We start from the raw sequence: 124,425 nt of genomic DNA, 5'->3' as shown, positions 1-124,425 counted from the left end.
CTTTATTGAAGCCGGGTGGCAAACATGGTCAATCAGCCATCGTACAGTAAACATAACAGACTTTGTGAATCACCAAGGCAACACAGGACAATAACACTATAGTAAAACAAAACAAAGCGCATGGAAGAAGAAAACAATTACCTGTGAACCCAACCAAGACTACCAACAGTGTTGCTGTGAATTCATTGTTACAAGCTATTTAAGCAGATCTCGTAACAATGTGTGGGTAGTTATGCGTGGGTAGCTATGCGTGGGTCACTTTGTAGGTTTACTTGACCTATTTACATAAAAATAGATTTGCTGGATGTTTGGCATTCACTGTGTTGCACACGCTGGCTGGAGCGTGCGGCTTTCGTGATTAGAGTGTCTGGCTTTTTTAACTTTAAAAGACCAGGTTAAAACCTAGTATATGGGCTGGACCTAACACACGTGATCCGGCCGACCAACTTGACTTCATCACTCCACCCAGTCACTCACTCACTCAGTCACAGACATTCGCGTTTGCTGTTGCTGTCCGGCCAAAAACATCCGATGGCCGAGGGCCAAGTTTTAAGAAGAATTGTCTCCCACACAGAGCACTGAAATGCAACCTCCTGCCTGTCTTCTTGCCACCCAAGGAGTCATCGGCTGTCCCTGGGCATTCTGTACTGGGAGGTGTGTCTGAGCAGAGTGTCTGCAGTGAGGAATTGGGTCCACTTCCGAGAAACAGGCGCGTGGAGGGGGTCATAATGACATATTCTCAACCCCGAGCTGCCAGTGTCCTACTTGGCAACAGCCTGCTCAGTGCTGAGTTATGTAATGTAACATTAGCCTGTGTTAGCGAACGCTCCCATTTATGAGAAACCAGACTGCTTCCCTGCCAGGACAGCGAATCAGACTGCAGCGATTCCGCTCTGGCAATGATTGGCGGCTTTCCCGGGAGCACGCGCTGTGCTGAATGCAACTGCTGCATGGAACAGCTTGTGTGTGTGTGTTTCATTACATTACATTACATTACATTACAGGCATTTAGCAGACGCTCTTATCCAGAGCGACTTACACAACGTTTCAATTTTTAAATGTTTTTTTTTAGTCCATCGTGTCACGCAGTGTTTTGTTATTCAGCCGAGGAAATAAGCTATTTAATGCAGGCAGTGCAGTAACAGCTATAGTTTTACAGAAAAGGATAACATTTTTTTTAAAGACCATATTATGCAGTCATGTCCATACACCCAGTAAAGTATTGCTATTCCACAAACAACATTGTGTGTTTTTCAGTCAATTTGGACTAAAGCACTTTTGTAACACTTTAAATGTGGGTGCACAAACTTGAGGACAGATTATATTGCTGTAAGATTACATCCAGGCCCTGAGCTTTTGGCATAGAGATTTGCAGTCATTCATTTTTTAACGAGACAATACAAGATTTACACATAAATATGACACATAAGGTTTTTTTTTACATTACATTTACATTACAGGCATTTGGCAGACGCTCTTATCCAGAGCGACGTACAACAAAGTGTATAACCATAACCAGGAACAAGTGTGTCGAAAACCCTAGAGAGAAGTGCAGGGAACAACCGTATAGTTCAACTTGGACCCTGAAGGTTAAACTGATTAACATTAACACAAACGAGAACAGCAACAACGCAGTCTATGCAAAAATACAAGCAGTAGTTAAGACAGGTGCATTATCTAAGTCACCTACAAAACAGCTACCTAGTTACAACCCTAAGCTTACAGTCATTTAAGAGATTACAGGGAGGTAGGGAGGGATGGGGAGAGATGTAGCCTGAAGAGGTGAGTCTTCAGTCGTCGCTTGAAATGGGTCAGTGTCTCAGCTGTTCTGACCTCCACAGGGAGGTCATTACACCATCGTGGGGCCAGGACTGACAGGAGACGTGTTCTGGAACCGCAGGTGCGAAGAGTGGGAGGTGCCAGGCGTCTTGAGGTAGCAGAATGGAGGGATCTGGCTGGCATGTAGGGTTTGAATATCTTGTGGGGCTGATCCCTTGACTGCCTGGTATGCTAGGACCAATGTTTTAAATTTGATACGAGCTATAACAGGCAGCCAGTGGAGGGTAGTGAGCAGGGGAGTGACGTGGGAGTGTCTGGGGAGGTTGAAGACCAGACAAGCTGCAGCATTCTGAATGAGTTGCAGGGGTCTGATGGCAGATGCCGGTAGTCCAGCCAGAAGAGAGTTGTAGTAGTCCAGGCGGGATAGAACCATTGCTTGGACCAGGAGCTGGGTTGAGTAGGTGGTGAGAAAGGGGCGGATTCTCCGGATGTTATACAGGAAAAATCTGCATGCCCGGCTTACTGCTGCGATCTTCTTGGAGAGGGACAACCTGTTGTCCATCACCACTCCGAGATTCTTGGCACAGGGTGATGATGTCACTAAGGTGTCCCCTAGGGAAATGGAAAAATCGAGGAGGGGAGAGGTTAGAGCAGGAATAAAGATTAGCTCCGTCTTTCCCGGGTTGAGCTTCAGGTGGTGATTGTCCATCCAGCTCTGGATGTCTCTCAGGCAAGCGGAGATGCAGGCAGGGACCTCTGTGTCCGATGGGGAGAAGGAGAGAAAGGGTTGCGTGTCGTCGGCATAGGAGTGATAGGACAAGCCATGGGCAGAGATTACAGGGCCAAGGGATCTGGTGTATAAGGAGAAGAGAAGGGGGCAGAGGACTGAGCCCTGGGGAACTCCGGTGGCGAGGGGACGGGGTGGTGATACCTTACCCGCCCAGGCAACCTGGAAGGAACGGTCAGAGAGTGCCGCAGATCCCCGTTGGTGCCAGGGAGGACAGGAGGATGGAGTGCTCCACAGTTTCGAATGCAGCAGAGAGGTCTAGAAGAATCAGGGAGGCTGCTCGTGCGGCATGGAGTGACTCACTGACCGAGAGGAGTGCAATAGATAATGGTGTAACTAAAGCGTTGCCCATTTTTAAATACAAAATTCCTTCCAGTGTTTCCCGTCACATTCTAAGCATTTTTCACAGTACAGTTGAGGGGTAGAGGGAGGGGGGCAGGGTGGGGTGGGTGGAGGTGGTGGGGGGGGTGGAGTTGTATCTGTACACAAAGTGTTTTTGCTATCATTCCACGAGGAGAGGTTTCTGGCAAGCTTTGACGGTGGAGTGCGTAGTGAATAATTTACACACAGTAAGCTGTGCTACTACTTCCCCTGCATTTGTTTGCTCGATTAGGGCAGCTAAACAATGAGGCAGGACAGGTTTAAAATGACATTACAATCGCGTGGCATCAGACTTATTTCCAGGAAAGGCTAACATGTTGAGAGTAAATTTGCAAAACCAGAAATACCTGTCTTGCCAATGTAAAAAAAATAAAATGAAAAAAAGAAAAAATCAGACAGTTCCCTTTCCTTGCCAGATGCTTTGCCTGTATTTTGTCTCTTCATCACATTGTAGAGACGACAGAGATTTCATAACAGTCTCATTCACTGCAGATAGGCCATGAAAAAAAATGTTTTTAAAAATGCTATTAATGCTATTTTCAGCTCCAGCTTACGGTACAAAACATTTTCTGTGAAACAGCATTAACAGAACTAAACACTGACCAGCAGCTCTTGTTTTTACTTGAAACCAAATTTATTTACATGTCAAATAGTTTTTGCTTTTTTCAATTCTCTGAATATTTCAGAATACGCATGTGTGTTTTGTTCCTAAGTTTTACTCTTTGGCTGCCTGTCTGCTAGTAAGAACAGAAGAAGATGGCAGATTTAAAAATCCCATTCCATTACATTATCGTTAGTTTGGTTACTCAAACTTAATGATTTCACCAGGTTCTCCTTTATCATCTGCGAGGCGATACTGTCTAAAATGCGTTTCTCAAAGTTAAGCAAATGTTCCAATGATCATACATCAAACTGACTATTTTTTGGGTTGCCATGGTTACAGCATCACATCATGTTTTTTTTAAATTTATTTTAATTGATTTTTTTTTTTAACGTTTAACGTTTAAATGATTGCTTTTCACTGTTGTATTTTCACCCTTGTACTTTAGAAGGATTGAACCTCAAAGTAATTGTCAGCATCGATAAAATTTTTGGGGGGAGTAAAACGGGTGAACTGAAGGTCAGAAAGGCAGACGCACCCTCCTACAAGAGCGTTCTGAGTTCGTTTATATTCCCAGGTACTAAATATCTTCCTAAGACCCACCGATTCATTTTTGACCCCTGCAGGGGACATGAGTTTCTGGTGTTAATCTCAGGAAGGATATTCTTCTATGCCCTAAACTACACTACACGGGATATTTCAATAAAAAATAAACTAAATAATGTCTTTGAAAATATTTTCACCTCAAAATGTTTTATACAGCACTTGTATTATGTCAATGAAATATTTCAGCTTTTTTTCTGTTGGGTCTCAAAAGGATACAGGACATTAACTTAAAGCAGTGGATGTTCTTCTGTTTGCCAAACAACCAAAGTCTCTCTTTCAGAAAGAAGTGACTTCTCTCACAGAGCAAATCTTTATGCTCAGGCATATTAGATGCATTACATTATTACATTACAGGCATTTAGCAGACGCTCTTATCCAGAGCGACTTACACAACTTTTACATAGCATTTTACATTGTATCCATTTATACAGCTGGATATATACTGAAGCAATTTCGGTTAAGTACCTCGTTTACAAGCCCAGTTCCTTACCCACTGTGCTACACTCCGAGATGCCTTCTTAGAACAGCTGGTTAACCTCTGTCGGACACTGGACAAATGGACAGAGTTACTAATAGTAACACATACTAGTTCCGTGTGAGTGACAATTTGATGACTCACCTTGAAATTATGATTGTGAGTATTATTAGTTAATTTCATTAGTAGTGATTCCGGTTGAGGCGTTAGCAGATTTATGGGTGAGAGGTGTGGTGACGGGTAGCTGGCTATGTGAGTCGTGCCAAGTGAACAGAGCAGAGAACTCTTGAGTTAATGCAATGACGTGCATGTGTACATGTGCTTACGTGTGCGCGTGTGTGTGTGTGTGTGTGCGTGCGTGTGCATGTGTGTGCACGCGTGTGTGTGTGCGCATGTGTACGTGTGTGTGTGTGCACTTGTGCGTATGTGTGTGTGTGCATGTGTGTGTGTGTGTGTGTGTGCACTTGTGCGTATGTGTGTCCGTGCATGTGTGTGTGTGTGTGTGTGTGTGTGTGTGTGTGTGTGTGTGTGTGCGTGTTCTTACGTGTGCATATGTGTGTGTGTGTGTGCGCATGTGTACGTGTGTATATGTGTGTGCGTGTACGTGTGTGTGTGTGTGTGTGTATGTGTGCGTGCGTGTGTGTGTGTACTTGTGTGTGTGTGTGTGTGTGTATGTGTGCATACGCAAGTTGCCGACTGCATCCTAACTGCAGGTGCAAGCACGGGTGCCTTTGCTCTAAGCATTTGACTTCACACTAATTCACACCCATAATATCAGTTGCAAAATGATGTTCTGGAAACTTGAGCGTGAGTGCATGTGTGACATATTTGCATTAGATTCTGGGGCTTTTATGAGGCCAGACCACCACGGTCACCACTTTCATTAGTCACATGATCAGCAACATTACAAAAATGCAACAACAAATTTTTTAACCCATTTTAACAAATACAATTTAATTAGCAAATGTATAGTCGTGAAAAGGCATTAACATGTTTTTATAGTCATGTTAAACCAGGTAGATGACTTCATGATCCATGATGGCTCCTCCACTTTTCAGCACAGTAGTGTAACCACTAAAATATACGTAGGTCACATGCTTCATTAAACAGCCATAGAACCATCATTTTGCATTATCCATTATTTTCTATTGATGACACCCCCAGTACTGAGATTTAATTTCCCGGGTTGGTTGTACCCCTGATAATAGAGGGTAAATTGTCTCTGTGTCTTACCTGTTTGTGTTATGTATGCACCTACTGTGGAAAATAATTTCTTCCTTGAGGACAAATAAATAAACTATCTATCTGAATGCAAGCAAAACGGCTGTTTTTATATTATTTTTTTATATTGTTTTTTTTAATAGCCTACACTGGCCTAATGCTACCCAGACGCTATGAACCCAGAGGTCATTATTATGAGTAGCCCTGTCTGTATATGGCGCCATGAAACAAGTATTTGCCCCTCTATTATTGCACATTTGTCACCCTGAATGGTTTCAAAACATTAGACAAAATGTAATATTAGACAAAAGGGAAACAGAGTTAACACAAAACACTTTTTAAACTTATTTCGTTATTTAAAGACAAAAACTATCAAACTCCCATATCACCCACGTGAAAAAGTAATTGCCCCCTCAGTTACTTAATCGGCCGACTGAACACAGCCAGGCTTGATTGCAGCCAGCCCTGTTGAATCTAAACCTCACTCATATTGAACATTACCATTTTTTCATGACAAGAAATGAACGGGAAAAACATTTGTATATATATATATACACATTTTTTTAATATTTTGTATCAAAACCAATTTACATATTTACACATTCACCAATGTACATATATAACAACATAGCAGGAGTACAGACCTTCCACCACTCAGAGGACATGGGTAGTCTATGCGCTTAAAGCGGGACATGCTTTCAGCAAATGAAAACATTTTACTAAAATAAACCAGGAGAAGTTCATAACGGATTGCTTTTTTTTTTCTCAGTAAAGAATATCAAGCTATTAAATCATCTGCTCGTTCACCCACACTTAATTTTGACTTTCAAAAATGGTACTGCATATATGCTGTATGATTCCTTTGCCTAAATGTTTTGGGTAGTAAAGTGTCTTCATGCAAAAAAAACAATACAAACAAATGCATGTCACCATCTTCAAACAACTCTCTCTCTCACACACGCACACACACACACACACACACACAATGCAGTTTCTTGGAGCTGTACAAGCTCGAGTGTGACATAGACATGGTAGAACAAAACGAGTAGCTACAGAATCCTTTTCACTTGGTTCCTTCCCGTGTGCAAGGTGCACAGCGCTCAAAGACAGGAGGGCGCAAAAGTTCAGACGTCCACTCGCGTGGGGAGTGTCCAGCGACCCCAGTCAGCGAACATGAGTAAGATCACGCACGTATGTACAAGTGTCCTGTCTCAAGGTGACTCAGAGGGGGCAGGAGATTGGCGACAGGTGGCTGGAGATAATGCCTGCGACCCACGGATCCTGGTAGTTCAATAGGACCAGATGTTCTTTGTGGTGAGCTCCGTGAAATATCTATGATCAGCCACATAGTCTGAAAAGAGAAAATTCAATTTTTAAAAAAATCATAATTCTTAGGTGAAAAAGTAGGTGAATGGCTGACAGAACTGACAGTAATCTTTTTTTTTTTAAAGAAACATTTCTGGCATGTTGCAGTACTCGCAACACGAGTCCATTAGCGCTGTGGCTAGTGCAGAACAGTGTCAATGCAACAATGCAAGTTCAGTACTTTCTACAGCACACATGCAAAAGCTAAAAACGTTTTCTTTTTTTTTTTGCACAGTTCATCATTTATGATGACATAAATCCAATAATCTAATTCTTAACAAATGTATAACACTCACGCATGCATTTCATATACATATATATCAAAGCTAAAAAGAATTTTTATTTTTTACTTTTTATATGTGTGTATGTGTATGTAACGTGTGTGTGTATGTAACGTGTGTGTATGTGTGTGTGTGTGTATGTAACGTGTGTGTATGTGTGTGTGTGTGTATGTAACGTGTGTGTGTGTATGTGTGTGTAATGTGTGTGTGTGTGTGTGTGTATGTAACGTGTGTGTGTGTGTGTGTGTGTGTGTGTATGTAACGTGTGTGTATGTGTGTGTGTGTATGTAACGTGTGTGTGTGTATGTGTGTGTGTGTGTGTGTGTATATGTAACGTGTGTGTGTGTGTGTGTGTGTATGTAACGTGTGTGTGTGTGTGTGTGTATGTAACGTGTGTGTGTGTGTGTGTGTGTAACGTGTGTGTGTGTGTGTTTGTTTTCCAACATTCTTTAGCATCTTTCACATTGCGGCAGACCGCATCCTTGTCTCTCAAATCACTCAAATTACCTAAGTCGTTCCATATGTCCGTCATGCCTGTGTTGGTCTGAGGCAATAGTGAATGCTCCTGCTCGATCTCCTGTGTCAACTAAAAAAAAAAAGCAATAATAAAGAGAAATTAGCATTTTCAGAGAGATATGACACTTAAGACCTTTGAGCTCTCTGGCAGGACGTCAGAGAGTGAGCATGTGTCAAACAGAGGACAAACATGTTATAAAAATATAAATATTAAAAAAAACACAGAGCCAGAACTCACCGCTATGAGAGCTGCTTCATTGTCTAGGTAGTCGAAATCTGTAAAAATTAAAGGAAAAAAAAAATACGTAAGTACTCCAGATTCTCAGGCACACATTCTATCTCTGACACTGACACTACTACAACACACAGGTCAACGCATTCAACGTAAAGTATATGCACATAGATCTGTGTGTTTTCAAATACTGCTTTTGAAAAAACTACTACTACTGCTTCTGCTGTCTTTTCACAGAAATGCTCACTGTAATCCTACATTGTATGGAAAGGCAGTGAGGATGATTAAGCCATTGATATCTATGGTGCATGCTCTGGGAGTAAGGCAAGTAATATGTTATCTTTTAGCACCAAATTAATGACATCTATGGTACCTATTGAGTGGATGGGCGAAACTTGGAACAGTGGAATCTTGAATCTTGAATTCGACACAGAATTGTTCCAGTCTGCCGTGGTCTCTTCCTCATTTCCATATGACGATGGTGAAAGATCTACATTTTAAAAAAAGATTTTAAAAAACATTAACATTTTTTAAAAACATTTTTGCTGTCATTTAAGGCCCCGAACAAAAGTAAGGCTCACATGCTTCCAGACACTGAGGCCACTGAGCTATTCTGTTCAATGCAGACCCAATTTCTTTCATAACCCTTTGAAAGTGACAGATCATTTTCAGTGAAAATGCCATTTTTTTCCATTTATTTTCATCATCTTTTTCATAAAGCATCCAGACAAGTTTCAGCTGAATCCAGTCCAATGCCTTCCTTTTGAAGGGTAAACGAGCACCCATTCTTTCAACAGTGTAGCCTCAAATGAGCACATTTACATTTAGCAGACCCACAGCAGCTTACAAGGTATACGTTCTTTTACAGCACCCATTTACATAGCTGGTTATTAATGATCCCATTTAAGTACCTGGTTTATGGCCCAGTTTGGGAACGTGTGGCCATTGAAGGAGAAGTTTCCCACACTTCTTTCTCACGATACGAATATGTGGTAAATCAAAGAGGAAGTGGACCCACTTACCAGATCCCGACTGGTTTTGAGTGCTGTCCACGGTGTCCTCTTGCATCGAACTGTCATCCAGCCTCGTGCTGGGGACATCGTTGTCTTGATGGTCGACCTTATCCTTCACCACTTTGGCACGCTACGGGATAACCGGGGGGAGGGGGGGGAAATTATTCGCTGCCCAGCAATGCCCATAAAGGAAGAACAGCAATGTGTGCATTCAGCGATATGTAATTCCCTCTGATTGGGTGATTTGGAATGAATATTTTCTAGGCTAACCAGAAGCATAAACATCAGGAGTAAACGAGCCAAAGCACTTGGTGTGGTGCATACATGCAGCCATGATTACAGTGGAGAGTCTGTCTCTAACTGCGAAGGGATATGCATTTGTGTGTGCATGTGGAGCAACATTAAACTGAACAATAAACAAGTACTAAAATCAGCACTTACCCTGTTCTTTTTTTTGCCATCCTTTGTACTCGACTTCGTCTCTGTAAAGGAAAAAAGAGGAGGTGAGGCCATTTTAATTTTAAAAAGTTCACGTAAATAACTTTGTCAATTTATTTAGACCGCGAATGCTTATCGTCATTGTTTACCTTTTTTGTTCAAGACCCCCTGTAGCATCCTGTACACACGGACGGCCGCGCAGCCTTTGTTTATACTTTTGTCTTTCACTTCCTTGATGTCAGGGAGGGAGTTCAATGCACAGCGAAAATTGGCCTTCCAAGTTTTGGGGTCTGGGCTGCCCACTCCCTCCTTGTACTTCCCTAGATGAAAAAAACACATATATATTTTAATAATCTTCAACATGTGTTTACATTTGTAAAAATGCATAAATTAAACTTGCACCTAAGATGCCCAGGAAGTGAGCCTGTCATCTGTGCTTGTAATAATCTTCAGCATTGCAATCACATTCGTAAAAAAATGCATAAAACTAAACTGCCGTCCAAGACGAACAGGAACCGAGCCTCTTATCCATGTCTTCCCCCTCACCTGTGTGGATGGCCCACTGCTTAAAAAGACAGGCATCTTTGTCCATCTCCCACCCATGGCGAGCGGCGTGCTTCCAGGGAATGCAAAACACCTTTTTTTCCTGATAATTAAAAAAAAACAAAACACCACATATTAAATTATCTGTCTCTGTTGTCGCTCAGACTTCTGAAATGGGACAGTACGCTGAAGTACACATTTGCCTAGCATTCAATGAACATACATGGCTGTGGACAGCAACACCGGGATTTGCAGGAGAGTAATGATCTGTGATGTGAGGCCTACCTTGTCAACCCATTTTAATCCGGAAATTTGCCTTGATTCAATCCTGTCCACCAACCACTGTTTCATCCTCATCCTGGTCACAGGCATGGTTTCTGCGGTAACTGAGTGGAGAGAGATAACATTGCAAAGCGTTTTGTTATATTTACAGGTTTTTTTTTTTTTTTTTTTTTTTTTTTTTAAGAATGCGCCTATCATTTCACAACATTCAACGATCTTTCCTGATAAATTAAAATGATGTCAAGTTAAGATAACACGCAAGGTGGTGAAGTACAACAGAACACTCGGGTAATTTTCTCCAAATGTAAACAAAAACGTTTACAGCCGATTTAAGTCATTTGTGTGTGCATATCCCGGAGAAACCCTACTATACTTTGACTACAAATTACTGCAAGCCAATAAGACACTATACAGACTATGCGTTTTTGCAGCGCACCACGCTCTGAACTAGCAGAAAATTTAAAGTTTCAGATCCCCTGGTTAATATACAACAAAAACAACGACAGCAACAGCAACAACAATAACAATAACAATAATAATAATAATAATAATAATAATAACAATAATGTTTTCCTCAATGTACAGACCCTTCGTATGTGCATACCCTGTTTTCGGTGTGTGCAGGCACACCAGGACGTAGACACTTAAGTCCAAAGTATTTAACTGCAGTTGCGCTTATCACGATGCAGGCAACATTTCCTGCTTTTGTAGTCTGCATCATCCGAAATCAAACTTTAAAAACTGCCTCATATTTTAAATCTAAACGTTTACGTGTGACTATGTTAATGTGCTAAATTATATAGAAAAAAAACCATGCACATAAATAAAAGAACAATGCACATATTATTCAACAAGTTGTAGCTATCCGTTTAGGAATACAGCAACAAGAAAAAACTTCATTCGTATTTGTGCGTTAAAAAACAAGTAATTGCACGACATGCACCACATATTAAAAGTTCTCTGGGTCTATTTTTAACTGTTATAAATGAATATGGTGTTTCCGAAATAAAGCTGACGTTTCTGGACTTCGGAGAATGAACCGAGACAGAATTTTGAAAAAAACTTACAGATGCAATGTGTCTGGCAGATGAAAATTCCGAAAAGCGCGTGCAGTTCTTCCACTTGTTTGCTTGGATGATTGTAACCAGTGCGATCACACTTGACAGAGTGCTCAGTCCCTGAAGCAGCCACGGTTAAAACCAGCGTCGCGGGATTTCCCCATTTATGTCATTTGTGGGCGGAGGTACTGTTGTCAGCATCGTGAGCATGCGCAGGAGCGAAGTACCGCACAGCCGCGCTTACTGTAGGCAGTATGATTTCCGAGAAATCGGTCCGTTTTTCTGTACGGCGTGAGAAAGGGAACTGCAGGTCAAAAACGGCTCTGGTTAAAATGTATACCGTTTGATTACTCCAAGTGACCACAGCCCTATTTACCCCTTATATTTTTGCATAACGTTTTTGAATAAACTTAAATATATTTGAAATGCACATGATTCTTTTTTTTTTGTTTGTTGGTGTTTTTTTGTGCAAAGATCTAGAATATATTATTTATAATAATGTGAGATACACACTGACACTATATGATCCGGTTTGAGCAATAAAGCATATCATTATTTTCCCTGATATAACTTAAACGGCGATCCAAAAAAAACAAAAAAAACAATGCATTTAAATAGCACGAATATTTATTGACGCATACACTGATTCCTACAAACCAGTTCAGCCATTTTTGTAAATCGCATTGGAAGAGTAAACGAGCCTTTTTCCGGGAAACGCTGCAGTACTAGTTTACTGCAGATGAGGGGGCTGGTGAGTCGACAATACAACTTCAAGAGGCGCCAACATTGTGGACGCACAAATTAATCCTCGTTGAACATTTATTTATGCGTGTACTGGTGTCGCGCGGCATTCCCATTTCTATGACTTCTTTTTCACTGTAATGCTTCCTGAAATACTATGTCTGGCTACTGTCGAGGCATTAGTGCACTGTTGGTGCTGGTGTCATCTCAACGAACGAATTAACAACAGTGCCCCCCACCGGCATCTGGCAGCAAGTCTGGTGTTTTCCTGTGGAATTTACGCGCCAGTAAAGCACTGGGCTTTCCAACCACGTGTCCTTGTGGAATAATTGGCGGAAGGACCCACACGTCCTGAAACAAGCGTTTTTAATCTACAATGAAATTATAAAATGGAAATACATTTTATACAAAGACATACATATGCTAACAGAAGCACATGAGCATATCAACCATTAAACAAATTGTATTCGTTCAAGAGCAGGGATTTGCGGTTGCTGAAAAACATACTATAAAACCATGCTGCGAGAACATAATAATTTGTGACAGTCGGATTTTGGGTCCGATAGGTTTGTATCTGCAATGAAGTTCCTGTTCATCGAAATAAGAAATGGAAATTAAGGAGCTGCTTTAAGTGTCAAAGTGGGAATATTAAGTAAATTCCTGACGTTTTATTTGCAGCAATTTTGGAGCGCACTATTAATTGCGTCATTACGTTCAATAATCGTAGATTGAGCGATCATCAGACTGAGGTAAATGAGGGACAGCAAGTAGGATACATTATAATCTCGCATATCCAACTTTCATACATCCTGCATACTAGATGCGTTTTCTTTACTGTAGAATCATAATTAAAACGACCGCGCAATGTCCACACGTTTTAAAAATATGAGCTTCCTTTCAAGCAGGGCCAGCCCAAGCCTTTTTGGGGCCCTAAGCAGAATTTGATTTGGGAGTAGGTATCACCGTCAACCAGGATGGGGGTGGGCGGCACTTTTGTGGACCAGGGATAATAGTTATCATTGAGGAGGGAAGATTGCAAGATTGCACATGGCTGGGGGCTGGGGGTGTTTGTTTAATTGCAAAAAAAAGATAAAAGAAACCCAGGAGCCTTGCTAAATATTGCTGTCCTCTCTCTGGCCCTAGCCAATGACAGAGCCCCTGTAGGTTCTCACATTTTCCTCGCCCGTAGGCGTTCTGCATAGATGTGCTGTGATGATAACACTGGGGTTCACATGGGTCCAACAAGGATCGCAGGAGGCCATTGGGGACGATTGGGACTGAACAGAGGGGCACTTTAATCAATTAGAGATTGACACTGTGACACTCTGGGTCTGAGCGCAAAACATCGAGTGAGTTCCCGCATAAGCTGTCATAAAGACACAGATAAGATAAGGCAGTGGCCTATATTTGGTTTTTTTTCCGATGGACTGACACTGGGAAGGCAGTTGCATTGAGATCACAACGCCCATGACCGATACCCACTGATCTTCGTGAAAAGTCTTCTCGTTTTTTCAGTCTGAACACGCCCCTGAAGGAAAGTTCAGTGGTCTGATCACACTGAATCCGTCTTGAGTATTTTCCATTTAAGTGGCTGCTGCAAAGGCAGAGGTTGGCATTCTTGTTATGTGGATAATATACACATCAAAGGCTGTCATAGCAAGTTTTCTGCAAACTTCTGTTTGGTCCTTCTTGCAGTAAGTCTTCTGTGTACTGGATTATGAGAATGGAAAGCCTCACTGATTCTGCACCATCTACACACACCAACGCATACATCTGCTTACTTGACATTTAAATCCAATACGTGCAGCTACGCTGATTAGCTATGTGACTCATTGTTTGCAGTCCATTGCAGTACGTGCACTTGCACATGCACATGCACATTGGTCCGTTTTCCCAGCTTCAAGCCGTGTCTTCAGTTGTTGAGGAGACATTCAAAATGGATGATGGACGTTAAATATTTCACAGAATGCAAATTTTTAAGATTTAATAAAAAAAATTTTTAAAGTCCTGTTGTGCAGTGCTTGGTTGACCCACCTGGGGATGTGGACCTTTTTTCTCCCCATTGGAACACCCGATCTGAATTACTAACTGAACTCTTTCTTTCCACCCAGACAACCTCCACAGGACTACCTGCCTGTGGGAGTTTTATGGCGAGAGAATGAGATGTCACTGCTCCACGGAAGGGAATGGTGGACTGGACACGATCCTGGAAGGAACCTGCCAATTTGGACTCCCTTGTTTCGTGTGTGTTTGGTGATGTTGGTGTGGTGAGGAACGAACGGGATGTGGGAAGGGCTGGAGGAGAGATGGGGGAGTGTGGGGAATGAATGACTGCGTGAATGAGTGCTTGTTTTGTCTCATCTTGTCTAGTATGTAAAGTTGGAAAATTGAAAATGAAAATAAAATTCAATAAAAAAAAAAGGAACGCCCGATCTGTAGGCCCATCCCGTAACGCCGACATCCTCTATCAGTTTGGGAAAGTGCACGCCAACACGCGGGACCCCTGTAAAGAGCAGGGAGGTGGCATCCTGCTGCAGTCACCATGGAGACGTGCCCCTCCTGCTGACCGAGCACAGGTATGCCGCAGGTGCCCCATCCAACAGAGGAACCCTCCCCCCTCTTTTGCACAATGAGACAGGTACAGGCACCTTTCCCTGCTCTGGTCCAGAGGTCCGAAAGTAAAAGTCCTGCCATGCGTGGAATCAGCAGACTAATTTCACTAATCGGTGCTACTTCCTGGCTGAAGAATTGTGCCAATTAGTAGGTTGCAGAAAAACACTGGGGAGGACTTTTTGTTTTGGAAACATGGATTCTTCACCTCTGCTTTTTTCCGCCACTAGGCAGGTCTGGATTTGATGCCAGACCGAGGGGCACTTTCCACACACTAGGACTCATTGTCTCGGCAAGATGTCCCTTCCAGCAGTCCCACATCACGGAGTTAAATAATTTTTTTACGACCGATTGCAAAATGGAAACAGTCCCTCGCTGTTACCTCATCAACCACAGTCACTTTAAATGCCGCATGGCTTGCCTCAAAGGGTGTAATTCTACTGCTGTTTCGAAATTTTTGGCTGTATCATCATGGCCATTTCCCCTCTGTCAGCTGACGGGGAAGGACGTGTGGCACGGGAGAATAGATTTGCGGCGCTGCTTCCGCCTAATGTGCGGTAATGCGCAGAGAATTGCATTACATTATTTTGCATTACATTATATTACATTACATTACATTGCATTGTATTGCATTATATTACATTACTTAGCATTACATTGCATTGCATTACATTACATTACATTGCATTACATTACATTACATTGCATTACATTACATTACCTTGCATTACATTACATTACATTGCATTGCATTATATTGCATTGCATTGCATTGCATTACATTCCATTACATTACATTGCATTGCACTGCATTACATTACGTTACAGGCATTTAGCAGATACTACAAGCATTGTTTCTTCTGAATATTTTTTTCATTGAGTTCAACAGGAAAATTATTCAGGAGAAACAATGCTTGTAGTATCTACTGCATATCTGGCATCAGCACAGTGGTTTGAGGCTCATTTGATACCTTGGACCGTTGATGACTTAAAGCCATTTAGCCAACAAATGTGTTCCATACTGTATCAGCATTATTTACAGCTGAATCTAGTCCCACCCCCCAATTCCCATAGAGATCCATTCAAATGCAAAGAGTTTTTGTATCGCTTGTAGGACAATCTGAAAATAAGATATCCAGACTCTGATGATGCTGATAGGTCACAGATATCAGGAAATCATGGCATGCAAATGATATGCAATCAAATTCAAAACATGACTCTTTTATTTGACATTATGTTAATATGTCTCTCGTATAAGTGAATTTCCTAGTTTCACAGGAGGTCTCAAGAGTGCAGTTGTTTAATTCTTGATAATTTTCTGACAAATGATTAAGACTAAAAGCTTAATTTTTGCCATTTTGGGCATGGCCCATTTTTTTGCCCAAGAGTGTAGACAATATGAATATGAGAAAATAAAAGATCATGTGACCTCCACCAAACTAATAAAAAATAGAAAACACAACAGGTGAGGAACTGCTTGGGCCTTAACCTTCCACTGTCCTCTGCCTGTGGTTGAACTGACAGATCACAGTATCAAAAAGAACATGCTTACTAAGAAGGAAATCATGACAACTGACCTATTTAGAAAAATGTTCTAACCAACAAAATTTTACATACATACCTACAGCCACAGAGGGCAGTTGATTCAGCCTGGCTCACCATTGTCTGTTGGGCCCAATCCAAACATTTTCCAAACATTCCTTTCAGGTGCGGCCTGCACACGTGGCAAGCTGGTTTGCATTCATTCAGATGAGCTCTAAATTAATGAACTTTCATTAAGCTACAAATTGAATGCTTTAACTTTGTCATACTTTGCTTCTACAAAACAAAATGTGTTTTTTAATCTTTAGTCTCATTGAACAATGTGAGGACGCCAAGCAGTCGATGAGAGTTTCTGACAGCAGGGAGAGGGTGAATGGTGATAACTTTTATTTTAACTTTTATTATGCCAAAGCAAAAAAAAAACAAAAAACAAAAAAAAAAACCTGACTGTTCTCTCCTCATGTGACTGGCTCGTGGTCTTTCCACAGTCTTGCTTATCTATGCTGGCTGGAGGGCTTGAAACAGCTTTACCCCACTCAGGCAACATCATTTTTAATATCAAATTCAATTATCAAAACAAACAATAAATAAAAACCTTTTTCTCACCAGCACATAGGCTACTTGTAGCATAATAATACACTAGTAACATATCCAGCAGACCCTTAATCGCACTACAAATACATCACGATTACATAAAATGCTGAAACTGTTTTCCCCTCCATTAAAAAAACACAACAATATGAACTACATTTCCCATAATGCATGAAGCATCACGTGCAGTGCTGCATGCTCCTCTGCCTCCATGCAGGCTTGAGGCAAGGTTGTCATCTTCTCCGGCTTCTCTCGCATCCAGAGGATGTATCCCAGCATGCATCCAAGCTCTCTGCCACCCGCTTTTCCCATGAACCCTTCAGGAAAATCCAGGGGTCACCTGACCTGGGACCCCATATAAAAGTCCGAAAGAATGTGAACGCTGTCGATGCCTGTGGAACCTCCCTACAAGATAAGAAAAAAAAAAAAAAAAGGTAAGACATTCCTGTGGTGATAAGTCGGTGACATGCCATCTAGGCATTGAGGTGACAAACCGGCTACGACTGGTTGAAAAGTTTAAAATTTCCCAGCCTACATCCGGGTAAAACCTGAGCTATGTCGGGAATAACCTAGTAAATTTATATCAAAACAAGTTAGAGTCCCCCCCCCACGTGAAACAATTTACTGTGATATAATGTATCAGTGAACCAGTGTTGGTTTCAACAGGTCTGCCTGCAATGAAGCCTGGCTGTGTTCAATCAGCTGAATCTAATTATCAATTAAATGTGGTTAATTGGTTGATTTATTTTCATTAAATAAATTAAATAATGTTTAAAAAAGTGTTTTGTGTTTACTCAGGTTCCCTTTGTGTAATATTAGCCTACATTTTGTCTAAAGACCTGAAACCATCCACTGTGACAAATATGCAATAATAGAGAAAATTATGAAGAGGGAAAATACTTTATCACGGCACTATTTACAGCCAATTAACTCGTTTAGCCAGGGTAATCGATTAAAACAAAACATAACCTGCATACACACTCCAGTACCGGAATTTCACACCCTTGACTTAATCCCGAGGAACGGATAGCGAGGTGGTTGGCAGTCCTCTATTCTGTAAGTATCTGCCTCGGTATGCCTACCATCGAAAACAGAACAGAGATCGCACTTATCGTGCAGTATCTTTCTGTTCCAACCGAAACGCTTCCCACAACACAAATTTGTCACACAAAACTACCGTAACGGTAGCCTGTGATCAAGCGATCGCAAATCCAGATCATTCTGCTGAATGTGTCTTACTCAAACTGAGAGCATAAATGAACATCTCAAAGTCATTAATGCAACATTTTTATTATGGGAAAGGTTCTATTTATTGGCAACAGTAAAATACGCGCACGCTCTCTCTCTCTCTCTCCCTAGGTCAGTCTCTCTCTCCTCTCAGTATCTCTCTCTCTCTCTCTCTCTCAGCATAAGGAGTGAGATAACAGCATATCGGGAGTGAAACTAAGCCCCTTTTTACACCTGCCATTAACTCGCGTCTCGTGTGCGCATTGAGATCGGATTTATTTTCCGTGCAAAATGCCGGGTACGTCACTTCCCCATCAGTTTGACGGCTAGTTTTCTAAGGATGGCAACAAGAAAACGCGTTGTTGTATCCTGACAGATAGCAAAGAAGGAGAAGGCTGACATCCACTCACGACTACCCATAAACTAGCGGAGCATTTACCCGCTGAATGCTTTAATATTTTCAATAATTACGAAAGCCGAATAATCCAATGCTTGGCGAAGAGCTGGAAACGTTATAGATTTTTTAATTTATGGAATAAATAGGCTATTAAAATTATCGGGAGCTACCGCACAGGGCTAGTTTTTTTTTAATGCATACGATTACGGACGCTATACTGGTTATCTGCTACTTGACACTTAATCCGTTCCGGGCGTTGAGTTCCATTTCCGCACACGCAATATTTGAATTGGCGGCGCAATTGCCTTTACGCTTGTTTATCATTGAGGCCAAGTAAGTCCCTAACCGTTTGGGAGATCAGATCTCCCGTGCTTTTTTGGGTTGCCTTTACACTTGTATTTTTAGGTGCCCTTGCCCGATATCAGAATGAAATCCGATCACGCCCGGACGCATGTCAATGCCCGGTGTAAACAAGGCCTATAAATGTTGCGTTTTTGTTCATGAAGGGTCGATGAGAGTCCACCGCTTAAAATTCGGACCAGCTGGTCTATGCATTAATAACTCACAAAGACACCATGCCTATTGTTAGTGTAATGTTTATTCTTGGAACGGCCTCCATTACTGCCCCCTGGCTCCGGTGACGTGACGTAACGTAACTGACGTATAACTTTCCCTATCCCTCTCCCCACTTTCACACAGTAAAATGTTCAGCTCTTGCAGCGTGCGCACGGTCCCTATTGGACCACATGTACTCGGCAGGAGTTGAATTAACACAGGACATTTTTACTGTGTGAAGTAAATAAAGTGTTTAAGTTGCAAAAATAAAAACAGATGAACACTAGGTTTACATATTGTTATTCCTTATTTGGGACAAATGTTGACACTCATAACCCCTTTTATAAGGGGTTATGAGTGTCAACATTAGTTTAAATATATAACACTGAGATTTTCCTGGCAGCATAAGTAATTGTCAGGACAATGTGCACATGGCTACTTACTATGTCATATAATGTATTTTCTCAGATAACCTGTTTTCTCAACTGACATTTAGGGACTTTATCTATATATATATTTTTAATTAAAATTGACTTATTAGGGAACCACAGAAGCTAGTTCAAGATAAAGTCTGTTAAAGCAAGAAGAGGGAACGTTTGTTTTGAGTCTAGTAGGGCTTACTTAAAATAAAATTTCACAAAATCGTAATGTAAGTATTATAACAAAAAGGAAGTAAGATTTAGTAGTGACACACACATCACTTATGAATCAGTTATGAACAAAGTTGGAGTGAATGGCCTGTTCCAATCAATACAATTCCTTCTGTTTCAACTTTTTAAGTATGTTTATTGATAGGCCTAATTAGAAGGGCAGGGCAGATTCTTTCAAGGGCAAATTTGGTACCATGCTCATAAAACAAACCAAAAAAAGATTATGCTTAAAAACAGCACATATATACAAATAAGTGTAATGTGCATATTCTGTCATTGTTGAATTTCAGTGGAAATTCAAACATGCTACATGCAAGTATAACACGTTATTATGAATGTTCACATATAGCACATAAATGATTATGTTGCCCTATAAAATATTTATATTTATCAAAATAAAGCAATGTTTGATTGTTTGATATTGCACTCTCAAAACCGATGTGTTAAAAACAACACGCATCATTTGTTAACACATCTACTTAGGGACAACATTTTTTGTGTTACTTTGAACACAGTCTGTGTTAAAAAAAAGTCCCTTTGTAACACACAAATTGTATATTGGTAACACAAAAGTAGTGACTTTGACCCAAAAAAAGTGTTGAAAGTAACTCAAAAATAGTAACGCAAAAAGTGTGCTGGGTAGTAAGTAGCACATTCTTTGTGAGAGTGTAGCTGTACTGGAAGTGCAAGACCAATTTCATTTTTGGCTGGATTGCAACAGCGGGGCCAGCCCTATAAATGCGAATGTCTGTGACTGAGTGACTGCGTGAGTGATGAAGTTACACCACACAAGTCTGTGACTGAGTGACTGACTGATGAAGTTACGCCATTGGTCGGCCGGTTCGGTCCAGCCATACACTAGGTTTTGACCTGGTCTTGTTTTGTGGAATTTAAATTCATCGAAAGAGTTCCATCCCATGGAAGGGAAGACTTTCGAAGGAGAGACTGAATGAGAAAGTGGTCGTATGGGTGTAAATCTCTCTCAGAAGACGAATGTGCTTGACAGTATTTATTACCCCTGCGAGCAAAAGAAAGAAGCTTGGAGCTCCTGGGTGAAGCAGCTTGGGCGTATGCGCTAAATCTGCCCTCAGCCATCTGTCTCCATAGCCTGGTGACATTGAATCACGTCAAAGCCGTGTCTCGGTGAAAAGGCCCCGTGCTCCGCCCCCTGTCTTTAAAAACCCTGACCTCAACGAGCGTTTGGAGCCCCGCCCCCTTCTCCCAAGCGTCTCTGCCTGTCCAATCAGCACACAGGATCGCGACAGGATGTCCGTATCCTTATCCTTGGGTTTTGCAGGTGATGTAGACACAAATGGAAAAGCAGGACAGGTCTGCCTTCTGAAGGGAAATGCAAGTGGGTTTTTAGAAACATGGTCCATAATATAGACTCAGACAAAACTCTTATCCGTTAATCTGCGCGCTGTGCAGGTGTCAGAGGCGCGGCATCCAGTTCCATCAGTTTGTTCTTGACAACGGCAGTGAGACCGTACTGTATTGGCAAGCGCAACCTCGCGCAATAGCTCGTTAGCCCGAGGCACCAACCGCCTTTGGTATGAGTCTGTGAAGAGCCTGTGCTCGTGACCGCGTGTGACAGATAGGGGTTTCATATCTAATGGCCTTCCATAGTTTCAGACTGATGACCCACTTGATAAGGGCGTAACTGTGTCAAAATAAGGCGCAAAGAGGAAGTACAATAAGGATGTCGCGCAGTGGCGTTGCTACCTTAGGTTGCTACATGGATGCCGTTAATCGTGACAATTAGACATTTCAAATCGGGGTGGAATTGAACATACGCAGTCCTGCGTTGGGTGGCAAATTATTATTATTTTTATTAATACAAAAAAAAAAACCCAATAAGTCAAGTGGACAAACAAAAACATTTAAGCGGTGAAAAAAACTTTGGATGTACCACTGTACCGTCTGAATTAGTACAGGGTTGTATTTCAAGTGTTCATGGTTATATTCAAACCACTCACCCTTAAGGAATTAATAAAAGACTATTTGTTTAGTGCCATTTTACCCATATTAAAAACCAATAAGTGATTTCCTGATATAGTCACATTGCTCTGTTCTATGACTGCAGATGGATAGATTTTTACCATAGTTGTCTAGAGTGGAATCTTGAAATTAACTTGCCATGGCTGCAGAAATATCCTTTTAGGTGTTGAAGGTGGACATTTTTCAAGGTTAAGTAGACAGGCTACCCGGCAGCATTCTGACATGCATCACGTGACACGCATCACGTGCCGGACCCCGCTACCTTCCTCTTTTTTTTCAAAGAATTCTGAATTAGCATGACCGGGGCTAGCAATATATATATATAATGTATATAATTCCATACTTACTCTAAAGCGCGCCCTGTCTCCAAATGCTTAATATAAAATAACCCTTCGCAGTAAATGCAACACTATACAGCGCTAATGTTTTGCCCATATTCTCAAACCCCTATAAAGCCCCCCCCCTTTCAAAAAAAAAGAACACATTGAAATGGAATAAATGAAATATTTTAGCCCTGAGGAAATTCCGCAGGGGATTGAAAAGGGTGGAAGCGGGTCTCAATATTGCCATCTATATAATCGGTTTGAAATGCTGTGCGAAATTATTACGTGCTTTAATAGCCCACGATGACAATTTCGTACAAGGTCCCATCCCGAAAACCTGATTTGAACGTGTTAACGCTGTGTCACCTTGTCGTAAGGCGCATTCGCCGCACATGCGAGAGTCCTCCATTATTTTGGTTCCACTGCGCGAAATTTCAGAGGTAACAGAATACACATACGTAAACCCTATGATTAGCTGTGCTGGGCATCGCAGGCTATCCACATTTGGAAAGCGCAAGAGAGACGCGCACATGTTACCGGCTGGACGTTGCCAAACCGAATCGACTAGCCTAGCTCGCTACCGTATTACTCAGTGATTCTCACCTAAGCTCCCAGATTGTCCGAGAGTTGCTGCAGTCGATGCTGCAGTTTTATTCTCTTACTACGCCGGTTTGTGTGCTGCGACAGCAGACTCGATGAGAAAGACATGCTTGCGTTCGTCCTCGTTTCTGGGTCTATCTGGATTATATTAGGTAAGTCGATTATCATTTCTGCGGGTTTGTGTTCATGTTCTTGATAGCCATTTACGGGTATCAGTTGCTACTAACAGACTTGGACATATATTACGGATTTTAAATCATAGACTGCTGAAATGTAACTGTTCGGAAGAGACGCGTTTTTTGGACTTAAATTACCTGTGTCGTAATTAAACTAGCTTAGTGATGCTTTGGAATTTATGTAGACCTAAGAATATTGCTTTCCTCCAAGGTTGTCATTTATTTAATGATTCCATGCAGGAAATAGGCTAGCGGTATTTTGTCATTCAGCTTTAACAAAAATCACTGACGCCCGTCAGTTTTATATTTTACTTTGACACACCACGATTGACCCGCGGCATTATGTTGCATATCTAAGCGAAAAAACTTGCAAAGATATAGGCTAATGACAAATTATTTGTTTGATACCGAATGCGCTATTATGGACACCTTGCACGGTGTTGAGTTGCACATCCCTCCAAATGTGAGTAAATATATACATAATACCCATGTGTTTTAATGAAGCTTTCTTTCTTTCTTGAAAACAGAAGTCGTATGTTTTTATTTAACTGCGTTAGCTTTCCGGGGCTGGGCAAAAACGTCTTAGTGAATTCAAAATTTGCACTGGAGTGATGCTGCAGGCTCGTGAGCCGGGCCCTTGTCACACTGTAGCCCTGCGTAAACCGGGCAGACATTACTGTACACGTCATCTTCATTATTCATGTAGAATTTCCATTTTTATCCAGTACGGCACATATGTAAACCTTATTTAATTTAAACCGTTGCCTCAATGTAATATCTTTCAGTGTTTAAAGGAGCTGTTTGTCTCTCACTGTTAGAATAACGTAGCTACATAATCAACCGTCGGCACACTCCGCAAATACAACGTAAATGGCTTATGTGGTCGAAAAGGGAAGTTATCGAGCGCAGTGTTTCCAGCTATCCATGACCTATTGGTGGTGTGACGTATCGCCTCACGCGCTGGAGTGGCCTTGCCTGATTGGAAGGCGCTGTCCAGGGTAGTGGGGTACTGAAACGCTGAGGCAGGCGTAGGCGATTTGGGGATTCAATTCTGCTTCATTCGCTCATGTACTTTTTCAGATGCTGTGCCACGAGGAAATCTTATCTCTGAACGCTCATTCTTTAAAAGGCACCATTAAACAGGTCTTTGGGAGGTTTGGGTAAACCATTATGTCATACCAGGTAGTTGTGCGGCAGAAGCAATCCCAAGATTTAATTGATGTTCCCCCCTTTCTTTATATGAGCACGTCTTTATTCCATGTCATTGTACACTTACACTAGTCACGGAGCAGCATCTATAATTTATCCTTTCAGTCGTTGTCCCAGGCACAGAGGTAAACCTATTCTTTTTTTCCTTTTAATAATTAAGATGTTTGAACACACCCTCCACCAGTGACAACATCACAAAGATGTATGAAGGGTAGGTCTCCTTTACTCCAGTGTTTTGTTGCTGCTATGTCTTAATTGCATTCCACTTGTCTGCCATTACTCAAGGGGTACCCCCGACGATTCTTGAATTTAAGCATAATAGATTGGAATATGCACCAGGATATGACGTGGTTACTTACCGGATACGGAGAGGAGATGAGCCTGGGCTCGTGAACCGCATCTTAGCAACGGTAGTCATAGAAAACGTCAAGAAGCGATTTCGCTGTTCCCTACACGGTGCCTCGGCATGACTTGAGTGATCACTGAAAAGACTGGTCTTATATAGCAGACATATTGGGACAAATTGTTGGTTCAGGTGAAAGTTTTTACACAGATTAGATTACCCATAACCTGGTGTTTTCCGCTAGCGATTGATCTGGAACAATGGAGTCATTTAAGGCCGGCGCCAATGGGGAACCATGACATCTAGTGCACGGGATATAAATGCTATCACTATGGTCACCTTCAGTAAATATTCGGGCAAATGAAAAAAATAGATAAATAAAAAAATAAAGCCGAACAAGAGGGGAAATCCTGCAGTTTATGCAGGTGCATTAATTTCGTTGACTGCACGGATGAAATGCACAGTCAAATTAGACCAGAGAGAGGCTTTCAATTTTTAAACCGCTCCAGTCACCAACCGATTAATTATGAGGGAAAGCGGTGTGGCACTAGAGTATATTTGAGTATGCAAAAGCTTTTAGGCAGCAGTTGTTAACCCAATTGAGCGCGTTTCTTTATCTGTGAAAACATGGCCGAATTAAGTGAAAATACAGAGCAGACAGGCGACACTTCCCTCCCTGTCAGACCACACGGAGTTGAGAGGGAACTGAAATTTTCTCACGTTATTAAAATCCTTCCGTTAGTAATATGCTTTCTCTGTGGTCTGTTTGTCGTGTGTGTGCGTGTGCGTGTGCGTGAATGTGTGTTACTATGTGTTTGGCGGACAAGTGCTTGTCATCTGCCAGTGCATATAGATAGATAAATGGATAGATAGATAGATAGATAGATAGGCTATATATTTATGTGTGTATGCATTTGTACATGTACGGGCATTTAATTGCGTAAGTGTATTTCTGTTTCTGTATATTCTGAAGTGATCAAATGTCATTTGTATATGTGTGTGGGTGTGTGCATGCGCATGTAGTGTATGAGCATATCTGTGTCTCAGTGTCTGAGTCTGTAAACCGAGCTCACCTCTTCTGGCTGAGATAGCCGGAGGTGTACTTCTCATGTGCTCCAGGAAGGAGTGGGGGAGGGGGGGTCGTCTGGTGAGGGTGGTGTGATACGGAAGCTGCCTGAGACCAAACCAGCAGAGGCAGAGCCGTTTCTCTGTGCGTCATCACAATCTGCCGGCTGCGGTAAGACATCGCGAGTGATGGCGAATCCGAGAGTCGCCAGGTCCTGCGGATGTGACTGCGCGGCCTTTTCACACAGAACCGACCTCTTCGCTGTGTGCGCGAGAGAGACACTGGCGTGCTGTACTGGTTTATCAGTGAACCTATGAACCACTGCTGAGAAATACACTGTGGATTTGGTTCAGCGTATTATATATTTTTGCACAGCAATGCGCCTGCCTAACAGTGTGGTGTTATTTGCCTAACCCTTTAAGGTGTGAGATCACAATTATGCGATAACAACGTTCTTAACCGAACATTCTAATGCTGATGTAAACAATCGGTGCTGATAACTGAAAGCAACGAGTTATAGAATTTTGAAGAAAAACGTTCCCAAAAAAACCCTACTTTTCAAAGGATTACAGAAATTACATTCGAACTCCGTTGATGAGGTGCATTAACTGCAGAATAACACACACGCACAGGATGTGGGGGGTGGGGGGACGGGCAGGAAGTGCAGTATGTAAATTACTGTATTCAAATACTCCTGTGCCTGTTCACAAATGATGTTCCCGCTGTGTAGAGCAGTGAATAAATAAAAGGAAATGAGTAATCTCTGGCCAATGTGACTGAAACAGAAGCGCGTCGACTTTAAATGACCAAGACAGAGAGAGGTTACTTTTGAGCACCAGGTTTCTGTGCTAATCCCATAGAAGCGAAGCCTAATTACAAGTGACACTTTGCAGATGGGGAGGTGGGGGGGGGGGGGGGGGGGGGGGGGGGGGGGGTGGGGGGAGGGGGTTGGGGCGGGCAGGGGCGGGGGGAAGGGTAGGGGGGGGAGGGTTTGGGGGAGGGGGGGAGGGAGGAAGGGAGGGAGGGAGGGCCTTTTCCACTGAGAGCTTAAGCCCCTGTGGTCATAGGCAAGGAGTCCCTTCCATTCACTGTGAGCTAAATGTGCCTTAGCATCCAGGGCCTGCTTACTGTAGCTACCACAGGGAACACAGGTGGAGTTTGACTTGTAAGAATGGGTGGGGTGGGGGGGGGGCATCCGATTGTGACTGTGAACCAGAACGGGGTGGGCGGGGGTGGTGGTGTAATTGAGATTGTGGGTGGGGAGGGGGGTGGATAATTGAGATTGTGGGCCTCCTGGGGCAGGGTTGGCAGGGGTTTGGGCCACTATAAAGAATATGTGACAAATGATTGTAAAATGCACTATACAAATACTTTTTTTTTTTTAATTAAATTTTAAGTATAATGGTGAGTGTGAAGCTGCAGGGAGGGAAACTGGAGCCTTTGCTTACATTACATTTTTTTGGTCAGTGAAAACAGGACACATGCGAGCGAGAGGACTTCAGGTCCTGTGTCTGAGACCCACCCCCCCCCCCCCCGCCCCCCCAGCACAGAATGCGGTTCTGTGCCCTTCACCCTTCCAGCCCCCCAGCAAGGAACCCCCTGACAGTTTGAAGGAGAGAAAACCAAAAAAAATGCCAGACCAGGCCTTACGTGTGAAATATGATCATTCCTTTTCCCTTCAGAGTGCTGGTAACTGCCTCATTGGTTTTGTACTTAGACCCGCTCCACTTTCCCGAGCTTTGTATTTGTGTAGTTCTTTTGATCTTACCGCACACCTGTCACCTTTTATTTGTTTTTTTGTTTTTAAATCATGCCACCCATGAGTGGCCCGTAGATCTGGAGAAAGGCGGAGGGAAGACTCAGGTCCGGAGGCTGCCTTGTGATCAATGGCCGTCGACAAAAAAAGTGCAGAAGAAGCATCTCTGCAAAAAAAAAAAAAAAAAAAAACGTGAGGCTTTTAGAAGGTGCTCCTGTTCAGCGTCGGCGAGAGAGAATCGAGAAGCCCCCTCCAGCTTCACCTGCTGTGAAAATCGATACCCTGCATATGCAAAGCCGGCCTTCTCGGTGTCATTAGGATAAATTATGCATGAACGCAACCAATAGCGTACACAGAGGGTCTTTGTGTGTTTCGGATGGACTGGGTTGTGAACACGGCTCAGGTGAGTTCCTGGTCCGCTTTCCTAACGTTTCCCAGGCGGAACTCTCACTAGTGGAGGTAGCGTCGTGGAGGCAGAAACGCCGGGGGTGGTTCAAGGCCCCGGCTCGATACAGCGTTGGGTACGATCCAGCTTTTAGGTAAACTCAGCACTGGGTACAGTTTAGTGGTAGGAAATGGTGACTATTGGTGGGCTGAATGGCCTGTTCTCCTCGTGTTATGTTATGTTACTATACTCTTACACCTATGTGGAATCCTTATTTGCAATTCTTCGTAAAGAGAACGATTACAGTGTTCCAGTGAATTTTCTACTAATATTTTTACTTTTGTTTTTTTTTTTTTTTTTTACTGCATTTTTACCATACCGTTTTACCATTTGCAATACCATTGCTGAGAATTTCCTTTTTAAAGGCTAGTGCTGCGGTCGCCCAGTGAACATCTCCGTGGCGAAAAGTCGGTAAAACGTTGTCTAGGTGTTCAGCTGAAAACTTGGCCGCGTTTGTTTGAAAAGTGAAAGTTTTCCAGCCGAAGCTGTATCTGGATGAAGTGTGAGCTCTGCTGGGGCTAAGCCAGCTAAGACTGTTTATGTCAAAACATCTCTCAACTTAGATTTCCACCCCTCTAGACATCTTTTAACTTTTTTCATTAAATAAATTGTATAATAATTTTTTTTTTAAATGTGTTTTGCTGTTTACTCGGTTTTCCTTTGCTAAATATTACTTTTTGCCTAAAAATCTGAAAGTGTCCAGTATGACAAATATGCCATAATAGAGGAAAGGGGGAAAACACCTCTTCATGGCGCTTTATTTGCATTCAAAATAAAAAATGAAATGTAAAACTGAAATGCGACGTAGGCTTGGACAGTTCTCTTAGGATATCAAAACAACCCTCCCGCAATTGTGCAGCTGACAACGAGCAGCGTTTTATAGCCAAGCAATGCTGATAAAAACGCTTCCTTTTCCACGCGGTGGAACCGCTGGCTTTTCCCCAGTTCGCTTTTAAACAGGATGTCATTGGGCGAGTGTTGTAAGAAACAGCCGTTGCACATGAAGCCCGCTTCCCTCCCCTCAGGCTTAGCGGCGGGTAATGACAGGAGACTATTTTTACCCCGTGCACGCTGAAGGGCGGCTCCCCCACTCTCAAAGAAATCCCTGGCGTTTCACCAGTCAAAATGGCTCCTGACACAGCAAGTATACGTGCAGGCCTCAACTTCCAGTACAAATATAAGAAAAAATTCGATTTTTATTCGCTCTTAGTTTCTTTTTTTTGTTGTTGTTGTTGCTTTTTTTAGATCACATCTTTTTTTTGTTTTGCTGTAGAACTTCTCAGGTAGAAGTGTGTGTGTGCCGACAGTATATTTTGACGTTACACTGTGTTTTGCGCGCACGTAATCACTGGTATTGATTTTACTGAACAGTAAAAAAAAAAGACAAAAAGACCCCTGGAGTACTTCCATCTGGCGTGCTGGCCTTTCATGGAGATTTCAGTTGGTTAAAAGGAAGTTTTGATTCTCTGCTTGCGTATGTGCAAATTAATATAGGCGTTCTGTCTTCAGCCACACCCTTTTTTTTGCATACTCATAATGGCACGGCAAATCAAAACCAAAGGCTGACAGACAGGTGTTTTGGTTATCATGCAAAACGAGGACGGAAATCTGCTGCGAGCGCAACGTCGGGTGTAACAGATATGTACATTGTTCTCGTAGATGGCGGGACGTTGATTTGGCTGGCGGTCGGTGCGCCATTGCTTGCATTGGTAGACCGGCAGCCTAATGGATGTGCATTCGCTGAGTCAGCTCCCCGTTGCTCTCGCTCAGTCCTTGTGACTCATGTATTTCTGAGCTGAAGAGCCTTCTGACTTAAAACAACAGAGCAGAAATGCTCACGGTGACTGAGGCGCGCTACTTATCGTTAGCCGCGCGTCGTTAGGCCAGAGGATGAGCGGGCTTGGGGGGAGGGGGGGGAGGGGGTGTCAGTCAGGTGACCTCGACGGCTGCTGTGCCGCAAAGGCCGGTTTGGCTGCGCATATTTCGGAAAGCAGCGCACCCACGGCATCTCAAATCGATGCTGGGGGAAAGAAAAAGGGTCTAATCTCAAACCTCTAACTGAAAATCTCTAACTGAAATGCTTTCTGAGTCACGTTCTCTTACCTGCAGCAGAGCTGCAAGAGAGAAGGAGGAGAAATGACTCAGAAATTGTTTTTTTTTATTTTTTTAAATGAGACATTATGTTTTCTGCACTATTGGTCATTCCGTAACTTAATCACTAAAATGTTTTTTTTCTCTCTCCTTTGGTTTCTCATACATATGACTCGATTTAATTTTTAATGATGATGGATTTTTATGCTCAAAAATGACTGCACTCTGGGATTGCGAATGTGGGTGGAATGCCCGACCTGGCCCTTGGTCGATAGCCTGAATTCCGTCCAATAGTTTTATTATTTTTTTCCTACTAGATGGTGTCATTAGGAATTACAGACTGTGGCTTACTTGTTTTGTATTGTCCATTTGTACCGCTCAATATTTACTGCAGCAGATCAGCAGGTTAAATTGGGACAGTTGCACTCCTGGGACCTAAACCAGCAACCCCCGAGTCATGCTTCCTAATCTAACCATTGCCCTGACTACCCAGGATTGTGATTTGCCTATATACTGTAACCCTTTTTAGGCCTAAAGTTTTGAGTAGTGTGTGTTCTAGAACTCCATTTTCTCAGTTACCAGCAGTGACTGTTTCATCAGCATTAGAATGTTCAGTTAAGAACATTCTAATCACATATTTGCAATTTTACACTGGCATCTCACGCTGGCTGTGGGCTCTCCCAGGGGAAACACCTTCACACAGAAGCTTGCACCCAGTGAACATTTTTGTGGTGAAATGCCGTCTAGACATTGTGGTGGAAAACCCGGGCTACATTTGACTGCAGACAGTAAGTTTTCTTGCCAGCTAGGACGTGTCCAGGCTAACGTCTCTCAGTCCAAGATTTCCACCCCTCTAGACGTCTAGATCCCGCCTCTTGCTCACTGGGTATGTGTGCGATGCCGACAGCTGTGTCTCCGGCTCGTCCTGAGGAGTGTGAAAGCTGATTGGTGGGTTTTTGTTGGTGTGTGTGTGTGTGTGTGTGTGTGTGTGTGGGCGTGCGGTTCAGTTAACAGTGCGTGTCTGCGTGTCTCCTCTCCTTCCCTCCCTCTGCCACCCCCCTTCTCCCTCGTTTCCCTCCCTCCACCCCCCCCTTCCTGCCCTCATATCCCTCCCTCCACCCCCCCCCTTCCTGCCCTCGTGTCTCCCCGCCCTCCCTCCCTCCCCGCCCTCCCTCCCTCCCTCCCTCTGCCACCCCCCTTCTCCCTCGTTTCCCTCCCTCCACCCCCCTTCCTGCCCTCATATCCCTCCCTCCACCCCCCCTTCCTGCCCTCGTGTCTCCCCGCCCTCCCTCCCTCCTCCCCTCCCTCCCTCTGCCACCCCCTTCTCCCTCGTTTCCTCCCTCCACCCCCCTTCCTGCCCTCATATCCCTCCCTCCACCCCCCTTCCTGCCCTCGTGTCTCCCCGCCCTCCCTCCCTCCTCCTCCCTCCCTCCCTCTGCCACCCCCCTTCTCCCTCGTTTCCCTCCCTCCACCCCCCCCTTCCTGCCCTCATATTCCTCCCTCCACCCCCCCTTCCTGCCCTCGTGTTTCCCCTCCCTCCCTCCCTCCCTCTGCCACGCCCTCCTTCCCCCTCGTATCCCTCCCTTCCTTCCTCCCCACCTCGTCCACCCATCCGCCCCCCCCCCCCCCCCCCCCCACGCAGAGCTGAGTTCCACGCTGATGGAGAGGATGCAGGCCCAGGAGCTGTTGCGGACCCTGCGGCTGCCCGAGCTGGACGAGTTCAGCCAGTTCTTCCGCTCCCTGCCCACCTCTGCCCTGGTGGGCATCGGCGCCCTGACCGCCATCCTGGCCTACTGGCTGGCCACCCGCCCCCGTGCCATCAAGCCTCCCTGCGACCTCCGGCACCAGTCGCAAGAAATAGAGGTGACACCCCCGCCCCCGCCACACTCCCGCAAATACCCATAATCCCCCTCTTTGCATGCTTTCCTTTCCTGGGAACCAACGGACACCAGATATCTTTATATTTATGCCTTTGTATTTATATCTTTATTTGTCACCCAGTCAGGCCATGTGTTCTTTCTTAGGCTCAATCTGTTGTGAATTTACTTTACTTTATTTGACTTTACTTAACTTTTATTTTACTGTAATTTACTTTACATTAATTTACCGTGAATTTACCATAATTCTCTTTACGTTACTTTACTGTGAATTTACTTTTCTTAACTTTACAGTTTCTGACGTAGCGGCCTAGCCAGGCCGTGTGTTCTGACTTAGGCTCAATCTGGTGCACCTCATCACTTGAGTCTGTTTGAGCCTCATCAAGCCCCCACGGGACGCTGAAGATAACGAAAGGCACACATCGAGAGCTCCTTCAAAAGCTTAACTTGTTTTCGTTTTTTTTTTTTTTTGTTCTTTTGTTTATTAGATTTTTTCACTGAGCAATAACAGAGCTGAGTGCCAATATGGCCTCTTTAAATTAAATAAATTTGAAGCGTTCAAACCGTTTCCCTCAGTATAGCCTTTCATCTTGTAAAATGTATGTACTGTGACTCTCCCGGTGGAAACTTGTAAATGCAATGTTTTGCCGAATATAAAACAGATAAGAATAAGATCATATGCTCTGACACTGAGTTAGATGGTGCCAATTGTTATCGCAATCCATATGGATACATAGTGAATCCATATTTGCATATACTGCTGTCAGTAACAAGCTATTGATAACATTTCTTGAACCAGATACATTGTACCTCATTCTGTAGATGAGATTGTAGATGAGATTAGACAGTGGATACTGCCTCATTGTATTCATCCGATTATTTATCTGCTCAGTGCACGGGTTGCATTTGAATGCTTTGTGTGTATTTTGCATTTGCAGTTTTACATTTACGTGTGCATTCTGGGGGTTCCTGGAGTTTCTTTGGTAGTAGCTGTGGCCGTATCGCTGTGATCTGGGCCATGGGCTTGTGGGGACATGCGCGGGTCAGGGGTGCTGCTCTGTGGGGCTCAGGGCTGACCCGTTCTCCTTTTTGGGGATCTGTGCCGCAGCAGGAGGACGGGGCACGCAGGTCCATGCTGGGGGACAGCTCCAAACTGCTCACGCACTACCACGAGGACGCCAAGACCATGTACGAGGTGTTCCAGAGGGGCCTTCACATAGCCGGTATGCGTCCCCCGCAGGGGATTCTGGGTAGATGTGATCCATCACAACCGATGCATGAAACTGTGTGTGTGTGTGTGTGTCCTCGTACGTGTGTGTGTGTGTGTTTGTGTACGCTTGTGTGTAAGTGTCCGCTTGTGTGCGCATTTGTATGTATGTGTCCAAGTGTGTTTGTGCATGTGTGTGTGTGTGTTTGTGTGTATGTTTCTGTGCCTTTGTGTGTATGTGTCCAAGTGTGTTTGTGCATGTGTGTGTGTGTTTCTGTGCATTTGTGTGTATGTGTCCAAGTGTGTTTGTGCATGTGTGTGTGTGTGTGTGTGTGTTTGTGCATGTGTGTGTGTGTGTGTGTGTGTTTGTGCATGTGTGTGTGTGTGTGTGTGTGTGTGTTTGTGCATGTGTGTGTGTGTGTGTGTGTGTGTTTCTGTGCATTTGTGTGTATGTGTCCAAGTGTGTTTGTGCATGTGTGTGTGTTTGTGCGTGTGTGTGTGTGTGTGTGTGTGTGTGTTTGTGTGTGTGGCTGAAGCACTGAAGAGATTATAATCTTACACTTGCACTGTTCAAGTCTGGGATTTTTCTTTTTGATCTCCGCTGGCTTCCTGTGCTGCCTGACCAGGTGACGGACCCTGCTTAGGGTCTCGAAAACCCAATCAGCCATATAAGTGGCTGTCCTACAAAGAGGTGAGAGCGCCGAACATCTCTGGAAAAATATTAAATAAGCACGTCAACAGAGTCTAAAATCCAGAGGTGGAAAATCCAGGTTCAAAAGTCCTCTCCAGTCTTTTGTTCTAATCACCGGGTTTTGCTAGTCAGCACAATTCTTCAGCCAGGAGGCAGAACTAATTAGTGAAATGAGCTGGCTGAGTTCTTGGATGGAAGAAACAAATGGCAGGACTTTTACTTTCTGACCCCTGGACTTTCCACCTCGGCTAATATCTAATCTGTAAGAACAGATATATGGCTCCTTGCATATCATTCTGTTAATCGAATTTAGTCTAATACGTTCTTAACAACGTTCTTGCAACACATACCATTAAAATCATAAAAATATATAATAGGAATGAATTTTAAAGATATATTCAACAGCATATTAGTAATATGTATCACAATTGCACAAGCTAGCGTTTTCCAGCAGAAAGAGGACCTGTGAGTATGTGTCATTTGAGAGAACAGTTCGTGGATTAGCAGGAAAACGTGCTGATTTTATTTCCTGTTTGTGATGCGGTTCCTGCTCAGATCGTTGCCCATGTTTTTGCCGTTTCCTGTTGCCTATAAATACTCAGCTGTTTCCCCTGTTTAACTTCCAGGTCACAACCCGGGCCGAGCACCTCGGGTCAGGGCTACTGTATCAGGGCTGCAGGCCATGCTCGGATCAGTTCATTGGAGTCTTTGCACAAAACCGGCCAGAGGTGAGCCATAAAACTCATGTACCCACAACGCACCACATGAACTGCCAGATTGAACGTATACAGGAAGATAATAACTTGGTCACTCAAGATCAAGTTTTTTTTTTTTCCTGTTCCCTGGCTTTGGAAAAATGCATTGATTGCCTATGACCTTTGCTTTGTTATGACTGCAGTGGATCATCTCTGAGTTGGCCTGTTACACCTATTCCATGGTAGTGGTGCCACTTTATGACACCCTTGGACCAGACGCTATTCGCTACATCATCAATGTCGGTAAGTGACAGGATTACGCCACCTGGACCTTTAGATTTGTTTATCTGATGTTTGTGTGGGGCGGCTCGGTGGTACACTGGGTAGCACTGCCACCTCACGGCATACAGGTTTGAATCCTGACCAGACCCTTTCTGTGTGGTGTTTGCACGTTCTCCCTGTGTTCATGTGGGTTTGCTCCAGGTACTCCAGTTTCCTCCCACAATCCAAAGTCAAGCAGGTTACATTAATCGGAGAGTCTAAATTTTCCATAGCTGTGACCAATGATTGACCGTGGTATTTGTTTTGCACCAATCAGCGGTCGTGTTATTGGTTTTGCGTATGCTAAAAGGTTTTGCACATGCTGGAGGTCTTAATAAATCAGGCCCTTAGTGATTATGAATGGGCCTCTGCGGCTTCTTGGAGATGCCGCATTTTTGTATTCCTGAGGGCTGAAAATGGATGTGAGCGTCTGCCAAACGATTGTAATGGAACGTAACGGAATTGTGCTGAGCGTTTGTGGGTGTTGTGGGTAATATTCAGCTCTGTTGCCCACCCCCCAACAGCCGAAATCTCCACGGTGATCTGCGACAAGCCGGAGAAGGCCCAGGTGCTCCTGGAAAACGTGGAGCGGAAGAACACCCCCGGCCTGAAGCGGGTGATCCTCATGGACCCCTTCGACCCCCTCCTCCTGGAGCGGGGCGAGGAGTGCGGGGTGCAGGTTCAGGCCCTTCAGGACGTGGAGGTGAGGATGTGCACCCCTTTTTAACAGCGCTGGGATCAGGGGTGCCACCGGGGATTTTGGGCCATCTCACGTTGGGCCCCACGACTACCGCGGAAAATCCTGGGGTGGGGGAGCTGAGATGGCCTGGCTAAAAAGTTTTCTTTGGTCTACAATTTTATGGGGGCCCACAGGGACTGCATATGCACAGGGCCCAGAATTTCTGTTACTGAGTAACAAATCATTTTATATTATTATTATTAGTATTATTATTATTATTTACTCAAAAAAGTAGATTCATATTCATATTTATTAAATGTTTAACTTTTTGACTAACCATGCCCTGAATCCCTAGAATAAAGTTTTTCCAAAAAGGAGTGTGTGAAAACTCACAAAGGGTCGCAGATTTGAGGAAGTGGAAAAAGTTTTTTCTTAAACTGTTAATTTCAAAAGCAACACTGCGAGAAACTGGCATACTTAAAAAAAAAAAAAAAAAAAGTAAATATTTTTCATCGATATGGATTCGATAAGGTCGTGCTTGAGGCCAAATGCTTACCACCGTTGACTCTTCCCTAAAACTCAGTGGTCTTGTGGCTCTGGGAATGTGCTGTTTTGCTGTCCATATTTCTGAGAGTTTTACGTGGTTTGGTAAAAAAAAAGACTTGTGTTGATAATCTTCTCATCCTTCATGATATGTTCTGGATAGTGCTCCGTTCTGAAGTAACACGAGCCTAACGCTAGATGTGTGTGTGTTTGTGTGTGTATCTGTGTGTGTGTGTCTGTGTGTTTGTGTGTGGTGTGTCTGTGTGTCTGTGCATGTGCGCGTGTGTGTGTGTGTGTGTGTGTGTGTCTGTGCTTGTGTGTGTGTGTGTGTCTGTGCTCGTGTGTGTGTTTGCGTGTGTTTGTGCATGTGTGCGTGTGTGTGTCTGTGCTCGTGTGTGTGTGTGTGTGTGTCTGTGCTTGTGTGTGTGTGTGTGTGCGTGTGTCTGTGCTTGTGTGTGTGTGTGTGTGTGTGTCTGTGCTCGTGTGTGTGTGCGTGTGTCTGTGCTCGTGTGTGTGTGTGTGCGTGTGTCTGTGCTCGTGTATGTGTGTATGTGTGTGTGTGTGCGTGTGTGTTTGTGCCGTTCTCTTCTCCAGGCTTTGGGCCGAGATCACCACAGAGGCCCCCTGGTGAGTTAACACTCTCAGACGTCTTCCTTCTGCACGACTGGGGCCACTGCACAGTGGGACTGGGGGGGCACCACCCGGGATTTTGGGCCCCCCACCGCCCCATAAAATCATATCTTCTGATATTTGTTGAGGCTCCCTTATAGTGTCCCTGAGTGGGACATCTAGCAAGAGAGAGAACTTGAAGGACTGGAGGGCAAGCAAGTCATGGGTGTTGCTGTACTGCCGGCACTTCTCTTAACTGCTTTGATTAGCCCAAACATTTACACAACCTTCTGCCATCGCAACTCACCCCTCCTCTCTCAAAACATGTCTCTCAAAAAATGTAAAAAAATCATTTAAAATTGGAATTGCGTTGCCCATCGATTTCCAGCAGTTTCTGCCTGCTAGCAGCTGACTCTGATCAGAGGGACTCATGGGTAATGGAGTCTTTGTCCAATTTGATGTTTATTTGCTGAGCGTTTATTTCTCTGAGACAGGAAAGCCCTAAACTGAGCGGAGCCACTGTGTGTTTACATATTTGCTCTGAGAAGTGTTTGCATTGTACACATAACCACTGTTCCATTTATCTACCGGAAGGAAGTCTTATATGCTGTGGAAAAATAAATGAGTGTTCTCCAGTCGTAATGTAAGTCGACCCAGCCAAAAATGATTTCACTGCAGGCTTCTGTGATTTTTAAAAGGATTTATGGCGTATTTTCAGGCTTCGAGACAACACTTCAAACTTTGTTAATTTAACAAACCCGTCCAAGATACTCTGAATTCAGTCCTGAGATGCAACTTCTTCTAATACTGTAGCATCAGTGTAATAGAATGTGAAGTCAGTATTACAATAGTATGGAAAGAGTCTATCCACAGTGACTCATTTTGCGTGGAGTATTTCTTTAGAGAAGCCACAGACTACTGTACGTAGTCCATCAGGGAGTAATGAGCTGCCATTCCCGCCTCAGTTCCATTATGAAGTATGAATTTGGGCAGCGTGTACGGAGTGGAAAATTAATGGCATTATATTAGGACCTGTCCACACGTATACAGATTTTTCTGAAAACGTAGTTTTTTCCCCCCTACGTAAAAAAAAAAAAAAAAAATCCTATCCACATGACCGGCGTTTTAAAAAATATCTCCGTCCACAGGAGAACGCTAGAACGATTGCCGCATGCACAATACACCAATTGCCATGGTAACTGATACACGACTTGACATCGCGACGTCAGGGTTTTCATAAAGCTCCGTTTCTCTTGTCCACACAAAGACAGAGAAACCGGAGTTTTGAAAAATCTCCACCTTGAAGGGCGTTTTCAAAAAGAATCCCTGTACGTGTGGACAGGGCCTCAGTGAAATGCCGGACTGCTGGGTTGCCTCCAGATGGGAAATGTGTTCTCACGGAATTGCCTCCTCCCTTTATGTGTGGATTCCTGTGTTTACTTTGGAATAAAGAAAATGGCCCTTGTACCGGCTAGCTTAATGTTTCCACTGCACACAATACTTGCACGTGTTTATTTTCTGAAAACATGGTAAATGGACTGCATTTATATAGCGCTTTTATCCAAAGCGCTTTACGATTGATGCCTCTCATTCGCCAGAGCAGTTAGGGGTCAGGTGTCTTGCTCAAGGACACTTCGACACGCCCAGGGCGGGGTTTGAACCAGCAACCCTCCGACTGCCAGACAATCGGTCTTACCTCCTGAGCTATGTTGCCCCAACACGCATGAAAAAACAGATCCCATGTTTGCCGGGTATGATTTAAGAAAATGACATTACTGACCTTCACAAGTTTTTTTTTTTTTTGGTCTTGTTCATAGTGGCTGAAAAAGCAATATGAATATATCCTCAGAAAAATGTCAGACATCAGCCAAGTGATCTCTTGGCCTTGCTCCAATTTAGTATTGTTGTTTTCCTGTTGTAACTTCTGGTTTTCTCTTTGTTCCTTCAGCCTCCTCAACCGGATGATCTATCCATCGTGTGTTTCACCAGTGGAACCACAGGTGTGTGTTCCTCTCTGTCGTAAGACTGTGAGAATCGTTATATGGACTGGACTGCATTTATATAGCGCTTTTATCTACATATTTATATATCCAAAATGCCTCTCATTCACACACACTCACACTCACACACCAACGGCAAAAGGCTGCCATGCAAGGTACCGATCAGCTCGTTGGGAGCAATTAGGGGTTAGGTGTCTTGCTCAGGGACACTTTGACACTTCGCGGGGGATCGAACCGGCAACCCTCCGACTGCCAGACAACCGCTCTTACCTCCTGAGCTATGTCGCCCCTTATATCCTGTGGGCACCGAATCACTGAATGGCAATGCTTCTCGCTCGGGTTGCATTTTAAACTCTTGCTACCTTTGTACCTGTATATAATTTATATATAATTTTTGTTTTTGTTTTTGTGTGAATAAGCCAGGCTATTTGGTGAAATGTAACAACGTCAATTAAATATATGGCTGTAATTTGGAAAGGTACATTTGGAAAAGGTGGTTGTGAGTGTAGTACAGTAATAATCACAACGAGCTCCCCCTGCTGGTGAACCTTGAGAATGGGCTCTTGGTCTGTGTCTCTCAGGTTTCTGGTCTTTGTGGAGTTAATACCTAACTACTGGAGAGCGTGGGTGGGTCTTAACTGTACTGTTGGACCCATCTGTACTAATTTATGGGGGGTCAAGTGCACAGCAAATACTCACAAAATTTTATCTTATATATATATATACTGCATATATCTTTGTTAAATAGGACAAATATGTCTCCTTCAGGTTGTTTGTGTTCAGGACTGAGAGTTCATTCAAATATTTTCACCATGTTCAATTTTCGCGAGCGTGTAAATGAGGCTTATCAGTGTATTAACATTTGTGACTCCACATGAAGAGGTGTTACTGGAAATGGAAGCAGTTTTAAGAATTGAATTACATTTGACCTACATTTTTTAAGGAATTGAACTACATTTTTTAAGGAACTACATTTTTTAAGGAATTGAACTACATTTTTTGTTGTGCTGCAGGGAACCCTAAGGGCGTGATGCTGACCCATGGCAACGTGGTGGCGGATTTCTCGGGGTTCCTGAAAGTGACTGATGTAGGTAGAATTAGGGGTTCTGCTCGACTTTGGGGGAGGGGGGGGTGGCGGGGCTCATAAACACCAGGAATGATGTATAATGAACGGCTCCCTGAAATACAAGAACAGACATGGTAAATGGACTGCATTTATATAGTGCTTTTATCCAAAGCGCTTTACAATTGATGCCTCGCATTCACCAGAGCAATTAGGGGTTAGGTGTCTTGCTCAGGGACACTTCGACATGCCCAGGGCGGGGGATTGAACCGGCAACCCTCCGACTGCCCGACAAGCGCTCTTACCGCTTGAGCTATGTCACCAGACATTGATACACAGCTGTAATGCTGTAATATTATGGCATTGTTTCTTAATGCCTATATTATACCATGGCAGACAGGCATTGCTCGCTAAGACTACAATAGTGCTCGTGTTTATTGCTACCCACAGTTGCGGTTTCTTCCCTCTGTTTGAGCAACTGATGTTTATCTGCTGAAACTATGCCCAGTATGTTTAGGGTTGGAAGTCTTTGCCCAAGCATGTTAATCACATATTTTTTTTCTCACTGCTTTCCTGCTTTGTCTCGTCACTCTCTTCTCTCTCTCTCTGTCTGTCTTTTGGGGTGTTCAGCTCAGTATTTTAGGCTGTATTTTAAAATCTTTTCAGTGTGTTACTCAGTATTGTATGCTGTCTTTTTGAGATGGTTTTGTCTGTCAGTATGCCTCAGTATTCTTTCTCTCCTCCATGCTCACGTCTGCGTCTGTGTATGCGACTGCGTCTGCTCTGCGCTGCGCCCCCTGCCTGGTCCCGCCCCCACCCGCCCCGCTGCAGAAAGTCATCTTTCCCAACCAGGACGATGTGCTCATCTCCTTCCTGCCCCTCGCGCACATGTTTGAGAGACTCATAGAGGTACGGGCCTGTGTGACTGAGGGCCACACTATGTGTGTGTGTGTGTGTGTGTGTGTGTGTGCGTGTGGTGTATATGCGTGCACGTGTGCCTGCGCGTGTGCGTGTGTATCTGCGTCTGTGTGCACGCGCGTGCATACGTGTGTGTGTGAATGTGTGCATGCATGTGTGCGTGCGCGTGTGTATCTGCGTCTGTGTGCACGCGCGTGCATACGTGCGTGTGTGAATGTGTGCATGCATGTGTGCGTGCGCGTGTGTATCTGCGTCTGTGTGCACACGCGTGCATGAATGTGTGCATGCATGTGTGTGTGTGTCTGTCTGTCTGTTCTGGCACTAAGAGAGCTCTTCACTCCTGTATGAGCTCAGTCATAGATATATACTACTACTGAACTGTAGATTGTTTTTGTTCTTTTTTTTTTTTTTACCAGATCATTCATCACTCATCAACGATGAGAACCTCGTTTGCCCTGTTTTTCTTTTTCAACAGACATAATGTTAGCTTTTTCAAAACAGCTTCCTTGTATGAACACACTGCCCGGCGGCTAAAGAACCGAGCCCTCGCCGTTTAATGCGTTCAGCAGCTCAGTCACTTTAACCGAGTGCGAGCTGGCTTTGGGGAGACCGCGTGACACTGTGACCCTGTGACTCTGGCAGTTTGTCCTCCCGCCCCAGCGCAGGGACGCCCACAGGCAGTTCACATCCTGTGGTTAAATATGCAGTTCGGCTCGGGTGCACAGCGCTACGCTATCTCACCCCTGTGAGCAGACAGACCCGGAAGTCACGTCCCCACACCCATGTCTCCGTGCATGCACTCACAACAACACACACACTCTCACGTACGCACACACTCACAACAACACACACACTCTCACGTACACACACACTTACAACAACACACACACTCTCACGTACACACACACTTACAACAACACACACTCACGTCCACACACACACTCACAACACACACATACGCACACAAGCCAGGTCAACATTTAGTCTTCATTTGGCAGCCTTGAAGAATTCTTTGTCTGCAGGGAAGGGAAACATTCCTCTGCATGTTCTTTTGTACATAAAATATCTCTGAAGAAAGCATGCAAGCATATGCAGGCTGTCCAACAAAAACAATGGCTGTTGTCAAGACAAACAGCAACAATAAAGGAAGTGGTGCATTGTAGAGCCAACTGAATTGCAGTGCCACCTAGTGTTCAGAATTTTAATTCAGCAGATAAGCAAGGGCACTATGGAGCTCTTCTGTCTACTGTCAGCAGTCTACTTTAAGTAAACAGACTTAATTCAATCAAGCTTTTGCCTGGTTGTTTAGTTTTTTTTTTGTTTTTTTTTTTCCACTTTCCAGTCCGTAGTCTACTGCCATGGCGGAAGGATTGGTTTTTTCCAAGGAGACATCCGACTTCTTTCGGAGGACATGAAGGCCCTGCGGCCCACCATCTTCCCCGTGGTTCCCCGCTTGCTCAACCGAATGTACGACAAGGTGGGTGCAAGGAGCCCTCGCCTCCCCCCCCGTCCCGTCCCCCCGTCCCCCATTCTGAGCGGGAACGGGGCCCCTCACCCTTCTCTCTCCGCCCCGCAGATCTTCAGCCAGGCCAACAGCCCGGCCAAGCGCTGGCTGCTCAACTTCGCGGCCAAGAGAAAAGGCGCGGAGGTGCAGAGCGGGGTCATCCGCAGCGACAGCCTGTGGGACAGGATCTTCTTCAGCAAGATACAGGTGGGCCGGGCTCTCCTGGGGGCAGAGGGGAGGGGGGGGGGAGGGCGCACTGATGTATGTGTGTGTGCTGGCATGTAGGAGGGGGTGTGTGGTGTGTGTTCTGCTTGGGGTGTGCTCTAGGTTTGGTGTGGGGAGGGGGGGCGGGGCGGGGCGGGAAGGTGAGTTTTGGGCTGGGGTGGGTTATGCGTATTGCTGTGGGATTTGGATGTGTGTGGGGTGTAGGGCTGTAGGGTTTGTATGTGTGTTGGGTGTAGGGCTGTAGGGTTTGGATGTGTGTTGGGTGTAGGGCTGTAGGGTTTGGATGTGTGTTGGGTGTAGGGCTGTAGGGTTTGGATGTGTGTTGGGTGTAGGGCTGTAGGGTTTGGATGTGTGTTGGGTGTAGGGCTGTAGGGTTTGGATGTGTGTTGGGTGTAGGGCTGTAGGGTTTGGATGTGTGTTGGGTGTATGTTTGAAACTGTGTTCCGTTGACAGGCCAGCCTGGGCGGGAGGTTGCGGATGATCGTGACAGGGGCCGCCCCGACCTCTCCCACCGTTTTGGGGTTCCTGAGGGCCGCCCTGGGCTGTCAGGTGAGTCCGGCCCCGCCCTGTGACATCACATCCTGTACCACCACCACCACCACCACCACCACCACCCTGCTCAGGTGTGTTTGCATTTCCCAGCATCCTCCTCTCCCCCTCGGCTCCAGGTGTACGAGGCGTACGGGCAGACTGAGTGTACGGCCGGTTGCACCTTCACCACCCCCGGAGACTGGACCTCAGGTGAGCTTCACCCTCCTCTTCCTCATTTTCTACCGCAGCCCCGCGAGCTGGACTCTGTGCAGGTCTAGGGTCCAGAACTCAAAGGTAGTCATTTTTTTGTTTGTTACCTTGTCACTGTTTTTGTCACTTGCACAAAGGTCATTCTCTCTCCACCAACAGGTTTAAGGTTAAATGGAAGCTGTCAACCAGGTTTATTCGGGAAATAGAAAAGGGGGAAAAATAGATCTGAGGTTTCATGTTGCGCAGGCTTGTTGTTGCTCTTCATGCCAACGATTGTGATCTCACAATGCCAACATTCCTTTGAAGGCAAGATGAATAGGCTGGTGCCACTTATTTCTGTGCAAGATCTCTTTTAACCTGCTTCGTTGGTGCGGTCGATGTCGTGACTGCCGATGCAGCGTGTCTGCCGTCATCTGTGTCAGCCTGATTTTGCCACATCCTTTTCAGGACTGTGAACAGTCTGTGAGGCCCAATAAAAGCAGAACAAAAGATAGCTGGTTCTCATTCTGAAACATTGCATCACTCTGCACACAGAATCACACCCACACACACACAAACGTGCACGTGCATTACACGCGCGCACACACATACACCCACACTCTGGAAGCATGCACGTGCACATGCAAACACAGACACAAAAACGCACACATACAAATACACACGCATGCATGCACATGCACACAAACACGTCCACACACACACAAACACGCATATACATACACACAAACAAGCGCACACACAATCGCACTCATGCACACACACAGACATGCACGCACATACACACACACATACACACACACTTGCATGCATGCACATGTACACACACACATGCACCAAATTCTCAAAGTCAGAAATGCCCAACCTGTTTAAATAAGTGCTTCTGCAATAAAGAATCTTTTCTCATTCAACATCCAGATAAGAACTTATACAGAGAATTTCACCTTCAAAATGCCAGTTTACTGTAACTTCTTTGGTTGTGGTGTCTGGGTTCAAATCCCAGCCTGGCCCTTTCTGTGTGCAGTTTGCATGTTCTCATCGTGTCCACATGGGTTTCCTCCGGGTACACTGGTTTCCTCCCACAGTCCAAAGACATGTAGGCAGGCTAATTGGAGACTGTAAATTGCTCGTAAGTATGAGTGTGTGAGTGAATGGTGTGTGTGCCCTGCGATAGATAGGCGACCTGTCCAGGGTGTATTCCTGCTTCTCACTCAATGCATGTTGGGATAGGCTCTGGAACCCCCCGCGACCCTGTCCAGGATAAGTGGGTTAGATAATGGATGGATGGATGGATAAAATAAACTCAAAAACATAAAATAACTTTCAGTGCATGTTACTGTCTAAACTGCTATTCTCTCTCTGCATTTTACTCTCCTAACTTCACTGACAACATTGAGCTTCATACCAAAAGCTCATTTAGAGTTTCATTTTTTAGAATTGTCTTATTTCTTGTAACAGGAAACCAGCTTCTCTCGTGAGCTCCATGCCAACAGTTGAATCAGAGTTTAATTTATTAGAAGTGTCTTATTTCTTGTAACAGGACAACTGCTTCCCTCTTTCTCTCTCTCTCTTCTTATCAAACTACTCCCCCTTCTGGTAATGTTGCATACTACTAGTTGAGTAGACCTGAAGGTTTGCATATTAAAATAGTTGGGGAGATGAAATGCATATAGTTTAAGAAATTATTTGTTGTCCAATGCTGGACAAGTGCAAATACCAATGTTTCTGTCTAAAGAAAGGCTTTGCCAAAACAAATCTGTGGGATTTGTGGTGATCCAGCTCTAATTTATTGAACTTTGCATACATTATTTTCCCAACAATGGAAATTAAACAAAACACGTGCTCTCCATGTTTATTTTAATTTATTTGAGTTTTTAAGTGTGGAAAAAAAGAATAGCACCTGAGCTTGCTGCAGGGACCTTAAAAATCACATTACCATACAGATCAAACTATTTGCAAATTCAAAATGAAGACTGGTGCAGACATTTCAAAAAGGGCATTAAGGGCCTCATTTTTATTGTCAGTTTTTAACTTGCATACATTATTACTTATGAATTATTCATAATTAACAAACAAAAACATTAATGTTTGGTTCCAGGTCATGTTGGAGCACCCCTTCCCTGTAACCTGATAAAACTGGTGGACGTGGCTGACAAGAACTACTTTGCCTCTAAAGGAGAGGGAGAGGTAAGGACAGTCAAACCCATGCAAACTTATACAAATCATACACAGACCTTGCATTCCGAATCTGTTTTTCCTTTTTACACACGGCGTGTGCTTGTGTGTGTGCGTGTGCGCGCGCGCGCGTGTGTGTGTGTGTGCAGGTGTGCGTGCGTATGTGGGTGTGTGCGCGCGTGTGTGTGCAGGTGTGTGTGTGTGTGTGGGTGTGTGCGCGCGTGTGTGTGCAGGTGTGTGTGTGTGTATGTGTGTGAATATGTGTGTCTCCTTCCGTCGCATGGTTCAATGCCCATGTGACCAAGCCCTAACTTTGTGTCTGTAAAAATTAAAACGAGCAGTTTCTTACTGTGCCTGAAGACTTGTGCCTCCAGGGTTTTGCGTGATACTGTAGATGTGAAGGACACTCCCTGGAGGTCCTTCACATTCTGTGAAGGCCCCCACCTTCTAGCGTCCCCCAAACCCCCCCCAAACCGTTCAGGGGGGCAACTCTGCTCGGTGGCCCTGTAGGTGATGCACACCTACCTCTAGGTCACCCAGGGATGGGAAAGATTTCAGTTTGCCATCTCTTCCCAGCATCCTCAGCTTCCCAGCCTTCCCAGGTTTGCCAGGATTACAGCGGCTTGTTATGCACAAGTGCCCCCTGCTGGTTGATCGGGCACCTGCAAGTGAGCCTGCTAGACTGCAAACATGGGATGTGTCTGAATCAGCCTCCTAAATACTGTGTGCTTAAAGTATGTACTGACTACTAAGCATTCTTTGTACTGTATAGTGCATATATTTTTAGTACTCAATGGGCAGTACACAAAAGATATCCTCTATATTGTTTTCTAACCGTATTCATGACATTTCATGTGTCACATGTTAAGAATAATTCTGTGTGACACGAACCAGGTCCGATGCCTATTGTATACATAACCTGTCACACGTCAAGATACATGTTACATATCTGGAAAACGCCAGCGTGACTTCAAAAGAATGCTAAGAATAAGTATATTGTAGGTATGAAACTAGGACAGAGAACATGTGAAAGTAGATCATAAAATCTGGAGAGATAAAGGTCAGGTTTATTCCTGAAGGGTACAACAGCAGTTCCCCCCTCCCCCCTTGCGAATCATAGCTGTAAACCGGTTCCTTAACCCTCCTATTATTTCGAAATTTTCAAGGCCTTTAATGTTCGGGGTAAAATTGCCCACAACAGTTTAAACCGACGCCAAGTTTTAGACGAGAGAGATTCTGACACTTTGTTCGTTTCCTTCTTAATGTCTGCCAAATGACTGGCCTTTTATCCCTAAATGTTAAAAAGCTGTGAGAAACTGCGAGAGAGTCCTCATTTAGGAGCACCCATTTGGGAAGCAAGTGAATATTTGAAACCTTTAGTTAAGTGCCACTGGAATCACCCACAAAATATCAGAGATGAAACATAAAAAATGTGGAATATTTACCTACGTTTTGTACAGCTAGAGAGCCTGGGGTCAGCATGACCCCAAACAGCACCTGTGTATACAAAGCTGGAACAAGACTTTTGAAAACATGCCTTTAGGTTTACTGCATGTTTTCTTTCTGGTTTTAGAGACGCGTCAAACAACAAATTCACCGGAAACATAATATGAGGGTGAATTGCTACCCCCACTGTTACCCTGTTTCTACCTGAAACCCTGCTCTCTTTCTCCTCCCCAACAGGTGTGTGTGAAGGGACCCAATGTGTTCAAGGGCTACCTCAAAGACCCGGAGAAGACCGCGGAGACGCTGGACTCAGACGGATGGCTCCACACTGGAGATATCGGCAAATGGTTGCCTGTATGTCGTCTTTCCGTCATCTGTTCATTTAAGACGGGGAATCAGATCGAAACTGAAATACTAGCCATTTGCTCTGAAAACACTTTGGCTTTTACTGGCATTTAGGAGACGCTCCTATCCAGAGCAACTTACACAACATTTTACACAGCACTTATATTGCACCCATTTATACAGCTGGATGTGTACTGAAGCAGTGCAGGTTAAGTACCTTGCTCAAGGGTATGACGGCAGTGTCCTACCCAGGAATGGAACCTGTGACCTTTAGGTTACAAAACCAGTTCCTCACCCATTATACTACGATAGCGCCAAAACAGACCTGAGGGCAGTCCATCAAATGTGTGTCTTTGCCTCAGAGTCTGGTGCCGAAACCCGTCACTGTGCCTGGGAGCCATATTGCCTTTAGTGACCCCAGGGAGGGTGGGAGGGGTTGTCTGTTTCGTTGCATGTGACTCTGCCCAATACAGCGCCTGCCATGTGCCTTTGACGCCTGTGCATCTGTCGCAATAACTGCGCAGCTACGTCTGCGGACAGCACAACCTTTAGTGGAGAGCACCTGCTTGTCTACACCAAAACATGTGGAGGACGTTGCAGCAATGAGAGGGTCCTATGAGTACAACATACCAAGACATTAAATTGGATATTGGATTAAACAAGGATTAAATAGCTTGAAGAAATGAAGGAAAATAGAATAAATTAAGACGTGGATCATTTATGCCCTCAGCACATGAAAATGTCTGTCTGCGTAGTCCTTTCAGATATGTCATGTCCTCTTGAACTGCTCGTCTGGTGTTCTCCCACCCCCCCCCCCCCCCCCCACCGCCACCCCCCTGCAGAACGGCACGTTAAAGATCATCGACAGAAAGAAGCACATTTTCAAGCTGGCTCAGGGGGAGTACATCTCGCCGGAGAAGATCGAGAACATCTACATCCGCAGCGAGCCCATATCTCAGCTCTACATCCACGGAGACAGCCTGCAGGTAGCCGAGCCGCTAACGTGCTACGTAGCTGCGCTGCTAACATTCTACGTAGCTGCGCCGCTAACGTGCTAGGTGTTCAGCTTATATAGTGGCCAAGAGTAGTCCAGGAAGTGCATGCAGTTACAGAGCCAGTGTTGCTGTGTTGCAGAGGAACACAAAATCATTTAATTTCTTTGTACTATGTGCTGCCAAAAATGTGCCTCTGCACATGCTCAGTGCAGAAGTACATTCAATCGCTTTCTGCATTCTGCATATGTACTGTTTATCTTAATGAGTAATTGCACTCACTGTTTCAGCTTGGCTCCGCCTACTACACTAGTCAGTGTGTCCATCTAATTTGCATAAAGTATTCCCTATTCAAATTAATTATCACAGCTGCGCCTGGCTCATGAAACTCGGCTCAAACTGTCAAACTAGGCATTGCAGATCAAATATGAGTCACAATTCACCAATTACATGGCCTGTTTCTCATCTCAAATGTTTTCAGAAACATATTTTAGTAGACTGTTCAGGTGGAATATGAGAGAGATTTGCCGTTTTCTGTTTATACTATATTGGTTTTCAATAACTCTGGGATTAATGTCTCTGAGATTCTATAATAATCATTTTTTTGTGTATTAGAAACTGGATATCCTGCATACTGTTTGGTCTTGAATCACCATAAAACCATAAAATAATTATGTAGAAGTGTGCCTGTCCCTTTGGTGTGTGACTGTGTCCATGTCTTCCTGTAGTCTTGCCTGGTGGGAATTGTAGTTCCAGATCCTGAGGTGATGCCACCGTGGGCCAGGAAAAGGGGCCTTGAGGGTTGTTTTGGAGATCTATGTAAAAACCAGGTACACACATCATTTATTCAATTTTCAGTATTTTGTATTTACACTATTATATTAAATATTGTATTCATTATTTATTTCGTAATAAATTAGAAAAGTGTTTATCTCTACTTTCAAATGCTGGTTGTAAAATTTAGTACTGCGCACAATACAAAAAATTAGATTTTACTTTACATAACTACACTGTTACATGAGCTAATAAAGGTAACTGGTTCTTAAATTTATATGGAATATTTTCAAAGTCAGTAAAACAGACTTGCTGTCTTTGTCTTGTGAAGGACTTGAAGAAGGCCATCATGGAGGACATGGTGAAGCTTGGCAAGGCCAGTGGACTCCACTCGTTCGAGCAGGTAACGGGCCGTGTGATGTGATGACGTCATCCTGCCTTCATGTTCATGTGATGGCCAATTTGATCAGAGTAAGAAAGGAGGGCCTTTGCCATTTGGAAAAGCCTGTGAAGTTACGGAATTTTAGGACAGGCGGTGTATTTGACGGAAATGTCGTAGAACGTCGTCACACCGGGCCTGCAAAAAGTAATTAACTTTTTAGCTGTGGGGAAAAAGAAGGTGCCTGTCCACAGTTCCAGCGCTTCCAGCGATAAATTTAGAAACAGCGTTTCAACCGACACAGGGCCCTGTATCATGGAGCAGGATTACGAGTAAAAGCTAGAACCCTCCAAAATCTGGAACATAGACTGAGGTAAAAATAACTGTTCCAGGTTTTACTCAGCGCAGTTATCCAGCTAACTCTGACATCCTGCTTTGTGGTTTTACTCAGCGCAGTTATCCAGCTAACTCAGACATCCTGCTTTGTGACACAGGGCTTTACTCAGCGCAGTTATCCAGCTAACTCAGACATCCTGCTTTGTGACACAGGGTTTTACTCAGCGCAGTTATCCAGCTAACTCAGACATCCTGCTTCGTGACACAGGGTTTTACTCAGCGCAGTTATCCAGCTAGCTCAGACATCCTGCTTTGTGACACAGGGTTTTACTCAGCGCAGTTATCCAGCTAGCTCAGACATCCTGCTTTGTGACACAGGGCTTTACTCAGCGCAGTTATCCAGCTAGCTCAGCCCCGGGTCTTCACCAGTCTCCTGCGGCACTGTGCCGGGCCTGTTCTGAACTCACAGCGGCTCGTTAGATGTATATGATACAAATTGAAAGTGGACAGTTGCGCTTACAAAAGTATGAAGGAACAAAATAACTTTCATAAACTCATATAGAATCAAGCCAATAAAGAATTCTGAAGTACAAAAATAATGTAAAGCAACAGGTAGAAACACGGAGTCCACTGAACGCATGTGATGCTTGGATTAGTCACGGGGCTGCAAAACGGTCATGTCCATCACACTTGATGTGTACATTATTTATTTTGTTCATTTTTGGTTGTCCATTTAACTGTTCATTTCATAATTTGTTTATGTAATAGCTAATAACTAACATTTTCATTTGCGTCTTTCCTCAGGTCAAAGATATCTATGTCCACAGTGAGCTGTTTTCCATTGATAACGGATTGCTGACGCCCACACTGAAGGCGAAGAGACCGGAGCTGAAAGAGTACTTCAAGGGAGAGATCGAGCAGCTGTACTCCAACATCTCAATGTAACCCCATCAAATGAATGACCTGGTTTCTAGGACCTGTAGCAATATTGCTGTAACGGTAACCATTTGTCCTTAACTTCCCATCAAAACAAAAAAAGAAAAAAAGAAAAAAAAAGAAAAGAAAAAAAACTGACAACACCAAGTAATTCCACAGTGGGTCGCGGCTGAAGAAAAGAGCTCATTTTCGTTTGTGTTCGTCCTGCGCAACGAGAGCTGCAGCCCTGGGGGATTCTGGGAGCATGAAGACTTTAAAAAAATAAATAAATAAATAGATAAATAAAATAAAAAAACAGAAACAAATTAGACCCGAAACAACAGCAGCAGCCAAAAAAAACAAACAAACAGCCTGCATAGACCTCATTGTGTGTGTCGGCCAAAAGAAAAGAAATGAAGAAGAAAAAAAAAAACATTACGAAAACAAAGAAATGATTTGTACTTGATCCGCAAGGTTTTTCTTTTCCTGTGAACTCTCGACTGTGTCTGGTGAAGGCCAGTGCATGCCATGGTCTCCTCAGAGCGGCAGCAGACCCCAGCGCCCCCTCCGGAGGTCTCAGGAGGCGTGTCCCGGGGCGGCTAATGCGAAGCCAGCAGTCACCGCAGTCAGCTGTTACCCGACAAGACTTTCTTGCGTAGTCTGCGTAGGTCTGCGGGCTCCAGCACGCGACGATCAATCCAACACGACGCAGGCATAGAGTTTGACCTTTGGGGTTTTTTTTTTTTTTTTTTTTTTTTTTTTGTGTAGACCTTTGTAATTGGTTTTGACTTTGTTTTAAAGCCCAAAGATGTATTACTTTTATGTACATATTGAGTGAGATTAGATGTAACTATATTTAAAGCGATGGATTGAAAGGGTTTTTACTTATTTATTTATTTATTTATTTAATTAATTAATTTATTTTTTTGCGTGTAGTGAGAAAATAATTGTACCATTATTTAATCTTCTGTCAGATGGAATCAGCACCTTGTAACACATACTTCCAGCAATAGGGATGGGTGAGAATGGGTTGGACAAATAAATAAAGAGAAATTCTGGAACAATCATACAAGATTTTAATTTATTCTTTGCAATGTTTCAATTACAAGCAATGTAAAAATTCTGGGACACCTTTGCAGGAAGTATTTAAGTAGTGCAAGAATCTATTCCATCAATGTGAACAATTCTACCAATGAACCACAGTTCACTTATTGTACTGTTCCTCTCATCTACACATTCTTAAAACCCTTTGAATACTAGATGACTAGGTTTTTTGGAATGTTTTTATTTTTAAAATTCTAAGTCAGTGTTCTAGAACTTAATTTCTTTTAATTGGCCACCTAGCTAACACAAACATTCTCGCAGTGTTGCTGCCAACGCGCTGCCAATGTTACGGGCATTGACAAAACATTCCAGTAACATTACGAGAACGTTTTGTGTTAACTGAGCAGTAGTGATTGTCACATCAATCATTCGAATGTTCAGTTAAGGACATTCTGCGCACATATATGTGATCTCACAACTTAAAGGGTTTAAAAATTTTTCAAAAAAGCAATAAGTGGTCCCTGTACACAGACAATAGTTGTACTCCCAGAAAGTCAAGCACTGAAGAAATGAGTAAAAGCTTTAGTCTTTTGTTATGGTTTAGCTAAAGTTTGAATCTATGACTGTCTAGTGTCAGAACAGGAGCACTGAAACACTTAAGCTTACTATGGGGGTTAATTATTGTACGGCGTCTATAGTACACCAGGAATTTGCGTATGCCATTCAATATTTAGATTTGAATGTTCTGATGTGGTCCCATGGGCATATATAGTGACATTTACTATTTTTCTAATTTGTTTGCGGAGAATGTATAGTTCATTTCACGCCAATGACACACAACTCATACACAAACAAAATTAGCATAAGACAATGAATTTGGTTTCTCATTCTTTATTTTTGAAGATTTGTTGCAGTAACACACAGCTTTACACATTACAGACATAGCAGTACTTAATTTAAAAAGAATACTCTACTTTCCATACCTCAGGGGGAAAAAAACACAATATTTGTACATAGACAGACTGCAGGTTTAACATAATTATCCACAAACTTATGATCTTCTAAAAATACACATTTCACCAAAATAGCACACAATTTTATGCCTTTTTCAGAATCTGCTTGAAAAATATGAGATCATAATGGATAGACTCATATCATAACTTCCAACAATACATGCAAATATGTGAAACCCCACTGTAAATTGTAAAGAAACATGCAAACAAGATTAATAAGAGAAGGGACAGAATGCAGTGTTTTGAATGTGAAACAAATCTAACCTTTCCTGCTGCTAGTGGATGGCCGGCATTCTTGTAAAAAGAAAAAAATTGCATTAAAAATTCCTGGTGAATGTGTCAACGGAATCACAAGCATGAAGCGAAAGGTCTTAAAAATATATTTTACATTTATATAAAAGCGACATGTCATATGGAGCACAATGTTTATATCTAGTTTATCTAAACAAATTGCATGAGAGGAATAAAGCTATTATTGTTGCACATGTATACTTCTAAGTGTTATTTTTTTCATATTTTAGTTATTTCTACGACATTATGGCCTTTATGTTGAATACACACATCAGAGATTCAGAAGGTGAAGCCCCGCTCTCCAATCATCATTCAGTTCCTGAGGCCTACCTGGGGAAATGGGCGTGGCTTCAGTTGTACCAGATTGAATGCACGTGTGAGAGGCGGGAGGAGCGCGACGGTCGGTACGAAAGGAGGACGACGGTTAAATCTAAAAACGGTGTAATGAATGAATGACTGAATTAATTAGCTATCTTAGCTAACTGGCTCTAGTGACCGTATGGCGCTGAATTAACCCCATATCGAAAGTGAAAAATGTTTGCATGACTAGTTTTAATAAGAGAGGCTGGCTTGCAAGGCTATTCAGTTCATTTAAATCTAGACTTCCGCCTGAATTCACTTAGCTAACGTTTGCTTAGCTAAAGGTAGCCAGTTAAGTAGTCTACTGCTGGCAAAGCTAACCGTTTGCCAACAAAGCGCTGAACTACGTCTGGTTGTGTCTGACGTTAATTCAAAAGAAAAACTATCGTTTGTCTTGCGGCTTTTATTTCAATGGGTCGTTCTCGAAATGTCAGAAAGTCAAACGATACAGGATGCAAAGTCGATGCTGTTTTTTCCAGAAAACGAAAACGCCGCTTGGCCACACCTGTCCAGAAAAGTACTGCGAGTGTCTATAAGAACTTTGCAGGAAGAACAAGGACAATTGATGTTGCTAATAATACAAGTTAGTTGGTTAGCTAACTATCGTTAGCAAGTTTATATCAATTCTGTGGTAAACTATTGCTAATTTAGCGATAGCTATCTGAATTTCCCGGGGCAATAACGTTCATTCATAATGTTGCTATAGTATTCACTCGACATTTTCTTGAATATGTGCTAGCTGTTAAAGAGAAACCCATCAATCTGTGTTTTGCCTTAGAAAAACGAAAAGTTCGTACACCGATGTGCGTATCCGAGCGCCGAGGGAGCGTACGTCTCTCCCCTATACACGAGTCCCCGTACCAACATCACAATGAGTGAGTAAAGTCAATTTAACTATCTGACTTATGACAATGACGTACGGTCGTGTACCTTCGCGGAATTGGCAATACGATACTGAAATATTTCACTTCACAGATCTGTCGTGTCAACCGAGAAACAAAGGGAACCGCCTCCCCCGTTGCATTGGAAAGTACGTCCACGACGGGCCATCTCTTGTCTCGCTATGCACATTGTCTTACGAGCAAGCGAAAATGTAAAGCTCACAGTTACCAGTTTAAAAGCCAAAATTGTATATAAGCCCTCTTATCTGCAATGCAGGACATTGCAAGCTGCAGCGATGCAAGTTGCTCGACGAATCGAGACGGTACATCTGGTTAGTATTTTCAATAACATCCTTTCACGATCGGATTCCCTGTTAACTGATAGTGTCACCAAGGCCATTATCAATCCTGCAGACATGATTATGCCATCCGGGGTTTCTTCCTTTCTGCTCGACTGCATGGACTCGAGCTCGCCTGCCTCACCGGCCTGTCAGAGCTCCACCGACACCAGCTTACCGTCGCCCGAGGTTTTCCGCAGAGCAGATGACGGTATGTGCGAATATGAATTAAAAGCAAGTCGAGGGAAACTATACAATTTAATATGCATCACGCTAATTGTTGTAGTTGTACTCCATTGTTACCTAAACGTAGTTGTCAGACAGCAGTGGTCTGAGGTAAGAACTGAATAGGGGATGTGCTGCCACCTTTCAAACATGTGGGCCCCAGGTTAAGTAAGATATGTGAAAATCTCTCATTTGAAATGTACCGCCTTGAGAGAGTCATGTGAGTTTTGTCTTGTATGTATGATTCATAGGTTAGGTCCAAGAAATCTGGGACGCCTGACTCATCATTATCGTTCATATAATTGTACTGGGCAGTGTTCAGTGGTTGGGGGGCATTTCACAAAACGGGATTAAGGATTTAGCCAGCAAACTTTTGTGTTCATATTTAGAAATAACTTGGGCATTCATCCAGCCTGACTTTAACCGATTGAAAATGTTTCAAAAGTGGGGGGGGGGGGGGGGATCTCCTTAATCCCGCTTTGTAAAGTGCTCTCCGTGTGGAGTCCAGGTTCTCATGCGGAATATCCGTTGGGTGCCTCGGGTGACTCCTTGTTTTTGGTGAAATGAACCAAATCCGCTCTGCTGTGACACGCTTTCTGGCCTGGGGTGCGGGGGGACCGGGGGGTGAAGAGGAGGCCCTGGAGTTTTCTGCGGAGGAGCTGTTCGCGCTGCGGGTGAAGAACTCGACTCTTCTGGATGTCAGCCATGCTGTGGACATTGACATGAGGCAGCCGCCTAATCTCTCATCCATACTGGGTAACTTCATCATCGCCCGCCGCTAGACCGTGCACTAGAGAAGCACATTTCAGTCAGAATATTCAACTGTATTACTTGAATAATCTCCTTAGTGCTGTATGGTTGCATTTCTAAGCTATCCAAAATGGCCACTTGACGAATAATTATAAATATGAAATGTGTAATTATTGTAAATTGGGATGTATTCATTGGATATTTTAAAGGTCCGGGAAACTGAAATCTGTGAATTCTTTGCTGCTGTGTTTTAATACTTGGATTTGCATTCACAAACTGCTCAGAATCTTTTAATTATTCTTGCAGCAACAACAACAACAACAATAACCTATAAAAGCCTGTGCCGAAATTGGCTTGATTTCTCCCTTGGCTAAACACCATGTTTTCGGTGGATGGGATTAACTGGGTGCAAGTTGCATAAAGAAAATGCTAAAGCCCAGTGAAACCTTTCCTACATGTAATAGGTAAATGATGCTCTTGCCACTGTTTGTTGCTGGCAAGTCATAATGTGATGGTTATGACTGGGTTAAAAAACTTCAATCGGTTGTCACTTCTGGGGAATATGACCGCGATTTAAATCCAGTTTCCTGGACCTTTAACTTCATGCAGTTATGGACGACTCGACTGTTCGCTGGCACAAAAGTGTTTTGCCAAACAGCAGTGGGTACTTTTTGTCATGAATTTCATTTTGGTTATATTTCTGTAGAGATCACGTTGGATGGGACGGCTGTGGAAAAAGGTAAATATGTGCATCCTGTTTATGTTACAAAGAAATTCAACATTGAATGATTGACCTGTGCACTTATGTTTGCTAATGATAGCAGTTACACTTAACTTTTTATTTTTATTTTTATTTTTTTTACTTCTCCTGATTAACAATGTACATTTTCTTGTGGAATATTGACAGAAAATTGGACATAGTTTCTCTGTAGCAAACCTAACTAGAATCTGTGTCTAGAGTAGGATCACCTCAGACGCGCGTGAATATGGTGCGAGCACCATTCAAACAACCTAGAAAGGTAATGCTTGGCCCAGTTCACACATTAACATTTGCACCAGACCTCTGTTGCTTTGCAATGGCCCTTCATAATTTATAATCTGAGTAAAAAATTACCCCTCCATTGCAGATCACAAGGGCCAGGCCCTTGAAATGCAGAAAAAAGGTCACTTTCCACGAGTCTGTACTCAGACAGGAACTGCAGAAGGAGGAGGATAGAACTGAATCGTATGGGCTCAAAGTGGCCAAACAGGAAGTGAGCGGCAGTGCAGGTGCGGAAAAGGGGCTCGGCGTTCTGGAGATGAGCTCTGACCTTCAGCTCATCTCCATGGAAGACGAAGACGAGCGGTCCGGCTCCATGACGCAGGATTCTGAGGATGATGATGATGATGGGGAGAGATCCAGCTCCATGACTCAGGAGTCTGAGGATGATGATGATGGGGAGAGATCCAGCTTCATGACGCAGGAGTCTGAGGATGACGATGATGGGGAGAGATCCAGCTCCATGACTCAGGAGTCTGATGATGATGATGATGATGATGATGGGGAGAGATCCAGCTCCATGACGCAGGAGTCTGAGGATGACGATGATGGGGAGAGATCCAGCTCCATGACTCAGGAGTCTGAGGATGATGACGATGATGGGGAGAGATCCAGCTCCATGACTCAGGAGTCTGAGGATGACGATGACGGGGAGAACTCCCGCCGTGGGGAGGATGCACGGACGCTGTCGTGTGACGTGTGCACAGGGCTGGCGCGGTTCTTTGACTTCGCAGACCGCAAGGAAAAGGAAGCTTTTCTGCAAAGAAAGAGAGGGAAACCCCCAGCTGCGTTTCCCTCTAAGCCTGTAAGATGCTGATTTGTGCAGCTGCTTTTCCTGTTGAGTGATGGCTGGCCATAGTGACCAGCCTCTACCAAATTATAAAGCTGTTGCGCTGTAAGGTCGTGTGTTTAGTAATTTTATTTTATTTTTTCACCAAGCCCATTACCAGCAGGCGCCCAGTGCCTGATCAGCTGGGACCAGTTTATCTGAAGGTTGGTAATAATTTTTAATTGGATTTTGCTTTTTGTTGTTGTTGTTATTATTATTAATAATTAATTTTTTACAGCGTATTTGGCGTTTCATATGCTCTCCTTTTTAAGCAGTTCAGTTCACCTGATATCCAGTAGGGGGCAGTTTTGTTTGTTTAAAAAAAAAAAAAAAGAATAAGAAAGTCCAGTATTTGTCTGGCCTTATAAGAATATGTGCCAATTTGTGTGGACAGTTTGACAGATGATACTCTCTCCTCAACTCTTATGTCTGCTAATTTTGTCTCGTTTGTTTTGCAGTTCAAGAACTCTGAGGTACACGATCCCAATGAACTGCACGAGGCCTGCTGGATTCAGTTGGTCCAGGAGGGGGAGAACTTCTTCCGCAATTCACATCTTAAAAAAGTGGCTTCTGAGGAGGGTGAGAACAGCATTGAATGGCCAAATCTTGTCTATCATATTCCGTCAGATAGCCTGCGTTTATTATACCGTTGCAATCTTCAAAGCCCCAAAAACACATTTCAGAATTGCTTCTTGCAGGCCACTAAACAGCTCTCGGAGCGCTTTTGGTTCCTACAAATAGGACATTGAACATGGCCATGCGCCAGATTACCTTGCCAAAACTCCACCTTTGGAAACTGCGCTTCCCATCTCCAATGGGAACTAATTTCGCAACTCAGAACTCGGTTTTCCAACTTTCCTTTTGGAAACCTGTTGCTCCCTGGCTAGTGAAACATGTTTGCAAAAATATTCATTTTATATGTAGGTTTGTAAGTGCTGGGTCAATAATGAGGTTCTTCCCATTGCATTGTTTTGTATTGGTGGCGGTGTAGTATAATGAGTAAGGAACTGGTCTTGTGACCTAAAGGTTGCAGGTTCCTGGGTTGGACACTGCCGTTGTAGCCTTGAGCAAGGTGCTTAACCTGCATTGCTTCAGTATACATCCAGCTGTATAAATGGATGCAATGTAAATGCTATGTTAAATGTTGTGTAAGTTGCTCTGGATAGGAGTGTTTGCTAAATGCCTGTAATGTATTGTTACAAATATATATTGTTATACATTTGTGTTTCCAGGTGTCTTCTATGAAGACTATGGCAAGGTCAGACAGTTCCATGGGCAGGTCTTTTTCCCATTATTAAAGGATGCAAGCCCAGAGTATTAAGAGGTTACTTTAAACATTTTAATAATGTGTACTATGCATTTGATGTTCAAATGAAATGTAAAATAAATTTGATTAAAACTGTATTATAATTATAACTGTTGAAAATAAATGGTGTATGCGTATTGCCACATGGTCTCCCCTTTGTGGGCTTTCTTATTTGTTGAAATTCATTGCAACACAGTCACTGCATTTTTTGCACTGTACGGACTGCTTGCAAAACCTTGGGTACCAGTGGGCCAGTGTTTGATCCTGCAACATTGTAGGGAAATGCAGTGGACTGCTTGAAACATTTAGCATTTCTTCTGTGACTTGTGACTATTTCTTTGTTCTTTTCAAGTGTTGATTTGTGTATCGGTTCATATGCAGCACTCCAAAACATCAACACAGCAGTTCTATTGACCACGTGGTGTTCCGCCAAAAATAACATCCAATCCTGTAATTTATAAACGGAGCACGAGCGCATTGGCCAATCAGAAAAATGCAGTGGCGTTTCCAAGCAGCTTGTGTGACTAATGCCTGTCATATGACTCTGACACAAATGGAGTTAGTTTCAAGGAACTAGGTGTGCTTGTGGATTCATAAGAAAGGGATTTTCTTGTACCGAATTATTTGGTACAAAATGCCTCCCACATTGTTTCAGAAACTTTTTAATAAAAGAAATGCTTTTTCACCGCCTCCGAAGTGCACAAAAGATGATCACTCGTACAGGTATGTGATATAGCTGTCGCTAAGCTAGCTGGCTAATCAGTTTAGGGTTCTTTATGTTTGTGGGCTTAGCGTGGAGATGTGACTTGGGTATGCTGGTGTTGGTGATAGTTTTCTTCCATTTCCGTTGGGGTCGGTGGTTTGGTTTTTTAAAATTTCTTTTATTTCTTTATTCGCATTACCTTTTCTGGAAGGGACCAAATGTGTGTTGGTTCGTGATTGCTACAAGAGAACGTTAATCTTGGCCATGTTTGTGTTGTGCTAGCTGGCTGTGCAGCTGAAGAGTGACTACGATACTCCTCAGGGAATTGTTTCAAACCGGATACTTGAAAAAACAAAACCAAACAAAAAGATCAACGCTTTAGAAACACCGATTGTTTGGGATTGGAAGGGGTCTGTTGAAAAATACACGTCTAGCTAAATACAATTGCATGTGATGCGTTAGTAGTAATCTTGAAAACATTAATTTGTTGCTCGTGTATTGTGCGTAGTGCAAAGTACGAGCGCTCTGCAGCACAGGCTACGCTTGTCTGGGACAGTCTGCTCTAGTGTGCTAGCACGTGACAAACGTACAGTAGCTGGAACGCATTCGATGCGATGGTGCAACGAACGGCTTTAAAACTCCAGTTCCAGCATACCTAGCGATACCTAGCAACAGTAATTTCCTACCGATGAGGACAGTCAAATTCTGCAGGCTTGATACGTCCTTAAAATAGAATTGTCTAAGTGCAATGTGATTGCGACAACATAAATATTGATGCCAGATGCCGGCTATCTTGATTGCAAGACGTAAACATTTTAAATTTGGGTTTGGAAAAAAAATTGGCAAAAAGGTAAAACAAGTCTGATTTCACTGATATAAACCGTCACATTTTAGGATGTCGGACAGATTTAGTCGATTGTTTGTCTTTTGTTTGAAACAAAATTTGTCATTTCAAAATAACCGTGAGTGTTGATAACCAAAAACCATTTGATATTTTAAAATGGCTGTTTTGGGAAATATCCAAGCGAGAATAAACTAGCCTAATTAAAGTGGACAGTTTGCAAAATCAAGCATTTTTTGTTGTTTAACCCAAGTCAAATTTGGCATTTTGTTTCCGACGTAATTACTTTTAATTGTCAGTTTTAGCTGTGTTTTAAATGACAACATTTATATGTACAAGGAATATTGAAGAGCTTTAGGAATGGGGGGCGAAAATGTATTTCTGAGAGTGACGTCCATGTTGAGTACACGCATTATTTGGCAGTTTGTTCACAGAGTCTAACGTGCATTTTAACACGATGCGGTAACGCTGGGAACTGAATCACGGGAGTCTGTTTACAATGTGATATGATATTATGGTAACATGTTTCGCAGTAATGGACCAGCATTGAGACTTGCTTTAGCGCAAAATAAAGCATCGTCAGTAGTTATTAAAAAAAAAAATTCAACAGTGATGTTGGCCTGATCTTTAGTTGTGCTCTTTTTAAAGATATATTTATGCAAATAAATTAAGTCAGAATATAGCCTTATAATTGACTGGCAAGTATGTAACTTACTGACCGTTTTTTTCCACCTCAACTAACCTTCGAGTTTAGGATTCTGTGTTCTCTTCCACTAACACTTGGACCAGTTGAGTTGTTAGCATCCATCACCTTTGAATGTGTGCGCCAGTGAGCAAATCATTTCCCATAAATATGTCTCGGCAGTAAAGATATATGTTCTCAAGAGCGTTTCGCACGTGACGGGAGTCTCCATTACCCCGGGGATTATGAGCCTGTCCTGGCCCGAGAATTTCTCTGGCAACAGGGCTTCATTCATCAATCATATGGGGATAATGACCAATCGGCTATTTACACACTTGGTCTGTGAGCTGTTTTAAGGTGTGGTTTAGATCACACCCCGTGTAGTCTGAGTTTGGGCCAAGTTAAACTCGGTAAATATTGGCTTGGTTCCTGATTTCTATCCGCATTGGAAACTTTTCTTTTTAGCCCAGCGCATTTGTGAAAACTTTTAAGGCTGTGCGTTTTTTGCACACGATTTGGACGCATCTGTGGTGAAGGATTGGACGGTTTAAGCAAAGCAGAGCTGAGTCACTTTGTCAATGGAGGATTTGGAAATGAGGGGCTGCCCCGTGCAGTGAGTTCAGTCACATGTTTCCCAGAATAGCCGTTCGAAGGATATGCATTTCAAATAAAGGAGTCCCGCCGACTCATTTTTAGAAAGACGTTAGGCCTGTGCATTTCATTCATTTTAATTATGATACTTTTCACCCCTGTCCTTCACCAAAACAAGAAGCAGATTCATTATTAGAAAAATTATTTTTTGCGCCTGCTTGTGGGGTTATACATTTTGAAATGAAATTATTAGTTATTCTATTAAAGATTAGAATTATTGAACATTTGGTTATTTAAAGAAAAATGGACTTTACATTTTCACCCATAATTTACTTAACATTTGTCAAAATCCAGCTTGTTATTATGAAGAGATACGCGATATCCATGAGCAGTTGTATCCGTGTGCTTGGAAATGAAGAACAGAAAATAGACGGCATTGGTCAGAAACCTTTGCGTTCCCTTCTCATGACAGCCTTCTCCTGTTAACCCCGGCCTGCGTCTTCTGTGCAGAAATGTCAGAAGAGGGCCTTTGTGCTAGCCATTTCCAAGCATACCCAGGCTATAGTTAGCTTGCCAACGCCCCCCCCCCCCCACACACACACACATACACACGCCACACACTCCCCATCTCTGTCAATAAGTAAGTCATGACATCTACGAATAACTATAGAGATGGCCGGTCTCACTGTTCGAATGTGAACCGGTAGGTAATTTGAACTACCGCAGGGTTCCACGGAAGGGTGTTCTGAGCAGGCTGTGTGCAGAGCTCTGCCACATTATTTTCAGTTGCTATTTCTTCACATACCATGTGAATTTTCAGCCATTTTCATTGTGAGGCTGCGTTCAGTGTGTAGCTAATGTTCAACTTGACATCGTCTCTGCTTGTCTTGTGCTGTCATTTGAAATTCAGTCATCACTGCTCTGAACTGCATATGCAAATGCTAAGGCTACAAAATGTACCTGCAGCTAGTATTAAATCTGAAAGTCTCGCTGGCTCACACCAGAGAAAAGCTCTTCCTCTTGAATACCAGGGAGGGCTGCTGATTGGCTGACCCTCTAAAATAACCCTAAACCCCCTTCGCATTTCGGATGGGTGCATGTGACCCAGGGTCCGCTTACTGTAGACTGTTCTGGGCTGAGAGTAAGGGGTTTTGTGCTGCGTGGTTCCTGTTCGGTCTGGTCCTGCGCCCCCATCACCAGCCATCACCCCCAGACAGACAGCTGCGCCCCGCCTCCTAATCCCCCCCCCCCCCCCCCGATTTTGCAGGATTTGTAAAAAAAAAAAAATAGTGCAGGATACTCATTAACCATGTGATGCATCGGAATGGTTCACAAATGCAGGTGGGTTAACTTTGCTGTTGATTAACCCTTTAAGGTGCAGGATCACAAATATGTGATGTGAAGGTTCTTGACTGAACATTCTAATGCTGATGTAGCCTAACAATGGCTACTGATAATTGAAAGCAACGGAGTTCTAGAACACTGACTTTGAAAAACGTTCCAAAAAACCAAAGGTAAAAAAAAAAAGAAAAGGTAAGTGCAGATGAAGTTGGAGTGTTTCTGAAGATGTTTTACACCTCCCTGGCATTTTTAACTTGATTGTCGATCAGCAGGCGCCGTGGGGGTGTGACTGAAAAGCGCTCTCTTATGCGCACGTATGTTTAGACGACTCTCCTGCACACAGAATGCATGTTTATTTTAAAGGCGTCCAAATAAATGGCGGCATTTAAAACCTTGAAGGGACTTGCAACCTGTGGAGTCGCGGGCCGGTCCTGGTCTTCTGTCACTGCTGCAGTTGTACGGCAGTGCAGTTCGCTGGTGGTCTGTTAACGTGGCTTGTCATCGTGTTCCAATCAGAGCTATTTAAAGTGGCTTAGAGAGTTCTCAGAACTGCAGGGTCATGGTGAAGGTGTATTTTTGTGAACCCCCCCTCTCCCCACCCCCACCCCCACCCCCCCCCCCAAGTTGCCGGGTGAATAAACATTCATTCATTTTAGCAGTAAAATTGTCAAAACTGTATTTTTACTGTTTTTTTAGAGTTTTTATGAACACTGCCACAAGTTCCATGGCATTAAGCAGTTGTGAGATTTCCTTGTTGTAGGTGGTGAATAAAATCAGCGATGATGTGGTTTTTACACACAAAGCCTCCCATTTTCTGGAGATAATGTGTGTCGCGTATATTGCACAGTTGCCTTGTGAAATGGCAAGTCAATGGTGAGGTTTTTGCTAGCTTTAGCATCTTGCCCTCACAGGCATTGAACTGCATATTGGCTCAAAGTACTTCCCTGAGAAAAGTAAAAGTGAAAAAAAGATGAAATAAAAATGTTTTTCCTTTAACTGGGCAGCAGCTATCAGGAATGGTGATTGAGGGATTGGACATTTTGGAGTTTGTCCATATTTGTACACAAGATTAATTTCGGTAACCCCAAATGAACCTCCCCTGGATCACGGCCTGTCCAGCGACAGGATATGCGCTGAATACCACAGTTTGTGAAAAGGCCTTGCGTCATCCATCACAAGATTTTAAAAAAAATAAATAAATTAAAAAAAAATTTTTTTGGACGTTGCTTTTTGTGGCTGTCTCTGTATTTTTTATATTTGTATTTTTTTTTACATCATTTGAACCATGTTACTCAGACTCTTGCCGTGTGACTTTAATATTAAACAGACTTAATTGACAAAAACCGGGGACCAGTGTTTGCTTTTTGATTCCTTCAGACTCTACATCCAGTGCACACCATTTTGTACTACCCAAGGCTAAACTGGTGGGTGTACGTTCTCTGATCTGTAGTGTGATAAAGGTAATCTGGCATAACAACCATTCAAATGCACAGGAGACCTCATATTACTAAATGTAGTAATGTCAAAGTATTCCAAGTGTAGGGGGCTGTCCCCACGCCCCCAAAGAGCTGTTCATTTTGGGAGATGACAGATTTAACAAACGTTGTGATAATAGCAGGGTGAACATGGCTGAGTGACTGTGTGGAATGCAGTTATGCCTTGTACATCCCGCACACCTGTACCTCACAGCACTTCCACTCACAGCACACCTGTACTGTCCGCACTACATCCCACAGCCACGACCTGTCCCAGCCTGTACCTTCCCGCACCTGTCATCCCACAGCACACCTGTACCTGTCCCACAGCACACCTGTACTCGTCCCACAGCACACCTGTACACATCCCACAGCACACCTGTACACATCCCACAGCACACCTGTACCTGTCCCACAGCACACCTGTACACGTCCCACAGCACACCTGTACATGTCCCACAGCACACCTGTACCTGTCCCACAGCACACTGTACCGTCCCTAGCACACTTCATGTCCACACACCTTACCTGTCCCACAGCACACCTGTACTCATCCCCAGCACCTTACTGTCCCACAGCACACCTGTACACGCCACAGCAACTTCACGTCCCACAGCACACCTGTACACGTCCCACAGCACACCTGTACATCCCACAGCACACCTGTACAGGTCCCACAGCACACCTGTACGTGACCCACAGCACACCTGTACCGTCCACAGCCACTTACACATCCCACAGCACACCTGTCTTCCGCACCTGTATCATCCGCACACCTTACTGTCACAGCACACCTGTACAGGTCCACACACTAGTGACCATGCCTGTACACGTCCACACCCTTACTTCCACAGCACACCTGTACAGGTCCCACAGCACACCTGTACGTGACCCACTGCACACCTGTACACGTCCCACAGCACACCTGTACGTGACCCACTGCACACCTGTACCTGTCCCACAGCACACCTGTACTGACCATGACACCACACGTCCACAGCACACCTTTCGTCCACACACACCGTCTGTCCCCCAGCACACCGTACAGGTCCGCACACCTACGTGACCCAGCACACCTGTACACTCCACGCACACCTGACCACTGCACACCTTCCTGTCCCACAGCACACCGTCGTGACCACTGCACCTTACAGTCCCTAGCAACCTTACTGACCACTGCACACCTGTACCTGTCCCACAGCACACCTCGTGACCTGCACACTGACGTCCCCCCAGTGTTCAGTGTACCGGCTCTAAAATCCTGCTTGCTCTTGCCTTCAGAAGTAACAGAGTGTCGGCGCTTGATATATGTAAACATTTGCAAAATCAATATTTGGGTTTTAATCATTAACGCAGATATGCGTATGGGGTCAGGTTCAGATCTTCCACTATATCCAGCATGCTCTTTTCTGTCTGCAGAGAGGGCATTGTAAGTTGTGAAGTCTGCCTGTGGGCCTGTGGCTTTTGTGTTGTGAAAGTGTGCGCACACACGCTACATAATACCTGGACATTCATTTTTAAACACATTCAGTGTGAAGCACTGTGTGCTGTTTATTAGCCTTGTGCTACACACATCCTTCGGAACACACTTGTGTTCGGTTTGTAACAGTTACGTTGTGTTCTATGGCGTTTCCTTTAATGCAGACGGAAGGGTTATGTTTTCTTAGTTCCCAGCAGCCAGTGGCTTAGGACGTTTACACATCTTATTGACGCAAGACGCCTTTGAGTATGAGCTGTGCTTCACACACTCTTTTAGTAATTAGTTCTCGTGAACTCCATTGTTATGACTGCTTAACTGCACGCTCGTTGGGTGTAGTCCTTTGTTCTTTCACGCTCACATGACGATGCCATAATCGTGAAGGCCACAATGCACTGCTTCCTGTTGTGCCCCGTTGTCATTAGTGTTGCTGTGTGGCTATGGAAACTGCTGGGGCAGCGTAGGAGTGGTTTATTAGGCCGACAGCTGTTGATGCCGAGGTTCATGCATTGTAATGTTAGCGGTGCGACGCGATCTTGTTTCCATAGTCATCCCGTACCAGCAGAGCGCCGCGCTCGTTATCTCTTCCTGCGGCAGATAGCGAGAGATCTTGTGACCCAGGCCGCATGCACAGACGGCGTGTTTGACTTGCCTTGTTTGAGCGACTTATCAGTTCGCGGGAGTGAAGGCCTGTGTGCTAAAATCGAGAATGTCACATGATCGCCTCTCGCCTGAGCCGAGAGAGAGAGACAGGGGAGAGCAAAGAAAGAAAAAAAAACCTCCTCCCAATTTGTAATTATAAAAGGGCAATCTTGTTTGAGATTCCTGTTAGCCAGTGGAAGGCAGGTTGGAGCATGTCACACGCAGAAAGTCTCTCCTCCGGGGTAGCGGGTGCTCAGCCATCACTGCTGTGCGGTCTCTGGAGCTAGCCACAGGCTAGCTGGGTCAGAACAGCGCTCGTTCTGTGTCCAGTAACAGGGGGTTGTGTTTCTACTTGCTCTCTCTCTCTCTCTCTCTCTCTCTCTCTCTCTAGGTCAGTCTCTCTCTCCTCTCAGTATCTCTCTCTCTCTCTCTCTCTCTCTCTCTCAGTCTAGTTCTCTCTCTCTCTCTGTCTTCTCTCAGCTCTCTGTATCTCTCTCTCCTCTCTTCTCTCTCTCTTCGTCCTCTCTCTCTCTCCTCTGAGTATCTCTCTCTCTCTCTCTCTCTCTGTCTCTCTCTCTCTGTGGTCTGTGACTCACGCAGTCCCTCCTGGGCTGGTCAGGTCACACGGCTCGCTGTCTGAACCGGGCGAATCGGGGGGGGGGGGGGGGATGTGTCGATGTGATGTCATGTGTCCGCTCTCGACGGATCATGTGAGGATGGAATGCTGAAGTGACTGCCTGAAACCATGGAAACGGCCCAGGCGGGGAATGCGGCGTTGCGTTTGTGTACATGACTCCCTGACTCACTCACTCAGCTCTACGGCAGGTAGAGCTGGTGCACTCCGCCGGTCGGGGGGGGGGGGAGGCTGGGTGTGATGATTTCGGATGTATGGATTCGGGCCGATGAGGAGGAGGAGACGACCAGCGGGGTCGGAGTTTGCGTTTGCTGCTCGGTGTCAGGCTGTAGTTTGCGTTTGCTGCTCGGTGTCAGGCTGTAGTTCGCGTTTGCTGCTCGGTGTCAGGCTGCAGTTCGCGTTTGCTGCTCGGGGTCAGGCTGTAGTTTGCGTTTGCTGCTCGGTGTCAGGCTGTAGTTCGCGTTTGCTGCTCGGTGTCAGGCTGTAGTTTGCGTTTGCTGCTCGGTGTCAGGCTGTAGTTTGCTGCTCGGTGTCAGGCTGTAGTTTGCGTTTGCTGCTCGGTGTCAGGCTGTAGTTCGCGTTTGCTGCTCGGTGTCAGGCTGTAGTTTGCGTTTGCTGCTCGGTGTCAGGCTGTAGTTTGCGTTTGCTGCTCGGTGTCAGGCTGTAGTTTGCGTTTGCTGCTCGGTGTCAGGCTGTAGTTTGCTGCTCGGTGTCAGGCTGTAGTTCGCTGCTCGGTGTCAGGCTGTAGTTTGCGTTTGCTGCTCGGTGTCAGGCTGTAGTTTGCGTTTGCTGCTCGGTGTCAGGCTGTAGTTTGCTGCTCGGTGTCAGGCTGTAGTTTGCGTTTGCTGCTCGGTGTCAGGCTGTAGTTTGCGTTTGCTGCTCGGTGTCAGGCTGTAGTTTGCGTTTGCTGCTCGGTGTCAGGCTGTAGTTTGCGTTTGCTGCTCGGTGTCAGGCTGTAGTTTGCTGCTCGGTGTCAGGCTGTAGTTTGCGTTTGCTGCTCGGTGTCAGGCTGTAGTTTGCGTTTGCTGCTCGGTGTCAGGCTGTAGTTTGCTGCTCGGTGTCAGGCTGTAGTTTGCGTTTGCTGCTCCGTGTCAGGCTGTAGTTTGCGTTTGCTGCTCGGTGTCAGGCTGTAGTTTGCGTTTGCTGCTCGGTGTCAGGCTGTAGTTTGCGTTTGCTGCTCGGTGTCAGGCTGTAGTTTGCGTTTGCTGCCCGGTGTCAGGCTGTAGTTTGCGCTGGTGGCTCGTGTAAATATTGGTTGTGTTATCTGACTGAAAGCACAAGCTCCTGCACTTCGCCGCTGACCTCGGGCTCGTAATCGAAAGCGTGGCGAGCCTCGGCGTGTGAAGCACAGGGCTGCGAAAGAAACCCCCAGAGGTTTCAGGTGTTGACGAGTCTCGGGGGGAAAGACGAGCTCTGTGAATATGGCCTCTCGGTTTGGTCTGTATGCTCCACATACGCGGCACAGCTACACCGCCATCTTGCAGAGAGTGTCCCTATCGCTGAAATTCCCAGCCTGACTCATAATGTGGCGATATCTGGCGTTTGTGTGTTCATGCTGTAGGGAAAGTCACACACCGTAGGTTCAGCTTTGTCTAGCTGTGTGCGGTTATGGACTGACATCCTGTGTACTCAGTCATTTATGGTCAGTAATTATGAATCACGACTCTGCTGGTTTACTGAATCCCTCTGTGATCCGCTCAGACACGCGCGGTTTTTAAGAGGAAACTCATTCATGGGCTGCAGACGCTCGACAGAATGAGGAGAGGAGACCAGAACAGATTTAGTGAGGGGGGGTTGGGAGGGGTGCGGGGGGGTTAGTCACATGAGTTTGGGGGGGGGGGGGGGGCAGGGGGGCAGGACAGGAGGGTTACTCACTCTGAGGGCCTGGCAGGACGCCTCACTCCCTCCCCCAGCCAAAAAATAATAAAATAATAAACTAGCGCATATGCCTCCCAGGGTCCTCTTTGAATTTCAGGAGCAAGGGGTTCTCTAGTTTCTCTCGCTCTCTCTTTCTCTTTCTGTCTCTCTTTCTCTCTTTATCTCCCTTTCTCTCTATCTCTCTGTCTCTCTTTCTCTTTCTTTCACTATCTGTGTGTGTGTGTGCGCGCATGTATGTGCGCGAGAGATAATGTGTGTGCGTGTGTATGTGTGTGCGTCTGTATGTATGTGTGTGTGTGCGTATGTGTGAGAGTGTGTGTGTGTCTGAGAGTGTGTGTGTGTGTGTGTGCGTGGGTATGTGTGAGAGTGTGTGTGTGTGCATGTGTATGTGTGCATTTGTGTGTGAGAGTGTCTGCATGTGTGTGTGTGTGTGTGTGTGTGCATGTGCGTGTGTATGTGTGCGTATGTGTGAGAGAGTGTCTGCATGTGCGTGCGTGCGTGCGTGTGTGTGTGTTTTGTACGTGTGAATGTGCGTGCGTGCGTGTGCGTGTGTTTTGTACGTGTGAATGTGCGTGCGTGCACTTGTGTGTGTGTTTGCAGACGTGCACAGGAGAGCAGAGGGCTGAGGAGTGGTGAGCTGGTCCAGGTGTCAGTTTTCGCCCTGAGGAAAGCGTGATCAGACTATTCTGGCTCCCAGAGACCCGACACGGTTTCCTTTTCAGAAGTGAATTGGATGGCAGGGCCCACTCCCGCTGCCCAGAGGCTGTCGCCCTGAAAAAAACAGGGTTCTGACATCCACAAACAGGCAACAGCACACCCATACTGGTGCCTGAGAAACCACAGAGGCAGCCACACCCCCACCCCCAACCCAGGGCTCTGTCCGGAGGGGTCAGGGGCGGTGGATGTGGGGTGGGGCGGGGGCTGGTTGGAGAAGTGGGTGAGGGCTAGGTGGGGTGCTGGGTTTGGGGGGGGGGGGTGTTGGGGCTGGGTGGGGGTTGGCTCGGTTAGTGTAGGGCTGGGCGTGGTGGCGGTGGTTGGGGGGGTTATGGGTCACGCCCCCCCCCCCCCCAGACAGCCCTCCCTGTCACTTTCCCCGTTTGGGCAGGGCCGAGCTTCCACCCCGCGGCTGCCCGGGGGGGACCCTCTTTTGTCCAGACAGCCCCAGGTCACCTGACTGCCTGCCTTGTGTTGTTGTGTGAATTCATTTGGGCGCTATTCTTAGCCAGCGCCAGCGAGGGGGCCGGCAGGCCGGGGAGAGCGGGCACAGACTGGCAGCCTGCTGCGATGCCAAGGTACCGGGCCGCGTTTGGGCAAGCTTGTCGCTCGCGCCGTACTGCTGTTCCTTTCTGGGGTACACTTTAAAAAAAAAAAAAAAAAGATCGCTCCTTGCTTCGGTTGCTTCTTTGTAGCAAACGGGACAGCTGTCAGTGCGTAGAATGTGCGTGAGAATTGGCTTAATTTTACTGAGTGGTGTAGGGTGCGAGTCTCGCTGGGCATGGGTGGTCAGGTTGCTGTGTGGCTCTCTGTGATGTGTAATGTGATAAGGCAGCCGTGCAGCTTTGGGATTGGCGTGCTATTCGTTGTTCTGCAGAACTACTCTCAGAACTGTTTTTTTAACTGAAACATTTTTTTGTTGTCCTGCGCGGTTGATTTTGTGGTGTTACATCATTAAGATGCCACTGTGTGTGGCGAGATTTTAACTAGCTTTGTCCAGCCCTCTGAAGAGCTGTGCGCTTTTTGCAGAAGTGCGGAGTGCGTTTGTCCTCAGAGTGTTGGGCATTGTTTTTCAGCCTGGCTCCCGCCGATTGGACACCTCACGCTGACAGCAAACTGGCGTTGTTTTGCTGCACACACACACACACACACACACTTGGCGATGTTTGTGTTGCACACACACACACGCACACACTCAGCACTGATTGTTGCACACACACACAGACACACACACTCTGTCCTGTTTGTTGCACACACACACACACACAGTCGGCGCTGATTGTTGCACATGCGCACAGACACACACACATACACACACTCTGTGATGTTTGTTGCACACACTCTGGATGTGTCCATTTCCTTCTCTCTGCCTCTTACCAACTGTCGGTCGTTGGTTTTGTGTTCTGCTTTGGGAGACAGATGAGTTCAGTTCTTGTGTCGGTAAAGCAGTGTAGCAGAGTTGAGATCAGCTGTTGGGTGAGTAACGCACTGTAGCACAGTCAGATGAGTTAAGCGCTTGTGTGAGTAACACAGTATAACAGAGTCAGATGAGTTGAGCGCTTGTGTGAGTAACACACAGTATAGCAGAGTCAGATGAGTTAAGCGCTTGTGTGAGTAACACACAGTATAGCAGGGTCAGATTGCACCCGTGGAGCTCACGATTTGCCTTCACTTTTCACACACTGCTGACTGAAATATCTGGGCAGGCCCAAGTCCAGATGTAGCCCAGTACACACACTCTTTTCTCGTTTTTGCACCGCACTACAGGCACCCATTTTGTTTTGGGGCGGGGGGTTGGGTGCACAATACAATCTTCCATATTGCAAAAGGCCTGGTTCTCCTCCACAGCTAATTCCTTTTGGGCATTCTGCAAAAATGATGTCTTGGACCAGGTTGGGGGATGTGGGATAATCTCTGTTGGTTCTGGCATTGTTGAAATTTGTGCTTGTGAGAGTTGCTAAACTCAGCTTAGTCTGCACTTACAGCCAGTGGCGCTCCAAGTTGGCTTAAATGACCCGCAGACATGTTGGAATGCACGGTCAGTCCACTCTACGCTGGGTCCGCTCGTTTATTCAGAAGTGTAGCTTGAGAAGCGTACTGTTCTTAGCTTCACATTCTTTCCAGAGATGAACGTCTGTTAACAGTGATTTCATTGGCTGATGGGGTGCGGGGTGTTTTGTAACGAGTGTGCCTATAGGATGTGTGATTGATGTCTTTCTGCCCTCGGAAAGAAAAGGTTATTATTGGCTCAGCCCAGGAATGCTGTCATCCCCAGGGCTTTATGCTGCTGTGTGCTTAGGGTGAGCTGCTGGGACGTCCACTGGACATCAGCTTACACAGAGCTCGCTTTAACCCTTTAAGGGGCCAGATCACAAATCTGCGATTAGAATGTTACTAACTGAATACTCTAATGCTGATGTAACAGTCAGCGGCAGCGTAGCACAGTGGGTAAGGAACTGGGCTTGTAACCGAAAGGTCGCAGGTTCGATTCCCGGGTAGGACACTGCCGTTGTACCTTTGAGCAAGGTGCTTAACCGGAATTGCTTCAGTACATATCCAGCTGTATAAATGGATACAATGTAAAATGCTATGTAAAAGTTGTGTAAGTCGCTCTGGATAAGAGCGTCTGCTAAATGCCTGTAGTGTAATCTAATCTAACAATCACTACTGACCCAACATTCTAATGCTGATGTAACAATCACTACTGACCCAACATTCTAATGCTGATGTAACAATCACTACTGACCCAACATTCTAATGCTGATGTAACAATCACTCCTTACCCAACAATATTGAGTACTGTATTACAGTATTTCTGCACCATAATTGGGTGAAAATATTGCCCCATTTTTGATGAAGCTACGTGCATCATTGTATTAAAAAATGGCGAATGTGTGGTTTGAATTGAAGAGGGAATTCCTCTGGCACGGAGTAGAGGATGGTGAGAGATTGTGCATGGAGGAATGGTCAGAGATGTTACTGATATGTTCGCTAACTGGTGGTTTTATCATTGTAAAGGAAAGGTGCGTGACGTGCTGAAAATAGGACTGCTGATAATTTTGACACTGAACTTCTTATTAAAGAAAATAATTATTTGTTAAAAGCAGAACGTTTCCTCTGAACAACTGCATTAGTATGAAGAGCTTTTTTGAGCACAGCTCTTTACTTGTATTGTTTATTTTGTAGTTTTAAAAAAATCATTTTTCTAAAGGGTGCTGACTGTCCTGTTGGCCTGTCAGTGCCCTAATCTCCCCCCAATAAACACTTTCCTGAAAACTGTACCCTCAGACACCCCCCCCCCCAATAAATCTCTTTATTAATAGACCTCTGCACATCAGCTCTAACCGCAGACACTGAAGAAGTCCCCTCCACTGGGAATACACCCGTCAGGCTTTCCTGTTGATCAGGCGGGGCTGGGGTGCCCGCTGATTGGGTTTGTTTCGTTGGGATGGCGGCACGGCGCGGCACAGAAAGCGGAGGGGCCGAGGGAAGGCTGCCAGGACAAATAAATAAATAAAAAAACAACGGCACAAGCTGACAGCCTAGAAGCAGCTCATTAGGAAAGAGCCCTGGCTTTTCTGGAACTGGCCATCCGCTCAGGCTCACAAGGCTGCATGGTTAGAATGTTCTCAACTGAACGTTCTAATGCTGATGTCACAGTCACTGCTGGTGGCTGAAAGCAGTGGAGTTCTAGAACACTGACTTAGATTTAATCCCCATTTTGCGGTTTCATGACCGCAGCCTCAAAAAAAAGTATTATGGGTTATTTTGTTTGGTGCATCTTACTGACACAAATGTTTGTGTGTGTGTGTTTTCTCCTCAGTTGGACTTCTCCCGAGTTGGAGCCCAGCCAGATCAGGCTGATCGTGTACCAGGACTGTGAGCGACGGGGAAGAAATGTCCTGTTCGACTCAAACGCTAAAAAGAGAAGCGCGGAGGAAGGGCCCGCTTCGGTAAGAGCTGCTTGTGCGCAGCGAGCTGTTAGCATCCACAGTGCTAGCATGTGCGCAGCGAGCTGTTAGCCTCAACAGTGCTAGCATGTGTGCGGCGAGCTGTTAGCCTCCACAGTGCTAGCATGTGCGCAGCAAGCTGTTAGCCTCCACAGTGCTAGCATGTGCGCAGCGAGCTGTTAGCCTCCACAGTGCTAGTATGTGGTGCGGCGAGCTGTTAGCCTTCACAGTGCTAGCATGTGCGCGGCGAACTGTTAGCCTCCACAGTGCTAGCATGTGTGCAGGGAGCTGTTAGCATCCACAGCGCTAGCATGTGCGCAGCGAGCTGTTAGCCTCCACAGTGCTAGTATGTGCACAGCGAGCTGTTAGCCTCCACAGTGCTAGCATGTGCACGGCAAGCTGTTAGCCTCCACAGTGCTAGCATGTGCGCAGCAAGCTGTTAGCCTCCACAGTGCTAGTATGTGCGCGACAATCTGTTAGCCTCCACAGTGCTAGCATGTGCGCGGTGAGCTGTTAGCCTTCACAGTGCTAGCATGTGTGCAGCGAGCTGTTAGCTTTCACAGTGCTAGCATGTGCGCGGCGAACTGTTAGCCTCCACAGTGCTAGCATGTGTGCAGGGAGCTGTTAGCCTTCACAGTGCTAGCATGTGTGCAGCGAGCCATAATCCTCCCTGTTGGAAAAACAGGTAATGCCGTTTTAACCCCCTGCAGCTATATTAGAGGTTCTGACCGGTTTAGACTGGCGGTCTTATCTGCAGTAATAATAGAATCAGCTGACATGCGGTGTGTAAGCATTCTTTCTCATGCACATGACACACGTTGCTTTCTCACGTCCTCAGTCTGTTTGTCATCGTGCTGTCATGGGTTGTGCAGAGCAATGTGGGCTGACAGTAACTTCTCCCTGTAACTGCTCTCTTTCAACACACATTTCACTCTGCAGTGTCCTCAGTTAGAGATTTAAACCAAACCAAGCCTATGTAGCTTTATTGTGGTCCAAACTTTTGCTATTTACAACTTTTTTAGAGTAGTTTTTTGATTGTAAGTAGGCCTAATCATAAATAGCCCACTTCCTTCTTCTCATGAATGAGAATTTGATAATTTCCTGGTAAGAAAGGTCTTAGTTTCCTCTGGTGAGCGGTGCGTGCTTTGTGGTTAGGCCTCTGTTAGACTGGAGTGGAATGTTGAAGTAGAACTAAGATCAGGGGGGGATTGTGCGAGCCCTGAATCACATGACCCTTTTTGGCCAAGGATACTGTTTGTCCTGAGAGAGAAACGAGAGGCTGAAAGAGAGAGCATTCACACGACGTGTGTCTGTGTGTGTGCGTGTGTGTGTGTGTGAGGGAGGGAGGGAGGAGGGGAGAGAGGGAGGGAGGGAGAGAGAGAGAGAGAGAGAGAGAGAGAGGGAGGGAGAGCCAGCGCCAGCTCACGGGTTCCTGAGGAAGTCATATGACTGACGCTCACATGATTCGAGTGCTTTGTGTTCCCTGTCAGGGCGCGACCAGACGTTTGTTTGGTGTGAGCCTTCTCCAGCCCCACTGCAGCTTTCCACACCAGCATTCCTCTCAGCGCTCGTGTGCCTCTCCCACCACAGACACAATAAACACAGCCACCGCCACCCTGAGATTAAATCTCCTGGGTGTCCATTAAACCCTTTACTCTGACCCCAGTGAAACAATAGTATGCCAAGCATAACTGATAGAAACTTAAATTATACTTAAAGTATTCTTAAGTATAAAATGGCATACTTAAGGTATGCGCCAGCATGTGATTTTTTTTCACATGGGGAAACCGGGAAGTAATAATGTTCCTTTTATGACACAGACAAAGCCAGTCTCTGTTATTATCGTGAAATTATGATTCATGCAGAATGCATTTTCAGATAAATTCTTCAGCCCTCACATGCCCTGGGCTAATGAAAATACGCGGGTGAGTTTGGTGACTGTGTATTTGTGGTGTCTCCGCCTCAGAGCTGTTTGTGTGAGACTCGGTCACAGTCACTGCATCTCTGGCGGGCTCTGCCGAAAAACTGGAGCGAGTTCACACCTGGAGACACACCTGTCATGCTGGTGCCACTGTCGCTAAGAGCCCCACCCGTGCAGCTCCTCTGTGGAGTAAACATCACACTCCCAGTGAAAAATGGCTGCTAACGTCGTCCTTAATTTGGTAACAGGCCATCTCAGATAACCTTTCCTTTGTCCTAGACTCTTTACTGGGGCCGTAAGCTCAAAACAGGAAGGGTCAGTCAAAGCACCGCCAAGCCCAGAAGCACTTGTGGAGATGAATTAGTGGTAGCATACTGCGGCTCGCGCTGTTATAGTGGCAGCGGAAATGCACTTGCGCTAGCGTACCGCGGCTCGCACTCTGTTATTGCGGCAGGGGAAATGCATTAGCGCTGGCATACCGCGGCTTGCACTGTTAGTGTAGTGGCGACTGTGGCCATGCTCTTTAGCGCTAGCCTAGCGTACTGCGCTCAGCTCTGTTGCGTAGGTGCTAGCGTACTCGGCCTGTAGTGCTAGGCCAGCGTACTGCGGCTCATGCTCTGTTAGCGCTAGGCGCTAGCGTACTGCGGCTCATGCTCTGTTAGCGCTAGGCGCTAGCGTACTGCGGCTCATGCTCTGTTAGCTCTAGGCGCTAGCGTACTGCGGCTCATGCTCTGTTAGCGGTAGGTGCTAGCGTACTGCGGCTCATGCTCTGTTAGCTCTAGGCGCTAGTGTACTGCGGCTCATGCTCTGTTAGCTCTAGGCGCTAGCGTACGCTCTGTTGAAATGCAGGCGCTGACTGTGCTCTTGTGTGTGCAGAAGCCCAGCGCTGAGGCGCAGCCCCGGATGTTTGGGAAGTGCTGCAAGCTCAGGCCCACGAGCGGCAGCACCAGCTCCCTGGACAGCTGCTCCTCCTCCGCCTCCGAGCCCCGAGAGCAGGGACCACGCTTCCCCGTGAGCAGCCCCGCCTGCCACATACACACACACACACACACACACACACAGAGACACGCACACACACACACACACACACACACACACACAATTACATACACACGCGCACACATACACACACACACTACACACACACACACACACACATTACACACACACACACACACACACACATTACACACACACACACACACACACACACACACACACAGAGATATACACACACGCATACACACAGACACACACATACACACGCACACATACACACACACACACACACACACACACAGACACTTACATACACACACTTACATACACATGCACACATACACACACACACTTACATACACATGCACACATACACACACAGAGATATGCACACACACACACACGCACACTAAAACATACACACACATACACACGCACACACACAGACACGCACCCACACACACGCGCACACACACACACACGTGCACTCATACACACACACACAGAAACACATACAGAGACACACACACACACACACACACTCAGTACCCTCTCTCTCTCTCTGTTGCTCCCGTGCAGAATTCCCGCAGCTCCTCAGATGCCAGTATGCTGGGGGAGATGATGTTTGGCTCGGTGGCCATGAGCTACAAGGGATCCACGCTGAAAATCCACCAGATACGGTGAGCAGGGACCTGCCCCTGAGTCCCCCTGAGTCCCCCTGAGTCCCCCTGAGTCCCCTTGAGGGCCCCTAAGTCCCCCTAAGTCCCCCTAAGTCCCCCTGAGTCCCCTTAAGGGCCCCTAAGTCCCCCTGAGGCCCCCTAGAGGTCCCCGGAGGCCTCTGAGGCCCCCTTTTGCCCACTGAGTCCTCCTGAGGGCCCTAACTGTGCTGTGTGTTTGTGGGTGGGGCTACGATGCGGTGGGCGGAGCTTACTTAGCCCCGTCTGTGTCTGCAGGTCCCCCCCTCAGCTGATGCTCAGCAAAGTGTTCACCGCGCGGACGGGAAGCAGCGTTTACGGCAGCCTCAACACGTAAGTACTGCACACCCGGCGTCAGGACCTGCTGCCCTGAACACCAATTATACCAATCATACCTCTGAACACTGACATCATCTATCTGAACACTGATCGTATCTCTCTGAACACTGCTCTCATACCTCTGAACACTGCTCTCATATCTCTGAACACTGATCTCCTCCCTCTGAACACTGCTCTCATATCTCTGAACACTGATCTCATACCTCTGAACACACTGATCTCCTCCCTCTGAACACTGATCTCATGCCTCTGAACACTGATCTCATCCCTCTGAACACTGCTCTCATATCTCTGAACACTGATCTCATACCTCTGAACACTGATCTCATACCTCTGAACACTGATCTCATATTTCTGAACACTGCTCTCATATTTCTGAACACTGCTCTCATACCGCTGAACACTGCTCTCATACCGCTGAACACCGTGCTCAGGTCTAACGCTCAGCCGGCCCAACGTTAGGGCTTCACCTCGTCTCTTCCCCTCCGACAGATTGCAGGACAGCCTGGAGTTCATCAACCAGGACTCGAATTCTCTGCGCCCAGATCAGAACACGGGTGCCAACGGGTTCCTGGGGAACATAGGTAAAGCCTGCTCAGTGGACACCGGCAGCGTTAGAGTAACGAGACGGAGCGCAGCCAATCACAGTCCGCTATCGGGCGCTAGCATGGATACGCAGCCGGATCCGTGCGCTGCTTATGATCAGGACACAGTCACCAAACGTTCGATCGCTGGGGTTCAAAATGGCCGTAGCGTCTGTGAACATCGGTTCTGTGTATGGAAGTACGTTTGTTAAAAATTTTATTTTGGAATTAGACCGTTTGTGTTGACGCGATTCATTTAAAGAAACTGAAATATTCTATATACGGATTGGTGTTGCTAGGATACGCTGGAATTGTTCTTCTTTCAGATCGATGGTGTTTTTTAACGTGTTTTCGGTCACACCACTGTATGTTTGTGTTGACATACTGCCTGTGTGTCACCTGTTTGCGTGTCTTTGCTTTCTCCGTGTTCTAACATTCAGAGAAATCTGGTTCAAAACATTGGTAGCAGAGCTAAATTTCATGGTTTTCAGTTGAAAGTGCATTGTTTTGTGCAGTGGGCTCAACACCTGGGCCGACGTGTACCTTTGTTTTGAACTTTGCTCTCGTTTAATCCCTTTGGAAAATATATCTATAGTAATATTATAATAAGCATGGAGTTATTTATTTGGCACATGCGCCCACTTTGCGATCGCGCTGAGATGCGTTTTCCTAAGGGATTGCGACGCTCCTGACTCACTGAGGTGTGAAACCTGTGTGGCGTCCCTGTTGCTTCAGGACGTCCCTCCCTGCGGTCCTGCCCTGCCCGAGGTTCGGAAGTGCTTCACTAACCCCTGGTTCACGTCTGTCTGTTTGTTTTGTTTTGTTTGTTTTTCTTCCCCTTTCCGCTGTGACGCGCAGGATTGTCTCAGCTCTGCAGCCCCCGCCGGGCCTTCTCTGAGCAGGGCCCTCTCCGCCTCATCAAGAGCGCCTCTTTCTTTTCAGGTTTGCAGTGTGCTTAGTGTGCGCTTGCACGCGCGTGGGGGTGCGTGTGCACGCGTGTGTGGGGTGCGTGTGCACGCGTGTGTGGGGTGCGTGTGCACGCGTGTGGGGGTGTGTGCGCATGCGTGTGGTGGCGCATGCATGCGTATTCATGAGTGTGGGATGTGTGCACGCGTGTGGTGGCGCATGCATGCGTATTCATGAGTGTGGGATGTGTGCACGCACGTGGGGTGCGTGTGCACGCGTGTGGGGGTGTGTGCGCATGCGTGTGGTGGCGCATGCATGCGTATTCATAAGTGTGGGATGTGTGCACGCGTGTGGTGGCGCATGCATGCGTATTCATGAGTGTGGGATGTGTGCACGCGTGTGGGGACGCGTGTGTGCATGATGTGTATGTGGGGGGGTGTGCGAGGTGCGTTCGCATTTGTGTGTGGGGGCGTGTGCATGCGCGTGCATTCTTGTGCATGTGTGTGCGCATGCGTGTGGGGGCGTGTGCATTCTTGTGCATGTGTGTGCATGCGCGTGCATGCGTGTAGGGGCGTGTGCATGCATGTGGGGGCGTGTTCCTCATTCACTCACTCCAGCATGAGCAGCTCTACACCTCCCTCTCCTCTTCCTCCTCCTCCTCCTCCTCCCACCCACCTCCCTCAGTCTGCCCGGGACATGGACACCTCTCCCCTTGTTTTAGCGCGTGAGTGTGGTGGGGGGGTGGGGGGGGGGGGCGGCCATTTCCCCTAAAAATAGCTGCGGTTGTGGCCCGGCCGTCCCCAGGCTGGCGGAATGCCGCGGCCCAGTTACCCGGGGGAGGAATGTTCTAGAGCTTTGGGACGGAGCGCGAGGCTCCTGTATATCACAATGGCGCTTGCGTTGAGTCCGTCGTAAATCACGTCGGCGCGGCGGCCGCGGTATTCCCGCGCCACAGGTGCCGCTCCCGCCGGCGGCTCTGCGGAATTCCCCCCGCGCTCTCGGCCCGCCGCGTGGAGGAGCGCTGCAGGCCCCGGGGCTGTCCCGGGTGTGAGGCCGCTGGCGCTCCCTGCTTTAATCTCCCGCTGTTCCGCCTTGGCCAGGATTTTGCTGCTTCTATATGCGATTTGTGCCCCCCTCCCCCTCTCCCTCTCTCGAATGAATGGTGGTGGGGGACAAGAGCTCTTTCAGCTCCGCTTGCAGCCAGCGTGTGTGTGCTGTTGTGCTTGTGTGTGTGTGTGTGTGTGCGCGCGTACATGTGTGTGTGTGGGCGTGCGTGTGCATGCGTGTGTGTGTATGCGTGCATGTGTGTGTGTGTGTGTGTGTGTGTGTGCGCGTACATGTGTGTGTACATGGTTTTGCGTGTGTGCATGCGTACTGTGTGCTATGTCAGTGTGTATGATGGTGTCTATGCGTGTCGTGTGTATGTGTGTTTGTGTGTGTATGCGTGTTCGTATGCATGTGTGTATGCACGTGCGTGTGCGTATGTATGTGCGCGCGTGCATGTTTGTGTGTGCATGCGTGTGCGTGTGCATGTGCGCACGTGTGGGTGTGTGTGCATGCGTGTGCGTGTGCATGTGTGTGTGGAGCCACGTGTGCACATTTCTGAAAGCTGGTCTCTCTCTCTCTCTGAAGGACACAGTAACCCCATGGACATGCCGGGCAGAGGCCTGTACGACGAGAGAGACAGCGGGATCGCCAGATCAGGTAACGGCCAGCATGAAATCCAGTCATTTCACCCCTGGAAAATCCCCCCTTTTCGGGGGAATCGCTCTCTGTTTTAAGTGCATTATACCACAGGGAATCTGCACCGTCCAGTAGTTTTGGGGGATTCGGTCAGCTGCTTAGAATGGAAACCATGTGTTAGTCTGAACAGCCGGGCTGAAAATGTGCGGTAACTTCACAGGGGTCTAGAACAGGGGTGTCCAGCCTTATCCGGGGCCAGTTTGGGTGCAGGTTTTTGTTTTAGCCCAGCACTAAGTCACCTGATTCACCTTATCCAGGTCTTGATTGAAGACCACGATTAGATAATTAGGTGTCGCAGCACTGGGCTAAGATGAAAACCCACACCCACACCGGCCCTTTTCAGATGAGGCTGCGCACCCCTGGCCCAGGAGCAGACCTGCCACGGTCCCAGACGGCTTTAACAGGGCCCAGGTAGACAGCGCTGCAGCCGCAGCAGCAGCAGCAGTATCTGACTCCTGATTGGCTGGTGTCGGCTCATTGGCTGCTTCAGTGAGGTAGCGCCTAAAGCATCGCGTCAGCGTCGGGTTCCAGGCCCTTAAGTTTCGGGGCCACGGGGGGCCCCGTTGGCACGCGGTCCGCGTTGGTACGCCCGCGTGGCGTGTGCCCCTGCCACCCCCACGCCGCCCGCTGGGCCTGGAAAAACTTTCCCAATGGAAACCCGGCCCCTGGCGCGGCTGGCATGGCGGGCATGGCGGGCATCTCACCTTCTGCGTCACACGCGCGGGCGCGTGTTTAAATAGAAACGCCGCCGCTCCTAAATGAGATTCCAGCTCCGCCCCTTTTTACCGCTACCTTAAGCTCCGGCTTTTTTTTTTTTTAGCGGCTCTCCATACCCGCGCCCCGCGCCGCAGAAAATGCAGGAATGACAGAGCCCGTGGCGGACGGGCCCTGTGTGAGGTTCCGCCACCCTGAATAACAAACGCGGCGGAAATGGCGGTTCCTAACATGCTCTCTCTCTCTCTCTCTCCCTCTCTCTTCCCCCCCTCCCCCTCTCTCATTCTCACTTCAACTCCAATTTTCCCGCTCTCCTCTTTTCTGCTTCTCTCTCTCTGTTTCCCATTCCATCTCGCCTCTCATCTGTTACTTCCTTCCATTCCTTCCCCCCTTCTACCTCCCTCTCCCCTCATTCCTTCTTCCCTCATCCTCCTCTTCCCATGGCTATCTCTCTCTCTCTCCCCTCCCCACTCTGTTCATCCCCTATCTCACTCTGTCTCTCCCCCTCGTTCCTCTCTCTCTCTCCCTCTCCTCTCTCTCCTCTCTTCCCCTCTCCCTCTCTCTCTCTCTCCCTCTCTCCACAGCCTCTCTGAGCAGCTTGTTGATCACTCCGTTCCCCTCCCCCGGTTCCTCCTTCACCAGCAGCTGTGCCAGCAGCTACCACAGACGCTGGCTGAGGAGCCAGACCACCAGCCTGGAGAACGGGGTCTTCCCGCGATGGTGCGAACTTCAGCAGTAACGCTACCCCTAAATCCAGCTGTTCTCAGTCTTAACCAGACCAGCTTCAGATGTGCTGTTTTCCCATACGATCGCTTTTCACTTTAAAAATCGAGCTTGTCCGTGGCAGTTTTATAGATGTCGTGCTTTGTTCGCTATAAGAGTCCCTAAATGGGGTATAAATAGAAAGTGAGCGTGTGCGTGTGTGCGTGAGTATGAAGACCCTGTTGTGTTCTGCATGCCGAGCCAAGGAGCACAAGACAAAACAGAACGATATGTGCTTCTTTAACGCGCATTTGGCACGTATGTGAGAGATAGCGAGCATAACTGTGTGTGTGTGCGTGTGCGCGTGCACGCGTGTGCGTGTGTGTGTGTCGTAGGTCAGTGGAGGAGAGCTTCAACATGTCTGACGACAGCGGCGGCCCGAGCCTCGGGGCCGCCAGGAAGAAGAAGATCGCCATCGGCGTCATCTTTCTGCTGTCACAAGACGAGGAGGAGAACAGCAAGTTCCAGGACTTCTTCTTTTCTCACTTCCCACTCTTCGAGAGTCACATGAACAAGCTGAAAAGTGCAATCGAACAGGTGAGCGCCTGACACACGCTGTGTGTGTGTGTGTGTGTGTGTGTGTGACTGACATGCTGGTCACCAGTCGCCACCCTGAGGGTTTCCCCCTTGAGCCTGGTTCCTTCCAGGTTCATTGCCAAGAGTTTCGCCACTGGCTTAGCTTTCTGTGGTCTACCAGAGTTGTCTGTAAGCTATGCAACTGTGTAAAAGGACTAAATTTGTTGATTTGATTTGCAGGGTCTGTGTGTGTGTGATGTGTAAATATAAAGTAGTGCATTCATGCAGGTGAGTCTGGTTGTGTGTGTGTTCGTCACGTGTGTGTGTGTGTGTGTGGTAGTGTGTTGTGACTGTGTGTGTGTGTGTCGTGTAAGTGTCTGTCGTGTGGGTGTGTGTGTGTGTGTCTTGTGTGCCTGTGTGTGTGTGTAAGTGTGTCGGTGTGTGTGCAGTGTGTGTGTGTTGTGTCTGTGTGTGTGGTTGTGTGTGTAAGTGTGTCTGTGTGTGTGGTGTGTGCTGTGCAGTGTGTTGTGTTTGTGTGAGGTGTATGTGTGACTGTTGTGGTGTGTAAGATAAGTGGTCATGTGGTGAAGTGTGTGACTCATGATTGTTGTATGTGTGGTGTGTGTGTGTAGTGGTCGTGTAGTTAAGGTGTCGTGTGTGTGTATGTAGTGTGTGAGTGTGTGTGTGTGTGTGTGTAAGTGTGTCGGTGTGTGTGTGTAAGTGTGTCGGTGTGTGTGTGTAAGTGTGTGTATGTGTGTGGTTGTGTGAGTGTGTGTGTGTGTGTAAGTGTGTCTGTGTGTGTGTGTGTGTGGTGTGTGTGTGTAAGTGTAAGTGTGTGTGTGTGTGTGTGTGTAAGTGTAAGTGTGTGCATGCTCATGTGAGTGTGTGTGTAAGTGTAAGTGTGTGCATGCTCATGTGAGTGTGTGTGTAAGTGAGTGTGTGTGTGTGTAAGTGTGTGCATGCTCATGTGAGTGTGTTATGGAGCTCTCTCTGCCTGTCTCTCTGTCCCAGGCTATGAAGATGAGCCGGCGCTCTGTGGATGCCAGTCAGAGAGCTCTGGCCTACAGCCGCATGGTGGACGGGCTGAACGAGTTCCGGTGAGCCTCTCCGCCCCGTTTAATTACTGCGGGGACGGGCGCAATTCCCCGCGCTCGTTACCCAGAAGCCCCCCGGGGGAGTCGCGTGCTTTCCGTGTGCAACTGTCGCTTTCCGTGTGAGGAAACAGACTAACTGTTCGGGTAATACCTCCTCTGTAGCGGCCGCTTGATTGACCTCATGGGGTTTTTCTTTGGGCTGAACGGGATAACGAGCGTTTTTCTGCCTGTGGAGGCTCCCGCCGAGCGCAGACGCAGACGGGGGGGGCGCAGGGGGCGGGCCAGCGGGCAGAGGCAGAGCTCTTTAAACCCTGCAGTGACAGCATGCCTGTCAGCGCCGCGGTGCATGCTGGGAGCGCCGCAGCGCAGCGTGTGGGGCGGCGCGTGTCTCTGCGGCGCTGCCCGCATGCTCGGCGATGAGACGGCTTCCCGTTGCCGTGGTCACATGCCCGCTGGCTGGCTGCCACGGCAACCGGACTCCCCCCCCTCCTCCCCCCCCCCCAGAGGAAACGCTATCTCCCTCGGACAGTGTCAGGCCGGCCAGAATAGCAGATAGTGTGTCAGAGGGAATGCCACTGCGTGGGACAAACAAATATCAGCGCTATCTCACCTTCGGCTGGAAATACCGCCCATGGGGGGCGGCATTCGCCACCCGCACTCTCAGATCACGCAAGCGTAATGGAAAAAAACGGAAAAAATAACCCCCCCACCCCCCGAACTTCGTCCTTATCATCGTCCTGTTCAGTGGGCCGTCCCTCTCCGGCTCGCCCCCGGCGCTCTCTCCACGGTCGTGTGCGAGGGCTTCGCCGTGGCCTGTGCGTGTGTGAACAGGTTCCCCTGGAACAGAGCTCAGTGAGTGGCTGTTCAGGACCCTCCTCCTGCTCCAGACCCGTGTCTGCGCCTGTCCCGTAGCGCAGGGTTCACCTGGGCGGCCGTTTGGGGGCTGTGGAGGTCATAGAGAGTCTTGCCCGCAGGTGTCCTGAGTGAGCGAGGCTGGCCCTGTGGGCCTGGGGCTTCTTACAGGACCTTCCAGATTAAGCGGAGCGCTCAGAGGTGGAGTTTAATTTAAAGTGGAGCCCTGACTGAGGCTGGGGTGTAGGCGCTGGGCACGCACACTCGCCAAAAACCAACAGCCGTTCCCCAACACTCGTTCAGCCTTTCCTTCGCTTTGTATTTACCGCGCGAGCGAGCGAGCGTTCGCCGTCAGGCAGCGCGTATCGGAGCTTCTGCGGCTCGTTGGGAGAAACAAACGCGTCCCGGTGCTGCTTCATCGACCCGCCGCTCGTCCCTCACCGCGCAGGGCCCGCTTCTAACGGGCCGGCGGTTAAAAAAAACAAAAAAAAACGTGCGGCTGCAGAGTCCGTCTGGAGGGGCGGCCTTTGTTTATTGACTCTCTCTCTGAGTAACTACTGGAAATTATGCTCCAGCTCTGGGAGGCCCCGAAAGTGTCCAGTGTCCAGTGGGCGCAGTTTGGAGCCTGTGCCCAGATGGTGGATTCCCCCGGGGGAGGAGGGAGAGGGGGGAGGGGGATGGGTGGGGGGTGAGGGGGGTGAGGGGGGGGGATCTCTCAGCGCAGTGTAAAGGGCTGGTCCCCCCCCCGCCCGCCGTGCCGCCCTGTGGAATCTCCAGACGCCGAGCTGCGGCAGGGAGGGAGTCCCTCGCGCCGCGCGAGCCCGCTGTTCGCCGGGGCCTCACAATGGCCGCTCTGTTTCCAGGACGACCGTCTGTAACCTGTACACCATGCCGCGCGTCGCCGAGCCCGTCTGGCTGACCATGATGTCCGGCGCGTCGGAGAAGAACCAGCTGTGCGGCCAGTTCATGAAGGAGTTCGCCTTCCTGATGGAGCAGGCCTCCAAGAACCAGTGAGTGCCGCCGCCGCCGCCGCGGGGAATCCGCCGTCTACGCTCAGCGGGCTGTTAAACGGCTCCCCCTGCTGTCTGACGGGAGCCGTTACACAGCACTCTGGGTTCTGTAGTCCATTAACATCATATCGTTTGCTTTTATTAATTACATGGACAAGTTTTGTAACCTTTCCATGTGGTGAATAAAAGTTGCTTGCGATGAGTAAAAGTTGCTTGTGATGAGTAAAATTTGCTTGCGATGAGTAAAAGTTGCTTGCAATGAGTAAAAGTTACTTGCGATGAGTAAAAGTTGCTTGCGATGAGTAAAAGTTGCTTGTGATGAGTAAAAGTTGCTTGCGATGAGTAAAAGTTGCTTGCGATGAGTAAAAGTTGCTTGCGATGAGTAAAAGTTGAATGTGATGAGTAAAACAGTGCTGCATGAGTTACAATTTGCATATGTGAGAAATTTGCTTGCGATAGTAAAGTTTGCTTGGATTGAGTGAAAAGTGCTGCGATGAAATAAGTTGCTTGCGATGAGTAAAAGTTGCTTGCGATGAGTAAAAGTTGCTTGTGATGAGTAAAAGTTGCATGTGATGAGTAAAAGTTGCTTGTGATAAGTAAAAGTTGCTTGCGATAAGTAAAAGTTGCATGTGATGAGTAAAAGTTGCTTGCGATAAGTAAAAGTTGCTTGCGATGAGTAAAAGTTGCATGTGATGACAGAAAGTTCTAGATAGATGACTGGCCAAGATGATGTAGTATAAAGGGGCAGAGCATCATGGTTTGACCAATCCCTTCCTTTCGTCAGATTTCTTCCAGCGCTCCTCACCGCTGTCCTCACCAATCATCTGGCTTGGGTTCCCACGGTGATGCCAAACGGACAGCCGCCAATCAAGATCTTCCTGGAGAAGCACTCGTCCCAGAGTGTGGACCTGCTGGCCAAAACGCACCCGTACAACCCGCTGTGGGCCCAGCTCGGTAAGCCATACCGCCAAAACGCACCCGTACAACCCGCTGTGGGCCCAGCTCGGTAAGCCATACCGCCAAAACGCACCCGTACAACCCGCTGTGGGCCCAGCTCGTAAGCCATACCGCCGAAAGCCCCCGTACAACCGCTGGGGCCCAGCTCTAGCATACCGCCAAAACGCACCCGTACAACCCGCTGTGGGCCCAGCTCGGTAAGCAAGGCTGTTGGGTTTCCCCTCGATAGTCTCTGGCTCGGTGAGAAAATCCAGCCGCTGCTGAAACACGTCACAAGTTCAAGACTGGGCGGCTGTTTAGCCTACGCATCTGTTGTACGCTCTTTCATTTCCTCTCTGTAAATACCAACTTTGAAAAGTGACCTTCCATTCTGAAGAATTCTGTGAAGTCCAAAAAAAAAAGTTTTGAGAAAAAGATGTCGAATCAAATCAAATTCGGTAAATACATCACTCTGTGTTTTAATCACTCCCCATTATGAGAAATATTTTGAAGAACAAAAGATATATGAGGCCTCCTGAGTACATAAATAATTGTGCTTGAGAGAACACTAGCAGAATAAAGTTTTAAATATTTAAAATGGACATGGGCATATGCCGCCATCTGGTGGTGTAGCTTGATACAACATGAAACAATCATCACAATGGCTTGTGAAATGTGTTCATTTAGGAAAATTAGGCATTCTTGATTTGTTACCACTCAGATTGAAGAGATGAACAATCTGACCTGCATTTCCTGAAGTGTGAACACATGCAGAAAAAGTCTCAAAATGTGCACACTACATAAATCCAGACTTATTTCTGTACTTTAATTACGAAGCTGCTGACAGGTAAGAGACTAGTGGCGCTTTACTTGTGCTGAAATGTGTGCATAATAATGGGGGAAAATGATTATTGCGTGTGTGTGACGGAGCTGCTTTTCCCGGCGCAGGCGACCTGTACGGGGCCATCAGCTCGCCGCTCCGGCTGTGTCGCACGGTGGTGGTGGGCCGGCGGCAGGAGCTGGTGCAGCGGCTGCTGCACTTCCTCACCTACTTCATCCGCTGCTCGGAGCTGCTGGAGACGCACCTGCTGGAGAGCGCCGAGGACGAGGCCATCGTCATGCCGGGCTCGCTCATCACCACCTCGCTGCGCCGGGGCGAGGTGGAGGAGTCCGAGTACGTCCTGGTCACCGTGCACAAGCCCAGCGGCGACTACCTGTCCCGGGACGGCCCGCCCGAGGACGGCGGCTACCCATCCGACAACAGCTGCCGCAGCAGCAGCGGCTGCGCGGACGAGGCCGGCCCCGTGCCGGAGACGGACAGCAGCCAGGACTCGCAGAGCAGCGTCCTGCAGGCCCTGCTCCGTCCACCGGGGGGAGCCCCGGACGAGCCCGACCCGCCCCCCTGCAGGGAGAAGGCCAGCCGCTGCCTGGACGCCAAGCTGGAGACGGTGGTGTGCGTGGGGTCGGCGTCCCCCCGGGAAAAGGGCGTGGCCCTGGAGGCGGAGCTGGGGGCGGGGTCGGAGGTCGCGGCGGCCTGCGAGGACGTCCCCGACGGCGGGAGTCTGCCCATCAAAGTGTTCCGGTCGTCCGGGATCCCGCTGGAGAAGAAGCCGCCGGATAAGAGCCTGGCCAGCCCCTTCCCCACGGAGGAGGAGGAGGAGGAGGAGGAGCAGCCCTCCTCCAAAGTCACCTTCCTCATCGGGGACTCCATGTCGCCGGACTCAGACACGGAGTGCCGGAGGCGGCGGGTGGAGGGACAGATCCGGAAGCACAGGAAGCAGCTGCTGCTGCAGCAGCAGCAGTTGCAGCAGCAGCAGCTGCAGGAAGGGGGCGCTGGAGAGCCCAAGCGCGAGGCCAGGCTGCCGGCGGAGGACCAGAGCAAGCCCGGCGAGGGCCAGGAGAAGCTGCTCCGCACCTCCAGCCAGATGCCCCGGTGGAAGCCCACCCCCGAGGACTGCATGGACCTGTTCGACGAGTACTTCAGCGACGACAACCCCGTGGAAACCCGGACTATCGACGACGTGTCCAAAAAGCTGGAGGCGGGCGGGGCAGACCGGTCGCAGAAGGAGCCCCCGGACGCCCCGGGGGCTGCTGGGAAGGGGGCGGTTCCCCGGGGTGCGGGCGGCGGCGGCGGCGGCGGCGGCCGTTGCGGCTGCAGCTCCACGGACGCGACGGGCGGCGGCCGATGTTCGGGGTGTCCTGCCGCGCAGGACCGAGGCATCGTGATCTCCGTCACCGTCCCCCAGGGGGACACGGTGGACCTGAAGAAGGCGACCCCCCTGAACGAGTGGGACATCCCCCGGAACGAGAGCTCGGACAGCGCCCTGGGGGACAGCGAGAGCGAGGACGCGGGACAGGAGCTGCACCGCGCCGAGGGGCCCTACTACCCCGAGGAGCAGGAGGACTGGCTGGACGAGGTGGAGGTTCCCTTCCCGGGGTGCGTACCAAAACCAAAAATCAAATATCCACGGTCTTACAGGTCTCACTCGTTTCATTCACATCAACTTTATATCATACTTACACAGCATGTTTCACAAAACATTGTCACAATACATTGCATGCCCACTTGAGTTGATCCGTATGTTTATTTTGTTGATGGCCAGCACTAGCACCTCCCCCTGAAGTAGCCATAAAGGAGCTTTGTGGCACTCGGGACTAAACTGTTTTCGGTCTCTGATGGACGGTTTTGTTTTTTTGCTTTGCCAGGTCCAAGCTGGTCGAAAATTACTCCAAGCCGAGCATCGCCAACTTCGGGAGGTCTCTGTTCGGCGGGTACTGCCCCACGTACGTCCCGGACTTCGTCCTGCACGGGTTGCCGAGCGACGAGCGCCTCCGGCAAAGTCTGCAGGCGGACCTGGCGCATGCCGTGCAGGTAAAAACACCTCCGACGGCCCCGCCGTGGTGCGCGGACGACCCCCGCGGCCTCGGATCGAATCCGAACCGTGCCCGTACGACCGACTGTGGGCGGGCGGTACCTCCGTAGGGCGACGTGCAGTGGGGCGATTGTGTCGCCCAGGGTATGGGGGGGGTTCAGTCAGACAGCGACCCCTGCTGGTCGATCGCCCGCCCGTAGATTGTAGTGAAAGCCGCATATGAAAGGTCGTCCTCTGACTCCACTCTGTGCCAGCTTAGCTGTAGTCTACGGAATGCAGCTGCGGTCGCAGATGATCGGACATTCCAAGTTGCCAAATTGGGGTGGGAATTAGATATACTCAGCCCCATGTTGGGTTATAAAAAAATTTTGAAATGCCTCTGCGACTTTTCCACACGCTTTTTCCCGGGCTGCATCTCACCTGTAGATTGTCCTCCTTTAAGACTAAGCGCCTCTCTCTCTCTCTCTCTCTCTCCTCTCTCCCCAGCACCCGGTGCTGGACGAGCCCATCGCAGAGGCCGTCTGCATCATAGCGGACACCGACAAGTGGACCGTGCAGGTGGCCAGCAGCCAGAGAAGAGCCACCGAAAACAAGCTGGGCAAGGAGGTCCTGGTGTCCAACCTGGTGTCCGGCCTCCTCCTCTCTACCTTTCACCTGTACAAGCTCAACCTCTCTCCAAACTTCGTAAGTTCCCCTTCGCGCTCTGCCCGTTCGACAGTGCACAGAGGTCGTGCGAGTGTTTCGGGAACGGGACGTAAGTGCTCTCTCTTCCCCCCCCTCTGCAGTGCATCATGCACCTGGAAGACCGACTCCAGGAGCTGTACTTCAAGAGCCGGATGCTGGCGGAGTACCTTAAGGGCCAGACCAGAGTGCACGTCAAAGAGCTGGGCATGGTTCTGGGGTAAGATCCTCCTCCTCATCACTGCGCATATAAAATACCCTTCAGCAGCATCTGTTTGTTTCTTGTGATGTCACTTCCTGTATTTCCTACCATATGGAGTCTTACTGAGCCTGCTCTATGGCAATTAACCTAATGACTTGCACTTGTTTGGGGTCCGAGTTAGCCTCCCTAACAAAGTGCACCCTATTCAACAGCTAGAGATCTCAGTGAGCTGCTAATTAGTAGAGTCGGGTGTGCCAAATTATGGTTAAAATGAAAACCCTACAGGAGGGTAGATCTCCAGGAACAGGGTTGGTTACTTCTGCACTAGACGGAAAAAGTAAATGTAGTACAGATAATGACATAAACAGGCAATACAACAGATTGAAGGCTACAAATGGCAAGGTGGATTCTGTTTTTTGCTTTTCTTTGCTTGTTTTTGTTATCCAGGGTAGAATAATGTTGTGGATGACATGCACTTGACTGAGAATTTCACGTTACACATTACAGGCATTTAGCAGACGCTTCTATCCAGAACGACTTAAACATTTTTGACATTTTTTACAAGAGGCAGGTCAGGCCAAGTATCTTGCTCGAGGGTACAACGGCAGTGCCCTCTCTGGGAATCGAACGTGCAGCCTTTGGGTTTAACAAACCAAGTTTCCTACCCACTTGAGAGTAGATTACAGAAGCAAGTTGAATCTGTTTTCTCAGCAGAAGTGATGAAAGTTGATTTTACACAAACACAAGCATGTGTGCTTTCACCCAGAGAGCTACCAGTGTAAGACTGGGGGACGCAAATCTGGCCCTAGAGGCCAGTAGTGCTGCTGGTTTACATTCCTCCCCTCCAATCAGGGACTGATTTAAGCCTGGGATAACATGTGATCGTGATCTCTGGCCAATCAGGGACATTGTTGGACTATGTTGGCACCGGCATTGAAGGATTTGAGTATCTCTGGTGTACAGTATAGCTCATGAATACTGTTAGCAGAGGCACTTTGGTAGAGTACAAGACTAGGCTTGACTCTGTGTGCTGGCTGTGCTCTTGGCTGTAGGCAAAGTGGTGAGTGTCTATGGGCTGTATGTCCTGTTTTTGCCTGTTTAAACTATTATTTTTTCGACGATGTAACAAAGGCTGTTGAAACTCTCAGTGAGCGGCATATTTTGCCGATTAGACACTGGCTAGATTCTGCAGGAGCAGCGTTTCAAGCAGAGCTTATTGTCACAGGTGGTCTCGGAGTGACCTCGAACCCGAGTATTCCTGGATAATAACCGACTCCACTGGAGGCTGTGGATCTGGGTCGTAATATTCAAACGAGCAGCGATGCGTTCGGGTCCCTCTCCATGTGTGCGCGCTGGCGCTGGTCGCGGATCAGACGGCGTGTGCTAAGCGTGTGCTAAGCGTGTGCTAAGCGTGTGCTCTTCTTCTCTTCGTTCCAGGATCGAGTCTAACGACCTCCCCCTGCTGGCGTCGGTGGCGGGCACGCACGCGCCCTACGTGGCGCAGATACTGCTGTAGACGGGCGGAAGGTGGCGGACGGCGGAGGCTGTTTAGTCTGGACGCGGGAAAAGGTGTTCGCTGAGAGGGCCGGCCCCACACAGCGCAGTATCTCACAGACACTGAGAGGCCCCGGTCCCCTGTGCTCACAGACACTGAGGGGCCCCACCCAGCGCAGTATCTCACAGACACTGAGAGGCCCCGGTCCCCTGTGCTCACAGACACTGAGGGGCCCCACCCAGCGCAGTATCTCACAGACACTGAGAGGCCCCGGTCCCGTGTGCTCACAGACACTGAGGGGCCCCACCCAGCGCAGTATCTCACAGACACTGAGGGGCCCCCGGTCCCGTGTGCTCACAGACACTGAGGGGCCCCACCCAGCGCAGTATCTCACAGACACTGAGGGGCCCCACCCAGCGCAGTATCTCACAGACGCCGAGGGACCTCTGGTCAGTGCGCTCACAGACACTGAGAGGCCCCAGTCCCGTGTGCTCACAGACACTGAGGGGCCCCACCCAGCAGGGTATAGTGTGCTCACAGACACTGAGAGGCCCCGGGTCAGTGCGCTCACAGACACTGAGAGGCCCCGGGTCAGTGCGCTCACAGACACCAAGGGGTCCCACCCAGCAGGGTATCTCACAGACACTGAGAGGCCCCGGTCCCCTGTGCTCACAGACACTGAGAGGCCCCGGGTCAGTACGCTCACAAACACTGAGGGGCCCCACCCAGCAGATATCTCACAGACACTGAGAGGCCCTGGGTCCGCGTGCTCACAGACACTGAGAGGCCCTGGGTCAGTGCGGTCACAGACACTGAGAGGCCCCGGGTCAGTGCGCTCACAGACACTGAGAGGCCCCGGGTCAGTGCGCTCACAGACACTGAGAGGCCCCACCCAGCAGATATCTCACAGACACTGAGAGGCCCTGGGTCCGCGTGCTCACAGACACTGAGAGGCCCTGGGTCAGTGTGCTCACAGACACTGAGGGGCCCCGGGTCAGTGCGCTCATTCACAGCTGCTACAGAAAGGACGCTGAGGCCGTCTCCTCCTGTGAAAGACTGAGGATCCGCGGAAATGCGCCTCGCCTTTCCACCAGCGGGGAATGTTCTCATTTATCCAGAATGTTCTACTATTGTTTTACATCCAGAGGATATTTTTACACTTTTTAGTTTTTTGTTTTGTTTTTGATGGACAATGCCAAAGAGGAGTTGCAAACTGCACTTTTCTTTTGAAGACTAACGAGTAAACGATGATACTAAATCATATTTTGCTGTATTATCACATTGTATCTTCCTTTAATCCATAATTTTATTTACAGGAAGCATGGGAAATGCACCAATGGAGAGAAAAAAAGTTTGGCTCATAGTAAATATGGAAAAAAAAAAAGGCCCTCACTGATGCCAATTATATTTTTGCTATTATACTTGTCTTGCTGGTGTTGTTAAATTCACTTTTCCCAAAGGGTCTCATTGGTTCACAAGGTTTCTGAACAAAGTCATGAAATTACAAGCAGTTTTAATCTGCTCAATGTGGATAAAAATGTTCCCGCTCATAAGATGTTAAAGAATGCCCAAATAGGTTGCAGACAGCACAAGCTGAAAGACAAAAGCACGCGGTAGCATTTAACCTTCTTCACCCCGCCCGGTGCTGTACTACCTCAGATCTTTTATGGCTGTTTGTCTCCACTGTTCTATTTTTGCCGTCTTATTTTGCTTAAAAGGGAAATATTTGGGTCACCCTGTGGAGTGTAGTCCAGCTCTCACTGTGGCCTCATCTTTACTGTAGTCATAGCTCCAGATTTCACATTTGCAGCCCGAAGGATGTTTTGACATTAGTGTTGATTGTTGTCTGTGGACTTTCCTTGTGCTGGCCCAGCCCTTATTTTTAGCAACATTGAAAAGCGTATAAATTCCCCGCAAACATGAATGGCCAGTGAGTCTTTTACTATTATGGTGAGATTGTGTCAATAATCATGCATAGATAATAAGTTACAAAAGTCTTAAAAATTGTGGGTAGGTGTAAAAACAAATGCTAAATAAGTCGTTCAGTCAGATTTCAGAGGATATTTAAGATATGAATGTGAAATTTCAGGGATGACAAAATGATAGGAAGGGATTGTAGGACTAATACTGTTCATTTATAATGGTATAAACCATAAACGTGTGAGTTTCATAAAAAGGTGGTATGAAACAGGTTGATACTGAGGAAGGAGATATTAACTGGGTCCATCTGTGTGCAAACGTTGAATAACATGTTGACTTGCCATGAAATTACTTGTTTGACTGTCCTTTAAAATGGATATATCAAAACAAACAGAAAGTACAGTTCTGTACTCTATAGAGAAGGGATGGTACAATGGGGTCATTAAAAAACTCCCTCTTTTCACACTTGTAAAGGCACAATATTTTATACTAGCAGTGTAATTCTTAAACGGAATATCACCACGCAATCTTACATTATATTTCCACACTTAAATTCTTAAGTATTTTTCACAGTAATTTAGATGCTTGTCATCCCATGTTTGTGCATGCTTGAGAAGGAAGTAATTAATCAAAAATACCTTCAATTCACTATGACATTTATCAGTTTTCTTTATGCAATTAAATAATACAATCATTTGGAATCACTAACAAAAACAAAACACTTTTTATATGACAGTGAAATGCTGCAAAAGACAAATCTAAATGACATGTTTATTTTTACAAATATTTGTACTATCCATGGCATAAATGTGTTGCGTTTGATTTAAAAAATGGTTTTGTCCTGAGGGATCGCCATACAGAGTCTTAACTGATGTGTGGCATGAAGGAATGCAATGTTTGTTGAGAATTTATTTTTTGGCTAAAATCATGCTTTAATAATATTTGGCCACAGCAGGAGTTGCATTTTTAAAAAAGAAACGTTCGATTATTTCTCTTTTAAATTATGTATTTATATCTATATTTCTCTTTATAGATATGGTTAAATTATTTAGTCTAGAGTGTAACAGTTTCATGTTAATTGTACATATTTTTTCTGTTTGTTTTCAATTATTTGTACATAATGTACCTTAAATATGCATTGTTTTCCTTAATATCCTTTCCCAATTTTATGGGAATGTTGTGCAATAAAAATGCCAATGTTATATATTTCACCACGTCTTCCAGTGGATTGTTGTCAATACCAGACACATTTTGCTATTTTTGTTACATCAACTCTTATCACAATAAAAGCCCAGTGGCTGTATGAATATCTATCCATGAATAGCTATGCATGAAGAAAGAAAACTGGTACAGAGACATGCTAAATTGACATTCACTATAAATATGAGCACCAATGATATGTGTGCGTAAATAATGTTTACTGCATGTGTGTGTGTGCTATTCCTAAGTCCAAGTTTCACATTTCTTTCAGTTACAAACCGAGGTCCTGCTGGTATCTGAGACTTACACAATGGCTATTTACATCCTGTTTCATGCACAATCCTACTGAAATGCGCCCAGTACAGGAAGGAGCGGAGAAAGAACGGCAGCGTCGATATGAAAATGTGCGCGACGCAAAGCCGGAAATACATCCTGAGTGTACAGATTGTTTGTTCTACATCCTCAAGCGTGTCCGTGTAAACACATCTTGGCTCTGATTTTTACCGTGCTTAGCATTGTCATTTTCTCCCCGTGGGACATAAGGCCTGCTTCCATATTCGGCTCTCAAACAGTCTCAAAAATTATAGTTTTAGTCGCCTTGCTTTTTGCCTGCAGCATCCATATCGGTCAGGTGGTCACCTTTGAGGTCCACATATCAGGTGGTACCCTTGATTTGTTCAAATGGTACCTCAGTCTTTGCTAGTTTTGGACTGTGAATATGTTTTGTCTGTCTGTCATTTTGCAAGAGCAATTGCAGATACAGCCATAATTCCAAGCAGCATCAGTTGCCTTAACAACCGTGACTGGCACGTATGTATATGTAATTATATATAATTATTTACTAATCTGCAAAGTACATAAAATGCATTTAGAAAAGGTAATTATAAAGCCTAGTTTGGAAGGGTTTTTTACTTTAAAAAAACATTGCCCTCAACACATTGCATAGATTTTTTTATCATTAACAGTGTTCAGTATTTAGAAGTTTTGTGCTACATGTAATTGTGAATGACACCATAAGATTTAAATACTTTGTGGAGCGGACTGTCGCATGGGAGAACCATTTAAATGCATTGTCTAAACATTGTCAATAGTCAGAGATAACTGAAGATCTGAAGGACTGTTAAGATTAAAGGGAAATATTTTTTCAGGTCCTTAAATAAACGTGAAGAGTTTAAGTATAACAATTAAGTTAAAAAATTAAATCTTTTTTTAATTTATTATTTCTTTTTTTTTACATGAACGTAGGCGTACACGGTTCCCAGTGATAAACAAAAAATGATTACGAGCATGAAAGCAACATTACATCAGTAATATTTTCAGAATCTTGTACGCCAGGATCGGGTATGGACACTGTAAGTTGCGCTTCTCGCGATATTTGGTTTGCATTTCCATGGGAGTGGAGTTGCCCGCAGTCCGGGAGAAAACAGAGAGGAAAATACATCGATGGAGAATGAACTTCCAATAAACAAGGATTAAATGCATTGCTTCTTAGTTGGTTACGTAGGTATTTTGACTCAAAAGAAGTTTAGTTTGACGGGGAACTGAAGGTTAAAACTTTGTAACTAGCTAGTTTTTTGTGCGAACAACACACATGTTTATAGCTGTAAGTTAACTGTGTTGGCTATAAAGTTGAACGTGATTGCAGGGACAAACTATTGAAGTGAGTTAGCTAGCTTGCCTGTTAGCTCCAGAAACATGTCTGAAAACTAGCCAGCTAGCTTGCTAGCTGTGTGCTACTTTACTGCCAGTTAATTTTACAGTAGTACCAGTCAAATCCAGATTTTATGTCAAGATAGCCAGTTGTGTCAACAACATATTAATTATTGTTTTTGTCTTTTGTAAACTGAAAACTATATAATCTTTCAAGGAACATAACAGTGTATTAGCTAGCTAGACTAGTGGTTTTAGTTTCAATTGGACTAAGTTTGTTTGAGGATTGGATCTCTGGCCAAGGATTAGACACCGATTGAGAACAAAATTTAACTTTACCCAGCGGCTGACTACTTGTTTAACCATCTTCGGCTAGCTTTCTAACAACGGTGCACTGCCACAGTTCGCAGGATAACTTAAGTGAATGAAGACATACGGGAAAATGAATTACTTTTTAATTCCTGCAAGTCAATTGCGAATCTGTTCTTCCTTAAATAAAACATCTGGGATTGTGTAGCACTATTCGGCAGTTGTGGGAGAGACTGGTTAGCTGTTTGGCTTGGTTAAAAAACTAATGCTCTACGGGAAATCCTTAAATCCATGCTTGGACGAGGGAAAGGGCCACCAGTTGGGAGATCAGCAGCTGAAATAAATTGGAGTTGTGGCTGACGAAGTTTTTTTTTTTTTTTTGGAAATTGAAACATCAAATGCTAGCTACATGACAGACAATGACTGCTTTCATGGATATTTCATTCAAACAAGCTTTGAAGAAACCACCTTCTCTACGGACGGCAGAGGTAACGTTAACGTTCATTTTTAATCACTAGCTACCGTGAATCCGGTTTAGTCTAGCAAACTTTTTAGCTAAGTTAGGTAGCTACGAGCTACTGAGATTTAACAGTATGCTAATTGAAATTCCTCGTCATTTGAATGTACTTTCATGTCTGGATTAGTTACTCATGTCGCTTAAAAGCAAGCTATCTCGATGCAAATCGCTATTTATTTTCTTTAAATCTCGTCAATTCGCTGGCTGTTTCAGTGTGAATACATGTAGTTAGCTAGCCGTTGCACCTGAATTAGCCTCTGGTCATTGAGTCTAGAAGAGTTGTTGGCTAAGTTAGCTGTTTGTAAACTGGCTTCATGGAAATACACTATCTGATTAATTATCTACCGGCAGATTCGTTTACACAGTTTACAGTACACCTTACTGGATAAACAGATTGTAGCGTCACAGTGAGAATGGATAATATTAACTTGAGTGTATCGCCACGAATAATTGTACAATTCGGTAGCTAGTTAGATACCTAGAAATTGATCTACATAGTAGTAGCTAGATTACACTTAGTGGCGTTGCGCTAAATTGGTCAGTTGATTAAAGTGTATGATGTCATTTTGTTGCTCATAATTAATGCTTGGCTACTGAACATCAGCTATTTTTTTATTGTTGTTGCATGCATGCCTGCATGTTGTAACGAGCTAAGCTAGCCTGACTTTAACGCGCGTCTAACCAATTCCAACAGGGTGTGTGCATCCTGTGTGACTCCATGATTAGCTGGCTGAGTTAGCCAGGTCGATACAGGAACACGGTCGCTCAGCTCTTTGGCATTTTCGGTTGTGTCGTAAGCGATGCGATAGCCCGCATCGCCTGTGTGGTTGGTGTGTTTAGTTTTGTGGAACTGAATGCAGGCTTGGTGCTGTCAGAACTTGACAGGCGGAGTCCAGTTTTACTCGCAATCAGCCCTGTCCTTGGTTTGAGAAACTCGCAGCAGAAAGATTGGTGGTCAGTTCTGCTCTGATCAAAGATAAAATTCTGCTGATCATACCTCGTAGTCACAGTGCGCCTTGCTGACCTGTATATCAAAATGTATCTGAAGCAGAGAGAATAAGTGATCTTTATTAGGTAGTGTAATTTCTGCCAGAGCAACAGAACCCCTTTTGGAACTTACTGTTTTAAAATAAAATATTATGCAAGTGGAAGAACGTTCTTAAAGCGAGGAGAAATCATCTAGTGCCGCCTCCTCCCCCCTATTTTGACTTGTTAAAGCTCTGGCCAGTTGGCTGCACATTGATGCACAGATAACATAGTTTATTGTTGTGGATTTGTCGCAGTTTTCAGTAAATCACTTGGCAAACCGGAGGGCCATTCTGTCCTCTGGTCGTCCATACATCTGGACTAAAGCTGGAAAAACAGACGAGGCTACTTAAAATTTGAACAGGAGTCTTTCAGGTCCTTACTGGAGGACTTGCCCTGTTCTAGTGATACATGTGTCCTTGAACCTGTTTTGGTGAAATTGAAGCCCTGCATTAGTCGGCCTGTAGTTTTCACCACATTGTAAGTAGGGGATTGAATCTCCTTTTGTGAGTGAAAGTTCTGAATCGGCTGCGGATAATATCCTGGAAAATTATATTCTGTCGGCTCCTGTTTTCCCAGAGTCATTGAGCTGTTGCTGTTGATGTCCGTGGAGAAGATTTTTGGAAATGGCTCAAGTGATTCATTCGTGTCTCGCTCATGTGATTTCTGTGTCTGATGCGCAGATGTTTGCTCTAACCTTCATTTGTTTTTTTTTGCTGATTCCAGAGTATTCAGCAATCATCCCTGTAAGAGATAAAAATGGAGTTGAAGCTGACGTTTTAATTTTAGCCCCTCAAAGCGTTTAGCCTAAATAGTTACGGTTTTTCATTGTTTTCCACTTGTATACCTCTTGATTCATGCAAATGCTGCAGTGTTTTGTGGTGTAAGCATTTAATTACAATAGGCTAGCAGTCTATAGTCATTTTGGCTGAAAAGCTCCTTTGAGTGCCAGTCCACTGTTTGCCTGAAATGAATACCAGGGAGCAGGCTACAGCAATTTGTAGCTTTTGTTTTATTTATTTTAAAGAAACCAAAGTTCTTTAGAGCCTGTTGATGGAAAAAACACAAGTAAAACTTCAGAGCCTAGTGTTTAATGGGAATAAACAGTGCGGTGGGGGTGTGTGTGCGAAGGATTAATCAGCCAAGGGAGGCCGTGAACATAAAGATTTGCATAGACTCTTTTACTGCTCAGATTGCATTACATTTACAGGTATTTAGCAGACGCTCTTATTCAGAGTGACTTACACAGATTTTTTATTGAAATTTTTTTTTTTTTTTTCTTTTTTTTTAACACAGTATCCATTTCTACAGCTGGATATACACTCACCGACCACTTTTTTAGGTACACCTGTTCAACTGCAAACTGCACCTGTTAACGCAAATATCTAATCAGCCAATCACGTGGCAGCAGCTCAATGCATTTAGGCGTGTAGACATGGTCCAGACGTTCTACTGAAGTTCAAACCAAGCATCAGAATGGGGAAGAAAGGTGATTTAAGCGACTTTGAACGTGGCATGGTTGTTGGTGCCAGACAGACTGGTTTGAGTATTTCAGAAACTGCTGATCTACTGGGATTTTCACGCACAACCATCTCTAGGGTTTACAAAGAATGGTCCGAAAAAGAGAAAATATCAAGTGAGCGGCAGTTCTCTGGGCGAAAATGGAGAATGGCCAGACTGGTTTGAGCTGATAGAAAGGCAACAGTAACTCAAATAACCACTTGTTACAACCAAGGTATGCAGAAGAGCATTTCTGAACGCACAACATGTCGAACCTTGAAGCAGATGGGCTACAGCAGCAGAAGACCAACCCGGTACTAGCAAGGTGTACCTAAAAAAAGTGGCCTGTGTGTGTGTATACAGAAGCAGTTCAGGCTGAGTACCTTGCTCAAGGGTACAACGGTAGTGTCACACCTGGGAACATTTTTGGGTACGAGGAAAGTTTTTTTTTAACCATTATACTGCGCTGCTGCTCGCTCGGAGAGCCGGGCTCTGTTAGAACATATGCCCCCTACAGGCAGGAGGACTAGACGGCTTAATGCCTTCTCCGCCTCGGGCGTTTGCACCCTGACACTTCGGTTAGCAGGCGCTAAATGTGTAAAATATTGATGATGAGAGTGCCTGCTGAGCCTCAGTTATTCACAGCGTAGGCTAATGAATCCTCGGCAGCACGGAGGAATAAGTTCCGCTTAATGAAATGTCCATTTTTAAAACTGAAATGCAGTCAACTTGTTTTTCCATGAACGCACAATTTATTGCACCGACCGAGCTAATGTAATCTAAATGTAACGGGGACCACTTGTCTATTGTTTTACCCAATAATGTGAGAGGCGGTGGTTTACTGTCGTTGGTTAATGTTTTTCTTTTTCATTAATGCGAAGGGAAAGTGTTTAAATATGAATGGGCACAAAGTGGTGAAAACAAAACACTCTCCAGTGACAAGAGGAAGCAAGGATTTGTGTTATTTGCAAAACAAAAGATTTGTCCTGTTTTAAAACAGAAGAGTATACAGGGCCTAAATGTATTGTGGCTACAATTTACCACTGGCATGAGCCAAATAAACATTCTTGGAATTTCACACGCACACTGTTTCAGTTTTGGAATTACCAACATGTTATATTTTTAAAAGTCACAGTCTCGTCAACTGTAAGTCAAGGCACTGTGGTTTGCGTTTCTTAAATGTGGAGAATAGTTTAAGCTCAGTGGATTTGGTGTGTGTGTGTTTGCAGGGGAGTTCCTTTGTTTCTGACTGATGCTCAGACAGGAAATGGTAAAAGAAAAAAAACATAGCCTACTTCATGAACATACAGAGAGTCGGATGTCATTTGTTTGCTATAGTGTTTGTCAAAGGTTTTCAATTATTCTGTTTAAATGAACTATATGAACCTGCTTTTTAAAGATTGTTCGGGCACATATGCACCAGTGCTTATGTTGCGATCCGGATTGAATGTGAGTTTTGTGGGAGATGGAAGGTCAAACTGGCCAGCGAGAGCAGTTGTGTAAATAAGGATGCCTGCTTGATACTGAATTATTAAGAGCCATTTATTGTTATCCAAACTGAAAACCTTTTTTGCTGACTTTGCTTGGCAACTGATCAGGCTCTGGTACGGTCATGGTAGAGAACAGTGAGAACTTTGCTGTATGTGTTGTTAGCATTGTTAGCGTTCAGATGCCTTGAAAAGCCCATAGAGAGCTAGCTGATGCTAATACTGACTTTGTGTATTGGCTAAAAAAGCAAAAATATGTGATTCCACCACACGTACAGCTTCAGCATTGCCTTTCAGGGGTTTTCTCCCACTGGGGAGTTTTTTTTTTAACCTCATGTGCTTGCTGTTAGGCGGTTCAGGTCTGGTGTTTGCTCTGTTTGCTCTTTTTGCGCTGTCTCTTGCCTTGCTACTCTGTAAAGTGTCTTTGTGACAGTTCTCTGTATAAAAAAAAAAGCGCCATGCAAATAAAATTGAATTTAAGTATAATTGAATTGCCTTTAAGAGGCTTTCTTTCAAGTCCATTTAAATGAGGCTTTGTATGCAGACCCAGCTGCTGTTGAACATCATAAGGCAAGACTGCTTCTTGAGAACCTGACGCACACATTCGGTCCGTGTTAACGACTGAGCCATAGTAGCTATACGGCCGACTGGCCACGGATGCTTTCCAGAGCACTTAAAGTACCGCCAGGACACTGAAAGGTATGAGCTACCTGAAACGCCCAGGTATTTCATTACACTTTTACTGCCTTTGTATTTGTGGCAGCCATTTAGACGTTTTCCTGATTGCTCTGTGATTCTCTCTCTGATATTAGCAGTAATGCTGTAGGAAAGGCGGTTATGTATTGGTCAACCTCCCCTGGCTGTTTGCGGTTTGTTTGTGCTTGTGGTAACTTGCTGAACGGGGATCTTTGGGAAACTCGCGGCTGTGTAAAGCCCTTGTGCGTTTGACCCCGGGGGGGGGGGGGGTTCGTCCGTCCTTCGCCGAGTCTGTTCGGAGAGGACAGAAAATGAACAAGCAGGAGGGACGTGAAGCATCCATCCTGCTCTTAACTCACCCTGGACTAAACTTTTACACGTGTTAGAAAAGGTGTTTGGAGTGCGGAGATGCCTGTCTGATTGTGGGTCTGTGTCTGACTCATCTCTAGTGTCCTTTTACATTTGGTTTTCATTTGGGTTTCGTTTTCTTGACAGAATTTTCCTGCCACGTTGTTTATTTGACACACAAGCTCAAAAGAACCTCACAGTGTAGCCTACATTCCTGCTGTGTGCTGTTTGATTATTAGCTTGGCGTCTCTCAGCCCTTTAAGGTGTGGGATCACAAGTGTGTGATTAGAATGTTCTCGACTGAACATTCTACTGCTGATGTCACAGTCACTGCCACTGACTCCACTCTGCAGTGGAGTTCTAGAACACTGACTTAAAACAAACAAAAAGAAACATACCCTTCAAAGAGTTAAAAAGTCTGTAGCAACTTCTGACCAAGATCTGGTGTTTGGATTCAGGCAAAATGGCTCCCGTCCCATCTCTACATCTGTCCATGGCCAGCTGCTGCAGAACGCCCAGTGGATTTTCTGAGTGCACGGTGTTGTCGAGCAGTTGGCTCGGTGTGTGCAGGGCTTACAGTGGGGAGCGGTGGAAAGATATGGTGCACATGGTGAATTTCTGAAGACCTGAAGAAGGCCAAGAAGCCAGTTTGAGGCTAAGTCAGAGCATTACATTACATTACAGGCATTTAGCAGACGCTCTTATCCAGAGCGACGTACAACAAGTGCATTAGTTCAAGGTGCAGAGGTGCAAAAGAAACACACTAGAGTGAAGTAAAGATCGTAGTGCCAGAAGTGACCACATAGATCAGGACTCCAACCCTGTAGAGTAACCTGTTCAGCAAACAAACAAACAATCCTGCCAAATACAAACTAGCACTGAAATCACATTTGCCTAATCAGTATCAGACAAAAACAATCCTGCCAAATAAAAACTAACGTGATTGTATTAGCCTAACTAGGTACACTGAGCTAAACTATAGGCTAGGGAGGGGTGGGGAGAGGTGCAGCCTGAAGAGATGAGTCTTTAGTCTGCGTTTGAAGGTAGTCAGATTCTCGCACATGAGCACATGCATTAGGTATCGGGGGAAGGGCTGGACTGAAACTACAGTTCTGTGCTCTTGAATAAAGTGATGTCATCATGCATTTCATGACTTAGTCAAAGCTGGGTGACAAAATGCATGGGGTGTAGACAAAGTGCATTTGCCTGTGTTTCTCTGCATTTTGCTAATTGTTCTTGCAGTTATTTGACATTAAGATAAGGACGGCTGACTAATTAAGAGCAATGCAACAAGTGTGATGTGATTACTATTAATTTATTTATGCAGATAGGTATTTTTATACGTGCAGCTGTTCCTGCATCTGATTGGCTGTGCGGTCCTTTTGCATTCCCCGCCCCCTCTGATTCCACACATCATCACTGCAAAAGAGAACTTGGGAGTTTGCAGCTCATCTAAGTGATAAAAACGCAGTTCAGAAACAGTGAAATTGCTGTTTTACCATCGGTATTCCTGCTGGTTTGTTCAGCCCAGTGTTTCTATGCGCTGATCTGACTCTGTTCTGTTTGAGCTGTGATTTATACTGTCCATCAGAACAGCTGTCTGGCTGGTCATATGTAATAGGCACCCTAAAATGGCACCATAAAGTCACTCATCATTTTTTTGTTGGTAGGCTCAGCGCTCTCTGGATGGAGGTAGAAATGTAGGCTTATGAGAGGTGTGAGACTGCTGTGCCTCATGCCAAGAGCAGGGTGGGTTTTGGATCAGTTCAGTTATGTTTAAGCTGATATTAATGGATCAAATCTTTACAAGTTTGGAATCGAGGATGGGGAGAGAGAGACTGGGACAGGGAGAGAGAGACGAGAAGAGAGGCACAGGGAGAGAGAGAGAGAGTGAAATAAAAAAGTAATAATAGAGTCTGTGGAATGTGTAGAAGCTGTTTGAGTAAACGTGACCTGCCGCTGACCCGGGAGCTGAAAGGGCCTTTGTAGCTCTAATAAAATCCCCAAAGTCCACATGAAGGAGAACAGGTTAGCGGGGCGGCTCAGATGGGAGGACCGTCGAATAGCAGCCTGGGGGGGGGTGGGGGGGCTCCTCCTGGCGCTCTCTCCCGTGGGTCCCGTCCTGCCGTCAGACGTGCCGTATAACTGCCACCCGCGCGCGGGTCTGCGGCCTGAAGGCGTTCGTCCCGCCGCCGGTCTTCACCGGCCCCGCGTTTGTGTGCGGAAGGGCCGCTGTTTTGGGGGAAACACCGCCGCCTTTTGTGTCTCCCGCAGCCCGTATTTGCCGGCGGGACCGGGCGGGCTGGGCCCGAGTTGGAGATGTTGGGGAGGTGGGGTTGGGAATGTTGGGGATGTTGGCAGGGCTGGGTTGGAGATGTTGTGGAGGTGGGGTTGGGAATGTTGGGGATGTTGGGGAGGTGGGGTTGGGGATGTTGGAGATGTTGGGGAGGTGGGGTTGGGAATGTTGGGGATGTTGGCAGTGCTAGGTTGGAGATGTTGGGGAGGTGGGGTTGGGAATTGGGATGTTGGGGAGGTGGGGTTGGGGATGTTGGGGATGTTGGCAGAGCTGGGTTGGAGATGTTGGGGAGGTGGGGTTGGGAATGTTGGGGATGTTGGCGGGGCCGGGTTGGAAATGTTGGTGGGGTGGGGGTGGAGTTGGGGATGTTGGCGGGGCTGGGCGGGGCTGGCCGTGGCCGGGTTGGAGATGTCAGCGTGGCCGGGTTGGAGATGTCGGCGGGGTGGGGTTGGAGATGGCGGCGGGGCTCGGTTGTAAATGTTTGCGGGAGTTTCGGTGCATACCGAGCGGGAGTCCAGCCGTGAACAGGCACTTTGCCTCAAACTCTCACCTGCGATAATATCTGCGGTAAAACCACACCTCTGGGCCAGAGTCCACAGGTCTGTACAAAAGCCTGGAGATTAGCAGGCATAATAAACAGATTAACAGGCTAATACCTGCGGCAGCAGTAACCCCTGCTTTAACAGACCTTTAGACCTGAGACTCACTGTAAATGGTGCAGCTGTCACTCTGATCCAGAATGGGGGGGGCAGAGTCCGGGGTTTCCCTCGGCGACGGTGGTGAAGTGGTTTTTTTTTATTTAACATTTTCATTTTACACTGTGGCTCAAATGTTTTGTGTTTTTTTACCCTTCCACGTGAAATGAGAAGCAGGCAAACTCATTTAGGCTATATTGTGCCAGAGACTAAAAATAACACCAAGGCAAAACTGGCCATCAAAAACTACATTTGGAACATTTGAGTTTCAAAACGTATTATGGGGTGGAATGTGAGTAAACTTTATATTAGATTATGCAACTCTGCACCCAGCCGTGAAGCGGATTCTAGCGTCATACAGTGGGCCAGACTCTCTTCATGTGCTGTTATGTCTCCTCGTCGATGCTGTCCATCTATACATTTATTTTACAGACGCAGTTGTCTGCACAGCAGATTTCAGGTGAAAATGAGTGGGATTCTGCACAGAAGCTGTGTGTTGCGCATGTGTGCTAACGTATGGATACGCACACACAGGAGCACTGATAGCTGGAGCGGATTAGCCGCGTTAAATTAGCAGACAGGAGTTTCTGTGTGGTTGTTCTTCGCTGGTTTCAGACTGTTTAATTGTGACTTCCTTGGTGTGTGAGCAGCGCTGGGTCAGACAGCGAAAGGCCTTGTCTTTCCTTTCTGCTCCTCAGATCCTCTGTGATGTGCAGCTATTGGCTCCAGGGTTGAAGCTGTCACCATGGCAGCCTTATTAAAGCTGATTTAATTAACTTGTAGAAAAACTGGTCTCGTGCCTCCGTGCGACAGTTTGAGTGCCCCCCTGGAGAAGAAAAAAGAGAAATGGTTTTTCAGCTTGTTTTTTATTTTAAATTTGGCTGTAAAATCTCAGGTTTGTCGAGTGGAGTTTGGGTGTAGAATCTCAGGTTTGTCGAGTGGAGTTTGGGTGTAGAATCTCAGGTTTGTCGAGTGGAGTTTGGGTGTAGAATCTCAGGTTTGTCGAGTGGAGTTTGGGTGTAGAATCTCAGGTTTGTCGAGTGGAGTTTGGGTGTAGAATCTCATGTTTGTCGAAAGGGGTTTGGGTGTAGAATCTCAGGTTTGTCGAGTGGAGTTTGGGTGTAGAATCTCAGGTTTGTCGAGTGGAGTTTGGGTGTAGAATCTCAGGTTTGTTGAGTGGAGTTTGGGTGTAGAGTCTCAGGTTTGTTGAGTGTGGAGTTTGGGTGTACAAGCTCAGGTTTGAGTGTGGAGTTTGGGTGTAGACTCTCAGGTTTGTCGAGTGGAGTTTGGGTGTAGAATCTCAGGTTTGTCGAGTGGAGTTTGGGTGTAGAATCTCAGGTTTGTTGAGTGGAGTTTGGGACCGCACCGCTGTGGGAAGGGGTCTGTGCGACGCGTGGCTGGGCTTCTGTGTGAGAGGGAGCTCCAGAGGTGCAGCTGAGTCACCAGTTACAGCACAATGGCCAAACACACCACAGCTTCACTAGGCAATTTCCCTTCATTCTGATCTTACAAACCAAAACAATGCCTGCCAGGAACATCTGTGCTTTGGATTTTGTCAGTATGCAGTAAAAAAACAGCCCCACCCCCTGCCCAACCCCCGCATTCTTGGGCTGGTGCTCAGAACACATTTTGTGACTGAAATAACACTCTTTTATCTTGGGCCGTGCTGGGCTCTGGTGCATGAGAAGGAGACTCCATGCTACTCGCTGCTGAGTCACTGCCTCCACCTACAGATGCCCAACACCCTGCCTGCTGACTACCTCACTGCCTCTCCACTCTACAGACTGCCTCTACACCTCTCTGCCCTGCAGACTACCTCTGCCTCTCACTCTACAGACTGCCTCTACACCTCTCTGCAGCTACCCATGCCTCCTACCTACAGACTGCCTCTCACCTCTGCCTGCAGACTACCACGCCTCACCTACAACCCTCGCCTGCACTACCTCTGCCTCTCCAGATTTACACCTCATCCTGCATCCTCCTGCCTACTCTACAGACTGCCTCTACACCTCTCTGCCCTGCAGACTACCTCACTGCCTCCCACTCTACAGACTGCCTCTACACCTCTCTGCCCTGCAGACTACCTCACTGCCTCTCCACTCTACAGACTGCCTCTACACCTCTCTGTCCTGCAGACTACCTCACTGCCTCTCTACTCTACAGACTGCCTCTACACCTCTCTGCCCTGCAGACTACCTCACTGCCTCTCTACTCTACAGACTGCCTCTACACCTCTCTGCCCTGCAGACTACCTCACTGCCTCTCCACTCTACAGACTGCCTCTCCCCCTCTCCCCCCTGCACACTGCCTCTCCTCCTCTTTCTCTGCAGACTACCTCACTGCCTCTCCGCTCTGCAGACTGCCTCTCCTTCCTCCCTCTCGCCTGCAGACTGCCTCCTCCTCTCCCTCTGCAGACTCCTCTCCCCTCTCCCTGCAGACTGCCTCTCCTCCTCTCCGCTCTGCAGACTGCCTCTCCTCCTCTCCACTCTGCAGACTGCCTCTCTGCCTCTCCTCCTCTCCGCTCTGCAGACTGCCTCTCCTCCTCTCCACTCTGCAGACTGCCTCTCCCTCCCCTCTGCAACTGCCTCTGCAGCTCCTCTCCTCCTCTCACTCTGCAGACTGCCTCTCCTCCTCTCCCACTCTGCAACTGCCTCTCCTCCTCTCGCCTGCAGACTGCCTCGCTCCTCTCCCTCTGCAGACAGCCTCTCCTCTGCAGACTGCCCTCTCCCACTCTGCCTCTCTGCCTCTCCTCCTCTCCACTCTGCAGACTGCCTCCCTCCTCTCCACTCTGCAGACTGCCTCTCCTCCTCTCCGCTCTGCAGACTGCCTCGCCTCCTCTCCACTCTGCAGACAGCCTCTCCACTCTGCAGACTGCCTCTCCTCCTCTCCACTCTGCCTCTCTGCCTCTCCTCCTCTCCACTCTGCAGACTGCCTCTCCTCCTCTCCACTCTGTAGACTGCCTCTCCACTCTGCAGACTGCCTCCCCGCTCTGCTGCAGGAATGAGGCTGGACCGGCGCTAGCCGCCGGAGCACTGCCTCCTCCGCTGACGTTCGCGGCTGGAATGCCGTACGGTCGCCCCGGGCAATGCGAAGCATTCGCCCCCCTCCCCCCCCCCCCGCCCCGCCCCCTCTGGACCGCTCGTTCAGATTGCTCTGTGAAGCACGTGCTGTGCTGGCGGGGGGGCGGGGGAGGTCAGGGGGGTGAGGGGCAGATTCTAACCCTGGGGCAGATTCAGGCTGGTTCTAATGCCCCGGCATGTTAACCTTTAACTTGTGCAGGGAGTGGCGGGGGAGAGCCGGCGCGCCTCAGCTATGCGCTCCTCTCATGCGTCGCACGAGCTGCGAATTCCACACGCAGGAGCCGTGTAGCGTGTCCACTTTACGCTGTGTCCACTTTGCCATTTCATGTACTTTATAGTACGCACATATCGTGTTCCCCTTGTTTGATCGTGAATCACATAAGCCACAATGTAAATGCTATAATTAATTTCCCTTTATGAATACCCTGTCTCCTTCTTTATTGTGTTTAGTGTGAAAGGCTGCTATGATGCTAATCGAAGCGTGAATCTTTGTGTGTGAATTACATTTCCTTGTGCCCCGCAGATGTAGTGGCAGCATTCAGGCTGAAAGGCCTTATTCACATAGACAGTCAAAAGTGAAAATAGAAACTGTTGTGATTAGAGATTTCATTTCCTCTGTAGGTGCAGCTCAAACCTTGCCAAAATGTAGTCGGAATATTATTGTTTACATTTCAACTTTAATATAGTAGCATTGCATAAGACTTTAAAGAAAGGTAAAATGAGTTTTTGCAGTTCCTCTCACGTTTTCGGGCGTGCGTTATGCGTACTCAAGCGAGGGGCTGCTCCTGCCGTCCGAAGGCATGTGTTTTTGATTTTCGTTTCAGCACAAAGTGAGCGTAGGGCGAGTGAATGAAACGGCAAAGTGTACGATTCCATTTCCATGAATTTCCATCAGATTTTAACGTTAAACCAGTCGACGCTAACGTTCACATTCTGGCAGGTTTATGCTTCCACACCCCTGCCCCCCCCCCCCCCCCAATGCCCACTCCCCGTGATATTCGGGGAGTTTAGCAGCCCCCTTTTGGCCTCAGATTGGCACACAGAGGCTCATTGTGCCTCCATCAGCATCTACCCCCCCCGCCCCTCCACCCAGAAGGGACAGAATCTGTACAGGAGGAGGAAGTGTATCACACTGATTAACTGCACCCCCCCCCCCCATGCAACGCGGGACACGGAGTGGGGGCCTAGGCCTCGTCATCTGGGCCCCTGGCTCCACCCCCTCCCTACAGACCGATCGGAAGCCCGGTCCCCAGGTGTCTCCTCCCCATCCTGACGGAGGAAACCAGGCCTTCCTCTGAGCCCCCGAGTCCGTTCACTTCTCTGAAGAGTCGGGCCTTCGGAATGTCTGTTTCAAAGTTCCAAGCCGGCGTTCTGGAACTCCGTCGCTTTCAGCCACCGGCAGTGATTGTGACATCAGCGTTAGAATGTTCAGTCGAGAACATTCTAACCACGCGTTTGTGACCTCACTCCTTTGAGGGGTTAAAGAAGCGGCTCCTCCTCCAGTGCGTGCCCTCCCCGAGAGCGGCGTCGGGAGCAGCCGCGGGAAACGGGAGGAGCAGCAGCGCTCACACGCTAACCGCCGCAGCTAACGATCCGCTCGCAGCCTCTGCTAAAGGAGAACAACACAAACAAACCGCTGCTTCTTCTTCTAATGATTTAGCTCTCGCGGCGTCATGGCTTTGGGCGGGAACGCGGAAAACATGCGTCAGCGCGTCGGTGCGTCCCAGTTACCACATCCAGGCTCGCACTGTCCGGCTGCGGCCTCTGGCTTCTGGCTGAATTTGTCAGCTATAATAAGACATAAAATAAGATTTTTTATACAGGCATTGTACATATTTATACGCCTGTTTGCTGTGAGTCATGGGACATGGAAAGCAGGATTTACGAGCAGAATGCAGCTGATGGGCTTAGACAGAGGGAGTTTGCCCTGGTTATGTATTCCCTGTGGTGCAGTTTATGCCCTGTAGGTGAAGTCCTGTTATTGTGTAACACTGCATGTGTTGTGTATACTCTAAACACGTTAACGTCACCGAATTTGAAGTAATAACTTTATTGGAGTTGTCGGAGCGATTTCTCTTTCATCTGAGCAAAAAAACTCTGGAGCGAAATGTAATTATTATTCACTGTCACTGTAAGGCAGCGGTGGAGTGATGGATTACCGGGATTTGAAAGCAATTATTCAAACTTGGGGATCGCCACGTTCTCCGTGGTGGGTCTTATGTCACAGTGCAGACAGGCTGTCACCGGGCCAGGGGTGATGTTTGTGTCGTCGTGGTGACGCGAGTGCCCCGCTGGGCGTGCGGGTCCTTTCCGCACGTGACCTCATTTCCTTGGCAAAATATATTTAAAGCGGCTGCGTGCGCTCCTGGCCAATCCGTCCCTTCGTTCCCCGCGAATCTTCCCAGGTTTTTAAAGCGCGGTCGCTGTGGAATGCGAGCGGCTGTACGGGGGGGGGGGGAGGCGTCTGACGGGAACGCTGGAGTCGCAGACCGGGCCCGACCGGGAGCCTGGCGCTCTTCCCCGAGGCAGGAGAGACGCGCGGGGAGGCGTGCGGGAACTCGCCCCGCTCCCACGCCGCCGTTCTCACCCTGGCGCTGCCTGCCGCGCGCCCCGCTGCTCATCCCGCCGTCCCCGGGCCCCGCACCGCCGGCGCGAGCGTCCGTCAGGGCGAATGTTCTGTGCTCGCTTCTCAAAAGTGCGCGCGAAAAAAGCGCGGACGTCCGTCTGTGAAAGAAACGCTGTTATCAGCTTGACTTCATTACGTTGTTCTGATCCATGTGCCATTTTTTGCTTAGCGGCAAATAATCATGTTATTATTATGTTTTAAATATTTCCTGGCTGTTACCAGAAAAATGTGCAGATTAGACTACGCATAACTTTGTTTTTCACTGGAGTAGCATGTTAACCATTAACAGCTTTCTTCCTAATGGCTGCACTCCAGATATTAAAAAAACCAATCAAAACAATGACATATTTGTATTCCACTGAAAGAACGGGATATTTATGCATCGAAACATTGCTTGTCATGGATGCTTTGCATCGTGTAGTCTAATTAAAGTTTCAGTTGTATTCATAGTGAAGTGGAATCGGGACTGAATGATTTTGAACTGGGATTAATTCAGTGTGGATGTAGATTGTTCTGGAGGGTTAGCTGAATTGTTGCTGGGTTTTGGGGTAGATGATCCCCTCGTGTGTTGCCTCCTGAGAGCGTTGAGGGGGTGGGGGGCTTCAGCTGGACCTGGGGATCCCTGTAGACCTTCTCTCCTAACACCTGCTCTTCCTGGAGCCGGCCCGATTGACTCTGCTGCAGGCGTTCTCCCTCGCCGTCTGAATCAGGGGAAGAGCCGTCACAAGACTCTGCCGTCGCCAGCTTTATCCACTCAGCACTTCTCTTAAAGAACCGTCCATCTGGCTTCGGTCTGACGTATATAGCGCCCTTTCCTGTGCCGGCCCTTTTACGGAGCCTTTTTATCTGGGCCTTTGAAGATTCTCCTGACTGGGTTCTGTTTTCTGTGGGGGTTCCCCCCCCCCTCCTCCCCTCCCCACGGTTGTAGTTTCTCTGTTCAGCGCTTTGCGATGGAGTTGAAGCTTGGGTGGGAGCCGCCCCCCTGTGTGATTATTACTGCCTCAGTCATAATGTTTTCACCAGAGACGAAAGGCCTCTTTTCATTGGCTGGCACCGGGCAGTGATTGGCAGGACAGGGGCCGCCCTGTAAGCCTATACCGCTGTGGATTTCTGTTTTCACCACACTGGCGATCAGGCGGCGCGTCGGGTGTCCTGCAGGTGTGACGTGTCGCCCGGGCGACCCTGTTTCCATGGTAAATTTTCTGATACACGGAAGTGGCGGGTTACCACCCTGTACAACGCCGTGGAAACGCCATGGAGACGGCACTCCCACTGCAGTCAGCTCCTTTTACACCAGGCATCGTAACATTTTCCTTGGTCACCGTGGCGACCCAATTATTATTATTTTTAACATTCATTTTTTTCTTCCTTTTTTTCCTCCTCAGAAGAGTGTTGCTGTTTGGTCTGGCGGGATCTGAGAGTCAGAGCTAGCATGGTGGCGTAGCGTAGGCCAACTGTGGCTCGTTTTCTTTTTTTCCCCACTTTCCATTGCGGTGAAGTGGCCTTTTAATACCCCCCCACCACCCCCGCGATTTTAATCTGTGAGGAAAATGCATTTTCCCAGAGTTGAGTTTCAGCGCAGAGAGAAGCGGTTGTGTCCGCTGTCGGATGAAGGGCGTGTGGAATGAGAGCCATGAAAAGGTGTTTGATCATTCCGCAGGTTCTACCCCGCCCACCAAATTGTCGTCCCCCCCCCCCCCCGATCCAATTCCAGGAAGCGGGCGGGGGAATCGATGGGTTTTGCGGTGCGATTTGCTTTTGTAGATGGCGTTTGGAGCGCAGCCTGAGTGCCCCCCCCCCGTGTGCGTGTGTTTCAGAATAAGAGCCCTGCTGTAGGAGCTGTCCCTCGCTGCCCCTCGCTGCCCCCTCGGCCCTCCTCCGCCTCGCCCTCGCTCTCTCTCAGGCGGGATTAGCGTGAGGCCCGGGGCACGCGTGCGCACGCACAGCGGGTTAGCGGTGTAAACAGGCTGCGGCACTTCAGAAGCGAGCCATCGCGCGTGGGCGTGGCCCGTTGCCACGGAGACCGGGGGACGCACCGCCAGCCTTACCGCGGGAGCCCGAACGCGCCGCTCCCGCGCTCCTTATGACCGCTGATCGAGCCGCACAGGTGAATGCACAGGTGAACGCACAGGTGAACGCACAGGTGAATGCACAGGTGAATGCACAGGTGAACGCTCAGGTGAACACTTAGGGCCGGGTCAGAGGAAACTCTCTGCCGTCACGTAACCGTGGAAACACCCTGTGACCAGCGGGGACCTCCGGGGGTTGAGAATCGGAGAGGGGGGACATGGGAAATGGGACATGGGGTTGAGTATCTGGGCATCGGGTTGAGTATCTGGCGAGCTTCTAGAAGCTTCTCACCACTCGCTCCCGAAGTGTGACATATTTGTGATCAAGTATGTCCTTTTATATCGAAGGTAACAGATCATAAATTGCATGTATTTCCCCAAAGTACCCCCCCCCCCAACAACATTACAGGCAGACCCCCATTCCAAACCCCTCCCTTCTCAGTCCACTTTTGACGTCCAAAAAAAACCCCACACAAATAAATAAAGCAGAAGAAATTGGACTCTGTGATGTATGTTAATGAAGTAGAAACATACTCACATGGATTAACGTTTGCCAAAAATTTTATTATGTCAACAGTAGTCCCTTTCCAGATGCCTTTTTTAAAATTTTATTTTATTTTATTTGGACCCCTCTAGCATCGTACCCTCAGGACATCTCTTTCCTTTAATGTGGGGAAACACAAGGAATCTCTTGTTTCTCATTTCTGGCTGAAATAAAAAGGCGATTTTGCCCCCAGAGAAATGTTATACTCGGCCGTGTTTGTGTAGCGGGGTTAATAAAACTGCCCTGCTGCAGAGCTCGCCGCACGGTTTGCTTTCCCTGACTATGAATCGCTGGGTTGTGTTCCTGGTGCTGTGAGCGGTGCAGACTGAGCGAGGGACCGGCAGCAAATGCCTTTTATACTTTTATACACAGCTGTGGAGTCCGCTACAATATGAGGGGGGGGGACCAGTGTTTAAATGGGCTGGACCTCCAGGGTTCATTGATGTCAGTGACACTTGACCTTCGCAAAAAATTAAACCACACCACTCCCAAAAAAAAAAAAAAAAAAAAAAAAAAGGATGGAATGATTTTTCACAACATGCTGTTGTGTGTACTTTGAGCACCCTCCCTAGGTGAGCTGAAGAGAAATGACATCATCGCACAGCAGGGTGGGTCATGTGGAGTTGTGGCCAGAAGGTGGCAGCAGACCTTACCTGTTCTGTAGAGGTAGCCAAGTTGTGCAGGGCTGTGCATCGTTGCACAAGCAGTCAGCTGATCCCAGGTGTCTTCTGCAGTTCTTTTGTTTAATTTGCCTCCATTTGTTTAAACCATACTGCAGGGGTTGAAAAGGGCGCACTATTTTATTAATCAAAAGGCTTTTTGAATAGAGTTGGGTTGCGCTCTTATTTGAGCCTTTAGGTCAGGTTCAGAGGTGTGTAATGTAGATCAAAATAATTCAGTAAAAATGTTCATGTACAACCCGCGCTCTGTGTTTATCGATTACGACGAGGCTTAAAATATGAGCATTTTTATTTTTATCGCCCTCATCAGTGAAACGATGCTGTGCAGGACACAGTCTGAAGTGTGTGCGTTGTCTTTCCTGCTTGTTTGGCGGTCTTCAGTGTTATAGTTCCATCCGAACTGAACTGGGCTGCAGTCAGCCTGCAGATATTTAGCGTGAATTTCAAACAGACAGTTTGCGGTTATTCTGCCCACCCTGGCAGCATTTTAACGCCGATACTCTCTTTCGCCCCCCCCGACCCCCCCGGGGGGGGCTGATGTCACAGTAGACTCGTTAATGGCCTCGCGGGTCCAGAGGCGAACCCCCCGCTGAGGTGATGTCACCGAGGGGACGGCGGTGGGCGGTCTCCGAGGGAGAGGGGACGGCTCAGGACACGCGCGAGGCGAGGAGTTTAAAAACAAACCGGCATCCCGCGCCTCTCCTCCCGCGTCTCTCCCACGCGTCTCTCCTCCCGCGTCTCTCCTCCCGCGTCTCTCCCACGCGTCTCTCTCCTCCCGCGTCTCTCTCCTCCCGCGTCTCTCCCACGCGTCTCTCCCACGCGTCTCTCCCGCGTCTCTCCTCCCGCGTCTCTCCTCCCGCGTCTCTCCCACGCGTCTCTCTCTCCCACGCGTCTCTCTCCTCCCGCGTCTCTCCCACGCGTCTCTCCCGCGTCTCTCTCTCCCACGCGTCTCTCTCCTCCCGCGTCTCTCCTCCCGCGCGTCTCTCCCGCGCGTCTCTCTCTCCCGCGCGTCTCTCCTCCCACGCGTCTCTCTCTCCCGCGTCTCTCCACGCGTCTCTCCCGCGTCTCTCTCCCGCGTCTCTCTCTCGCGTCTCTCTCCCGCGTCTCTCTCTCCCACGCGCTCTCTCCCCCGCGTCTCTCTCCTCCCGCGTCTCTCCCACGCGTCTCTCCCGCGTCTCTCCTCCCGCGTCTCTCCTCCCGCGTCTCTCCCACGCGTCTCTCTCTCCCACGCGTCTCTCTCTCCAGCGTCTCTCTCTCCCACGCGTCTCTCTCCTCCCGCGTCTCTCCCACGCGTCTCTCCTCCCGCGTCTCTCCTCCCGCGTCTCTCCCACGCGTCTCTCTCTCCCACGCGTCTCTCTCCTCCCGCGTCTCTCCCACGCGTCTCTCCCGCGCCTCTCTCCCACGCGCTGAAAACCGGCTGCTAACATTCGCCCGTTTGGAATTACGCTTCATTTCAGCGCGATTTGTGCCACGCGTTTTAAAAAATGTTTATTCACGTTTTAGAGATGTTATTTCTCGAAAAGGATGCCACTTTCTCTCTGTCTGTGTAATAACACGCACGCTCTTGAGAGGAAGTTCAGGTCGTTCCAAGCTAACGCTGCGTTGTAGTTTAGCGTTGCGTGCTTTTAGCCGCGTTATTATCTCTGGCCTTAATGCAGATAAAGCTCGTCATCCATTCATCTGATGCGTCCGTGGCCGGGGTGTCAGGGGGGAGGAGGTCCATGGAAATGGTCTGCTTGGTTAATTTTGACATCCTGTCTGTGGCTATCGACAGCCTGTTTTAAAGAGAGATCAATGAAGGCCTGGGGTTTGGATGGGGGGGGGGGTGAGGGGTGCGGGGTGTGTCGCAGTGGCGGGGAGGTTGGGGTGGGGGGGGCTAGGGGGCAAGGCCATGGTGAAGCATATTGAGTGTTTTATATATTGATGTCCACTGGACACCGCCCCCCACCCCACCTCCCCATCTACAGCTGCTCAATCCTTCTCACAGGAAGCAGTGGCGTCCGGGTATTGAGTTTGGGGGGGGGGGGGGCCTTGCGGACACACCCCCCTGCCCCCACCAGGAAAATAATGCTTGTCAGAGCAGAAGTCCAGCTCACTAACCCAGTTAAGTTTGATCAGAAGTCGATGGTGAGAAAGCAATCTGCCACTGTCCCGCTCGGTGGCCCCTGCATGGTCTGAGCGATGCAGGCCTTTAGTTGGCCTTTTTAAGCCATTTCTCAGAAGAAAGCTTCTCAGAAGATTGCTGGAATGTCTTATAAATATCCAGGTCTTTGTTCCTCCTGCGAGTTCTCCTGTGTGCATTAAAAATGCTGAGTTTGTGAAATGCAAAAGCGAAATTCTGTGTGAGAAGCGTACTGCTTTTTCTTTAGTGCTAGTTTAGAACCTCTGAACAAGCAGCAACTCCATTATTTCAAAAAAGGTGCTGTCCCTTCATGAACTTTGACCTTTCCCCCTCTCATGCTCTTGGGCGTGCTCTGTTTGAGTCCCATTGTTTTAGCCAATTTATTGTGTCAGTGTCTGGTGTTCTGTTGGTGAGATTTTGGCCATGTTTTTGTGCAGACTGAAAGCCGTTGCTGTTTTGCTCCTGGTGCTTCGGTCCTGTTTGTAATATTAGTCCTGTAGCCTTGGAGTGGAGAGCTGGACAGCTCCTGAGCCAGAACAGGGCGGGACCGTCCTCCTGTGGCAGTTTCTGGGATTTCAGTCCTTTCCAGCATTGTTTTATAAAGATGGCAGGCGCACTCACGCTCTCCGTTAACCCAGCCAGTATAACCCAGCCACCCAACCTGCCCCGGTCCACTGCCTCTCTGTCTGTCTGCCTCTCTGTCTGTCTGTCTGTCTGCCTGCCTCTCTGTCTGTCTGTCTGTCTGTGTGGCGTGTCAGCGAGCTCTGTCTCTGGAAGCTCAGAATGTCGCCCCAGATCTCAGCACACCGCGCCGGACGCGTCTCTGTTCAGTGTGCACGGAGCGCCGGACGCGTCTCTGTTCAGTGTGCACACCGCGTCGGACGCGTCTCTGTTCAGTGTGCACGGAGCGCCCAGGTTATAACGGACAGCGTGATGCATCGCTGGAAACGCCGCGCCAGGCTCCGGTTACGCCGCGACGCGCCCCGTCTGGCGGTCTGACTCTTACCGCTGGACTGGCCGCCGTGTTCCACGATGACACGATTAATGCGTCCTCGTGTGTGATGTAATGCTGACCTCATGTGTATTATGAGCACACACACGCTTTGAGGTGATGCGATGATCTAGTCTCTGGTGCTGTGAGTAACTGAGAAATGATTTATTAATAACGATGACTGCTTTTTAAAATGTTTTGTGTACTGATTTCTTCAGAGTCCTGCAGGTAGAAGCATTGAGTTTGAAGCGATCTCTTTTTTAATTTGAATTCTAACAGCCTCATTTTGCAGGTTGTCTATGGAGAGTATTTTACCTGTAAAAGTCTGAGAGCAGAATTGAGTTTTAAGCGATCCCTTCAGTCTGTCTGAGTTGTGACAGCATGACTGCAGTTTGTTCATGAGGAATATAAAAAAATGAAAGTCTGAAAGATGGCTTTTCTTGAAAGATGCTTGCCTCCCCCCCATCAGCAGCCCTCCCCATCATCCCCCGTCCATAAAACATTCCCACTGTGTGCATTCAGTGCAGTACAAATGTGCTGGTTATTGTGTGCATACTGTACAGTACTGACACGTGTTCTGGTTATTATGTGCATGTGCATGTGGTATGGTACGGGTGCATGTGCTGGTTATAAAGTGTTACAGATTGTAGTCCTAAAACCCAGAAATAGCGTGGTCAGTTGCTCCTGGGGACACCACTGATTCTCAGGTCAAAGGTCAAGGTTGCTGAGTGTCCTTGTAAGGCCTGGTTTCGTGTCTCTGAATGGCTTAAAGGACATTGATTTAGATCAGCTCCAAACTGACATTAAGCCCCTACTCCTGAGCTCCCTGACGTTTTTCACACACGCACACACACACATGCACACACGCACACACACAGACACGCACACGCACACGCGCACACACACACACACACACACAGACACACACACACACACACAGAGGCACACGCACACACACACATGCACACACACGCACACACAGAGGCACACGCACACACTCACACACACGCACACACATGCACACGCGCACACACACACAGAGGCACGCACACGCGCGCACACGCGCACACACACACGCACACAGAGGTGCATGCACACACACACACGCACACAGAGGCGCACGCACACATGCACACACACACACACACACACACACCCCGTGTCTCTCCTCCGCCCCTCTCTGTTGGTCTGGCTGGCTTCCTGTTGTTCAGTCGTGTGTCTCCCACTGTTTGTTCCTGAAGATTTAAAGAGCTGTATTTTGTCCTCTTAAGTGACAGGAACTCGCATCCATTTGTGTTCAGCTGTAGCGGGAGAAAAGACTGAGGTCAGCAGGGACAGTTATGACTGTGTGTGTGTGTGCGAGTTCTGTTTATACCCTTTACACACCAACACTACCCTCACGTGTGTGTGTGTGTGTGTGCGTCTATGTGTGTCTGTCTGTGTGTATGTGTATGTGCGTGTGTGTGCGTCTGTGTCCCCGTCCTCTGGTCCCCACACGCCCTGCTGTTTGAGTGCTGGGGGCAGACGGACTCACTCTCTCCACCTGTTGGCTCAGCCTGGCCTGGGCTCAATAGACCCAGTGTCCCGCACCACCATCTGGCACCGCACACTCTACACGTGTGTGCGCCTCACCGCCCGCTGGTGTTGTTTGCACAGCTGTGTTTGATTGTGCGTGTGTGTGTGTGTGTGTGTGCGCGCGTGTGTCTGTGTGTGTGTGCGCGTGCATGCGTGCGTGCGTGTGTGTACGTGTCTGTGTGTGCGTGCATGTGTGTACGTGTCTGTGTGCGTGTGTGTCTATGTGTGTGTGTGCGTGTGAAAATAGACAGTGTCTGTCAGACCGTGTCTGTTTAACAGGAAGCCTTTCATGAAGTCTCTCTGCTGGTTGCTATGCTGCTAATGTCAGTCACTCACGAGAGGGATTTCATTTATTTATTTATTTTTTGCCCCCTTTGTGTATAGGCCAGGCCAACCTTTTAAGTTCTAGTTGAGAAAATGTGTTTAAGTCTGTGTGGGGTTCAGTCTGCAGGGATGTTTAATAGGATCCTGTAAATCCGTGCTGGTCCCACAGCGGGGGTCTGATTTTGGGGGCAGTTTTGGGGGTCCAGGTTGTCCTCCCCGGGTTGTGCGGCTGTGATGTTGCAGGTGTGTCTGCGCTGCTCACCTCTCCTCCCCCTCTCTCTTTCTCTCTCCCTCTCTTCAGGATCTGAACACCATCTACTGCCACCTGTACCACATGGACGTGCTGTCTCACCTGCGGGAGCACCAGCTCAGGTGAGATGAGGTCATCGATCGCCCCGGCGCGGCGCGGCGTAGCGTAGCGTGGCGTAGCGGTGTCTGCTGCGGAGCCTGAGTGGGGTGACTCACGGCTGCGCGTTAGCTTTTAGTGTCCCCCTGGAGATCGCCCTGCGTGTCCCCGGTGTCCTGGGGGGGGGGGCTCGTCTACCCCTCCCTTTACCCCCCCTCCCTCCAGAAAACCACAGGCCTTGCTGGAGCACGTTTCAGATTTCGCTCCCCTGTTGAGGTCTGTGCGCTGTCTGAGCGCCAGACTGGTACATGGTAAATGGACTGCATTTATATAGCGCTTTTATCCAAAGCGCTTTACAATTGATGCCTCTCATTCGCCAGAGCAGTTGGGGTTAGTGTCTGCTCAGGACACTTCGACACGCCAGGCGGTTGACGCACCTCGACTGCAGACAACGGTCTTACCTCCTGAGCTATGTCGCCCCCATAAAAAAATATGGGGCTGGGCTGGGCTGAGAGGTGTGAGGACTGCTAACTGAAGCTAACCGAGGCTCAACATTTTTACATTTAGTGATCTGAAGGGTGTACCACGAAGTGATATTACAGGGTTAGCAAGCTGACTGAAGCTTTAACCCTGGGTTCTCCGTATCACAGCACTGACTTGCTTTAAACTGGGATATATATCGCCATGGTAACGTGCGCTGCGTGGCTAACCCCGGCTAACCTGCTCTGGGGCAGGTTGTGTTCGGGCTCTCGGGCCGAAGCGCGCGAGGGCGCCGCCCTTTGAGCAATCAGCCCGGGGAAGGGCGTCCCGCTCCCGCTGGATCCCGTGGGGCTCGGGGGTGTTTTCGCAGGGCGGGGATCATTTAGAGAATAAACTAATCCGCCTGTTGTCTGCGTGGATAACCTTCACGTCACCAAACATGCAGGCTACATTCTCACCGGAGGCAATGCAGTAGGCTTGCATATGAACGCCTGGGGTTCCAGAAGCTCTCATGTCTACTTCCCTTAATTATTGGACAATAATTAAGGGAAGTAGAGTACCATAATAATTGGATCTAGGTTATAGGGTCTGGGCCTGGGTTCTTGTCTCGGGCTCCTGGGTTCCGGCTCCAGGCTCCTGGCTCCTGGTTTCTGGGTCCTGGTCTCAGGGTTCCTGAATCCTGGGTCCATGCACTGTGTATTGCTGTGGGCAGTCAGCACTGAACCTGTGGCTGGTGGTTGGAGATCCAGCCCTGTGGTCCAGCGCCCTCATTATAAACCCCTCAGATACCCCCTGCTCATACTACAGGCGTGAGTGAGTAACATGGCCCGAATGATTCAGAACCTCTTCAGATCACCTCCAGAACATCAGAGGCTCTCCGTGTTCCCCCCTGCTGAGCCGTAGAGGGTCTAAATCTAAACCCCTGATCTAAATCCCTGCTCTCCTGTCCCTTTCAGGTCCATGTGCACGCTGGCCCACTACGAGCGCTACGACGCCAACCACGTCCTGTTCTGGTGAGTCGGACCCGAGCGGCGCCGCCTCCTGCCCCGGTTCCCCCCGACGGGTCCACATCGCCGTGGGTTACGGGCTCCGCTGCCCGCTGTGTCTGACTCCACGTCGCTCGTATCGCAGAAAAAAGATTATTACCCCCCACCCCCCCCCCGTCCGCAGCCACGTTAATCTCCTTCCATTACCTCTCACGTCTGCGCAGCGCGGAGATTAGTCGCTCCACTTCCTCACTTTTATCGCCCTGATTAAATATTGGTGGCGTAAAATATTAAAAGATCGTTTTGTTTTTTTAATTTTTTTCCCCTCACTCCGGGTTATTATCAGCCTCATTCATATCTCAGGCTTTGTTTAATATTTAATCCCTGGGGGTTGGGGGGGGGGGGGGGGTAGAGTAATGGTGAGAACGTGTGAGTCCCATCTCAACTGCCTATGCCCAAAGATTCACTAATGTCCCATATGCCTAATCTCTCGTTATGTCCAGAAAGCCAGTTAATAATAATTATAAATATTATTAGAAAGCATATTAAGATGATTAAGGGCTTTCTTTTGAATCCGTCCTGGTTTTTAGATGTTCCCTCCTTGAATCTCTGTGGGGTGGTTCTTTTTTTGGTCTTTCTCGAATGGTTACCGTGACACCTGTTCCCGAGAGACAGGCCGGGTGTGAGCTCCTCTGGCGAATTTCTGTTGAGAGGTGAACGCGGTCCAGGAGGTCCGTTTACAGAAACGAAACCATGGAAACGGATGACACCCGGATGAGAGCAGAATTCCCAGATTCCGGTTTGGTGCCCTAACTTCCTGTTGTTCTCAGTCTCTTCCTCTCCCTCTCTCTCGCAGTCCGGACCACCTCTCCACGTGCTGGTACATCCTGCTGTCCGGCTCGGTGTTTGTGAAGGAGCACATGTACCTGGCCCGCTGCTGGTACGTACACGATCCCGGAGCGGGGCGGGGGGGCGGCGAGGGAGTGGGGGGGGCGAGGGGGGTCTCTCAGATTCCCTCTCCTGTGACTGACGCACCTCACATCTCCTCATCTCCACCAATCTGATTACACCGGCAAGCTGGGATTTGATTTGATCAATTTCATGTTCCTTGGAGTTTCTGGGATCTGTCTTTCTCTCTGTCTCTCTCTCTCTCTCTCTCTGTCTGTATCTGTCTCTCTCTCTGTCTCTCTCTGTCTCTCTCTCCCTTCCTCTCCCCCTCCCCCCCTCCCTCTTGTGTCAGTGTATGTTTTTGTTTGGGACTGGGTGGGAGTGTGTGTTTGTTGTTTGTGTGTGGGCTATGCTGTACCTCCAGCAGTGAGGGGTGTGTTTGTGTTTGTATTAATGTTTGCTTTAGTCTCCTTCCATCCCCGCCCCCCCGTAGAACACATCCAGCTCCAGTTAGCTTCACAGCAGAAAGCTGGGTGCGTTTTTTAAAAGCATCGACCAGTTGGGTTTGCCCTGCTCCTGTGCTGAAGTGGGGCAGTGGGGCTGGGTTAGTGTCACCCCTCCAGGCAAGAGTGTGTGTGTGTGTGTGTGTGTGTGCGTTTACGTATGTGTCTGTGTGTGTGTGTGAGTGTCTATGTGTGATGTGTCTGTGTGTGTGTGCTGGGTATGTGATGCGGGTGTTTATCTGTGATGTGTCGTGTCGGTGTGAGGTCGGGTGAGTGAGATGAGGCACAGAGGGGAGGGGGGGGGGGGGGCGTGGTGGGGGGTGGGACTGGAATGCGGAACTTGTTGCTGGACTGTGGCTCAGATGTGTGGCTGTGAGCTCATCCACACAGGAAACGAGCGCTCTGTCCCACACGCTCCTCCAGCGCTCTCTCACACCGGTCCGCGGGAGAAACGCTCCTCCTGCAGGAGAATAAGCAGCCCTTAGCGGCCAGTCCTCCCTGCTGGACACCAGGAGCTGCTCTCTGATTGGAGCAGAGCAGCCGGAGGGGGAGTCTGTGCGTCTCTGCGGAACTCTTACTCAGTTCAGGCTTCCTCTGGCCGAGTCTGGGACAGTATTCCTGTTGAAGTACGTCCAGGGTAAGCAGGACCTTTTTTATTCATTTAATTTATTTTATTTCCTCTCTCTCGCTCAGAGAGACCCGCCACAAATTTTGGATCTGACGCCGCCCCCCCTCCCCCCCCGGTGCTGCGGGGTGTTTTTAGGCTCGCTGGAGGAGGAGGAGGAGCCTGAGGGGGTCCCCCTATTTTTTGGAGGTCTGGCAGCAGGGTGGCAGTTTCCTGGGATAGTTCCCAGACAGGAAGTTTAAATTTTTCGCTGTGTGGGACGGTGGGTTTGAATCAGGCCCTTTAACAGCGAGGTGCACAGCGGTCATGTTTATAAACGGGGTAGAGTGAGAGACAGAGGAACGGCGGAGGGTAGGGGAGGGCTGGGTGGGGTGGGGGGGGGGTAAGGCTGTAATTTAGGCTGTACGCCTGGCACCGGAACGCCCCCCCCCCCCCCCCCCCAGGCCCAGCCGTGAGTCTCATCTCTGCTCTCCATGTCCACTGTTTCCATTCTACTGAAGCCGTAGCTTCTCTGGTTTCTCCAGGTCCGGGTTAGGGTTAGGAGCTGTACAGCCTGACTGTATGAACACCAAGTCTAAGCTTTTATTTATTTATTTTGTTTCTTTGACTCGGAAAGTGAAGCGGAGTATCGCTTCTCACCCTCCGCTCCATAGCGAGCAGCGGTGGAGAGACGCTCTTCTTCTTTCTGTGGTTCGTGTGAGTGCGCCCCCTGCAGGCCTGGACCATGTACTACCGCGGGTGAATTAAGGACTTAGCGCTTTTTAACGATGCGGGTGTGTTTTCCGCCCGTTGGCTTAAAGCCGGGCACCCACCGCACGCGTCGCGTAAGCGTCGCGTAAGCAGCACGGCGAAGCAGCGCGGCGCGTAGCGTGTCTCCACTGGTTCCGTTTGTGTTGCGCAAAGGCTTGCTTAAAGCTCTATATTCCTAGTAGCTCTCGCAGTCTGCAGTGGGATTACATCGTGTATTTCACGTTTGTTCACGACTGTTGATTATGGGTTAAGTGAATACTTTGGTGAGAGACCTTTTTCAGTTTGTTAATTTGGTAATATTTCGTTAACTCGTAAATACGTGAGAAAGTAAACGCTTTCAAGAATTACCATAAACTTAAATCGCAACGTAGCCTGCATAACAATCAATCTCAAACTGTATTAATTTATTTGCTTGGTTAACAAGCGTGCCAATTTCATGAAGAATATGTAATGATCATAATAATAATAAATAATCCGTAATCAACCATTGGGAATTCCCGTGTTGTCTTGTCATTCACGTTAAAACATTTATAGGA

At 47.2% G+C, this 124,425-nt stretch overlaps 5 protein-coding genes and 1 long non-coding RNA gene across 39 annotated transcripts in view; 4 read left to right on the top strand and 2 right to left on the bottom strand.

The window, feature by feature from the left end:
• Nucleotides 1-6,386: 6,386 nt before the first annotated feature.
• irf1b (interferon regulatory factor 1b) lies at nucleotides 6,387-11,733 on the bottom strand. Its single transcript, XM_064349825.1, has 10 exons — nucleotides 11,588-11,733; nucleotides 10,524-10,624; nucleotides 10,242-10,341; nucleotides 9,845-10,015; nucleotides 9,699-9,739; nucleotides 9,267-9,387; nucleotides 8,618-8,734; nucleotides 8,251-8,288; nucleotides 8,004-8,082; nucleotides 6,387-7,201 (listed from the first exon to the last, which is right to left on the bottom strand). The coding sequence occupies exons 2-10, from the start codon at nucleotides 10,608-10,610 to the stop codon at nucleotides 7,140-7,142; spliced, it is 816 nt and encodes a 271-aa protein (XP_064205895.1). The 5' UTR covers nucleotides 10,611-10,624; nucleotides 11,588-11,733; the 3' UTR covers nucleotides 6,387-7,139.
• Nucleotides 11,734-16,987: 5,254 nt separating this feature from the next.
• Nucleotides 16,988-18,317, bottom strand: LOC135262687 (uncharacterized). The gene is made up of 2 exons (XR_010332292.1): nucleotides 18,032-18,317; nucleotides 16,988-17,467 (listed from the first exon to the last, which is right to left on the bottom strand). It is a non-coding gene; the product is annotated as an uncharacterized LOC135262687 (long non-coding RNA).
• acsl6 (acyl-CoA synthetase long chain family member 6) lies at nucleotides 17,408-51,870 on the top strand. Of its 5 annotated transcripts, XM_064349819.1 has the most exons (22): nucleotides 22,662-22,964; nucleotides 24,358-24,408; nucleotides 31,541-31,761; nucleotides 32,884-32,998; nucleotides 33,609-33,673; nucleotides 34,300-34,401; nucleotides 34,572-34,671; nucleotides 35,214-35,392; nucleotides 36,506-36,538; nucleotides 38,469-38,520; nucleotides 39,534-39,607; nucleotides 40,415-40,492; nucleotides 41,844-41,978; nucleotides 42,078-42,212; nucleotides 42,684-42,779; nucleotides 42,899-42,971; nucleotides 45,067-45,155; nucleotides 46,827-46,943; nucleotides 47,777-47,920; nucleotides 48,655-48,756; nucleotides 49,032-49,103; nucleotides 50,220-51,870. In XM_064349819.1, the coding sequence occupies exons 2-22, from the start codon at nucleotides 24,402-24,404 to the stop codon at nucleotides 50,358-50,360; spliced, it is 2,130 nt and encodes a 709-aa protein (XP_064205889.1). In that variant the 5' UTR covers nucleotides 22,662-22,964; nucleotides 24,358-24,401; the 3' UTR covers nucleotides 50,361-51,870. The 5 variants fall into 5 exon arrangements, with proteins under 5 accessions (XP_064205887.1, XP_064205890.1, XP_064205888.1 ...); XM_064349817.1 differs by lacking the exons at nucleotides 22,662-22,964; nucleotides 24,358-24,408 and adding an exon at nucleotides 17,408-17,496; XM_064349820.1 differs by lacking the exons at nucleotides 22,662-22,964; nucleotides 24,358-24,408 and adding an exon at nucleotides 18,001-18,118.
• A 1,239-nt stretch (nucleotides 51,871-53,109) lies between these two features.
• LOC135262686 (protein IWS1 homolog) lies at nucleotides 53,110-58,556 on the top strand. 3 transcript variants are annotated; one of them, XM_064349823.1, is made up of 13 exons: nucleotides 53,110-53,621; nucleotides 53,817-53,913; nucleotides 54,014-54,068; nucleotides 54,197-54,251; nucleotides 54,334-54,468; nucleotides 55,113-55,238; nucleotides 55,939-55,971; nucleotides 56,196-56,251; nucleotides 56,360-56,577; nucleotides 56,629-57,076; nucleotides 57,211-57,264; nucleotides 57,559-57,679; nucleotides 58,333-58,556. In XM_064349823.1, exons 1-13 carry the CDS (start codon nucleotides 53,450-53,452, stop codon nucleotides 58,419-58,421), a joined length of 1,659 nt encoding a protein of 552 aa, XP_064205893.1. In that variant the 5' UTR covers nucleotides 53,110-53,449; the 3' UTR covers nucleotides 58,422-58,556. The 3 variants fall into 3 exon arrangements, with proteins under 3 accessions (XP_064205893.1, XP_064205892.1, XP_064205894.1); XM_064349822.1 differs by having other exon boundaries at nucleotides 53,111-53,621; nucleotides 56,360-57,076; XM_064349824.1 differs by lacking the exon at nucleotides 53,110-53,621 and having other exon boundaries at nucleotides 56,360-57,076.
• A 379-nt stretch (nucleotides 58,557-58,935) lies between these two features.
• On the top strand, nucleotides 58,936-94,787 carry fnip1 (folliculin interacting protein 1). 20 transcript variants are annotated; one of them, XR_010332291.1, is made up of 20 exons: nucleotides 58,936-59,129; nucleotides 73,208-73,337; nucleotides 76,132-76,266; nucleotides 76,834-76,934; nucleotides 77,208-77,282; nucleotides 77,781-77,872; nucleotides 78,731-78,814; nucleotides 80,411-80,482; nucleotides 81,820-81,955; nucleotides 82,333-82,534; nucleotides 83,525-83,610; nucleotides 85,323-85,469; nucleotides 86,254-86,423; nucleotides 87,354-88,842; nucleotides 89,112-89,277; nucleotides 89,765-89,962; nucleotides 90,064-90,179; nucleotides 91,599-91,867; nucleotides 91,904-91,936; nucleotides 92,043-94,787. XR_010332291.1 is itself a non-coding variant. In XM_064349808.1 (18 exons), the coding sequence occupies exons 1-18, from the start codon at nucleotides 59,041-59,043 to the stop codon at nucleotides 91,675-91,677; spliced, it is 3,567 nt and encodes a 1,188-aa protein (XP_064205878.1). In that variant the 5' UTR covers nucleotides 58,936-59,040; the 3' UTR covers nucleotides 91,678-94,787. The 20 variants fall into 20 exon arrangements, 6 of the variants coding, with proteins under 6 accessions (XP_064205878.1, XP_064205884.1, XP_064205881.1 ...); XR_010332290.1 differs by having other exon boundaries at nucleotides 91,904-91,971; XR_010332289.1 differs by having other exon boundaries at nucleotides 91,599-91,971; nucleotides 92,043-92,077; nucleotides 92,186-94,787.
• A 1,368-nt stretch (nucleotides 94,788-96,155) lies between these two features.
• rapgef6 (Rap guanine nucleotide exchange factor (GEF) 6) overlaps nucleotides 96,156-124,425 on the top strand; it is a 105,370-nt gene continuing 77,100 nt past the window's right edge. For 7 of the 9 annotated variants that reach the window (XR_010332277.1, XM_064349807.1, XM_064349798.1 and 4 more), the window contains exons 1-4: nucleotides 96,156-97,223; nucleotides 119,613-119,683; nucleotides 121,094-121,150; nucleotides 121,980-122,063. Coding sequence is in view for 7 of the 9 variants with exons in the window: in XM_064349807.1 (XP_064205877.1) it covers nucleotides 97,155-97,223; nucleotides 119,613-119,683; nucleotides 121,094-121,150; nucleotides 121,980-122,063 (281 nt within the window). In the remaining 2 variants the exon portion in view is untranslated. Of the gene's footprint in view, nucleotides 97,224-119,612; nucleotides 119,684-121,093; nucleotides 121,151-121,979; nucleotides 122,064-122,929; nucleotides 123,152-124,425 lie in introns of those variants that run through there. The other 2 variants (XM_064349800.1, XM_064349803.1) reach the window with 2 other exon arrangements.

The sequence above is a fragment of the Anguilla rostrata genome, chromosome 9 (genome assembly GCF_018555375.3).
Source record: "Anguilla rostrata isolate EN2019 chromosome 9, ASM1855537v3, whole genome shotgun sequence".
NCBI lineage: Eukaryota > Metazoa > Chordata > Actinopteri > Anguilliformes > Anguillidae > Anguilla > Anguilla rostrata.
This window is presented reverse-complemented; position numbering and strand designations above follow the sequence as displayed.

Excerpts from the sequence above, each read along its gene's own strand:
- irf1b (XM_064349825.1), bottom strand. The coding sequence starts at position 10,610 with ATGCCTGTGACCAGGATGAGGATGAAACAGTGGTTGGTGGACAGGATT. Across the intron at positions 9,740-9,844 it reads GGGGGTCTTGAACAAAAAAG|AGACGAAGTCGAGTACAAAG; the intron begins GTAAACAATGAC and ends TTTCCTTTACAG. Across the intron at positions 7,202-8,003 it reads GGACATATGGAACGACTTAG|ACTATGTGGCTGATCATAGA; the intron begins GTAATTTGAGTG and ends TTCTCTTTTCAG.
- acsl6 (XM_064349817.1), top strand. The coding sequence starts at position 17,451 with ATGCCTGTGGAACCTCCCTACAAGATAAGAAAAAAAAAAAAAAAAG. Across the intron at positions 35,393-36,505 it reads AGGCCCTTCAGGACGTGGAG|GCTTTGGGCCGAGATCACCA; the intron begins GTGAGGATGTGC and ends TCTCTTCTCCAG. Across the intron at positions 40,493-41,843 it reads TGTTTGAGAGACTCATAGAG|TCCGTAGTCTACTGCCATGG; the intron begins GTACGGGCCTGT and ends TCCACTTTCCAG.
- LOC135262686 (XM_064349822.1), top strand. The coding sequence starts at position 53,450 with ATGGGTCGTTCTCGAAATGTCAGAAAGTCAAACGATACAGGATGCAAA. Across the intron at positions 55,239-55,938 it reads TAATCTCTCATCCATACTGG|AGATCACGTTGGATGGGACG; the intron begins GTAACTTCATCA and ends ATATTTCTGTAG. Across the intron at positions 57,077-57,210 it reads CTGCGTTTCCCTCTAAGCCT|CCCATTACCAGCAGGCGCCC; the intron begins GTAAGATGCTGA and ends TTTTTCACCAAG.
- fnip1 (XM_064349808.1), top strand. The coding sequence starts at position 59,041 with ATGCCTCCCACATTGTTTCAGAAACTTTTTAATAAAAGAAATGCTTTT. Across the intron at positions 88,843-89,111 it reads GTGGAGGTTCCCTTCCCGGG|GTCCAAGCTGGTCGAAAATT; the intron begins GTGCGTACCAAA and ends TTGCTTTGCCAG. Across the intron at positions 89,278-89,764 it reads ACCTGGCGCATGCCGTGCAG|CACCCGGTGCTGGACGAGCC; the intron begins GTAAAAACACCT and ends CTCTCTCCCCAG.